The sequence below is a fragment of the Neodiprion virginianus genome, chromosome 3 (assembly GCF_021901495.1).
Source record: "Neodiprion virginianus isolate iyNeoVirg1 chromosome 3, iyNeoVirg1.1, whole genome shotgun sequence".
Classification (NCBI taxonomy): Eukaryota; Metazoa; Arthropoda; class Insecta; order Hymenoptera; family Diprionidae; genus Neodiprion; species Neodiprion virginianus.
Window position 1 is genome coordinate 7,017,116 of NC_060879.1, and position 113,897 is coordinate 7,131,012.

The 113,897-nt window shown below is 39.0% G+C and overlaps 3 protein-coding genes across 3 annotated transcripts; 1 reads left to right on the plus strand and 2 right to left on the minus strand.

The window, feature by feature from the left end:
• Positions 1 to 4,769: 4,769 nt before the first annotated feature.
• On the minus strand, positions 4,770 to 60,624 carry LOC124301253 (A disintegrin and metalloproteinase with thrombospondin motifs 7). The gene is made up of 17 exons (XM_046756085.1): positions 60,214 to 60,624; positions 50,328 to 50,533; positions 32,909 to 33,243; positions 15,281 to 15,515; positions 12,009 to 12,328; positions 11,102 to 11,376; positions 10,866 to 11,012; positions 10,643 to 10,793; positions 10,480 to 10,569; positions 10,064 to 10,379; positions 9,853 to 9,980; positions 9,477 to 9,724; positions 9,281 to 9,398; positions 8,672 to 8,934; positions 8,070 to 8,581; positions 7,747 to 7,920; positions 4,770 to 7,394 (listed from the first exon to the last, which is right to left on the minus strand). The coding sequence occupies exons 2-17, from the start codon at positions 50,398 to 50,400 to the stop codon at positions 7,246 to 7,248; spliced, it is 3,534 nt and encodes a 1,177-aa protein (XP_046612041.1). The 5' UTR covers positions 50,401 to 50,533; positions 60,214 to 60,624; the 3' UTR covers positions 4,770 to 7,245.
• Positions 60,625 to 77,556: 16,932 nt separating this feature from the next.
• Positions 77,557 to 89,666, plus strand: LOC124301086 (A disintegrin and metalloproteinase with thrombospondin motifs 7-like). Its single transcript, XM_046755773.1, has 17 exons — positions 77,557 to 77,602; positions 80,344 to 80,747; positions 83,587 to 83,749; positions 84,226 to 84,527; positions 84,913 to 85,037; positions 85,383 to 85,532; positions 85,619 to 85,768; positions 85,847 to 85,997; positions 86,079 to 86,177; positions 86,250 to 86,459; positions 86,540 to 86,776; positions 86,940 to 87,060; positions 87,128 to 87,254; positions 87,334 to 87,454; positions 88,324 to 88,467; positions 88,543 to 88,661; positions 88,758 to 89,666. Exons 1-17 carry the CDS (start codon positions 77,557 to 77,559, stop codon positions 89,503 to 89,505), a joined length of 3,417 nt encoding a protein of 1,138 aa, XP_046611729.1. The 3' UTR covers positions 89,506 to 89,666.
• A 309-nt stretch (positions 89,667 to 89,975) lies between these two features.
• On the minus strand, positions 89,976 to 103,444 carry LOC124301088 (A disintegrin and metalloproteinase with thrombospondin motifs 6-like). Its single transcript, XM_046755774.1, has 15 exons — positions 103,297 to 103,444; positions 101,837 to 102,237; positions 98,831 to 99,151; positions 98,648 to 98,737; positions 97,985 to 98,142; positions 97,739 to 97,897; positions 97,288 to 97,432; positions 92,853 to 93,062; positions 92,647 to 92,761; positions 91,919 to 92,179; positions 91,698 to 91,818; positions 91,510 to 91,624; positions 91,190 to 91,440; positions 90,695 to 90,882; positions 89,976 to 90,628 (listed from the first exon to the last, which is right to left on the minus strand). Exons 1-15 carry the CDS (start codon positions 103,442 to 103,444, stop codon positions 90,180 to 90,182), a joined length of 3,132 nt encoding a protein of 1,043 aa, XP_046611730.1. The 3' UTR covers positions 89,976 to 90,179.
• Positions 103,445 to 113,897: the final 10,453 nt, after the last annotated feature.

The window sequence follows — 113,897 nt, forward strand, 5'->3', positions numbered from 1 at the left end:
ACTTTTCGAAGTCTCAACTGTTGACAAAATTCCAACCATCCATGGTTTAGTATAATTGTTTATAAATCTTCATTCTGATCATCGGAAATTGCGGCCCACACCCTTCCAGAGCAAGTCATTACAGTCAAACCCAGAAACGCTTACGTCAGAATCGCTCCGGGGGTAATCACGCGATGGAAAAAGGCTTCGTTGCGGTTAATTACATTAAAAAATTCGGATCTCGAAGCGCGCGTGAAAAAGCTCCGGTGATCGGAGCGACGTCAATCGGGAATTGCGTGAAAGTTTGAATAAACAATCCGCGCAATTTTCAGTCCCGCTTATCTCATTCGCTCGTAATACCTCCTGGGATTAAATCCCTGGACGAACGACGAATGACGTGTACCTACGTTCCGAGTCCTCAAGAGATCGATGGGAATGGGCACAAGTATATGTAACAAACTCTGGTTTGGCACAAGGTCTTCGAGTCGGTCGTTATATTGCAAATTATCGGCAACTCAACACGCGATCCCTGACAGAAAAGACCTGAACACGTATGGCGTGAATTTTTAACACACGATCGTCTCATTTACCCGCATCCATGGATGGTTGGATGGATGGATAGATCTCTCTTTCACACCGCTCGCCTGCCTACATGCTCCGATATACTTGTTCAGACCGACCCTGACCGCCATGGAACTCGCGGGCAGTTTGTCATGGGAAATTGAGGTCAATGTTAGACAGGAAACATCCGTTTAACGTCGAATAAAAGGATAATGAACGTTGACCTAACCGGTGATCGTCGAAGTAGAGCTAGGATTTTGAGTTATGAATATTCTTTTCACTTTCAACGAGTGAGAATGATTTAAATTTCGTGGACGGTACGTTAGAGTTTATACCGATCCCACTGACAGACACCTTCTTTTAAATTCAGGGACAATTTTATTTACACTTGTCCACTTGTTTCGCCGACAACTAGGTAAATAATTCTCTTCAGAACTGTCACTTGAATTTCTGTAATAGACTGAAAAACATTATCATTAAAAAGTCGTCCCACATATGCGTGTATATTCGACTGAGAACAGTGCATTTCGTTTCAATGAAGTATCTACCTATTCGGAACGAAATATTTCAGACATGTTTCACTTGAAACATGTTATATTTTATTGAAACATTTCAGAAATATGTCAGAATTATGTCCATGTCGGCAAAATATAACCCATCGATATTTCTCAAGCTACAAATGCAGACAAACACATATATTTGACACATTTTTGACATGTTGCAAAAACATTTCTGATACATTCATGCCATGTGGGTAGTTAGTATCGAAAATAAATAAAAAAAAGTATTTTTAGATTATTGTAACTCGTCTTTGGTCCCGAATGTCCATTAAAATGCCTATTCAAAGTCTGCTGGGATACTTCGCATTGTCATATTCGCACATCCTAACCTAAACTACGCTCTACTGTCGCTTCCAAAACCTTTTTAGTTTCTTCTGTATCGTTTCTACCGAAGCAGTAATGAAATTTCGTAATAATAAGATGACTGATTGTTAAAAAAAAAAAAATCAAATTTGTCGGCACACTACATTAAATGGATAATGTATTATAAGATTATAGTTTTGAATGAAGTTTCTCAAAATAATAAAAATGTTGGGTGGCATCTTAAATATGTCTAAAATATTTCAGAAATATTGGACACCGCATATTTGGATCGTCATTTGTTTAAAATGTTTTTGGAATAACGAAACTGTTTCGTTTAAAATAACATATTACTGAAATTTTTTCGAAATATTCGAAACGTTACGTTGCAGTTGATACATTTCTGAAATGTTTCTGAAATTCTCGTGACGTTATATTCCACCTGAAATATTTCAGAAATATGTTTATCAGATCGAAAATATTATATTGCTCTTGAAATTTTTATGAAATGTTTTTATGATATCGAAAACGTTGTATTGCACTCGGAATACTTCTGAAACGTACCAAAAGTTCCGGCAATGTGATATTGCATTTAAAATCTTTTTTTAACGTTTCTAAAATATTCAAAATGTTGCATTGCATTTGAAATATTTCTGAAAAGTTCATAAAATATTGAAAACTTCATATAACAATTGACATATTTTAGATACGCCTCAGAACTGTTCCAGAAATTATGTAATGGATATGAAATGTCGTAACATTTCTAAAATACTTCTGATATATTTTGTACCGTGTGGCTACGTATTAAAGTAAAAATATTCTGACCCAAAGAAGTGTAATAACTGCACTATTCGAGTTGTATCAATTAACTGTTTTTAATTTCTCATTAATCGTAAGCCCTTCTTTATATCAGTGGGCATTAGTTCATTTTGTTTAATGTTCAATTAGCTGGAATATAAGCATCTCATTCAACAGGTTCGTTTCATTTCAACAATTCTTATGTATAGCAGACATTTGGTTTGTAAAAGTAAATATTCAGGAAAATAAAAACCACAAACTTGCCTATTGAGATGAATTTATTATACTGACGTGAACCTGAAATGAATCTGAAAATAACTTTATTCTATTGTTAGATGAAGCAAATTATAGGTTCCAATTACCTACGCGAATTAATCGATTGGATTTACTCATTTTCGTGTATTTATACTTTGAGTTCACTTGAAAATATTATATATCCTAATATTTATTCCCTCGTGCTAAAACCAATTAGGTTGTATCCGTCAAATTTATTCTTGACAGCGTTTCGATTCGTACGATTTCATCATGAACCTCACAGTGAGCGATGATCGCGATTTTCAAGCACGTTTGAATAACCGGTGGGTGCAATTTTTATGCAAAAATATTCTGTTTAAATCAAATATACTCAGCATATTTGAATACCTGTTTTGCGCAAAGAATGCCTGCGTGAATTCTAGCCACTAAAATCGTCGAGAAGATGAGAGAGGGATAGAAAGAAGATAAATGAGATGGAATGAGTCGACTGAAGCAAACTGCGTGAAACTACGTGGACAGGATTCCATTATCAGGTAGGTTTTTCCTTACATCATATTGCAGACATGTTTGCGAGCAACAAGAAGGACGAATCAAAAACATCGACCGTACCGTTGCGAGAGAGGAAAAGTATGAAGAAATATCATGGAGTGGGAATAGCATTTGCATAACGTTAACTCACCAGAAACGGTTTCCTTATTCACTTTTAACTGCGACATCAGTCAGCCAGGTGAAAGAAAGAGAAAGAGAATCTTGTCACACCCCTGGGGCAGACCTTCAATTACGCTTTCAGAATTTCATGATGAAACTGTACGAAGCACTTCTCGTAAATCTTGCGCAGCGTACTTGATAATTTATTTGCTTTTCATTTTCAAGGATGATTCTAATTTTTTTTACTGTATCGTTTGGATTGAGCTTGGAAAAGCGGCAGTTGCTTATAACTGTGGAAATCTGTTACATATCGATTTTTGAAAAAAATAATTATCGCGATAATACTCAAGATAATACATGTGACTGTAAAGTAATTCAAAAATTCGTTAAACTTAAACAAAGCCTTGATAATGGGTATGCAACACTTTAGGGGTGGCTGCTTGTTGCGTATATTCGGCGTGACACGAATCGTCACGAGAATTGTGAACTTGAACAATAAAGCGTTCACAACGAATCACGTTCACGATGGAATTATATCGATCATATTCCATTGTACAACACGCTAAATGATGTAGAATTTTACTGAAATTCTTTCTTATTATCCTAGGTACGCTTATATTATATCCGGCCATATTCTACGTATATACCATATGAGTTTAGTATAAATTTACTTGCGCAATGTATACATATACACGTATATACATGAAATTTCGCTGGAGGCGGTGAGCTCGAGTGATCGAAGTGGTTGACCATGCAATTGACAATGGGAAGCCAAAGCGGTAGCGCGTGTTCCGATTAATTTGAATAATGTTCTGCTGCGTAGCGAGTCGGTGATGTGAGAAACATGCAACATTCTGTCCTTAACCGGTACAGTGCACAAGTATGGTGGCATTGCTGTGGTTAAACTGAGACTGTGAAGGGAAGAATTTTATCTAGATACAAACACCGGAAGGTGAACGCTTATTTCCAAGCTCCGACAATTTGTGCGTGCGTTGCATGCTCACTTGTTGCCCATGTCATGCTTCACTTTTGCAGGGTTCACGGTCGATGAATTTGCTACTTCAATTTTGTTTCAACAAGCACCGATTTACTCATTCTGACTCACTTGATTCATTGCCACGCTAGATTAGGCTGGATTGGGTTGTGTAACAGTCATTTGTGCTGTTTGCAACGGTTACTCTCACCTCTCGAGACTTGTCAAATTTGGTTGTGAATCATGTGTATCACAGTGTTACATCCAGAATGTAATTTGTTGAGTGTCAAGAACAGATTCTGTTTCGTTGGACATCGTTTCATTGCGAATTGATTTCTTCGGTAGCAGGAAATCGCAGAAAACTACGTATTCGTAAGAATTTTGAAACAAAAATTGGAGCATTTCACGTGCCAATTGACTGGAAATATTGGATTCGAACTTTATTAAAGTCATATCTTCGCAACGAAAAATACAAACTATGATTATCACTGATGAACCTTTTGGAAAATGCAGTCAGCATTTAAATCTGATATTCTTTGTTGGCCTACGCTTGTTGAAGAATAGTCGTTTTCAAAAAATTTATCTATTAATCGTCACAAAACCTGACCCACGTAAGTTATTTCCTGCAGATCATTAAACAGACCTGACAGACATCGGAACATCGTAAGTCATCTCGTATTATTGCACGTTACAAAGTTTGTGAGATTACAATTTTTTGGGTGAAAAATGGTTCGGTGAATAAATGTCTGTTTAAAGTCAGCAGATATTCATCAGATTGAACTAAGAATATGTTAGCCAGCGTAAGAAGGTTGGTGGCGTTACGATTAGTAATTGGAATTCACGCATCTCAGTGAAGAAGGTATAACATTCTGGTCATTGAATAATGAACTAACAAAATATTCGCTATGAAATTAGCCTGTAAAGGTTCATCAATGAAATTGATAATACAACGCGTACTGACTACAGTTAAAAAAAAAGAGTTGCAAATGTATATCACGATCAATTCGTTACAATTCATTGGATTTGAACTTTTGAAGCATGAACTATTTTGGCTGAATTCGAAACCCTCCAGTTTGGCAGTTGCTAGTCACTGGCCAGTGGTGATTGACCTGCAAATGAATCTTAGATTTAATAATTTTCTACTTATTCAGACAACCAATATTCATTTCCAGAAATTCTCATGAATGAAAAATCTCAATGTAAACCAAAACTTTGTGGAATGAGAATGTGTCCAAAAATTGCGAATCATGAAATTTATTGACATATAGGTTGCAATCAGCTAAAAAGCCAAACTCCTGGTTGTAGGCTTTAGTTTCTCTTATAACGTAAAATCAATAATCTTCTTATTAGTCAGTGGTAATTCACACTTTTGAGCTGTTTGAGGAGATGTTATCTCATGCAATGCTCGTTAATGACCATTATTTTAAACCAAAGTTCGTAACGCATGGAAGAAAAAGTACGAACCAACGAATTATAACAAACCATTTTAGCATAAGCTCCAGGATACGTTCAGATGAAGGTTTTCCGATCGTTGTATGAACCCTTCATACCATTCGAGAGCGGGAATGTAACGACGTGCTCAGTGCAATTAAAATTTTTTCGACTACGATTTGGGCTGTTTCTGCGGTTTGATACGCCGATTCTTTCGTTTCATGAGTGTACGATCTTATTTCGAGGCATATCTTGAGGTGACTCCATCGATAAATGCTAGTTCGTAGCAGAAACAGACTTATGCCCGAATGATTAAATAAACATTGCGTATGGCTTCTTCTTTACCGATGACTGGTAACCTTGCACTGAAGCGGATATTTTACCTATAGATGACCAGATTATCGAAAAAGCACGCCGTTTATAGCTACCGACACTTAATAACTAGCCGGTAAAGCCAACCGAGTCGTATTACCGACGGCGGAAAGAAACTTGACTGATATTGAAAGACGTGGCATACGATTCCGTATCTACCTGTTTATACTATAATACATTGCATTCATATCGGTTAGAAAATGCATTAGTAAATGCTCTTCGAAACTGAAAATGATATTTAATCGACATAACATTAGTAACCAGCCTTTGATAATGACTCATTTGATTTAAATGAAATGCTTTTTTCTCGGGATGATAGAAACCAATACAATTAATTCACTTGTAACTTAGACTATGAGTAATTACGTATAAATCAAAATTAGTAGGTATCAACACTGAAATTCACGCACAGTGACGTGAAAATTGTAAATCCGAATAAACCATGGATAAGTGTATTAGCAATGAATTATTTTAATTAATTATTTATTCTCAGATTGTCGATAGATACTTGGCAATGAGATTATATTCAAATGTCGATTATCACCCATACTACTATTTCCTTGATTTGTTCAAGCTAAAAAATAGATTTTATTCGTAGAATTTATATTTCCTCTATAAAAAAAATCTATTATACTGATTATTGGTACCGGAAATGACTATGTCTGAGCAGAACAGGAAATAGAAAAACAAAATTTACAATTTTTGAGCCCAAACTCTCAATAAATGATGAGTGCTGAGTACTTAACATTTCAGTATAATAATCAGGAATTTATCATCATTACGTGTTTGCAAATGAGTTTTGTGTCTCTTTATTTGACATTCTATTTTTCCGCAACCAATACGAAACTCGGTGCTTTTTCTCCATTTTAGTCACATAATAGTAGAGCTGATAAAAAGTTCACCTTTAACTCGCCAGAATTTAAGTTAACGATATCTTTGAATCAAACTAAAGCTAGAACGTTAAATGTAAAAAGTTAGAATGTCACTTGGCCAAAGACTGCAGGTATTTGTCGTACTAATTCTGCCCTACATAATAACCGCGGTCGCTTTAAATGTCGCTTGATAAGACGTTACTTTTAAGAATAAGAGAAATTGTACTCTAATGACACTGTCCAGACTACCAGCAACTCGAGATTTGAATTCGTCTTCTAGAAGCGACGTCGTTTCATCAAATAAGTACCGCGTCGAGTTACTCCAATCAAATGCACTCAGTCACTTTCACTTTGTCACATGAACAAGACAGAATTCGATTGTTTAATCTCGCAATTGGGTAGCTACGTTCTCTTCCACATCGTCACTGGTCCTTCGGGCGAAGAGGGAACCTCACAACCTCTGAATCTGACTGCAGCAGTTCCAGCTTCTCCTGGATTACTCTCGTGACAAATGACGTCGATTATGGCGTACGTGTCGTCGCCCCTGGGAGCAAGTTACGCAGCATGACTCCCGAAGTGGCACGGATACGCTGCACATGTGGCTGTACTTGTCGCATGTCGTTGAGTCCAGAGTGTCTCTACAACCTGCAAGAGATTTCACGTTTTTCTTCACGTACGAGACAACGGTAAATCACTGAATCTATTCCATTAGTTGAGTTATACATTAGTATACATATTGACCACAGATTATCATCAAAAGCTGTGGATATGCGTTGAAACAAGTTGTTTCCACGAATCATTTCATGAGAGAATGATTTGAATCCAACACAGCAAACGTCACGACTCTTTCAAAAAAATAGAAGTCAATGTAGATTTCTGAGTGGCACAATAACGCTGGAACATTTAGAAATCTTTGATGGTAGTAATTGCTTGAAATAGGTATCGATGTATGATTTAAATAACTCAGATAATGGCTCAATATATCTAGACAACTCACTGTGAACTGGTGAGTCACACTGTCTCCTCATGTTACACCTTCGAATGCCCAGTGGACGGCGCGCCGGATTGCAATCCTTGGCCAACGAGTTCGTTATTCTGTCGCGACATTCAACGTTACGTCTTTTGACGCCGGTCTTGGAGGCGCAAGTAGCATTGCAGGATTTCCATTTTCCTGAAATGCAAATGTCTGGGATGAGTAATCGGAATTACGATCGGGTCACGTTACACCGCACTATCAACGCGTAAATTGAGTTCTGGCAAAAGGGTGAAGGCAGCTTAGACTGGAGCGGTACCACCCAATTTGGAGAACAGTTATCTTACCAGTGACCCATTTCCCGATCCGACAATCCTCCACTGAAACCGGCTTCGCTAAGGGGTCGCAATCTCCAGAAGCAGGACAGGACACTTCCCGTGTACGTTTTCCATACTGACAGAGGCTCCACTCCGAGACGGTCCACTTCGCCTTAGCGTCGTACATCGAGCTGTCCTTGTTTCCGTCCACGACGTTGTCGAACTCCAAGATCTCCGGTTTCTCAGTAGTTAGACTGCTGATCACAGTTATACCGTAGTTCTCGTTCGACGTTACGTTGTAGAAGGCGTTCTCTTTGCTGCCCGCGTAAACTATCAGCGGGATCTCCGAGGTCGCCTCACACGTCGGGAGCGCCGGACATGCATCGTGTTCCTCGGGACGGATCTCTCCGTTACAATCGCCATCGGGCAGCGCAAGATCTGAACTCTCTTCGCCCTCGCCAGATGACACACACATCACCGACCTTTTGCGTACTCCAATTCCGCATGTCACTGTGCACATCTGCCACGGCCCGACCCACCATCTACGAGAAAAGTGGCATATCTTTGTTCAAAAATCAATGGATCATGGGATACATAATTTACGATAGTCGAGAACGCGTGAATTTTGTTACCTGGCAGGGCATGGTTTTTGGTTGCATTCCTTTGTGACCGGATCAGGCTTGATTCTATCTTTGCAGAAGTGCTCCTCAACGACGCCACTCTTGCTTTCGTGACAGAATGCTTTGGAAATTTGAAAACCGCCTCCACAAGTCACCGTACATAACGACCAGTCCGAAAATACCCAGGAATATTCTGGGGCACGGTCCGGCTCGGCTTTTGGAACCGTGTATTCATAACGTAGGCCAAAGTTGCGGTAATGACCTCTGCAAATTAACTAAAATAATAGGACCACGTTATTGGAAAGGAGAAGTACAGAACAGGAGCTGGAAATGGAAACGGTGATGAAGATGGGTTCTGGAAAATACAAGGTATGAGCTGTTCAAGCAACAAGGAAAACCAATTCAAGCTACGCAAGACATATTTTGACATTCAAGAAGGCCAGATATTGTGCATTTCGATCAATGAAAATTCGGCTTCGAAATATGCAAGTATATGATACAAGACATTGGGAATTAAATGGCGGGCCACAAGTTCATATTTTCCACCGATAGTTTAATTTAGATACCGTCTTGAGTATAAACCAGAAGCCAGTGACATTTTCTTTTTATATTCAAACTTACGTAGACAACGATATCTTCTTTGATTGGTCCGGGAATCCGCACCTTCTCGCGCTCACGGTCCCGTTCGTAGAGAGCCGGAGTCCCCGCAACTTCGTATTCGCCAGCTAGGGTGATCTGCCTATGCAAAGGAACCTAAGCATCAGACTTTTAATCTTGAAACTCCAGGTTCGCGTCTTTTGCACAACAAATTACACACCGCTTCCCGTTGAGAAAGTATTTTTCCGACTTGGGTACACCAATGCCGATGTAGTTCCTGTTGTTTCCAATCTCCTCGAGATTTATGTTCCTTGATCCGGCCGGAATGACGACCACTTCGTTATATCCTGGACCTTCGTTCTTGTCGTACTGCCCTGTGGTTGTCTTACACTGCGTTCCGTCACCATGACACACCCCGCAGCGATCCTCCGTTGCATCTGATTCGACGACCCAATCACATCCAACCTTCTGAAAATTGTATCATTACTAAGACTCCACTTTTACCTCACCAGCATCAAATTATTTCCATCAATCGGTAGTCTAACTGTCATAATTCGACCAAACTTGTTCGTTCTTCGGCTTCTGACAATCGTTACCTTGCATATACCAGCAATGCACATATCTCTTGTTCCTACATTACATGGAGTTCCATCTAGCGCAGATTCACCCCAAGGCACGATGACGCTCTCATCGGTATCAGTACAGTACAGTTCACATGGTTCACCTGCAATTCGACGATACATGAGTATATTGTTGCGTGAAGAAAAATCTGCACGCATTTAATATTTCAGTACGAAATAAACTTACTCTGATCAAAGTATGGCAGCCAAGTGTAATTTTTCCCTTTGTAAGGCTTGTCATTGTAAGCAGAACACTGGACACTTCTAAAGCTCGGTGCTCCTTCGAGACAAGGTTCTGTGTTGCAAATCTTGTATCGACGCCTCTCACCCACGCAAAATTTACCGCCGTGAGCTGGCTCCGGGTGATCGCACTTTCTTTCCATGATTGATACACCTGCTCCACATGTTCTGGAACATGGTTCCCACTTACCCCATTCTCCCCAGCCACCATCAATTGCACTGGGCATGTTCACGATCGGTACGCACTCCTGATTTTGACACCACTGAAAAATTGAACACAGACAGTGAGGTAGAATCTCTTTAGATGTGACGTCGCGGCAAGAAATATCTAAATAATAAAATCCAAGCACGGGCAATATTAACCATGTGTCTTCCGCAGTTTGTCCCTGGTGCTGCGGGATGAAGCATTGATGTACAGATTCCGTCCACAACGCACCACAGCTTGGAGCAGATCTGAAATTGAAGAATCGGAATCGAAATACGCGCTCAGGTTGTACATTCGCTATTCGAATTCGGGACAACGCACCTCTTGTAAAGGGGAACACACAGCTGCTTCGCGCACACCAAACTGGAGTCTGCATTGATGTTCTGCGTTATACATAGCACCTGGAGGGAGCTCAGGATATGAGTAGTCATTATCAGCTGGCTCGTCTTCGAGACACTGTCCTTTTCCTTGACTGAGATGGTATTTGACGTTATGACTGAGAGCTCACTGAAGTAAGGATGGTTGATGTAGTATCAGAACTTACTCTAAGAAGTTGGTGATGTCTCTCCTGGAACACCTCGACCAAGCCACACCCACTGTGTCCACTTCAAATGATGGCGTCATCACGTGTAAGGTGTTCCCGTCCCTCCTGCTACAACCTATCTTCTCTGTGTCATGGTACATTCCGAAACTAAAGAGGAGAATGGGAATTCAGGGTAGAATAAATTCGTATATCATCAAGAAGAACAGAAAAATCAAACACAAAAAAGTTTTACTCACTTGTGCCCCAACTCGTGAGTGATCGTGTGTGCCAGGGTGATACCGTTATCTTCATTAACACTGCAGCTTCTGTCTGGCTGACACATACCGGCAACGTGAGCAACACCTAACGTACTGCAAGGAGTGCTAGCCCTCGAACAAATGTCTTCTCTGGTCACAAGGATGGCGACGTCATGGTGGTTAGGGTGCGAATCATCGCCGGGATTCAGCATCTGTTGCCACTTACAGAAGTTGTAGAGGGTCTTATCCGCGTTGACGGTGACGTTTAATCCTTGCTAAAGTTTTACATAAGAAAAGCAATATAAATTGTGAGCCACTTTAAGGTAAGGTGTTGAAAAATAAGATGAAAACCCGAAAATCAGGCACTAGCCGATGTAATCTCATTTCACAGTTGGTAGGCAGAACAAGAAAAATGTTGGAAACTAAGAAGATACACGGCTTCTATTATCGATTGATTTGGAGAGGAGTGTACATAGAGTTTCTTTTTTTTTCTCTCTTAACCAAAAACTGATTTTAAAAGATTAATATTTTTTCTTATCTCTACAACTCCAATTCTTCTGCCAATTCCGCAAACGTCAAGAAAAATATTTGAAGTCCATCGAAAACTTTATCCAGAGGCAATCACGACAATCTTTCATTAAAAAATTGAAACAAAATACATTTGACTTCAAACGGGTCAATTAAAATTATTTCAACATCTTACGTTTATCAGCTTATCACTATTCTTTGAGATAAGGAAGACTTAGAAAAATAAAGAAGACACGAGATAATACCTAAAATGGTACTATAATCACGGATATTATGAAAAGTAATCAATAACATGACGGAAAAGGTGGCTCAGTTGACAAAGGAGGCCTCATCAACGCGATTCCGTCGTTTTTCATTCGAAGGTTGAATAAATGTTTACCTCGCCATCATCCTCTTCCATCAGGATAATCCTAACGACCACGACGTTAATGAAATTCCCGATAGTCGGGTCGAGGTAAAGGGATGAAACCATGTTCATGATCGTCAGCAAATACGTCTCGACATCTCCGTCCTGATGAAAGGCCATCATCGAGGTATCCGCGACAACCAAAGCTTCGACGTGTCGCGCTCGGCTTACGGACCTCTTGAAACGATGCCACTTCTTTGAGGGGTGGTGCTTTCGCCGTCCTCGACCCTGAACTTGAACCAGGCCAGGCTGCGTTTGCCATTCCAATCGTGTTACCGTCAGTCGTCTTGGCTCTGCAAAGATCGAGGGTGAATGTTTGAATTAATCAGAGGTTTGTCGGTCGATTCCTCTTAGAACAGTTTTTAACTTATGGGACATAAGATCGAAGCTTCTTTGCTAAAGCATGTTTATTACGGCCTGATGAGTGGAAATCGAGGTGATAGGAGAGCCAGGGATAATCGGCACACAGACCTTCATACTTTTTGACCACGTTGTGATTCTATAGTACGATGTATAAACAAATTTTAAGTTCTTCAGATACTTAGATTTTCCAGAAAAGTAACAGTTTTTCACATCTTCTTTTCACAACTGTTCCAAATGTTTGCAATTGGTAACTTACTGCAACAATGCGTCAAGTTGGCAAGTTTTCAGTGTTTAATGAAAACGTGCTATTGTAAAAGCTGGTACTAATCCTTTCAATCACAGATGAGGTCATTAAAGGCCTCAAAAAAATTTAGAGTCACAGCTACATGCATGATATTCAAATATCCGGTAATAAAAGTGAGGAAGAAACAGATTTTTAAAGAGTTTGCCAACTATAAGCTCCCGCAGCTTCAGCACTTTTTTTAATGGCTTCATCTGTAATCCACCAGCTTTTCTGGCAAGGAGATTCATCTGCTGTGATTTATTTTCAATTGGATAAAAATAGACTTTGTATTTAGTTGCGATAGCACGTTAATGTCTGGCCACTTTCCAGACTATATAGTCGAACTCGTTACACTAACGTCTCTCGGACCTTTGTAATCGAGATATCACAGGCGCCAGGATAATTTTCGGTACATCAACTTGGCAACACGAGTATACAACCACTTCCACACTATGGCGGTCCGCTATTTACACAATGGATGGGGTAGTGATTGAGATTCATTTTCAATTTTTCGAACACTCGGCACGTTCAATAGCGCTGGTATATTCCGGTTAATAATAACAGAGCTCAGTCGCTGGAAGCGTTCGGTATTGGAAATCGGAATAAATTATAGCCGGCGCTTGAGAATCGGATATATAGACGAATAATTCATTACCTGGCCACTCTCTGTCTATTACAAAGTCTAGCTAGCTGACTTAAATGGAGTAGAGTTACGAGTTTCTCATTCCAGTCACTTTATTCTTATACATTTATTGTGACTGCGCAATAACAAAGAGATGCAATAGCGTAACGTAAGATGCCAGATAAGCTATAGTGCGAGAAACATTAGACTGTTATTGATGTTTAATTTGAACTTTGCCATTTATTTATTCATAAGTAACTCGCTTGTGATAATTATTGGTCTTTGTGATTGACGGTATAATTTATTGTTCTCATACATATATTGCTTCTACAGGAAAAACTTTTGTTGTTTACAGACTGACATTAAAATTCAATCGTTCAGTTTACATTTTTCTCCAGAATTTACTTTTATAAATAAAATTCAACTCCATCAATTTCGGTTCTCTTTTTACAAAATTAATTGTAATATTAATATGTTGCCGGAATTTTTTCAACAGACTGTACCAGCATTACAGCTGATTCAGCGTTAAGAAAAATGATGTTTGCGAGAGTAAAACAACCTGAAAGGTTACGGAAAGAAGAATCTCGTAGCCAGAATGGGTCCGATCTCTTTTATTTTTGATCTGGTACTAAATTTAATAGCCATTAGGTAAAGGGACATAATGAAGTGCACCGCTAAATTTAACCGACGAATGGCAAATTATAACGAGGTATTCAACATAGGATAGTATTAATCACGCCTCGAGCAACAACGAGGGTGAATATAGGGATTCTGTTGAAGTCAAGTTATATATTTTACGCGCCTTCCACCGACTATAAATCGTTGGCTAGAAATTGCGCTATTGGAGCCTCCTTCTGGCGTTGTCTGGTCCCCCAAATCTGCCTGCGTCTGATTTATGCAGATTGAGGGATGGCGCCGTTCACAATTAACATTTGATTTGTAGAAAGGCTCAATGTCGACCTTAAAATCATACCGACACTGGTCATTTCTGAATGAATCTTTTCCATAACAGAATCCAAGATCTAAAGTACAATTAATTATAGGTTCAATCAATCTACGTTAAAAATCTAAAAAAAAAAGTCAAACAATTCAACTTTGCGAAGAATTATAATCCAACAATCTGACAGTTTACAAATATTTTCAACTGTCTCAAAACTGCAATATCACAAACATCATGTACTGTCATAATAATCCACTCTACAAGCTGATAATTTTACGTGTAATTAGCCAAGTTTGCCAAACAAGAGAATAGACACAATTATATGTACTGCATTTATAAAGATTTGACCAAGCAGATATATAATTAGCATGGCTCTTAGTGCCAAGAAACAAAGTTGAATCTCATTTGGATGACCATTTTCATCAGGTACGTTTAAAAATTAGTGACATAAAATTTGCGCGTAAAGCTAAACGAAGAATTAAGGATAAATAAAAAGCTCTCGAAAATTGAAATCATTCTGAATTCGAAAAACATTGTTAATTCAGCGATTCGTAATTCTGACCCATCGGAAATTCCACCGATAAAGAGTTTGCGTTCTCTGAACCGATAAAGTTCAACGTGCCAGTAAAAAGGAATTTCAATTACTCGAGACTTCGTCCGACGGCCTGAAATTGCCGAAGGAATTTAAACAAGCGGATCACATTGCCTGCATAATCTCGAGTTGTCTTCGGCCGAAGCAGGTTCGAGACTGTAAGATCAGCTCGTTGTTTTTTGCACAGTGTTCAACGAGATGTACGAAGAGTGTGACGGTTGTTAATCCGGCTCGGAGACGACGTCTTTGTACCATCTCGTCCGAAGAGAGCGGCCGGCTGATTGCTATTGACTAACAAGAAATCCCGGACTAGCCGATCGGAGAATGGTCGGGGAGAGAAAGAGTGAGAGAGAAAGATAGAAAGAAGAAGAGAAGGGAACCTGGGGAGCTGGTAGCGTCCAGGGGAAAGGAGGGAGCAATTACCGAGGCGTCTATTAGGTCTCACCGCGGGTGCCGCAGTTCTTTTCGTGTTTCTTCTTCCTTTTCTTCCTTCGCCTCTGACCGGCTTTGGCGCCGACCTCCGAGGAGGCGGGGGCGCGATTTGAGCGTCGAAAGACGAGGTGAGGGCGACCCGACGCCGCCGTCGACGTCGTCGCGTGGGCCGAAGCCTCCCAACCTCCGGAGCCAACGGCGACTGGTTCCATCCAGAACTCCCCGTGGTCCCCGCGGAGTACGCCGGTCTGAAACACAACACCAGGGTTAGTCTCTTGTTACGCTCGGTGTGTTGCAAACGCGTCGACCGATCGGACCCTGATCGACCTGCCAGCCAGGCACCGCTTCGCAACTCGTATAGATGGATAGAATTACCTCGGCAACTGAGAAACTTTTTTCTTCAAATTCAACGACGTTTAACTTCGGCTTATGACGAAGATTTTCGTAACTTGTACGCAACGTAACTCGTGCACTTATCGTGCATGGTTTCGTAAGGCGCTTGCCAAATGTCAAGAATCGATTTTTGTATTTATTGTGACATTTCAGCTCAAGTATAGAAAAGGTAGCTTCAAAGATTAGGCCTTGAAGGAAGATAGGCGTTTATTACACTGATAAATTAGTCTTTTGCGGTACTAGAAACATATCGAAACCAAGATATATCCTGCATATACCGATTTAATCATGATTTACAAGTCTTATACGAGTTTAGAGCTGTGTTGGGATTTCATTAGCAATGAATTTCCTCGTAATGTCTCATTGTCGGCTCAAGAATGTAATTGACAATATAAATTCAATTAGGGTTCGCTGCATCGTTAAGTCGTACTATGAATGAAAGGTAAACTGGTGCAACACAGCATCGTTGTTGAAAAATTTCATTTGCACGCTTCGTTCATCAAGAATTTCTTCTCGTTACGGCTTCACATATATTACACAAGCATTATCCTCCCACAGATATCCTCACTAATCGCTATTCCTTTCTCGTAAACGCAATTAGCCTCACGTACTATTGTTATCAACTGGCGAAGATAACGATTATGTAGGCACATAAGGCAGGTATTTTCATGTGAGCAAGTAACATTTAAAGAGATGATGAATAATATGCATTTTAAATCTGCCGTCTCCGTTTACAAAGAAGAATTGTATGATCACCAGTATAGTGCATGTGACAGTCTCACCTTTACTGACCTGGTTATTTGTTTAGAATTTAAGACTTCAGGCAATAGTTAAGAGATATTTTAAAATGCTACGTCGAGGTAACGAAAATTGAACGATATGTCGCAGCGTTATTGTCTTGCAATATTTTCACCAGGAATTTTGTGATGTAGATCTCTCAAATTCGAAACACTGAACGAACCAGCATTACACACATTCTAGAATTCATAAATTTCAGTCGACAAAATTTCAATCAATTTAATCACAATGTTTAAGTTTCGATGTTTTTCCGGAATACGAGGCCCGACGAAGTTGAACTAGGATTGTTGTAAACAACCCTAATAGGGCCTGTTTAGGGTTTCCGAAGCTTGCCTAACTTTCAGAGTATGAGGGTCACTAATTGCAAAGCCCACCTACAAGGGCTGGATGAAAGATCTTCGGGGACACGCACCCTAACAAGGACCTGACATACGGAACGTCACGTGTCCGATCAGGCCCTTATTTATACGCATCACTCGGACCGTCAATTAGGGGACTTTTCTAGCCTTGTTAGAATTTCCGCATAGGTAAGTAGACCCGAATAGCTCCTGGCCGCCTCCATAAAATTTCTTCTTAAGTAATCAAACTCTAGATCCCTTCAACTGCCCATTATACGACTGAAACCCAACTCACAGCAAGTTTTGGATCAGTGGTTCTTACGGTACTTGGTATACTTTATCGATAAAAAATTCAGTTTCACGTAGATGAAAGCCCTTCTGTACCACTTGCATCCATAACACCAGATCGCTAGTGGTACCAAAATCACCGAAACCGGTAAACCTATCGAACGTTGATAATTTCGTTGCGAAATGGTGTTTTTTTTTCTTTTCTTTTTTTATTCATATTCCGCCGGGTCGACGTAACGAACTTGAACTTCGAGTCAGCCGTCCACTTATTCGTGGCTTCAGGGTCTTGGAAGAAAAGCGAGAGCCGACCGATTCGGTCCGGTGATTTTGTTCGTCGGTCTGCGAGAGATGAGATTCAGCGTCGCGTATCCCCCGCATAGTTCCGGGAACAATGGGATAAAAATATATCTGAAAGGCAATGTTGCTCGCTATTTCGACCGAATGCCGTCTCGGCGACTAGCTGCGGTCACTTTAGCCGCCGCCTTGACCGTCTTAGCGTCAACCGTGAAAAGTCTCTCGGCGCCAGCGTTACAAAGCGTCGAGAAACGATTGCGGGTGGCGGACGGGACGAGAAAAGGAGAAAGAGGGCCCGCGGCCACGGATAAAAAGGGGCCTGACTCAGCACGGCTTGGGCCCCAAGTTCCGCTTCTTTCTTTTGGCTCACCGCAGACGTGACGCCCTTTGATCGCCTCTATAAGGAGAGATTTTCTTGCTGCGTAAGACGGTCCGATCGCTGCGGATCGATATTTTCGCCCGTGTCGATCACTCGACGTTGATCCAATCGTCTGGATCGATTTCACGATTTCCGCTCCGCCGATCGGATGAGATATATTTTCACGAGATTGATGGTCGACTTCGTCACCCGGGATTCCCGTTACACTAAAAAAATTTCATTCGTCATCGTAGTTGAAAAATCTGTTCTTTACATTTTTCAGTTCAATATGAACACAACATCAGATTATCGCGGTAGTTGCAAAGAAACATGATAGCGGTGATCGTAATGGAGAAGAACAACCATGTACATAAGAGATTTTTTGATTATAACTGCAAAATTCATTTTCACCTTGGACCAGGAATTAAATATATTTAGGTTATGGTGAAAAATGAAAATAATTAAAGACCGTACAGTAATGTCAACTAGAAATAGTAGCGATGCTCACCCTTTGAAAAAAAAAAATAAAATAAAATTCAAAACCTAACGCAACGTTTGAAAAATTTACGTAAACCTTCCTATCAAATGTAATTGCTGAGATTTACATTTGAGAAGCAGAAAAACCATCATGGAGTACATCAAACTTTTTTTTATTTACAATTTGATAAATTGAAATGTCCAATCGTCTTTCCACGTGAATTATGAAGCGACCAACGGATCTTGGTATAACTGGATATTCACTGCTGGATACTTTGACAATTTCAATTCCAACGCCACCGCGGGTATTAATAAGCAAGTGTTGCAGATCGAAATGAGAAAAGTTACAGAGTCTGCATCCTGTACGCGTGACGGTGTTTCATTTGTATATTTCATCGCGTATTTTTTCAACGTAGTCGTTTGATTTTTACCTTATTTATTTATTTATTTATTTATTTATTTTTCTTACGCGTTCCACGCAAGAAGCATTACGCTCCATTACACCCAGTGTCCATGCATCATGTTGGCATATCCTTGGCGGACCGAGCGTATCGCGTCGATTGGCCACCTACATGACACAGGTAGGTACATACATATATTCATGCATCGTGTATAACATATTCCGAATGAACAGATCGGAAACGTTGTAACTCCGCCATAAGAGATCCGAGGATCCAGAGAAGTCTGGTTTCGTCAGGCTTGCGGTGAGAACTCCATCATTCGTTCTTACCGATAAAGTTGAGTAATTATTCTTACTGGCATCCGCCGTATGAATTATTATAGCAAATCCTTGTTGCTCGGTTTATGAGGTGTGGGATGGGCGGTTTTAGCTGCACCAGGTTCACGCCCATGTTGGCATGTGGGTTAACGCCTAACGTGATTACGCTCACATTGCACCGCGCACATGTTCAAGTGCACTGCAGTGCGCCTCGAGCTGCAGAGGTGGGTGAATTATCACGCGAAAAAGGGCGAGCTTACACTCCGAAGGGGAGAAAATTACGCGGACTTTAAATATGGCGCATCGATTCCCCGTTAACCGTGGAGAAGATGTACATGGGGGTACATGGACAAGGTGGCGACAATTTTTCTCAAATAAAATTCCCTCACTTTTCCCCCTGAAAATAATTCAAAATTTTCTGATCTATTTCCACCAAAGGAATATTGACTTTTTGGAATCGCAAACCACTTTGGATAGCAGTCACTTTAAAATCGAATGAAATCAGTTGAAATCATTTCAGTCGCTTGTCACCCGGCTTGCGAGTAAATACCTCCTAGATTTCCACTAAATTTAGGTAATATTGGGTGACTTTTACGACCAAAAGCTCCAGAAATTGTGCAATTTCTACACAAAAATTTGGATTCAAAGACACACAGTATTGCTTCGTTTCACAAGAATAATTAGACATTCAAAAATTTTATTTCCGAAGGTTAGCTTGGCTGAATTTACGATGCATAGTTGAAGATTGAAAACAACTTATAAAAAAAGTAAGTTTTTCGCGATGGTCCGTCATAAACTCCATCCCTAACTTTTTCCTGATTTATTTCGATACGCAAAATTACCCGACTATTCCCGGTTTTTCCGGTCTGTCTCCACCCCGATATAGAGTCGCAGGGATGAAATATTGCGGGGATCCTGCGAATTTTTGAAGTTATTTTTTTTTATTTTTATTCCTGTTGCGATTAAAAGAAAGTAGAGAGATCCAGAGAAGAGAAAAAAACTCATCGGGGAGCTGTACGGGGCCTTTGCACCTGGTAAAAGCCAATCAAGCCGTCACGGTAGGCCTGGCAGAGATTTAATTGAAAAGTTAATTGCGAACATGATCAATTTCGTTATTATACCGCGCGCGCTTATATCGGTTACGTAGAATATTCACTTTAATCACCGAGCATGCTAGGTAATTGGAATAATTGGCGGTAATGAATATCCCACGACAAGGGGCTTCCTTTCCAAATTTATTACGTATGCATTTTTTCGCAATTTTTTTTTTTTACCTCCAAATATGTTCGAACGACAATTTTTGTTTTTCTAGCTTCATGGCAGAAATTTTACATCAGTCTCTGTATTTCGGGAATAAAATTCAACTCAGTTCTAAGGTTTGCAAAGGCTTTCGAAGGATTTTATAACAAATTAGAGCGAAATCAACAAACTATAAAAATAATTCCGAATATCGTTTGTAGTTTGAATATTGGATTGTCTTCTTCCATTTTTTTGTGATTCGTTTTATATTCTTCGAATCCAATGAAACCTTTATCGTCTATTTCAGAGACGATTTTCTCAGTTTTTCTCATAACTTCGAGTAGCGAAAGAAATTTAATAATCGCATTACTTCGCTTGATTTTTAATTAGAATCAACGATTTTCGCACTGTATTTTTTAATTCTCTTTTGTTTTTCTTTCATCTCTTCAACGATACGATATTTCATCCCTCGCGTCACGTGGAAGCTACTGCTATTATTACATTCCGTTTGGTTGCAGAATTCATTCAAGAAAATTCTTTCAATTTATCCAACCAATTAATTAGTACAAATTGTTAAATCGCAGCAATTTGATCTTCAACGATATAATAACCTGACATAATACATCCGTGCGTAATAAGTATCCACTTTGCAACCGTGTGACAAAATCATTAATTGCAACTGAGTGCTCTTTTTCCATAAACTCATTCAAGGGTTAACAAGTGAACACGTAAAACGCAAAATCGATTGATCTTAGAAGGTTGGGAATCACTTAGCAATGCTGCAAATACCTTGCTACGGGTTCGACGAACCGTTTCGAGGATAGAGCAGTATCGTATAAAGGCAACAACCATCGGGGATTATCATTCACGAAGGGAAGTTATCAAAGGCTGGAATCAGCGGGGGTTAATTAGTTGGGTTAATAGGGAAGGCCAAAAACTAGAGACCGAGACAGTGTATTAATAGCCTGACGGCCAGAGGGTAGATTCGTGGCAATTTTGGTCAGACGAACCCGGCCGGGATTTAGATTTCCAACGAGATATCAGCGAATCTACGCAGAGGAGATGGTAGATTTTTTTGTACGACTTGCTTCACCTGACGACGTAAAATCGAGCCTTATTAAAGGAAGAAGTAAACTCACCGCAAGTCAATAATTACCGACATCCTGTCCCGGAGTTGCAGAGGATTCGCACCGCAGTACGATTAACACGCGCATAATAAATTGTTTGTAACATCAATAATGCTAATGCGCGTTCCGCGTTACGTTTTAATGGCGTCGAGGGTTCCGGTATAAACTGCATGATCAAGGATAATGCGGCAGCTCTCCACGTACTGGACATATTAATTCGATTAAAATGTCGTTGAAGGATCTCTTGACGCACTCTCGAGTCGAGATGTAACTGATAGAACTCGATTCCCCTGGAATTGAGGACGCTATCAATTATATTGCTGTATCAATTTACATATCAATGTTCGATCCGCGCTTCATGCAACCAACAGCGGCCACTTGGCGAGCCACTATTTGCAGATAATGTCCGCACAACCGGAGACCGTTTCACTATTATAAACCTCTCTCGGCAGTTGACAGCCGTTTTGCTAAAATAGATACGATTATCGGAATATCGTTTAACACCGTTTGCTTTTGGACTATCGTAATTAGTTTTCTTTGGCAATTGTTCAGACTCGTTTCAAAGATGACTGGGCTGGCATTGGACCTATTTAGATTTTTCTACGTGATCAAAATCTCGTCTAGGCTTTGGAAAATCTAACATCATTCAAATCCACGATTTCAAAAAGAGAAATAATTTTTACTCGCGAAATGTACGGATAATTAGCCAATTTGTAAATAGTTCCAAATATGCAAACATTGGAAGTGCTGCAGCAACAAGAGCTCAACAAATAATCGATGTTGCAGAAAGTGAAACCCTGCAGTCAAATAAAAATAGAGAATTTTAAGAATTTTGCAAAATTGGGTTTGTTTATTTTGAGTTTGACATTTGGAATTATCGCATTTTTAATTTCTTGATTGAACATTCGAGCAAGCACAGTTCTCAATTTTTATTCATTTTCACTTGAATCAGTTGAAATTTTAGGTGACAAACAATATAGTTTCGATTTTTGCAATTCTGCGTATCAGTCTTGACATTTCTTAGCGAAGAAAATAAAATCTGAAATTTTGATCACCCGATTGTCAGAAATTTCATTTCACACGTCTTGTCATACTGATTTTACTATTCTCATTCGATTATTTTTAATACATTATTATTCGAGTCATCATTCCCCGCGTTGCATGATCCTTTTTAATTCCACTCCCACCCTTCGTTCTAAACAATTCTGTATTGAATACTGATTCAAGAACGGTATAAATCGTGAGTGAAACGGTGCCTCATCGGGGTCCGATATGAGCTTGTAGCTCGCACAACGCAGCGGCGTTTAAAGGCGATAAATAAACCGGCGTCAAAAGTGCCGTTCAAGAAATAATTATCCATAAAATATATCAAGACGCCCGCATCCGCGCCGGTATCCCATAAATCTTGAAATAACCGCACTGTATCCGGCGCGGGCGGCGGTATGCATGATGCGTCTAAGATATAAGTGCCGAACCTCCAGGCGTTGGGGTACGTTAGAATTTTCAGGTGGTTTTATAACGTACTAGACAAATAAGCTCCGCACCTTAAGAGGATGCGATAATCCGCCCTTACCGACCGAGTGAAACGTTACTCATTCTGACTATTTCACTCGTGTGAAAATGTTACAAATTACGCCATTCTACTTCACAATGCTGAGCAAGAATATGAAAGAAGTCTTTTTTCGTGCGAGAATAACGCTAGACTTTTATTTCTACTATTAGTCGTAAGCCAATTACATGGTTGCATTCGATGGCTTTACTATTACGTGAAATAAATGTTTTTTTTTTCATATTTATGGTTGACATCGCATTTAAATTGAACGAGGTTCGACTTTTTCCGTTCAACTATAAGACATTTTAAGAGGTTTCTACAGTCCTTCTTTACCCAGGGAGTAAAGCGGCCATCTCTTAGGAGTATGCTTGCATAGTCAGCTTTTACTGACCGAGCAAAATATCACTTATTGCGTTCATTTATCAGAGCAAATCGACTATTGTAAAGCAATACAATAATGTTGAAGAACTTTTTGAAAATGTGTTCTCATATTTATTACTCGTATTAATTTTCTTACAGGGGTACATTATCTGGTCTTACTTTTGCCTAAAACAGTCACGTGTTGATTGTATTTCTGTTGGACATAGCTTTAAAATTGTGTCGAATGCGACCATTTTGGTTCAATCATGCATGGTCTATGAAAATAGCCCAAGTAAATGATATTTCACTCAGTCGATAAAGACTGACTACAACATGCAACGAACGCTCTGAACCCGTGAAATATTACCGGAGTAATGTATGAAATTTAGGTATAAAATTTATACGTGGAGTGACGCATTACGGGAGGGGTTAGGAGGCGTTTATATCCATGGAAAAATAGGTCACGACTACCCCTCCAGGTTGATCGTAAATAAAATCTGCGTACAGCAGATCATCTTCCCAAGAATTATCTCCTTTTGTTTTTCTTTTTATCCGTGATATACTATAACAATACATTTTCATGCGCCTGTGTATAAAAAAAAAATGATAATAATAATAATAATAATAATATCAACCCCCAATGCGGAGATTTTTTCTTCTTTTCTCATATTTTCTTGCTTTATTTTACTTTGTTTTGTTTTGGCTTATTAATTTCGACTCTGGGATATTCACCGGATACAAACGTTTTACGACACAGTGTCCTCGCTGTCAAATGTTTTTCGTTTCCTTCTCCATTTTAAAGTTTCGCAAAAAACCGATGGATTGTGATAAGTGCATATTATTTTATTCGAATTGTGTACAATGTGTTTCAGACGGTGGAAATTCTTTTTTAAACAAATTCGAAAACAAGCATGCCCGCGGGGTCTTAATTTTTACATTGGTTACTGTTGAGGCTATTTTGAACTTTCACTCAACAATCGTTTCAGAATAATTACGGTATGTTGAGGTTTAGAAATTGGAGACACTCATTTATGCATTGCACGAAAACTGCAGTCAGGAAGTTTTGTCGAGCGTCGTTACAAGTTTTAATTGGATATTTTATTTTATGGTCCATATTAATGTTCCTCATCATTTTCAGGTTTTCAATTCAAAACGTGAAGTGCGGAAGAAATATGGAAAAAAATCTGCAAATCAAGACAAAACTTCTTCCATGTATTATTAATGATTGTCATGCAGTGTATTCGGCTGAGTTCGCTTCACTTTCGCATCTCCGTAAAGCAGAATATTTTACGAGTAATCAAAAGTTCGGAATGGAACATCGTCGCAAGATTGTGAACATATTCCACAGTAGGCAGCCGGAGTTAATAACTGGATACCACTAAGTGACTGTAATGAAAAAAAATGATAACGAGTATGCACTCGATTTTCTGGTACTGCTGCTGAACCTTTTCAGAACTGTATTTTTCGGTTGCGGTAAAAATGAAAACCGGTAAAGACTGTACGGTGACCACAACTGGGAATCCCCCTCGATGCTCGGTCGGTAAGTTTTGCAACTTTCCGAACCTGTCATACAACCTGTACTAGATTTTCTGGTACTGTTCCCGAACGAGTTCAGAACTGCATTTTTTGACTGTGGTAAAAAACTGGAAACCGGTAAATACTATACGGCGAGTCCAATTTGAAATTTCTTTCGATGCTCAGTCGGTAAGTTTTGTAACTTTGCAAATCTGTCATAGAATCTGTACGAGAGATTTACCGGAACTTTTTGAGAATTACGTTTTTCAGTTGTCGTGACAAACGTGAACCGGTTAAAACTGTACAGTGACCACGATTGGTAACACTTTTCGCGATGCTCGGTCGGTAAGTTTTGTAACTTCGCGAACATCTGTTATATTTGAGGAATGCGTTTCATTGAGCGAACAGGAGTCTGCACTCTGCCTAACGTCACTGTATTACGCGTGTGTCAGGGTGAACTAATAAGCTTTACTAGGCGATAACTCACCGAGGCGAGAGGTGGCGCACTATCTGGTGAACAGGTCGACTCTCTCCTGCAGTGTTGCGTATCTGTACGCGATACCCAGCCAGCTCCCGGGGGAACCCAAGATATCTATCGTAAACGCGGAAGAAGATTCCAGAAAGCGATTTACCTCCTCGTGTACCACGATTGTGTTTCGCACACTACCTCGTTCAATTAATTCAACCTGATTCAGGATAACGCTACGCTATTTACGCCGGGTTCTCATCCCCTTATTATTGTTGCTATTGCTATTATTATATCTCCGCACCGTTGTCTCACGTAAACTGTATTACGCCCAATCTACGTGACAAATTTTACCAACGCATTATGAAGACGTATTTTTCAAGGACACAGGAATTTTGATCTTTAAATACCACCTGGAGTTCAATGAATTTCACCACCCTTGATCGTTTGTTTGCTTTCGGTTTTGTTTTTTTTGAGAAATGAAAGGTTGAAATGTGCCGCTGTCATTTTTCGATTCGAATAAAAAGTTATCAAGTTTTCCACCAAAATAAAGTTTATTGTATGAAAAATGTACGTTCCAATCTATTCATAATTGGTCAGAACGTTTTCTTTTATTGTTTTATCAACTCACCTTTTCACCCTTCTTTTTATTGATATACTATATCTATTATCCCGCCTTTGCTGTTACAAAAATTTCGATTGGCAACGTAACAAAAAGAAATGTATTAACGAAAAATGAAACTGTAATATAATAGCTTGTTCATAATGACTTACCGATGTTTTTGTTCCTTTTTTACCGTTATTTGTCAATGCTTCTACTCCAAACCGGAGAATCAATGTACCGTTTAACCGTAAGAAGGTATTGAAACAAACGTAAACACCAAGAGGGAAAAAAGACATATTCGTCGACAACTTGAGGTTAAACGTGTTTAAACGGAAACTCGAAGTTACGAATAAAAGAAAGACTAATTAACTAATACAAACAGTTTTTAGTCCGATTCGAATGACACTTCATAAACCAACGATGTTTTGTAAATTACATTTCTCCAAAGACTGGTAAAGGGAATCTTGTACTCTTCTTTCATCTCAATCAAGGCATGATTTGATAAATTTTTTTTTCGAAAGATTTTGGTGAATCAAACACTTGAAGCTAAGGATCGTTTTTCTCGATGTATGAAAGTATGACTTACAATTAGATAAAGCTCCTTTCAGGCATACATTTCACAGAGGATCGATGAAAAGATTTTGGCCTCTGGACCGAAATACTCACAAGTCACGATACGGATGACGATAAGTGTTTCCTACTGAGCAAGTGATTTATACGAGAATTAGAATTTTCGACGCCGGTACTTCCCATGTGGGCGGTGCATTATTCCATGCTACCAACTCGCCACTCTCAAGCTACAGGACGGTGGATTTTAATCACGACTCCCTCTTTTTGCGCTAAAATCCGGCGTTTGAATACCGCGCCGTTATCGACAGACTAGAATCGCTCGCTAATCACGTCACAATCGTTCGTGCATGTCCTGCCAGTCTATAAATTAATTTTATCGGTAACGATTAGACGGGAAACACGGACTGCGAGTGATATTTACGAGCGAATGGGTAACAATTAGACAATTTGCATTTCGAAAAATTATCACTTTGCAACAGCCGACCGATACAAATTATTTTTGTTTATTTTTTCCGTTTATCTTCCAACGATCGTTAACTTTAGAACGTGCAGCTTGGCAGCATGATCATTTTGTCTCATTTTTTCCTAACAAAAATTCCAAACTAATTTTTTTATTCCAATTCACCTGCCGACACTATGATAGACATTTACGCAATTTTCTCAATTTTGTTCAAATTTGAAGAATTGTTTTATATCATGCATTTTTTTAATCACCTGTGCCTTTTTCAGACGGGTGTAAAATATTCGCTCAACACTCACTTCTTTTTATAATTTCCCAGAACACGATTGAGGTATGAATAATACTCTCAGTTCCACGTTTCAATGTTATTTTTTTATTTTTTTTTTTCAACTATATTATTACGACAGATCGAATGTGTAGTTAAAAACTTAACAGTACCTGCAATAAATTATAATTTGTGGGTTATCAAGAAAATAACAAAATATATACACATTAAAATTATTTGTAGAAATTTTTTGACACGTTCTAAATAATCATATAATACGTAACTGTAATATGAACTAAGGAGCCATTTCAACACAAGAATTATCTGACACGCGAAAGATTTTAAATTCATATAATGCCTCATTTCTAAGAGCGTAGGTGGCGAATTTAACTCTACGAAGAAGAAACGTTTCAACGTGACTCATATATGGCTAATTTCGTTGTTCCATTCTCTATCACCATCTCGTAAATTTATTCAAAAAAAAAAAAAAAAAAGTCTGACACGATCACGAGTAAGCCATAACAGTTCGGTTCGTTTGAATCACATGACAAATTGACGAGACGCGGCTCATTTCGCCCTCTGAAACCCAAAATTTATAAACACGTTGACCTTCGCTATTTCGCGAGATGTATCATAATTATCATCTTTCCGAATGTGCACTTCATGAAATCGTCATCGACGTCTCAATCCCACGAGGTGGAATTCGTGAAAAATGCAACGCAAATGTAACAAAATATGCGAATATAAAGCCCCTGATTCACGGAATCCTCACGTGCCGATCCATTTTTCTTGTTAATACGCACGTTATTACAACTTTTCCACCATAACGCGTCTAATTGATTAACTCGCGCTGCATGCGCGCCAGTATTCGCATATAATATACGCAACGCTTAAAGTTGCAGATCTTACGAGTGACGTTTCTGCCTACGTTAATTGGACCGGCGTGTGGCCTGTGCTGATTAATAATTATCCGTAATTATATGCTAACTGTATACTATATCTATTCACATATACGCGCACATATTCCAATCCGTCTCGACTCTCGACTTGCCGCGGTGAAAACCTGTTCCTCCACTTGCCATCGCAGGGACCTTAGAGCGATTTTCTCAAACCGACAGTGTATCATGGTTTCGAGATTGTGTGCGTCAAATATGCGAATTGACATGAAAAATGTTCGCATGCGCGTCAAGGGAAAATTGCAGACTCTTTTTCACCATAAAGTTCAATTTTGATGCATCCGTATTAGTTTTTCGAAATTACAAAAAGTTGGAGAACTTCACGTTCGAACAGGTAATGCAGATTTTAATCAAGCATAGAAGTACGAGATTAAGAAATTCTGAACACTATGAGTGGTCGAGATTCGTTTGGACACCGTTTTTATGAAATATTCAATAAAGCAGGTATCGGTAAGTAAAACTGTTTGAATATTGTTGGAATTACGAAAAACGAGGTACGCGTAACCATTTTGGTAATTTTTTGGTAATTGCAACGCGAAATCAGTTTGTTCGGTTCACTTTACTTTTTTAGTTAAACAAGGCTTTAACATCAATTTATTGTTGCACAAGCGTTAAATTTTCACAACAGTTGCAAGAAAATCTTGTAACAACGATCGTAATGAGAAAGTACTAGTACTATATTTTTCCATTGCGGTAAAAAATGAAAATATTTAAGGACTGACCGGTAAGCGGAAGTAAAAATTTCTCTCGGTGCAAATTCGTTATAATATTTGACAACTATTCGCCAGTGTGGTCGAAAAGCTAGCATTTTTGAGCGTAGTTGGACTCTAGGATTCAATTCTCGGGAAGGAATTGACGTTGATGAGATGAAATATTGATGCAGTGAAACGGAAAATACTCCCCGCTAACCACGATCCGTAATAATGCCGGGAATTTGATACGCCGAGGATATTTTTCCGCTGATTTTTTATCCCTTTTCGAATCGAGTACAGGAATAATTCCTGTTTCCAATACTCGACACCGTTTACAGGTAGCCATTTTTGCCCGTCACTTTGTCAGCCTTGACTCATTTAATTTATGTATCACCATCGAGCCCACTTGGAACGCAATAGTTGTATCTTCATTCGCCGTGCCTCGAGTGATACGCAATTTATTTCGTCTCTTTCGGTCAATCGATCTTTGATATTTTGCACTTTTGTATTTATAATTCAGCTCGCACAATATAATACTATAAAAGTGTTTTGGTTAATGACGCGTTGGTTCTCTCGGTGAGTGAATTTTCGATAAAGACACTTCGAGGTGCAAGATAATCGTAATTTAAAGACCCTAAAACCATCAACTACTTTGAATGAATTGAAATTTGTCGTGGAAGTTAAACTGAGTCAAATAAAAGAATCGAAATACTTGTTGAATTTCAACATTTGGAAGCTTCATAGCTTCGAGAAAATTCCGAAACATGTCGGATACTATAGCGAAAATTTTTTAATTCATAGCGACAATTCATTCTATCATACGTCAAGATATGACATTTCACGTCACAAGTGATGAAAACGAATTTCTTCGAATCAAATCAAAAGGTTGTCCCATCGAATGAAAAATTAGAAGTCTACTTATAAATTGTCAAACCCATTTCTGGATACATCGAATCTTAACACGAATAGACAATAACTGTCAGGCTAAAAATAAGATCCATCAAGATTTCAAACGTAGAATCATACTCTTATAAACCGGAAAAGATAGAAGCGCGTCTCAATGGTTGTGCGTGAGTTATTCATCGCATATAACGTAATGCCTCGTTAACATTTCATTGCAAATCAGACTGGTAAATTTTCAAAGAGTGAGGTTTTTTTTGTCGTAATAAATCTCGCACCCGCAAGAATGGTTAAAGAATATTATCGCCTCGGCTGAAAGAATATGGTTTTCAGCTTTCGTTCAATGTAAAGATAAGCCGTTAAAAATTTGATCGTGACCATAAAAATGATAAAAACTATCACGTTTTAGGCAAGTGAATTCTATTCATTCATTGCAGAATTAAATTTCCTTACACATACTCTGAAAAACCCATAAATTTGAACCAACGTGTCGAATGTCGCAACAAAACAGCCGCATCAGCAATCTTCTAACACAAAAACGATCGCATGTGAGGAAAAAAATTTAATTACGAAGAGCTCGAGTTCTATACTTCCAAGAAAATGACAACGAGCCAGTCGGTTGGATTTTAATAGCCGGTATAAGAATTTACGTACCCAGATGCTTTTAGCCGAGGACGATATGATTTGTGAACTGGTTCGAGTTCTATGTAATTACGTTTATCAAATCGACGAATCAGAGATGCCTCGCGTTGAGTGAACGCGTATTCCGAGGAGCGATTTTATCCGGCGTTCATGCGACCGCTCGAAGAAGAAGCATCGGGCAGAAATCGCGTTCGCCGGGCAAAAGACGCATCATCTTGCTACTCGCCGCTTGGATTGCTGACCACCGACGTCGGTTATCGGCGTAGCAATCATTCTGAGAATTAATAGACTCGTTAAACAGACGCATCCTTGATCAAGGTACGATAAGACAAGGCGCCGCGTGAGGTCCTGACGTGATCGCACTGACCCAGTCCATGCAAAATGAATCCTCGTTCACCGCCCGAATCGCGAAATTAGGGTGATACAGTTTCTTTTTTGCTGGGACAAGGTCTGAACGTTAGTTTTTGCGGTTAAACAAAAAAAATTGTTCTTAATCCTTTCGGTCACAGTGGGATGCCTAGCGTCCCACCTCAAAAATTACCTAACCTCATCACAGTTTATTTACACTTCAAATGGTCTTCGCTACTTCGTATGATTATTAAAATATGGAGTAACAAGTTTTAATCGAAATCATCGAATTTAGATAGTTTTTTTCGATTTTATATTCACCATATCGGATCCGCCATTTTGGATATGGGAATTATGAAATTCCGACATTTAAAGATTTGTGATCAACGAAGCCAAAAACCCACGGGTAATAAAATTCGGGCTGGAATATTGAGTTGAAAAATGTAAAACTGAAAGCGTTAAGTGTATGATCACTTTTTGCTCAATTCTAAGAAGTGCCTCAGACATCTGACTTTCTCGTATTCAAATAACATATGTCGAAAAACATACTTTATTCTTTAATTTCTTTGCGTAATTTTGCAAAATCATTGTCAGTAGAGTGTGACATTGATATAGTAAGTGCAGATTATTCAAGTATCTTCAAAAATTATGACAGTTTTTGTTAAGTCGAAGCAACCAAAAATCTAGTACTTGTAAAATTTGTATTGTTTGTGTATTTTCTATTCAAAGTGAAGCATCGAAGCCTAATATACCTTATAAGGTCCACAAAGACAAATACGTTAATACAACTGTTACTATGTTTTACTAATACTTGATGTTATTACTCGTATTGAGATTAAGTCTGTCCAACTAATAAACCGTAATCACACAGTTATTCCAGAAAACTGTACGAAGAAACGGAAATCAGTATATTTTTTGCACGTTACTCTTCAAAGGGAAAGATGCGCTTGGAATGAGGTACCTATTAGACTTGATCCAAAAATCCAATACCTTGGCGGGAATTTCACGTTGGCAAAAACAATCTCTCAGACCATTTTGAAGCAGAAACTAAATACTTTTCTAATCTGAAATGGTCTATTGCACAATTATGCGCCCAGCTAACTACATTCCAAGGAAAAAAATCCAACCGTGAGATCAACGAACCCAATTTATATCATACACTGTAATTAGCGGGTAGGGCGATTCGCTTCAAGGACAAAGTCGTAGTGCCAGCCTTGGAAGCTAAGCAGTCCGATTGTTCACCGAGCCAATTAATCTAGGTGATGTGCCGTTCTTGGTTGGGTTGCGATGATTCGATGCCGAAAGCCACGCCATCACAATGAGTGGCTGTTACTTTATTCCTGGCACATTCTGCATGTATAGTGGAAAGACACATCGACAACGCGTCAGCGAAGTGATTTTAAGGACTTTGACTTACTGGATCCAACTATTCTACATAGGGATGAAGATCTTTGCAAATAGGAACCATATTCACGGAGCCATCTTATAGTGTCGGGTCCAGGAAATCTGCTCATCGCAGAGCGCAATTTATCGTGAGCTCATACCTTGAGGCATTGCTTCACGTTATTGTAAAAGATGTCTCTGATCGTCGAAATTTCGATCAACAATGCAATCGTCCTCGAAAGTTATTTTATCCTACTTTTCTATGTACTTTAGTTTAGTACTCTACTCGGTACAGACATAGTGAAACCAAATGCACATATCGATATGACGATTCCAGTTCAGTCCATTTCATTCAATTTTGATTCAAATTTTCGGACACTAGACATGTCATTATATTTCTTTCTACAAACGCGACGGATTGCACAATGGAACAGTATTTAACATTCAATTATCAACGCGTTGACGCAACGAGTTTAACGTGCATTGTACTTGTATAATTGCGTAACAGACCTGATTCACAGCTTCCAATAAGACGGTAGGTTTTCACGTACGGATACAGATTTTCATATTCGAAGAATCTCTAACCGCAAATCTCGTTCTCGAAACTAAGTATAAAAAAGTACGACGACTCGGGGATCTCCGGAAATTTGCAGCCCATTCCTTACGATATTTTTGTGGTTCACCACAGACTCATCCTACATGACCTTCGGTGAGTAGATTTACGTCACGTGTTACAACGCTTCGTCCAGTTTTTTGGGGGGAAGACACGAATTTCAGGAATGAGAAACCGCAAGAGGAGTGCAGCTGTGTACCGGAGTTAATATTCCGGCAAAAAGACCATGAAAAACAATAAAGAGAACAACGCCTCGCGGCGCGGAAAGTAAAAGGCCAGACTTACCAGTCCGTCGCAGGCGGAAATTGCTACGTGAGAATTCTCGTGTCCTCGAATGACGCCACGATAGTGACACTTGCTTCCATGATTTCTCGGGGGCCGTCTAACGTGGACGTCCCTCTTCCGGCGCTCGACAGTCAGCCCAGGGGAGATGAATCCGCGGGAAGGTTTCAGGTCGAGGTGATACTCCGACCCGGCAACCATCATCCGGTAGTGAACTTTAGCTCCATCCTCGTCGTGATGGTGCGTCACGTTGTGAGACAGGAGTTCACCACTTGGGGTCACTTTGTACGGCGTCGCGACGTCGAAGTCGTCAATGGCTTCGCCATGGGTATAAATGCCTGGAATTAAAACGCCCACCTTTTATACCGCATCAATTTACCACTTGATTTTCAAACCCATTCGATCACTAAGGGATGGATTGACGGCTCGACTTCGATCGCACTTTAAAGCTGACTTTGAGTCTCGTTCAGGTTCAACGGTTTTGACTTTGGATGATCTCGAAGAAATTATGCCTTGGTAATAGAATGATTGTCTCGTTTTTTGCCCAATTTGGTACCGCGAATTTAATGGCTTCTAGGAAAACGACGAGTGGCTAGGCTTTTTAGATTTAACATACATGTAACGAAAGATACACCGAATTGACGTTTTACGTTAAAATCATAAACTTTGTTGTAAGATTGTGTTGAGTTCTGACGGACATTTCATTCTTGAGGTATGGATATAGTAAAAATTATCGGCTCTTGTACTTTTTCAAGTCGAATATCTAAGAATCATGACGTGATGTACCATTTTATGTGCAACAGGCATTTTAATCCCGTGAAAACCTATTCAAAAAAATTTGCGACTTACAAAAATAAGATAAAGGTGATTTTTACTGTGCATTGTAGTGGGATACTAAAAATATTGCTCGGAATAACTCAAACGCCAAATAAAATATATTCCTTCGGCATGTTCCACTGTTTACTTGGAATGTGAAAACGTATGTTCAGTAAACTTACGATGCATAGCAATTATGTCCATGTGTCTACAAACCGAAAAATACAAATTCTTCGAAAAACTCCTTACGAACCATAATTTCTGAATTTTAATTCCTTAGTTCCGGAGGATATGGTTAATGTTATTTCTTTGGATTTCAAATAACTGCTCAGATTTTCAAATTTCTTTTAACGATTCATACTGCAGATTATCAATTTATTAGTTCGTTACAGTACATTGATCATTTAGACTACTTCAATGAAGATTGAAGCCTTGAAAACTTCGATTTTTCGGAACATAGTGGTTCAGAAACTCGAGTCTTAACATATTACAAAATTTTAGATCACAGACTGCGGAGGAATTTTTCAGTACCGTTGATTTCACCGTCAAAATGGCACTAGAGGAATGTTTCCGGTGTTTAGTTTGTTTTTTGGAAAAAAACCCGGGATCGATCGTCACTCTAATAACGATGTTCAAGCCTTGGCAGTATAATCTCGGGTGTGAAAGTATTGCAATCGCTCTTACTGAGCGTCAGTTGAGGCTGTTTTATCAATCGACCGCTTTATTAGGCCTATCACGTTGACTGTGATGAATTAGGTAAGCGGACACTTTCAGGTGATTTGTCAACATTGCTCTGTACGGTTGACTCGTTCGGTGATGAATTATTCGCGATAACCAGCCGGGCAGGCAGAGGCACGAGAGACGCCCGTGTCGTATTAAAAGGCAACACGTCGTTGCTCATTGTCTGACGTCGAATTGATACCGTCGTGCCAAATTGACACCGATTCCAAAATTGACTCAATTTTTCCTCGATCTTCCCAATTGATGAACCGTCACCCGAACATCAATTTTCTACCATCTTCCACTTTCGGAAAGTCAAAACTTTGCGGGGAACCTTGCCTAAAACTGTCCTGCTCCACTTAGTGATTTATTCGCACTTCATTTGTGATTGATGGATTTTGAAATGCGTTATACGTGAAATATAACCTTACCACCGTAATTTGATGCATCAAAACAACTGGAATAACTTATTATTAAAACTTCTCTGAAAATTCAGAGAATATCGTTTAAATGGACCAAGTTTTGTTCCAACATAGTTTTACATTTGTCCTTTATTTCTGGTTCGGAAATCAAAAAAAGAAATCGGAAGGTTATTTAATCTAAAAATGTCTTAATGACCGAAATTTATCCGTTTGAACATGATGTTTTTGATTTTTCTTCGTTTTGAGAAGAGATACTTTTGATAAAATCCGACTAAATGAATTCCAACATATCACTTTTGGAAGCTTGATTTAATCATTCTTTGTTGTAAATCGCGCTGCAGAAGAATTTGATCAATTCATTCATACAATTGTGAAATTTACCGTTTTTGAAATGAACGAAACTTCAGCAACGAGTGTGAATCAGAATAATCCGAAACTCCCTATCTCGTTCGCATCTTTTGAAAAGCATATGTGTAACCTGTTGACATCTTTGTCACGAATAGCGAAAAGTACACAGTTATTCACTCGTCTCATACGTGACTTGGATTTGCCATAGCTTTAGAAACGTTGACATTCTCGCGGAGATCGTGAGGAATTCTCGTTCAAGAATCACTTTCGTGACGTTCACGAGATGTCGGCCGGTATAAGCGAGGAGACCTCGGAAACCGGGTTATACTTATCCTTGCCAATCGTTTTCATCGCAATCATAAATACCGGATTATAGGATCATTTCTATTGTTCGGTCCGCAGACTCGAGCGGCTTTAACGGCACGCCGCTTTTTATACCCACCGAGCGTATATCACTACTTATTTATTACCGCATTTACACACAATCCGCGCGAAAATGAAAGGTCCATACTCTGTAGGTTCCAAGGGGATATATTGCATGCGGTTGCGATAGAAGAATGGGAAGTAAAAAATCCCTCAGCAGACATCTATAAGTAAGTCAAACTGCTTCGGAAAAGATATCGCCACTCGAAAACGGTTTTAATTTTTTCACTTTTTTGGTACGAAAAGTCTTTCCAGAACACATTCCGATAGAAAATAATGAAACTTGACTTACCGCGCATGCGCGAACCTTCTCGAATTTCTTTTTGCACGTTAGCCACCTCAAGTTTCATTTGTCAATCGCAGCATACGGAGGTTACGTAGATGATGTAAACTTTTTTCGGTCAAGCAGATCTCAAATAGTTAATGTAGCGATTTGGGAAAGCTTGGTGAGATTTTTTGGTGGACTGATCGATGACTGATGACCGTTTCGAGTCGTCGTAACAATTGTGCCCGGTTCCAAGTTGGCTGCCCTGCCTAGCGGCCCAACAGATTTCGTTTATTTTGCGCATGCGCAGTCGGTCACTCAGCGTGCAAAGTTACCGCGTTTTCTCTCGCAAGTATATATATATATATATATATATATATATATATATATATATATATATATATATATATATATATATATATATGTATATGTTTGGAAATGGTTGCATCGCGGTGTGAGAAATGATCTCATGTTTCCCTCCTATCGCTCGTATAGTTTATGACGAAAACACTTCACCTCGACGGAAGTACAGATTGAGGTGATTATCGTCGCATCGCTTATGGCGGCTGGTCTGTAGGTACCCACTTGACGGAGTGGCTGAATGCTCATTTTGACGGCGTGGACTTCTGATTCCCACAGTTGGGTATCGTTCAAGACTAACGTTTCTATCAGTGGACCGTTGTACACAAATATATATAGCATATACATGGGTATATAGGTATACGGTGTACAGACGAGCATTAACAACCGACAGCAAGCGGGCAACAATCGATCGTATCTCCTTCTCCTGTCGTGTGGATCGACGTTCGACCATCAATTTGATACCGGCCTGGACTCTAAGAGCTCTTTGAAGATCCGATCGGCTCTCGTGTTGTCGAAATTCGGTCAGGAAAAAATTGCCATCGGCTGATCGCTCCTGGTCTGGACAGACTGTTTATTCAGGCGCACAGATTCGTTACAGAAGACTTTAAAAAAAAAAGAAAGAAATAGACGCTAATAAGAAAGACCCAATTAAATAACAAACACCTCAACATGCTCAGTCATTCTGGTGTGGAAATCATCAATTACCAAGAATTAAACCATGGGATACATGATCGGACGATAGGTTTCGAAAAGTGATTTTTGTTGGATCGGAAAAAGTTACCATGGAGAATATCACGCGACATTAACGTTGAGGTCATTAGTGTTCGTACAATAAGCTTGAAGGCAAATTCTTCTCAATGATTCAGGAAACGTGATCAGGATTTTTACATACAATAAAGAATATCAAGTCTGTGTCATTGAGTTGGAATAATTATTTCGGTTCTAGTGTTTACCGAAAGATTGTTCTCTGCTAGGCGTAATTATCTGTGAAAAGATATCCTTTCATTATAATAGGTATAACGGAGAGAAGTTGCGAAATCTTCTCACTCGAATACCCCGAAATGAATTCAGACGTGTGGTATGTCCACAGAGCGCGAGGGAGCTTTGGGAATTGGAATATTAACGCTGTTCGTCGTATGATTTGCACTGTCAATCCTGTTCAAACATTGACGAAGACGAGAGTTAAAGAGTAGGTAGGTACATCAAGAAGGCGCGGATTCAGCTGTTGAAGAAAAAGAAATAATAAGGTGAAAAGGTGAAAAAGGAAGGTGAAGACGACTGGCTGATTAAAAATCTTCAAATGGTGACCGAACCGTTATCGACGAGACCAGAAGTTACCACAGAAACCAGTTTCACTCAGTGACTCATTGATGGTCTGACTCTAGCCGCTTGCCTCACGAAAAATGAAACCGAATTAACATATAAAGTTATTGAATTAAATCGTTAAGACTAAAAGTACCACGGCCTGATGTCATTAAAAATTATACGAATCATGAACGTGATGAACAAAAAACTTCACGAACACGATTTCGCCATACGCGTCACTTTTGACTGTATAGAATAAAACGATTTCCAACTTTTTACTTACAATTAGTTACGACTGGTGCAGCCTTTATATTTCGTAAACTTTCATACCGATCAGACGTTAAAATTTTGCCAAAAGCGTGAAATAGAAATTTTCACGGCGAATCGATTTGATTGTTTTTGAAGATGCAACTCGATTCCTCAAGCATCAGTTTTCAGCTTGTGTAAAAGTTATCGCACAAGCGAAAATTTCGTTACTCTGGAAAACTCGTGTCTGTTTTGACGCCGCTCGATTTTCCTGGGCAACTTTTCGAGTCGCACAAAGAGACTGACAATGAGCTTACCTGGAAAAAGTCAAAGTTAAAGGTGACCACGTATAGCTGGAAAGGGACAAGAAGGAAAAGAATAACTTCGATTGAATGGACATCAATCCGCTCATTGTCTCGTCAAAGCGGCCGAACGTTGCCCAAGAAAATATTGGCAGGCTTGTAAAAGCAGAATCGTCATTCTTTCAGAGTATTTCGTAAAAATTGTAGCACGATTGGATAAGCCGGTTCGAAACGGTGCGTTTTGCGACCCAACTTCTGACCCCTGCAAATGCGGAATCCCTTAGTGGAAACATTGAGTTGAAAAATATATGAGAAAGTAGCTTTTAGTCCCGCTTTTAGTTCCCTATATGTAAAAAAATTTTAACGGTTTAGAATATTCTGTGACAATTATCGAATGAATTTTAGAACGCCGGTTAAAAAGCGTAAGAAAATAAGTAATTCTGTGACTGAGGGAAGTAAATCTGTGTTAAACGTTTCCAGAAGATTGATTAAAATCTCTGAGAGCTTTTCAATTCCAATTGCGGTAACTCGGGAGAATTTTTTTGTTGAAAAACTTGGGGCATAAATTTAAAATTGTTTGAAAAGTAACGACTCTGGAATCTTGGTAATATCTTTACAGGAAAAACAAAAGGCTTATACCGTGTCAAATGCATTTCTCAGATGAATTTACTAATAATCGCATAGTGGATATCAATAAATTTCATCTTCCTTTCAATCTGCCTGAAAAAATCTTAATATTATTATCAATAGCTTACATATGAATTTTTCATTTCATATTGTTTTAAAATTAAGAAAAATCCATCAGATTCGATCGATTCCACTCTACCTTGGCTTATTTCGTTTAGCCAATTATTTTCTACAGTTTTGCCGTAACGATTAATTTTTTTCGAATGATTAGACGAATACTGCTATTTGTTGATCCAAATCGATGTCCATTTAATCCTGTAAAATTGAATATTGGACAACAAAACATTATAAAAAAATCGTTTCCGAGTGAAGTTGTGGAAAATAGTTGACGGAACAAAGTGAGCCAAGGTAAAATGAAATCCATCAAATCTGATGGATTGTTCTCAATTTTAAAACACTTTGAAATTAAAATTCATATCCAAGCTGTTGCATATAATTGTAAGATTTCTTTCCGGGATATTTAACGGAAATTCTCTCAGCTCACGAGTAGATAAATGCCATTAATATCCAATACGTGATTCCTGAGTATGAAATTAATTCGAAAAGTACCGAATCGAGTGTATAAAACACCTTGACCAAAGAATTGCAGCACATGTCGCTCGTTATTTTCAATCAATTAGACAAAACGCGTCGTTACACCATAATGGCTAAATTACAGGGTGAAACAAATGAAGACATCAGACACGAGGGTTATGAGATTGTTTCCGCGAAGTTGCGTGCGACACGCCTTATTTGCCGCACTTTCAAATGCCTTGCCGGTTGAGTAATTAGCAGCCTGATATATGTATAATTCCACACGTGTAGTACGTACGTATCTCGTATCTAATTCCTCTACCGGTAAACTGAGACTCAAGTAGTTCAGACAGGCAACTGGCTTCGTCACCTTTCGAATTGAACTTTGATTCGCAACGCAACAAAGATATTGCGGAACAAAGTTTCATTGCGCGTGCCAATAAAGTTACAATATTTCAAATACCATCTTATTTTCCTCGTCTTTCCATCCAAGCTTCTTTCGAACGTCCGAATTGGCTGAATTTTATTTAAAATCCACAAGCTGGAACGCTCTCGTAAACCAGGATGAATTAATTAGTCTCGTGACGTTAACTGCCGGTGCGTATCTGAAGCCAATCTGTATTTCTTGGAAAAGACAACCAATTAGTCGATTAAACTATACTGCTAAATAATTATCGCCATTTTATTTTTTTTTCACCTTTTTTTTTTTCCTCGCATAGGCACGAGAGGTGCGGGAAAATTACCGCGTAGTATTATTCCTCTAATTTCTGCAATCCATGAAGCATAAATCTGAATAATTGCAAATCAGTGAAATCTAGTGTTCGAAGATGAACTTCGTTCGATCCTCAAAAGTTCCTTCGAACTTTATACGTTACATGTAAAGTATTTTGGCTCGATGCGATGCAAATCGAGGATCGGCTGAATCATCGGTAAAATTCGAATCCTCGGCAGTGAGTTGTAGCGCAAAAAGTGAAATCCGACGATACAAATCGTGTTCGAGATCCTGCGGCGACTAACCGCGATCGTGAGCATGTGTGAAAATATAAATCTCAACGTGAGCCGAGAGAGGGCAACTTGAGAATTGTCAATTGAAGTATAGATATAATGATTTACGCGGTCTTAGGCAGGCATTTATCATTGATTGGTTTGATTGCGAGGCAAATGCCCGTTAAGCGTACCCTGAGCAACTCACCACGCAGGTAGGTAGGTATAAAGTTGGTCAGCCTGTTCGTTGGTTGGTAGGCTTGAGTGTCCGCAGCATGCGGTTACGGTCACGCTTCATCTGTTCAAGAAACGTCGCCATGATCGGAGACGAGAAAAGGACAAGGGAAGGAGAATCCACGTTACAATTAGGAAACGCTCCAACAGTCGTTTCAATTCGTCTTCGGACTGACTGTCAGCGATAAATTTCATCAACTTTTAGTCGGAAGACGAATTTTCCATCTGTCTGCTTCTAGAAGGTTATGAGGCTGAAGTTAGTAGCGTAAACGTAACGATACGTCAGGGTAAAAGATCTTTATTCGGCAATTTGAGAATCATTTTTAAGGAGTTGGATTTTTAGAATCATACTGTATTTTGTTTACAACGATTTACTAAATTGCGGAAAGTCAGAAACGTGCGAATTACAGGTTTTTCCTAAACATGCATCGTTACAGTAACGCTACTAATTCCATCTTTCAGGTTGGTCAAAAGTCGAGATTGTTTATTAATTTTGTTGTTGAGATAATCACACATTCGGTATTCATCGGATTGTAATATTCGTCAGCTGTGGAGGTCGCTTGAAACGGGTAATACTGGATTCATAAACAAAAGCTCGGATATGGATGCTCTTCTAATGAAATCGTTGAAATCCAGCAAGTTCGATCCATTTCACTTAACAATGGCTTATTTTATACAAAAGACTATTTTTCACGTTCACCGTAACCTGTTTTCAGTAGTGGAATCGACGTCACAATTTTTTTATCAGAATCAATTTCGGTGAGATTTTGTAAAATAGAATATTTAACGTCTCAAGCATGACAATAAAAAGAGTTTCGGTAAATTTGTAGAAAACAGTCTTCTGAATAAAATTAGCCATTGTATCCGTCGAATCCAATGAATTATCAACTATATTTTTACTAATTATGAAACAATTTGAATCGAATCATCGATATCTAAACTTTATTATCAATAACTCCAATATCTTCATAGCTTACGAATCCAATACTGTAATCAATACTCGATGTGCGACGATCAGAAATCGAATAAAAAGCATCAATTTTTTGCAAACCAAACATCTCACTTATTCCCCAATCAACAGACTCCCGGAGAAGCTCCGTGAGGATAATTAGGATTAAATTGCGATTCGCGGGTAGAAGAAAAGATGCAGCCTCAACTCCAGATGGTTAGTCCTTCAAATTCGTCCTCGAGACTATCTCCTATTATTTCTCGCTCAGCCGGCTTTCTGGCTTTCTTTTTTCGCGCCTCCTCCTCTCCTCTCCGACTCCAACTTCGTCTCTTTTATCATTATCTCTTTTTTCGCCTCTCTCTTTCTCCCTCTCTCCTCGTTCACCGATATTATGTGTGCGGGCGGACGAGCCGAAGACACCGGTCTTGTGTGAGGACTTGTGGCCAGCCACGTGGGACGCGAGGGTCGATAGGTAATGAGTGGTCAAACCCACGCGCGAAAATTTCTTTTTCAAGAGATCCACCCATTCATGCTCTGCCTCGGCCGCCCTGACATCAACATTATCGTCAACGTCAACGCAGCCCTCGGTCCGCGATTCCACAACCTGCAGTTCTCTTTCATTCCTTCGTCCTCTTTCTTCCCGCGTCCCACGATTTTTCACCAACGTGAAAACACCGCGATAATCGTCCGGGTCAAGGGTCACGTCTCTCGGATTTCGACTGACCGTTTATACGCCGAATCTTGTCAGTGGTCGTTGACATGTTTCGCTGTTGAGGTCAAAGTTTTCACGAATAATCACCGATTGACAGTGTGAAGACTGCGAAACAAGCTTTCGAAAGCACAAAGATGGAAACGGGTCGGGTGAAACTTTTTTTATTTCAGTACGATTAATTCTGACGTTTTAGAAAAATTCACGCTTTATGTTCAAAGAGTAAATATGAATTTTGGAACTTCAAGATCTCCGGAATTCATAACGATCGACGGACGATTGATCCCCTTCGAAAATATTCTAGAGTGGATGTTTGGAGCTTACGAGCTTACACACGTCGGATTAAAAACTTTGATCCTTTGTCGGAAATTGGACCGAGTTCAACGGCAATTTGAAAAAATGTAGATAAAAAGTTCGTAAAGTCCCATAAAATTTGAGATGAACTTTGACGACGACGGTTTTCCCTCACGGAAAAAAAACCCCACTCGGGTGTAAATTCGTACCCCCGACTCATAGATAATGCTAATTTCCCATAAGAAAAAAGTCAGGGGTACGAATTTACACCAAATTTGAGTTTTTTTCCCGCGAGGTTTCATCCGTCACAAAAGCCGAGCTGGGTGTTTAAATAATTAGCGCAGAACCAATTTTCAAGCTGGATATAATCAAGGTTTCGAGAGGTTCGATCAGAAGCACCGACAGGATGGAAACATGTTTGTAAATAAATACCCGCGGGCATTATTTACACATACATACATCCCCGTTAGAAATAAAATAAGAGAGAAAAGTTAGCGCGGTGACAACTAGCTCACCTTGACAGTTGGATCCACGTCGATCGGCGTGACTTGAGCCGAAATTTAACCGAGAGTTCAGACCGCGAGTATCGTAATGTTTTTTCAAGGTACAGCTCAGACACAGCGATCGAAAGCTGACAGCCGATACCGACTTGTGAATCGATTCTATCGATCAACGTACACCGTGAGGTCATCAATTCCTGCATCATCCGTGCCTGAGTTACGCGGATATATTATATTTCCCCACAATTATCGGCAGTCGTTTCGAATTACTCATAGAATAATTGGGTCTGCATTGAAACGACGATTGGTCTTAATCGCTTCTGGCAGCTCAGCTCTTATATTTCTTGGCTTCTGGCTATGAAGCTGCGCGGTTTCTTGCTGCTTCTCGATTATATAAAGCCGATGCTCTTTTTCATCTTTCACTGTATTACGTTAGTGTGTATCGAACCGTGATTAATTTAATTTTTGGAATTTTCAATGTCATCTATTTTGCACGTATTAGAAAATCTATTTTTTTTTTTTTTAAGTCAATCGAGCTTGGCGGAAATTCACATCCACAGCTGTTTTACATGGAAAACATTAAAATTTCAAGAAAGTTCAGACGATCTCGAATTATTGCATAATCGAACTTTTTTTTCAATTAGGTCCTGCTGAACCTTTGCGTTATATTCAAAACCAACACGATGGTTTGAAAAATGGGCGGATTCAATGACGATGAGAAGAAATGGAATCGGTGATTATTACAGAAGATATAACTTAAATTTCATCAATTATACGTCAATCGTTATCATAGATGTTTTGTTTTACACCTGAAGTTTCTTTTGGCCTTTAGATTTTCCAAATTCCTCGAATATTGCTAGGAAAAAGCTCAGCGCTCTGAATTAGTTGAGATGAACTTTTGTCGCGCCCATAATTCAAAATCGTTGAAATATCTTCAAAGATTGATATCAATTACAGAGCAGTATTACACTTCCTTAATACTCTGGAACTGGTGCTAATTGATAATCGGTGATAGACAATCGATAAAGCTAACAATTTTTTGAATGAGAATAGTTCATTTTCTACATTTTAACACTCGGCTCTGCTCTGGAAAAGAATCATTTTTGAAATAGTTAAAAAAAAGGAATGTTAAATTCATAATAGTGTTTGTAGTCAATCGGCTGGGCTCGAGAAATCGAAAGACCAAGAGAGGCAATATTTTGATGGATATCAGCTTGTTCTGCAAGGATTAGAAAGAAATCGAAGAATGACCCGAGGCCAAAAGTTGTGTCGTGTTTGAGAGAAGCCAGGCATCGCGACACATAGACAGGCGTGTGATTCAGCGATAGGAACGAAGCGATTACGCGTCGTGTGACCGATGTAGTTTCAACTATAATGATCCTCCTCCTCCTCTTCCTCTTCCTCTTCCTTCTTTCTTTTTTCTTCTATGTAGACACACGTTTTTTCCTCCTCCTCCTGCCTCTAAATTAATGTCGAGAGCGCGACGAGCAACACACGAGTTGATAGTTCCTGGAAATTCTATCGAATCCAGAAGCCTCCACCAAATAATTCTCCGTCCTCTCTTTCTCTCTTTCTCTCTTTCTCTCATTCTCTCCTTCTCTCCTCGTTCACGAGTGCCGTGGAACGCAGTTGACGAAAGATCGTGTCTCTGATCAAAGCTTCCGATATTCAAAGGAAACGGCTGTTAAACCAGGCGGTGATTTTTACTCGTTAACTCGTTTATTTATTTTGTTTTACGTCCGTTTCTTTTATTTATTCATTTCTTTTTTCTCCAATTTTTTTTTTTTTTTTTTTTTTGTTTTGTTTTTTATTGTTATTATCTTCTTCCCAAGGCAAATTATACGAGGCGTCGCCTTTATCGCTAATGTATTCAGCCGCGTTATTCGGACCCCGCTAGTGGGCCCCGGGGCCCCCCGAAGAAGATGCGACGGGTCCATTGACAGGGGCCCACGCACTCCGAGGAGTATGCATTATTTATTACATGGCACCTACGCGCCTCGCGCAGCCATTCACAACTGGGACCGATGCTCGTCAAACGGCCGGCATGAATGGGCCCGTCGTTTCCTCTGCTGGGCCCGCGGGCCCTGGGCCAGCGTGTAAGTCCCGAACCCTGAACCCTGCCCCGGAATTTCTTACTTCACGAGGCCTGGCGCCAAGTAATGAACCGCGTCGCGTGGGCTGATGGGTAATTATGGAAACGGCACTCGAATGCAACCGCGGCGGTACAAACAAGGACATTTTTTTTACACCGGAAACGAGGTACCACTTGTAGGCTGTGAGGCAAAACACCGAATGTACGAACACTGCTCGATGTGTGACTCAAGTAAATAGAAGGTCTCGCTTGTGGGTTTTTATCGGCGGAGATCAAAAAGTCTAATGCCACGGCCCATGAATCGAATTTCCGAAAAACTAGGAAATCAGTCTAACAGAAATTCGAAATTTTAGCAAATAATTGGACAGGGTTTGGAAAAGGTAAAATATGAAATCTTCATAATATGCATCAGTGAAAAGTTAACCGAATTCTGAACTTTCGAGTTTTTGGCTTTATGTTACATTTTACCTTACTGAATTTTTTACTATTCTATTATGTGTGGACTTTATACACTTCGAAGTTCGATGAAATCGATTTTCGTGTCTTTGAAAATTCGATATTGTGACTATTCTGTTTTGCAGCCATTACACCTTTTAATCCCTGACAAATCGAAGTTAGGTATTCGTTTTACTGTAAACCAAAGAATGACGTTGAGGAATCGAAATTAGTCCGATATTTTGCGTAACTCAAGTTATGCCATTAAATATTGCACAAAAACGCAAAGTTTTCAAAGTAATATGTAGTAGTACGTATCTTTGTATTTCTGATTCCATTTTAAACGCAATAACGTTCATCTTATTCGATTTCCAAAACGATTGAGAGATTGAAGTTAGCAGCATGAAAGTAACGGAACATCAAAATTGAGAACCGCTGTCTTCCAACTTCGGAAGTACTTCAAAAGAGTCGAGTTTGGAAAATATGAGCATGTACAGCGTATATTTTTTGCTTTGTTGAAGCTTACTGAATTTTTCACACAATCCTTACCCCATAGAATTTCAAAATTAGTCGAATCACTAAAACTACGACGTGGAATCCCGTAAATGTTTTCGGATTACGTTCGTTGGCTGCGCAGCCACGGAAATATTGAAGAATTTTTTAATGGAACCATGCAACAGTGTTTCAACCGGATGCATACCAGAAAAAGATTATTGGATAAAATCACATCAACTTTATTAAGTAGTCAGTTAATGAAAGTAAACTGCGATAAATCGCCGTTTCACTTCGTTCTTTACCCGAACACTTTTGATCGTTTACTTCTATTTTCCGTCTGCCTTTATCGATTATCCACCGATGCTTTTACCGCGTGTCAATATAAACTTCGGTTGAAATTGAATCAGAAAACTGACTCCAACATAAACAAGCTTGGTTAAGCGATTACTCGTAGTTTATATAATAGATTTGAAGTATGGTTTCGACGAGTTTTTTAGTAGTTTTTGAACTTCGAATCGTTGTTAATTTGCTCTGATTTCATTTTTCATGACTAGTTTAGCGGAGAACGTGTAATTATAAAAGAATTACGACTCGTTTCCGGTGGTAATCTTTGCGTTCTTCTCTGTTGAACAAAGAGTACTATTAACAGTTTATTTCATTGTCTCACGAAACCGAGGTGATAGAACAAAGTGTGGCTACTTTTCTTCATTTTTTTTTTCAACATACAAGCTAGTTGTAGGTTTTTCTGTAACGATTATTACTCCAGTGTCTCTGTAAGTATAATGAAGTTAACCTCGAAATACAAAAAATCAAGCTAACGAGTAATTTTTTTTACGCCGCAAGCCCCGCACAAAGTAACGTGGATATTCAGAGTCAATTGCTGATGACTAAAGGGTTTCATGCGCATGCGCTAAAATTCGAGATCACGAGCAGTTGTTTTGTCAGGGCGACCAACATTCATGGATTCAGATGACAGGTCACCGCGATCTGTGTAACCTCAAGAACGTTGGTCACCCTGACAAAACAACTGCTCGTGATCTCGAATTTTAACGCATGCGCATGAAATAATTTACTCGTCAGCAATTCACTCTGTACATGAAATAGTGAATTCCTAACGACTACACGTTTGTGATTTACTGCGCATGCGCTACAACCGAGAGCAGTTGTTTGTCAGGGTGTCCAACCCTCACAAATTCAGACGACATCCACGTAAAAACACGCGTGCTAATTTTGCAACAAAAAGACAGCACTGGTTGCAAAGCGTTGTTGGAAATATTGAAACAAGATGTCTCCTCAATTGCTATCAAACTCAAGCAAATCATTCTAAACAAGCTTTATCGGCAAAATATGTGCTAAATGCAGGCAACTCTTGCCGTATGTGAAAATAACAAACAATCATTGCTTCAACTTTTGGGTAAGAATGCGACAGCAATCACAGCAAGCGAAAAAAACGATTCACACGCAATGTATATAACTTGAAAATTCTTGACAGTTGTCGCTGGCAGTTTCGCTCAACATCGACAAATGTCAAAATTTTTTAGGTTAATGACAATTGGTCGCCCTGGCAAACAGATGCTCTCGGACTTTGGCGCGTGCGCATTAAATTCTAGCAAAGGCCGGACCATGCAGTCGTTAGGAATTCACTCTGTAGGTATACATGTATACGTGTGTAATATCTTTATGTAGGCACGAGGATGGTGATTACCCGTAGCCGGTGGACAAATTATCCATACCTGCACTTACCGGGGCGAGTAGTTAAGGCAATATAATGTGATGTTGGGTAAACTGCCTCGACGGAGCAATTTTCTCTGATTACGATAATTGGCTCCAACTAGACGCTAATTTCGTAACATCTGGCGTCTCCGTGTGGACGGACACAAACAGAATTCGCACATCCACAGCGCGGGGAAAAGGCTCACATCTTCACGGTTCGACAATAGAACGTTCCTTCCTGATGTTTGAGGGTTTGCTGAACAACCAAGAGCCGTTTTCTGTTCAATTCTAGAACAGCTGTACCGTGTATACGATCACCGGTACAAATATGAATAACGAATGCAGTGATTACACAAATCTACACAAAAAATTTTCCTCCATTTCCTAAAATTTATTTTATGATTTTTCTTTTCATTATGCTTCAAAATACAGGAAAAGTACCCATATTCCATATACAGTTTGCTTTTGGAGTAGTTTCGATAATGATACATTTTTTTCAGTTATCGTAGAAATATTAAATAGTTCTGGTACATTTAAAAATACCGCAAAAAAAAAAAAAAAGGTTGGAATAGTTTGAAAGCAGTAGTTTCTGGATTTTTAGGGAATAACAAAGATGAAAATTACCAAGATCTAGTTGAAAATATGTCAAAAAACTTTATAACCATGGGTTGCAGAATGTCTCTAAAAGTACATATGCTGCATGCTCGTTTAGATAAATTTGAAAACAACATGGAGGCGTGCTCTGAAGAACAAGGAGAACGTTTTCATCAAGATATTATGAACTTCGAACAACGTTATCAGGGCCAATGCAACGAAAATATGATGGGTTTTTTAAACAATTGGGGTTTAGTGAAAAAAAGTACTTATGAACATGAAAGAAAAAGTAATAGGGTTCACTTTCAAACTTTTTTCCACTATTCTGTAATTTGATACGATAGTAAAAGTTGATAAAAATTACATATAAATATATTTGTTTCGAGTTATGAATAAATAAAAATTTTAACTATGGATTTTCTAAAATATCCTTCAACCGTTCTCCTGGATAGAAAAGCAAACTTTTTCAGGGCATATATATTTTTTTCATCCAACTATCGATAAATCTATCGAAATTTCATACCCTCTCATCAAAGTCAAAATTCGTGTTGACCTGTGTTATACAAACAGCGAAAACAAGCCTTCTTCGACATTTGAATGAATCTTAAAATGCGATTGAAATGCGTATCGTCAGACTTCAGATACAAGCCTTCATTAGTCATGATATATGCAGATTTCAACCAAGTGTTGTATAAGATGACGAATATCATTATCTGGTTAAAGATTTGATTTTTCGTGCAAAAAATCATCTGAATAACCAAAACGATAACGATAAGAACACGAAATTAGTCAATATACATTTACAAGAAAAAATTTTTGACGTGGAAAAAAATATCTCCCGCACATGGTAAATAAAACGTATGCTTTTGTTGTGAATAATTTTTTACTCAAACTACAGAGAATTTGTTGAGATTGAATGAAATTCGTTGGACGTGAGAAAATCTTTGTTTTTAGTGATGTCGGTATAAATTCCGAAGAATTTCATTGATAATGACATTTTTGATGACAAATTATGATCGGTAAATTAATTATGTTCGAAAAATCATGTTAGCTGAGTCTTGATTGTATATTCATCTTGAAATAGGTCAAAGATGAATTCATCTGAGACGATTGTCTGAGATAAAAATTATCCAGACAGCGTATAACATTTACAATAATTTTTTCCCCGCCTAAAGTATCAGCTGCTTGCGCACTTCTTTAAACACCGATTATCCGATGATCGCGGGGACGTTTTATGAATAATTCATCAATTCGATGACGATGTTTTTCGCGATGATAATTACCCGATACATTGCACAAAATCGAACCGCGCATTTGTATTCAGACGAACAACTTGCCCGTCTCTTTCTATTTACCGCTATCGGAAATGAATCGATGACCAATCGCTAATTTATAATATTTTTGCGACGCGGACGAACCGTGCTTCAGGTTCTCAAATATCATATACACGTCATCACTGACTGGTTCACGTGATTGGAAGTCGAATCGCACATGAATAATACGCGAAAATTTATTGTGAAAAAAAAGAAAGAAAGAAAAAACGAAAAAAACAATTAACCGGCTTGCTTATTATTGTTTACAAACACTGTCGCAAATTCGAAGGTGAGATTGTGAGTTCGTCTTATACTCACGTTTCGTTTTTTTTTTTTCAAATGAAGAAACCTTTCAGCTCGACTGTTTTTCGCGGTGTATATATATATATATATAATAATTGCTCCGTAACTGGGTGCGATTAGTTTGATTAATTGGCTCAATTTCATTGTAATTAATCGCGATCGGCGATTAAAGTGGATCTCGCAAACTCGGCCAAATCTCATAATGAAGGATAATCCTTTGTGAAATTCTGTCAGATGATTATGGCCCGGTATAATTGCCGGTTTCTTATCACCACTGGGACGTTGCAACAAGGCATATGCATTTAACATACCGAGTTGGATTCGTGTCGCAGGTATTTTCACACTTCGAAATTTTCGACACGATGAAAATGTGCGAGAGAAAAAATAATTCACTCACCTCTTACAGCTGGTTCGTTGATGCGAACTGCAGCTTGCGCGAGAACAGCTTGCAGGATGAGTAGAATCCACATTTTTTATAAGATTGATTTTCGCTTCGGTTTGTATTACCCGATTTTCTCAATCCCAAATATAACGGACGCGTTGTTTCACTGGTTCCGAGGATGGTTTATTTCGCTCACGATCATTACAACCGTTTGGTTTCTCCTGAAAGAAAATTGAAAATGTTAATTTCTCAGCTAACCTCATCGCAATTAACGCATTTTCAAATAACGTGATGGCGATCAATCAACGCGATGCGTTCAAAGAAAAATATACGCAATTGATTCTTTAAAAATGGCAACAAAGAACGTTGTTCAAAATTTTCAAAAACCAGTCGATCGTCGTTACTGAATTTTTTTCGGACCTTTTGCAAACAATCGTTATAACACTTTATTATGCGACATGCAATTTTAATAGGGACTTCCCGTATAAAGACGGTTGAAACAAATTTCTTTGATTGAATTACTTCAATTTGAATGAATTAGTTTTTGAAAGATGCATTTCGCGTCAATCGAATTTCCTCCGTTTTCTACAGTCGAATTTCATTATTACGAACAGAACAAAGTGACGAAAGTTTTGTAATTGTCACTGCGCAAGTCTTCCTTTAGAAGTTTGCCTCTCTGAGTGATTGTTATTTCACAGAGATGGTTTATCAATTTATCATATTTAAAAATCTTTTGATACACTTTTTTGATGATGAATTCCAATTTAAAAATCACGCTTTGTGAGCTCCAGAAATTTTTCAACCCTTTTCAATAATAAGCCATATTTTCTGTATTTTTAGCTTTCTCCCAAAGCAGCTTTGAAAGTACAAGTTTCTTTCAGTCGTTTCAAATACTACGTTTGCTGAAACTAGACGTTTCATACGAAACGTAAGTCCAGACATTTATTTGGAATTGTTAATGCATTCCCCCCATTTTAATCAACATTGAAAATGAAAACGAGCTTTTTAATTTCCACATTTCATAGTTAGTTTTACGATCATAAAGATATGCCCAATTCTTTTCAACGATGTTCAATAATCCGATACAACAAATGATCACGTGAAATACGTCGAAAATTGACAAGAACTGGCAGTTTTCGAAACGCCATCATCTCATTTTGTGCACATTTAGGTTTCGGTGCCGAAGTTTCTTTAGCGTTTATTAAAACTTGTCTTCATCTTCGTTCACTAAAAAAACCTGAATACGCGAATAAAGTTAGCTCTATTTTTCATCGGATTAGTTTTCAGTCGCTTCTCCGTCAGCCGCAACATTGACTGCAGCCTCTCGCTTCCCGCATCGGCCAATCAACGTGCGAATAAAGGTGTATAAAAATCGAATCGTGGAATCGGTAGATTTTTTTCAGATTCTATTGGTCATCAACTTTTCAGTATATACCGTATGCCGACTGCGAGAGGCAATTGATTTGCATAAATGGCGGTAAACACTGCGTTCTAATTCGCTTCGTTAGGCACAGGTGATCTCAATCTCGTAGAGGGGAGGAGAAATCAGCACGCAGATGAACTCCCGTCCAATCAGATCTCCGAGCTGTTAGAGGGGACGAATACTTGAATTGATCGCTTATACTCGCGTAGCGGCGATACATGGGCACGAATGTAACATCTTCTCAGAAATCTGAATGGAGCACATCGACACCGATATTATTTTTTGCAAATTCGTATAGATAGACCGAAGTATTCGCCTACCCGTCAAAATCCGCCAATTACATTTTTGCTTAATTAAGGTTATGTGGTATTCCGACTCTTACCGACCGAGCAAATTCAACTTTTTTTTCCTGTAATCACTAAAGAAACGAACGGAAACGGCCCAAATGTTTGGTTTTTTGACGATTATTGGGATATGAGTAACTTTTCTGAATTTCGCTACAAAGAAGCGATGCACCGTCGAAATTCAAACCCTTTGCGTTCGTTTGTTTATTTAATATGAGAAGAAAAAGGGTGAGTTTGCTCGGTCGGTAAAGGTAGGAGTAATACATAACCTTAAATATGCTTCTAGTTACGCCTGTTTTGAGTGTTCATGAAGAAGTCAAACTGCTACTTTAATTTCCGTTAATAACGTGATCACTCATGGAGATTAGTTGACCAAAGTTCAGTACTTTTCAAGAATTTTGGTATGAGGTATAGTCGCACATCGAAAATACAAAAACAGAAAATACTGGAATTGTAAACATAGCTCAGATATACGTTCTTTATTCAAAATCGTTTAAAATTTAGCAGATTCGTGCGATTTCACTCCATGATGGCTGATTTTATTCGGAAGACTATACACTAGAAGTTAGTGAAACAAATTTGCCTTTTTTCTCAATAGTCCGTTCAATTATAACATTTGTTGATCATGATCAACATCAATGTAATATTGTGCAAATCAACATTTAAATCTACCAACACGACGAAAAAAGTGTTTCAGTGAACTAGTAAAAAATAGTCTTTCGAATAAAATTTGCCACTGTGGATTGATATCGAACGGATCGGAAAGATATTTCATAATTTTTGTGCGATTTGAAGTAAAGTTTGGATATTTGAGCCTTTATTCATCAATTCCGTATCTTATATTTTTAAATTATTAAAAAGATCTTCGTTGCTCATAAATATGATGATTTGATAAATACTGAATGTAACGAACCAGTAACAAATAAATAAAAAATGTCGAATCTTGTCCATCGAATCAAAAATATTCACAATTGCTTCTGACCTTGTTTCACTCAAACTTATCGTTCACACGAAAACCGTTTATATTTATACTTGAAATAAATAATAACATCAATCGAGTTAGAATTTATCGCAAACACGTGCGAATATTTTTCGAGCAAGAACAGACGTTAGCGCAGCGATTAGATTAGTGGAAATATATCGCAGTTTCATATTGAGCAATGGCGTCAGCGAATGACGAATGACGATGATCGACAAATGATACGGAAATAATTGTTCAACTTATTGCATTCGGTAGGAAAACTTCACAAGCTGCCTAATTGTTCGGCATCATGTTAACACTTGCCGAAGCTCTTAACGTACAAAAACTTTTGCTCCTTTATCTTTGATAACTTGTGAATGTGAGACGAATCGTTTTTCCTCAATGAAGCCTAAAATTTCCTAGCCCTTGAATTTTTCACGTTTTCAAGTGAAAAAAAAAAAAAACTGTATATTTGCGTTGCTGTGTTCAAACAAAAACTGAATAATTATTAATTGTTAGATATGCAATAGAGTCGGTTTTTTTAAATTTCTACAAACTTTGATATGCACAACTATTTACTACTTATCGCTTGTCACTTTATTCGCAAATTTTCAAGAAATGAAAACATTGAACTTGGCCAAAAGATCAGGCTTTACAAATGGTTCAGATATTGACATTGTTTATTGCCCCTTTGGAAAAATACTTGAAATGAATTTTCTGCACGTAGCAGGAAATAAAAAATTTCAACTTTTACGATCAACCAACCAAATCGTGCACTAAAACGATATTCGATTACGCGACGCTGAACACGTGGGTCTATCATTCACGTAGATCCTTCGACCGCAAGATCCAGATAATCGAAGGCGTGCACAACGAGTGGGCGGCGAAATGCTGCTACCTGTTGTTCACCTTCCGATCTACCAGCCTGAATATTCTTTCTCATAATAATAATTGCCAAAGGTGATAAATACGCGTACAATTTTCGTATTCGTTTGGAAATTGATCGGACGATTTCCATTCATCAACGTTGTTTCAGAGTAATGACTATTGAGTTCTTTACTTTACCATGTAATTTTCGTTGATTTTTTATGATTTGCCAGCGTTCCAAGAGATTTTAGGTGATTCCGGTTTGGACAGAGCGGCACGGAATAATCACAGCAAACGAACCAATGAAAATAAGCAACAAGGCTGCAGGGAAATAAGTGGAAATGAACGAATATCAATCGAATGTTCACGGATCGAAATCGGTTTTGCGTTCACTGCAAGAATTAGGATTTTCAAGTGATTTCAATTATCGCAATTCATTTCGTGTTATTTCCAAGAACTTAAGTCCAGTCATCCAAGCTGCCCTCGTTCAGAATTGAATCGATTTTTACTTCAACGAGTGAATTAGCTCTCAGTTTTCCTGCGTTGTTTCCTAAACTTCTGTACGCGAATTGCGCACTGAGGAATTCAAATCTGCAGAGAAATAGTCCAGTCAAAATAGGTCTGAATTAAAAATATTTGGGATGTGGCTGTATTTTTGTGTGTAGAGGTTTTCAACCTTCAGGAACTCAAATCTAAACTCATTTTTGACAACTGTAAAGCTTAACGTTTTTTACGTTTTCCTCAAAAACCGCTATCGATAGATGAAAAATGATTTGACCACCGTGTAGAGCGGAAAATTCTACATCGAATAATGTCTTCGCGTGTCGGAAACAGAGTCGGATTAACGAATTGCGAAAAATTAAACGATTTCACCAAAATTCCCCAAAAACCGTCGATAAGTGAAATTCCTTTTTTGTCAATTTGTTAATTCGACTTCATTCCCGACATATAAGGACATAATTCGATGTAGAATTTTCCGCTCTACACGATAGTCAAGACATTTTTCATCCATCGATAGCCGTTTTTGAGGAAACCGCAAAAAATGTCAAATTTTACTGTTTTCTGAAAACGCTGGCTGTGCGACTAAAAATTGGCTGCAGATTTGAGTTCCTGGGCGTTAAAAAACGGTTGTGCACAAAAATGCAGTCGTGTCCCGAATGTATTCAATTCAGTTCTATTTCGACCGGACTAAAGAGCAGAAGAGACGCGTGGATAGCAAAACCCGGGAATCAATCATCTGTGTACATTTGAAACGTACATCCGGTACGCACCGTAAACATTGCTAAAAGCAATAAAAGAGAGAAAAGCTAAAAAAAAAAAAAAAAAAAAAGAAGAAGAGAACGCAGCCCGAGGGGCCGGGATTGCGGCTGTTGGCAAACGATAATTAGCCGATGAACGAGAAGCCCGTACAGTGAAGGTATTACTACCGAACTAACCTGCGACAACATTCGGTTAATTGACACTTCGCCCGCAGCACTTTGCGGGCACTTCCGTTCCAATGTTTGTGACACGCTCCCTGCTTCGCGGCGAGTGATTTATTCGCTAGGAACCGAGAGGACATCGCCGATTTCTGATCGGGATAGCCAATTTCCGGTGAACTGATAGAAGCGAATTGATTCGTTTGAAATTCGAAAGATTTTAAACGCCGCGGTGAGTAACCAATCCGCTTTGCGACTTTTACGATTTGTCGGTGGAATTGAGTAACCGGTAAATTCGAGTGAACTGGTAACGATTCTGAACATAATCGGAAGATTCGATTTTTTTAGAATAATTAATATAACGACTGTTTAATTCTTTCGGATTTCTAAGTTGATATTTTTTTGAAATTCAAATCCGCATTTTGATTTGTCTCAATTTAGTAATATATCGTTGGAGATGAATCTGTCAGCGATTTCTGAAAACACGATCAAACTGTCGACCAGTTTACGAAAAGCATCAGGTTTCTGTGATTTTGACAAAACCATGTGAAATATGAAGAATTATTTTATCGCTTAGCGTTGAAAAGAAAAAAAAAAAAAAAAAAACAGGATGTACAGTTATTAGAAAAACTACTCTTATAACTGCAAAAGAAGTCACAAATGCAAAATAACTATAAACTATTGAGTGTGAAGTGACTTTTGTGTTCTTGCGTCACGTGACAAGGAAATCAGTGAATGATTCTCGACTGAAAGTCAGAGTAGCTGAATTCAAAGACGATTCATTGAGAAACTTAACGTGGATATCTATTTTGCTGAATATTGAAAACATTGCAGTGGAAAAAAAAAAAAAAAACTAAAAAGTGGTACAAAAACGAATTCACACAGTCGATAACTGCAGTCGGTAAGAAAAATAGTTGCGAGAGTTTAATTAAAGCGTGAACACAAAATTTTTAGCGTCAAAATGTCAGTCAGATATAGCGATCAAAACGAGCCGACATTCTTACGTAACGTTCCTTCGTAATCTTGTATAAAATGATTGAAACTGAAAACAGGTAAAGCATTCTGATTGCACACGAGACTCGGTCCGTTCGTGATATTAATTAGAGTTTCAATCACGGTGAAGCCTGTCTGCAATAATGACAGTATATTATCAGGTATAACTTTCTATGCAGGCTCCATATTTGTATCCGCGTTTTAACCTATTGAGAAAAGTAGCGTTCACCCGTCTGGAATAAAAAAAAAATGGCAAGTGCAGAATAAGAAAATGAAACTGATCAAAGCAAGAGGCAGAAATTTACCATCTCGGTTGTTGTGGAAAACTGAGGCTTCGAGAAGGAGAAATTTCTAGTTGTGGTTTTTTTCACCTTTTCAATTTCATTTTTCACTATTACCGAAAAATATAGTTCTTGGTAAAAAACAAAAATTTCTATTCAGTTCTTTTTTATAATTATTATTGCAATGATGTGCCGTTGTTGTAACAATAAATCGTGATCTTGTTCAACTGTAAAAATGTAATAAATTAATTTAATATTGTAATAAAAATAACAAATGTAGTGTGGACAGTTACAGTGACACTGAACGGTTGTTTGTGCCACATTTTCTTGCGATTTCAACAATATTTGAACCATTACCATAGCAAAACATATTTTACTATGATTCTTTATTTATTTATATCCTCCGAAAATCGGGCGAAATTTTTTTATCGAGTATGAAAAAACAAATCTTCAGTTAGAATAAATAATCTCTGAGAATACTCGAATCGATTAATCCTTGCAATAAGTTTTATTCCGTCATAATAAGTTTGTTGGCAAAATATTTCAGCATTTTACAATCAGGGATAATGCGCGAGAAAAGTTTCGACAAGATATTGGTAAAATATTTGCAATTAGCTTCAAATCACTCAACTTCTAAATCTCAAAGGATCAAATTCTGAAATGAAGATTCTCAACAGATAGTCAAGATTTCATAAATATTCATCATTCAAAAATACGAAACATTTGAATTTCCCTCAACTACCGACGACAATATACCTAATGAAATTTATTTCTCAAAAAATGAGTGCTAGTTGGGAAATGGCGAACCATTTCTCCACTAGTGGGTAAACAGCTATTTTTTTTACCGAGGGTGTAAAGTATCACGCTCGTGGTGCGACTAATATTTTTCGTCTTGCACAGGCATAAAAGGGGTTCAAAGATTCGCTTCGCGGGCGGAAAATTCGGTTTCACGCTTAACATGACGAAAATAGTTTTTTGCCCACTAGTGTAAAAATATTTCGCCATTTTCCAACTAGTACTCATGCATTGAGAAATAGCGTTTTTTTTTTTTGTTCATTTTCAGGATTCGGACAAAAACAAATTTTACAGAAGTATTTCGATTGTCCGAATCATGACTAGATTTATCCGAACTCTAAACTGTCCGAGCTTTGACTCAAAAAATACATTCTTCTGCGCGACATGTACACACAAGCGCGATTCTCGTCTTCGAATGTTAGTCCATTTAACAGAGGTTTCACATGTATTTCGATGTTTAATACAGACTGTTTGTGGATGCAAATTTGTGTTTAATACGTTATCATCACCTACGACAAATAATCTAGGTTTGACTCTAATATTGTGAAAAATATGGTCTGCAACAAGTGGTGAGAGGTGACGATTCTGATTCGTACGATAGCCTAACTTCGCATTCGCTCGGAATCGTTACTTTTCCCACTAGTTGCACAATGTATTATTTTCCTCCAGTGCAGGTACGAGGTTTATTACAAGGATCGGACACTCGGACGTGTTTCTTCTTCACGTCGCGTCGGGTTTTCAACCGTAATTGCATAAAGCATACCTGCGTTGTATAACGAAGAGAGAGGGAAGGCGACACAACAGCTTTGAGTTTGGCATGCGAGGGAGGCGCGAGACTGGCTCTTCCCGCATTGTTCGCCTGCACGCCGTGTGATTGATCGATTTCTTGTGCATATTTATGTGGGCATTTCGAAATTAATCACTTCTGGCCTGGCCGGCAGGCCGACGCTTGCGTTGACGCAAGTCCGACTCGGGGCGCCGCTTACGACGCTGGAATGCGCTTGAGTATCTACGGTTCGTTTTTCCTTCGCCCTCTTCTCGCCAAAGTGACGTGAACAGGGCGCCACCGTGGAAACATATTTCACACCGTCACCCTTGCGCGCCAACCGCGCCTTCTCGAATGAAAAACTTCAACTTGAATCCATTTTTTACATTTTATTCGTATCGCAGTTTTCCTTGCACTGTACCTGCGTCAGTTATCGAAAAACTCTTCTCAGAACTCGCATTGCCATGCCATCGAAAAATGATGATGGTTTTTCTTTAAGATTTGTAAATTATTTTTCTCGCCTATGTAATCGATTTTACCTTGTTCAAGATTTTAGTTGTAATTATTTTACCGATCCTCGTGTTTTTTTTTTTTTTGGTTCACGTTAAACTGTGGAAAATGAGTTTGCCTGTGTGAGTTTTAATGAGGATATGTCTTGATTGAAAGAGTGAAGATTTGTTAATCAATAAAATCCACTCCACTGATTGATGGATGATAAACATTCGTTTATTATGCGAAGAAAGGGCAATAAAATTGATGAAAAAAAAAGGAAATAAAAAAATGACGTCAAATGCGATCAGTGTCAGTAGGTCACTGTTGAAATTTTAATAAATTTCGGAAACTTGTTCTAAATTTGTGTAACTTAAAATACCACTGTATTGACTCTGAGTAAAAAAGAACCGCCTACATCGTAAGAAGGCGTTCATTTAATTTGAACTTTCAGTTGTAAGTTTAATTAATAAAAGTAAACGGAGTAAAAGTTGCTGACAATTTGTTTAGATGTTGGAATCATTCAATTGAACTTGGAACGAATCTTTTTCGGATTCTCGATCAGTTCTCAAAAAGATGTTGAGTTTGAAAACAGTTCTAAATTCGCAACAACATATAATTGTGCTTCGCAACGCAATTTCGGAGTTAATCTTAAACACGAAAATGGCAAAAAAGGGTCGATTGAAAAACTAGCAGAAAATAACGAATCGAAGCATGTCATTCGAATTTAAACATCGAAACACCTTAAGTTCTGATTCCGGGGATCTTTCAATCCAATATTCTTCGTCCTAAGCAACATCAAGTTAGGATTAGTACCGTCTTGACAAAACTTTGACATCTTCACTGTAGAATAATTATAATTGTAAAAAACGAGTCCAACGATGCACATTTCGAACGATTGATAAGAAAGTCAGTGGTAAAACCACTCCATTAAAAGAGGAACACATCAGGTTCTTTGGTGAGAAAAAGCTATATCAACTATAGTTTTTAATACAAATATAAGTGATTTTGCTCTGCAAAAAATGATTTTAACTGTTTCGACGGTGAATTCTGCATTTTACGAAGTATGCTTTACGAAAAAAACTGCCGTGTCCCTCTTGTTCAGCAGTTTTGAGTGAAATCTGCTGTTTTATTCCCTCCGTGTAGGAAAATGCAAGTGGAATGTACAGGGCCAACAACAGGTCCGACTTGTTAAATATCATTTCTCGCGCATCACTTATCATCTGTATCTGAATCGCTGCGGTGTGAATGTGTGAAATATGAATCAACACCCGCGCTGCAAACTCGTTATCACGCTCGCGCGATCAAAAGTCTTGGAAAGAGGTGCACAGGTTGCATTATATATACCGTGGATGTAGCATAAATTATATCCACCCGTATCAGCCAGCAAAACTCCCGGCGAGACTCTTTAATCCGCGGCGCCAGTTCACAGCGATTATTATATCAAATAAGTCAAGATCTAGAATCACCGAGCCGGAGATAAATCGGTTTTCCAACGAGGTAAACGGTTAAACACATAGCGATAGATGAAAATAGAGAGAAAGAAAGAAGAATTCAAACGTACCCCAGACTCGTGTCAAAGTCGAGCCGATCGCCTGGCGAATCCATCGACGGACCAATCATCTCGATATCACCACACACCGTATATTTTTCGATCACTGATTCGATCGGTAGGTGAAAAATCGGCAAATCGTTTGCCGATCGCCGATCGATACAGCCCTTAGATCGAATCGTTTGTCAGCCTCGAACACAGGGGGGGTTGATCGGTGGTTGCCGATTTTTTTCACCCCGGAAAAATCGCCGATTTTTTCGCCGCACCGGAAGCGAATTGCGGCGCGTGGCCGTCCGATCGCTGAGGCCGCGGGCCGTTTGGTTTGGTTTAGTTTGGTTGCAGGCGGGCGAAGTCGCGGTCGTGATCGCCGCCACAACACTAGTAGAAGAACCTCTCGCCGCGGTTCGACTCGCTCGCTCGCTCGCTCGCTTGTCGACTCGCTCGCCCGACGCAAAGCGACGCAAAACCGACGCGTCGCGACGCGCCGCGATTCCTCTCCACGCCCCGAGCCTGCCGTCCTTCTCCGTCACCCGTGATCCCGACTCGTCGCGTCCTCCGTCCATTCGGATTATCGCTGCGCAGGATACGAAACGCTGCAGGACTCGCGGAAACGCGATTCCGAAATCGGTACGCGACCGGCCACGTGCTGGGAAAACAACAGGTGCTTTTTAACATGGGGGCTTCTATAAACTATGCAACTCGCTTAACGGGGAAGGAGGTCAAGGAATTCGTTACGCTTTGTTACGTGGAAGGGATGTTTGATACTGTCGCTACGTAACGATATATTTTTTCAAAACCTCCCTCTTAACTTACTCACTGTCTTGATAAAGAGTTCAAAAAGAATATCAAAAGAATACCGTTGTCAATAGGTAGCTTTAAATTTCTTCGAAAAAAAGGGGTCGTTAATGGTAAGTGTTATGTTATGGGGAGGAGGGGGGGGGGGGGGGGGGGCGAAAATCCAAATTTTCGCGTCACGTAATTTATGGAAGAGCTCCGATCGAATCCTTATCCGACCTGTGATCGAAACTTAAAATCGGTAAATTTTTCCAGCCGATTTTGGAGATCGACGACGATCGCTTGACGATCTCACATTTCTTTGCGATTCGAAATTTGCACGTTTGACTTTGCAGGATTTGGTCCTGTGACGAAGGAAACGGATTTTTGATCCGCGCGAATATCGTCTTGTTCAACTGTAAAGTGGCCGAAACGATCTTGACCATTGTAATAAGTTATTTTATAGTAGAACTGCGGATTTGCATAAATTAACGGAACGTTTTTTTTTTTCGCCATATTCGACAAGGTCAACCGTATTTTTTTTTTTTTTTTCTTCCGTTCACTCGCGAATTGTTGTTGAGAATCGTTGTACAGAGTATTAGAATTATCAGTTGATTCGTCGATACTGAATCGGCGATTGGACCTGGCGGCTGAATTTCAAAATTTATTCAAGTTATTGGGATCGCATACAGTTGAATGAATCTATACCGATGTTTTCTTGGTTCAATGGATTTTTCATACCTTTGTGACTATGGTGTAAGAATCTATAATGTTACGTCACAAAAATTCAACAACAATTATACGAAACGAAAGAAAGTGGTCATCTATGCATAATCTAGTTATTAAGCGCAATGAACAATGAAAATTTAAACGTACGTACGTTGCACTTAAAAAAAAAAAAAAAAAAAAAAGTGATACGTGATAAAAGGTTCGAAACAAAAAATTTTTACTCGTCGGTCGAAAAGTAATTTTACCTCAAAGAAATATTGTACTCGTATTTCCTACTGCAAGTAAAAACATCTGTCGAAATTACATATAATTGGCATAATTTTATTGGTGATTAATTTTTTTGTCTAAGTCTTAAAAATTTTGCCTCGTATGTTTATTCTACACTTCATTTAATTTATTTTCACACGTTATTTATCAAAGTTCAGAATTAATACCGGGTAATGTGATAATTTCGTCGGAAGTCGAATTTGGCGTAGCAGGTACTATAGTTACGTTCACGCGAAGGGAATATAACTTACGATTAGAAATGTTGCAGCCGGATGTGATCTGATGAAATCTACGCTAATAATCTCAAGTCATTCAAGGTTATTTTATAACGCCATTCACAAATGTAGGCTTAGCGGACTTCCGATGAGGAATAAAGTGTAATTGATGCTATCCATTCTCTTACTCATCACAATTATTATTCGTTAATTTTTTTCGGCATTAAAATTAAATTTTAAAATCCCACACTTTTAGCCAATGATTGAATCAATTCGTTCAATCGATTCGTGTTCTCTTTTATAATCATTTTTTTTTTTAAATATATTTTCTTATTCGTAATATCCTGTTGTTGTTTTTTTTTCACACCGATTCAACCCTGAAGAATGATAAATTATCGACAAATCCTTACGTCTTCATACATTTTCGGCGAGACTAACGATATCTTGAAATTCAATGTTTTCAAGGTTTCGTGCAAATTTCCGGGAATTATTCAAAGTGCTTTTGAAAATAAAAATGTAAATAATATAGTTATTTAGTGCCATCAGATGTTCTAAATTCAAATTGCGCAGCCAAACAATAAAACAAACAAACATAAATCGTTCCGGGAGAGAAAGCGTTATTGCTACTCGAATAAAATGATTGAAATTAAAAGGAAGTATTCAAAGCACTAAAGTTTGTTGGTTTTTATTGAAATTATAGATGTTTTTCTTTTTTTTCGGACACAAAATCATAAACCGCGCAATGCCCTAATTCTTGTTATTCAAATTTATCTTGCGCTATTTTCAACTGTCGAAATTTATCACGTACGCAGCGCGAGAGGCGGCGTAGATATCGGTTCGCGAAACGTATATAAATAATGCGAAATTAACAGTTCAGTGAGGTTGCGAATGCTTGATCAGTGATCACGAGCAAACACACAAGCGGCCACTCCGCAATTATACGAACTCACCAATGTCAATTACAGTCTTCGACAAGCCAGCAAACAAGGATCTATAATTTATAATACGGATCTCGTCATGCGATAACCGAAGATACATTCGACTTTTATATTTATCGTAACAACACGTGTCGGGCGGTCACTTTAATTCAACTACGATTTTACGTTCAGTTTTTTTTTAAATCAATATTCATTGTTCAAATTTTGAAAATTTTCTTCGAATTTTTGCTACAAAATCTAGAGCAGAGCTTCAAGGTTCCGCAGCTGCGTGATTTTTTGAAACGCATGTTAGTGTTAGGATTTCATTTTCATTTGGATTAATATTGCATATTGTTCGCAATAACGATAAGTAGGGAAAAGTCAAATGCTCAGATTCTTTTCCCTGCCACTGCAACAACAATAGCTGTCACCGAGTCGTATTGTCAGTTTCTATTTTTGTCACATCGTCTTTAAATGATTGTCTGGGCTTGTGAATTAGACCGGAAAAGTGGCATCGCGGTCCAATTAAGAAATACACAAACGAAAAATCGCTGCATCGAAATGCTAAAAATACTTGTCCGTTATATAGGTGGTGGACTACAAACTGAAGTCTATGATAAATGAATATTCGTTTCTTGAACAAGAATTCTTACTAGAAATTAGAGAGAAAAACAACAGGAAATTAGGAATTCCGAAGTAAGTGTAAAAATTGTGAATGAAAATGGCAAAAAACTTTTGTAAATCTTCATTTTTTTCCCCACATCTTTGTTTTTAGTATATATGCAGATATTCGGACATTTGTAAACAAAAATTTGTCAGAATTTGGCAAGAAGGTCGAAAAATTGAATAATTGTACATGTTTTGAATTTAGAAAAATGTCTGTCTCATGTAAAACTAGTTATAACTCATGTAATTGTGATGCTTCTTTAAATAAATGTGTTGAGAAGGTTTGTCGGCCTAGAATGTATACTTTTTTGATTGATTCAACGATGAGGCAATTACCGAATTATTAACTTCGTAAGGTACAAGTGTCTCCTTAAAAGTAAGAAAAAAAAAAACAAAAATTGCTGAAATTATAAACAAAAGCTTAGATATCGATGCTAGATTTCGAATAGCTTCAAAATTGTTGAGAATCTAGTAGATTACTAGGATTCTACTCTATAATGGCTCATTTTATTCAGAAAACAATTTTCTACAGAATGACCGAAATAGGTTGCCTTATTTAAATTCCTGATTTAAAATTGCCATCAATTATTGATCGTAATCAAATAATTGGGAATACCAGAAAAAAATAAAAAAACAGGAAGTGAATATAATCTTCTTTGTATTTTCTTTCTTAATTAACTGGATTTTCAACACTTGTGAAACAAGTCCAAACACATCATCAGCACCTAAGCCTTCGTTTGAAATTCCTGTATTTTCGCATTCATAATCTCCGTAGCTTACAACCCCAATAACTTGTGAAATGGATAAAAAGTATAAATTCACAAAGAGCCAACTTTTTCAAGGTTAAAAAAAAAAATTCGTCAACTTTGCGTAAGTTCGCAAACAAGGCTTGAAAAATTCTCCCCTCGTCACAAACCGGACTAGAAAACTTATCCCAACGTAAAGCGTGACGTGTTAAGGCTGAAAATAGATGTCCTCGACTACGAGGATGGTTGTACGGTGGGTGCAGGACAAAGCCTCAAGAAGGGCAGGGACGGGACGGCGAAGGGCGGGAGGGGGGGGGGGGAGGCGAGGAAGAGAGGAAGAGAGGAGGAGGAGGGGGGGAGGGGGGATGGTGGTGGTCAAGGGTTAGAACAGGTATTTATGATGGAAGGACGGGGCCCGACGCGACGCAGCGGTCCCTCGGGCCCAAGATCTGGATTCTCGAACGGCGCAGGAAGATCTATAGATCCGATCGGCGGGAGTGGGCGCCTGGCGTCTCGACGCCCGTCTCGCCGGCCGGCCGGCGCGGATAAGATGATCTCGTCACCTCGTGGCGTCTGTCTACACCGGCGTTTGTCCGCCCGAAGAGCAGAAGAACAAACGAGGCGACTCCGCTCCGAGAGGAACGGCTTAAAAAAATAACCGCACCCATAGCGGTCCAGCTATAAATAGCCCGGGTAGATCTCAGGATATCAAATCAACGAATCTGTGCTCGTTCCCAGCCCCGCATGCGGACGGGACTCGGGATTCAGTAGGTTGGTTCTTCTTTTTTTCATTCCACGTCTATTCATTCGCCCACTTAGGTGGCGCTTGTCAGGACGCGGGATTCCCGCAGCGTTTATCTCGCTTTTCATAGATGTCACGCCGTCGTAGCGGCTGGACTTTGGCCAGAATCTAATACTTACTCGAGTTGAAATCAACTCGATTCAAGCTTTTACGTCGAGTCGGTTCTTTCCGGAACACATTTAGAGAAATTTTTAGTTCCGGTTACCGCTCGGTTCTTGACTATTTTCATTTTTTACCACAATCGAAAAATTTCTGGGTAGAAAATGGAAATTAGTTTTATAGCTGTTACCGGAAAGTCTAGTATCCGTTACTATTCTTTCTCATTACGATCACTCTCAACTTTATTTTCTGGTAACTGTTGCGAAAATTCAAGGCTTGTGCAATGATAAATTGATGTTAAAGCCTCGTTTAACTAAAAAAGTAGAGTAAACCGAAAAAATTGATTTTGCGTCGCAATTACCAAGAAAGGATCGACAATAGCGCAAAATGGTTACGCGTACCTCGTTTTTCGTAATCTCAACAACATTTAAACAGTTTTTTAACGACACCTGTTTTACTGAATTTTTCCAGTAGCTGTAACAAATCAAATTTTTCTCAGTGCAAGGTGGCCGCAGAAATCGGATGGGTGGGGTTCAAGTTCTGAATGTGAAAAGTTCCGAAAGTGCCTTATTCCGAATTGTTTTGTGAAGATACTTGAAGTACAGAAATCAAATTCTTACGAAACAACAAAGTTACGAATGGTCCGAAAATGCAAGTGAGGATAGAGCAAAATTCCGAAAAGGAAAGTTTCGATAGAGCGTAATTTCGAAAAATGAAGTTTTAATGGAGTGAAATATTGAAAGTTAAAATTCTCACATAGCGTAGTTTACTCAACGAGTTGGTGAACAAAATCAGGAAAACCGAAAATCAGAATGACCAGGATTCCGAGCGTAAAAATATCGAAAATTCAGAACAAAGAAAGATAAAAGTGGTGGAATTTCACCAAGCCAGAAATTCACGGAACTGAAAATTATGGATCTTTCGAAACTTCGACGTTTCATAAAAGAAAGGTTTCTTTACTTCAAGTTACGCTACCAAAAAATGCGGAACTCGGCGCTTTCGGAACTCTTCGAATTCGGAATTTCAACCCCGCCCCAAATCGAAGTACGTAATTCTCTGATCTTTGGGACCCATTTTCCGAAATTTGCTGCCATTTTGTCACCGTTAATACCAAATTACTATCTTGCTTCAGAAATGATCGTGTAAATGCTGCTTGATTAGGCAATTAATAGAAAATATGATGTGATAAAATTAGGTAGAAGTTACATCAAAGTCAAAATAAAAACATTCTTCATTTCATCTATAATGAATTTATATTTGATTAATTAATTCGTCGTTAATTATTATTGATAAAACCGAAATAATTTTGACCAAAAGAACAGAATTATCTTTTCAATATTTTTCCGAGTTTGTGAGGATTTGACGAATTTTCCAAAGAATTCCTCGATTTCTCGGTTCTGCAAGTCGCTATCCTGCCGAGTCAAGTTTCAATGAAAGAAAACACCATTTTGCAACAATCTCATTAATGTTGAAATTTAAGATCGATCTTGCAATTATATTTTTTCCTGTGTATCGTCACACATTTATCAGTTAAAAATCTATTCAAGTATCGTCAAGTGCAAATAGTATAATTTCAATTAGTGATTGAAAGATTTTCTCGCAGTCAAATTACTTGGGTTTGTTCAATATCACCGAATTATCAATTACAATTTCTGCATCGAACCCTCATCCGATATTTGACGAAACTTTCTTAATTTCCAAATCACTAACACACGTCTTCATAACATGAACTAACAATAAGATCTTCAGTTCAGCATTTTTTACTGATCTGCAACGAGGACTGTAAACGATGTTCGTTTCTTGCCTGTTGTCTGTATTGTGTTTTCTATTCGCCATGCCAGTAGACATCGTTCAGCTCGTAGAAGACACAGCGTCAAGAAGTTAACCCCCATTTTTAGTCACAGACGAATTGATTGGTCAATAAACGTCTGGTATCGTTCAAGGTTCGCCAATCCCGCTTCGAAATTTTCCACAACGATCACGAACCGCCAGCTTTAGCCAGCCACCTTCTCACAAACTTCTCTTACAATTAGCCACGGAATATTTTATTCCCTCACCTAGAACGATAAGTCAATAGATCCGGAATATTTGACTCCAGATAAAACCCGCAATTACAAAACTGAGTTTGATAAACAAGTCCCGATGTACCGCGGGGTGATTTAAGGCCACTGCCTCTGCGTTCGAACTGTATACTTAAGTAAAAATTGAATAATGGGCCAAGACGCAACAGGCGGCGTCGATTTCGATGCCTGGAGCCGGTGCTCTGGCGTCGGTTTCGTCACTGGTGCAACCACAGCTCAATAATTCATAATGTTGACCATTCCTTGTGGGTTGTCGGCGCCAGCTCTCGTCCGATCGGCCACCACTACCTTCGACCATGTCCAACTTATCTCGTCGAAAGGATAAGGCTATACTATATGTATATACACATATATATATACTATATATATGAGAGCTACATATTACAATATTACACATTGCTGGACACACGTGGAATTCCTGCACGCAATGTGATAAGTGACTCTGATCAACGAGAGAAATTTCCGGTTACTGGTTACTGTGAATTCGTCAATTGTCTGAATTTTTTCACCACAAGCAAAAAGGACAGGGAAAGCAGATAATTTTCCACTTACTATGTCAAATATTATTTTTCTCAGTGCTAAATGGAATAATCACTATTCAGTTCTACGATTTAATTAAATGGCAATTGATTCGCACTAGTGGACATTTTTAGTCCATAATAATAAATAGTCTTTTTTTATACATTAGATTTTTTGGATTTCTAGGCTGAGTTGTGGATGATTGTTATTGTAACATGGTATGGATTATCTAAAAATATGCATTTTACCGTACATGTAATTTCATTTCATTCGCGATTAGCTATATTCAAAAAACAAGTCGAGAAAACACGAGATTGTTGTTAAAGAAGGTTTTATAGATTCAGACTTACGTCTCTTGCGAAATAACAAGTATCACAACAAATTGATCAGGAATGAGTTCGTTGATTGAATTTGTTCTAACTTATGGCTTTGAGCAATTATTGTGTTGTGAGTAACGATTCTGAAATGAACTTGATTCTGTTCGGTCAAATATTAAAAATCATTTGTTCGTCTTTTTACGTATTTGCTGATTTCTTTCGTATTTTGAACGGGTTTTTGAATAAATATTCATAATCGTATTGCTAAAGCGCGATAGATCAATTCTTATGTAGATCATTCATAATTCCACCGTTCAAGCAATTCCGAGGTTTTTTTTTTTTTTTGACACGGATATAACGAATACGTGAACACGGATACTTGTTTTATTTCGATTTAAATTCGTTTTGACAAAACTTCAGTTCGTGAATCAATGTTCGACCATTCTGTCATAATTTTCAAAAGCTGGGATTGAAAAGCATAGATTGATCAGAACAATAATCTCGACCAATTCACATTAAAATTCAATAATTCAAAAATAAACATCAATCATGAACAAATTTTTGTATTTGAATATAATCAGTGTATGATTGGAAACTTTCAAATTTTCACTCATGATTGGCAGTTTTTTTGATATCTTGATAATTTTTTGATCCACGTAAGATGTCCAATATAATTAAGCCAATTAAAAAAAAAAAAAGAAAAACGCAGTAATATATGATACGCGTCGATAAGAGTGACGATGAAAGGAACGCTGATCGTGATGCGCGGCCCTTTTATTTTCCTTGCCGAGTGAAACAGCGTCGACCCGCCAACGCAAATTCGCCCACAAATCATTCGAGAATGTGATGAACCGTGATAAAATTACGAGTCAAATAAACCCGACTGCTTACGATTTGCTTCATTGGCGGAAAACAGCACGTCGTTCCAACGCGGCGCCGGACGCACGCTGCGATGCAAGGAAAAGGGTATGATTTACATCTGTGTATAATCTTTCCCCAACACTCACGATCGGAGGCGTTTTTACGATCTTCGTGTAACTCTCCAGAAACAGACGTATCCTAATAGCTCGCACGTCACGGAGTGAAATCGAGTCGATGATGGGCCGAGTTGTAATTAATCGATCATAAATTAATCGAAATAAATTACAAATAGAATTTGTAAATCAGACGGCAGTAGGCATAAGTTGCAATTGTAATTTTCCTAATTCAAGGTACATAAACTACGAATTAAATCATATTTTATAATTAAAACAAAATGACCTACAAATTACATTCGCATTTCATGATTATAACTGAATAAATTCAAATTGTATCACAAATATCTAATAATAATGTCCTCGCACGTAATGTATTTCATTTTCCTCTAATTACAAAACGCAAGTGCAGTTTATATTTCATTTCGTTCTCGTTACGTATTTGTGTTTTATTTTATCTCACTTACAAAACACAAATGTAATTCATTTTATAAATAACATTTATAAATAGTAATGCGACTTGAGTTTTCCTGCACCCAGTTTATAAAATAAAAATGTAATTTGTAATGTATTTCATTCCAATTACAAATACAATTTATTTTATACCGTTTATAAATAGTAATGCAATTTGAATTTTCGTGCACCCCAATTATATAACAAAAAGGTAATTTGTAATATATCTTATCCAAATTACAAAATACAATTACAATTTGGATTTTCTTTCATCCCAATCAGAAAATAAAAATGTAATTTGTAATATGTTTCACCCTAACTACAAAATACAATTTGAATTTTATTTCGCCCTGATTACAAAATGTAATTTGTAATATATGTTATCCCAATTGCGAAATATAAATACAATTTGGATTTTCTTTCACCGTAATTACAAAATAAAAATGTAATTTGCAATATATTTCACCCCCATTACAAAACACAAATACAATCAGAATTTTCTTTCACCCCAATTACAAAATACAAATGTAATTTTTCATGTATCGAATCACAAATTGTAGTTAGGCAGCATGCCCAATGCTGTATCGAATATTGGGTGAGCCGTGAAGTGGGGTTTTCGGGTGACTGTAAGGTGAGTGGTGTAGGAGATCGGCTGATACCTCGTGTAATCCGCCAGATTAGGAGGAGATAAGAGAAACCTTAATCTGACGATTAGCAATTTTCCCACTCGACAAATTTATTCTGCAGGCCTCGCAAGACTCTTCTCTTAGTTACATGTACATATATACCGACTTGATATTACACCGAACCTCACTCGTGGGCGTAAATCCTAATCTGACGTGACGCGAGGATCTATAGGGAATTTTACCTCCTTCGTGCGTTCTTTTTTTCGTCTCTGGTTTTTTTCTACGTCTGGAAAACTTTTTGGTACTTACCAAAATATCGTACGTGTATATTAAACTTGAACGATACGTTTCTTAAAGATTGATGTCATAGTGAAAACTCTTCTGATCTATGTAGTCTTACAGTTTTGTCAATGAAGAAACTCCATTGGGTTCACAAATTATGACATTGAATTCAAGACATAAGTTTGACTCAGGAACTTATATTTTTTCTCCAGAATATTTTTCTTTCCGAATTGAAATAGTTCTCACTTACGATTTAGCTATTTTATTGAATTTGAAGATTTTTCTTGGTCGCAGACCTTGGATTCTCACTTGTTGAGCATGCAATGCATAATGCATTCCTATGCGAAATTCTATCAACGAAATTAAATCGAAACAAAGCGTTGTATACACGAATATGTCCTATCTGTGCATTGGTTAGTAGAGCTGCTGAGTTCAGTAACGAAAACTTGTAAAGGTTCCTAACGAAACACAGCTAGAATATTGAACTGTTGTCGAATAATGGTCTTTCCATGACTCTTCACCATGCTGGTTTTTGACCGACTTACCATCACGGATTATGCTACCCACGAACAAGACACGTGCATGCATCAAAAAGTGGCATCCATCATTGATTCTAGGCTTACGGTTAAAATCTTGTCATCACATCATCTTTCGTTCGACGACCATTACTATACACGACGTAAGTATAATTGTCAGAACACGTCACGCGGACTGAAAGAGTCAAGACTTTCAATTAAATATTCGATCGTTGTACAAATTAACACGAATAATAACTGTGGTTAGTCCGAGGACGGTTGGCGGGTACCTGCCGACTGATTATTTATCTGCCCTATACGGAAGGAGCGGAGTCGGCGCCACAAAGTAATTCCTGATCCTTTTTGGGGAGCCTTGAATGTCGAGCCGCCCGTCGTTGTTGCTGGCCCGCGTGTCACGAAGCGTTGCGACGTTGTATCTCCACGTCGTGATTCGTCGCTTGGACGTGGGTACATTATACCTATGTAGGTAACAAACTGAACAGTATGTATATTGTATATATATATACATGCATGTATATACCTATATGTCTTCTGTACCTACGTCTGTATTCGAAGGGGTCCAAATATGGACTCAATCAGCTCACGGTTGTGGGTCCGACGGGTCAGCCTTTGATTACTGCAGCCGATCCAACAATCCCCGCTATCTCTTTTTGGACGAGCCTTCACTTCGATTCAATCCGCTATCAAGGATTGAAAAGATGTGGTTCTCGCTCTGGGGATTCGCTGGAATTTCTCTGTATGCAGATATTCCGCAAAAGAGGCAGTTAAACCTCGTGCAAAATAATTCTCGTGCCCTCGTCAATTCCCTGCCTTTCAGACACTTACTAGTTTCAGAACCTCCACAGAAACGTCACGAACATGGTCCCTGATTCCGTTACCATTTGGAATCATTGTAACGTATTATAAACGTTTCATCAATGTTCCAAGAATGATTTGAAGTAACCATTATTGGTTCGACTACTCGTCACTAGGTGCTGACGACTATTTTCTGTATTCTCGTAAGTGCACGACATGTATCCGCTCCTCGAGAACGTGTTAAGGTGTTCGAGAATATTGCACTACCCCATTATTCATATTAGCAACAAAATCAGTCACCTATCAATCTTCGGTCAGCTGTTTATGTAACATGTCCGATACTATATACGTCAATGAGACCATCATGCATCGTATTGACAGTTGACAGATGAAAAATATTCTTACCGAACCTCTTCACCCATGAGATCGAACGTGTTCATGAATTTTGGAGAAGGGACTGGATGGACTTGGTGTCAGGATGCAGTTCGGGATGATAGGATGGCCAGCTTTACAGGGGGAAAGGACGGGCTGAGCAGGGGACATATATTGTAATTCGGTAACGAATTCGGGCTAGAAATTCTTCGGAGGTTTAAATAACGACCAATTATCCGTTTCGTAAGGCGGAGGCGTATTAGTGATGTTAAATAGCTGACGACAACCGACGCCAGGGTTTAGAGCGTGCGTGGCGTTGCTCGCCAACTGAACATGTTAATCCGAGACGCTATTTACGACTGTTACTTGCTCTTCGTTTTACATATATACGTGCCTTGAGCGGAGATTAGGGTGCCACGTTCTCCGATACCGCGCAGAGAGAAAATACGTGTATACCTCATGTGCACCCACATACGTGTCTGTAACCACGGTGTCGTCTGCTCCTCCTGCGCTCCAGCCTCTTCTCCATCCTTTGAGGGGGGCTGATTTCTTGATGCAATTCAGCTGCGCTTCCTTTACGCGTTCAAAAGTGTAACGATTTGCGCACGCTCAGTGGACTCATGTTAATTCCTGCACGAACCAGTCGAAGAAGGTTTTTCCTCTTCTACCATGCTGAGCTGGATGCTCGTATACTCTGAAACTAAAGACGAGACCATGGAACATTGTTTTTCATGAGAGAAAAATCTAAAGAAATTTCGAACAGAAATCGTGGATGCTTCGATGTGCGTTTGAAGATCAGCATTGAGCAGACGAAATGTCCTATTTCAATATGGCCGTTATTGACGCACCTGAAATTTTATTTTGCGGATAAGATTATTAACGGTATTTGCCGGTTGTCGACCGCTATTTGACGTGAAATAAAATGATAGCAAATATAGCTTGGACTCTGTTTCACCTTCATACGAGTCATACGGATTAAAAATTCAGTCTCTGTAGTTCATGAGGTTAACTTTCACGTATCAATTTTCTATTGTTTCGACCGCAGCATGATTGCCTGAAATTCGACTCCGACAAAAACGTTTCAACCGAAATCTGATTTGAGATTGGCGGCAATTGTGTCGAATTAAAATTGACCACCTACTCATATAAATTTAATGAATTCTGTTTTAACCAGCGCTTATGCTACGACGAATCTATATTTACCCGATACCTGGAATTACTTACGAGTAGATCGTTTGCGGAAATGGAAATGGCAAACGCATTTGCCATCAACGGTACGCAATGTATGCGGGAATTACTCGCAACAACTGGCTCGTTAAGACATGCTCGAGAGAGGGTGAATGACGCGGACTCAGTTTTACGTTATAGAACGACTTCCTCAACATACGCTTCTAAAGTCTTCCACTGAATCACCAGGGATTAAGATAGAGTTCAGAAGATTAAAATATACGATATTGAGATATCATATTGCAGTTATAATACGGTTTAATATTCAAGTCGATTTAACCCAGCTTACCCATCGCCTCTGCACCCAGGTCTTCTATTACACTCAATCACGACCATATTGGAGGCCCGTTTCATTCCATTCGGTGTCATTCTCATTATATACAGGAGAGTAAAATTTCACAACTAGGAATTGAGACAGTATGACTGAAATCGTACAGGTATTCGACTGCTCGACGAATCGGATGAGAGCACATATCAGCTTATTCCATTAGTGTATCGAGTAGAGCAGAAACTGATTCAAATCCGATGAGAATCAATAGATTACACATTTCTTCGGGTTCAATGAATTGAATTCATGGATAACCATGACACCATTTAACAGGAATTCGGAACAATACTTGGAAATGTTTTGGTATGAAATTTCCCGAAACTAGGCCAACGTCGTCGATAATGACGATTTCTCTCAAAATCAAAATACCCTTACTAATTCGTATATAATTATACTGATAACAATTAGACTTAATGTTACAAATAATTATTGTTGTGTCATTATTTTTTTAACTAATACTGGTCATCCATAACAGCTTACTAAACTTTACTCACTAATCTGACTGGTTGAATAGTTCCATCTATTAGGTATGATTTTCTAGCCCTTTTTCACACTTCAAAGGAATGCAAATCCAGATAAAAACTTTACGCATCAATTTTCACTGCGTCGATCGGAAACATGGCCGTTCAATTTCGAAGCAATAATGCTAGTTGCGCTCGATGTTCATGAACCAAAGAGTTCCAAGCCCATATGCTAGAAGACAGAATTTACTCAGGATCAGTACCGATAGTTGCGTGTAGTTTTATCAACGAAATGAAGATACATAAACATGAAAGACTGAGAACCATTTATTACTCGCTTCCATGCTGCACGTACGGTCGATTCCCGAGCGTCACAGCCGTACGATTTCCTGGCTAAGGTAACGTAATTAGCATGTTGGCAGTTCCATCGAATCGAGCTACGGCGTAGGCGAGGTGACTTGTCCGAGAAAAAAACTCCGGCGTGTCGAGAGCAGCGATATAAGAAACCGCGGCGACCATTGGCTCGTTGTCGATGAAGGAGCGACCCGGACTTCCAGAACAATTCCGTGCAGAGGGAAAGGGAGAGGGAGAGTGCGGGAGACGTGGAGAACCATAAGCAATTTCACGGGGCGTCTAGGCTGTCGGGGACACAGCCATGTCTTATTATTTCACACCGGCAAGACGCTTTTCACCCTCGCGTTCGACTGACTGACTGCCTGTACATAGCTCCCGATACCGACATCGAAGCTCCACATGCATGTTGCGTCAGGTTGTTTCGTCTGTGAGAAGCATTTTCCTTTCTACTCTTCGCCTGAAAAAATTGTTTTACGTAGTAAAAAAGGAATAATCCGACCGAAGAGCATTTCTTGAATGCTATTTTGAAAGGTCCCCTGCACCAAATGTTCATGTGATAAGTCATGAGATGTTATGACCGAAATCAACGTGTAATTCATTACATGATTTGTATTGTATATTCGAGAGAAATACGTAAAAAATCACTTAATAATATACAAAAGCACAAATCACAAAATGTACTGGAACAAAAATGATATTGGCTTCGTGCTTTTGTAATTTATTACATAATTTTTCACATATTTTTCTCGAATTCATACGATAAATAATGTGATATATTACGGGTTGATTTCAGCCATAACATTGTATAATTTAAGACGTGGTCATTTTCAGGAGGGTCACTTTCGAAATTCGAAGTTTCTTCATTTTAATTACGTGGGAAAGATGTCGTTTACAACTTCTCAGTAACACCTACGAAAAAAAAGGATAAAGGTAGTTATTGTAATCACCCCAAAAATGAAAATTCGAGTTTTCACTAGATCTCAGTATTTCAAGGTCTAGAGTATCATCTCTGGCCGGATGAACTTTTGGGTGCGTGAATTCAAAAATTTGCCCATTTTAGGTTTCAATCGACGAGGTTATTTTTTAACCTAGAACTGACTAGGTTTTGGACATAAGGAATGAAGTGGCTTTCGAGTTATTCGATTAACAAGGACAAAAAATAAACAAAAATGATGATATGTCAAGAGTGAATCAATGGATTAAACTGAGTGTACAGTTTTTAAGTTATTTGAATACTATAATGAAGGGCATGAAATATTTAATTTGTAATTGCTTACGAGCTCGAAACGCATCTTACAATTAGCAGGAAGGAATCTTAGAGGCTGGCCGAGATAAGGTCAAACAAATTAAGCACTTTTTTGGTAATTGTTACTACTTAGTCACACTTGATAATAAGGACTTCATCCTGGAAGAATTTTGTGTAAAATTTAATTCTTCATGAAAGTGTCGTATGGAATTTTACACAAAATGGTAAGACATCCGCTCAATGGACACTCTTGTAAGGTGTAAGCATTTTTATATAATTTTTTTAAATCGAAAAGTTACAAGAACTAGTGTTATTTGAAACAAAGATTTGTTGAAATAAATAATAGGTATAATCCGAATGAATTGAAAAATGTTTTATGCCATATTATAATATGAAAATTGTAAATATTTCCTTTTATTTTTATTTCCTTAATATTGTAGCAATAATCATAAACCACGTTGTATGTTCATTCATCATTCATTCGATCATTCCCTCATTCAATACATAAATTATTTCTCAAAATGTGTATGACGTTAAATTGTTTCTCTGATCTTTCTTGATTTATTTTTGAATAGTCACTCTTCAATTTTTATATATTTCGTTGAAGATGCAATTTGTAAGCGTTTTAAATTATTTTCCTGATAACAACCCGACTTTTTGAGAAAATTTGTAAAGATTTTCTGTCGATGATTTCAATAATGGCGAAACATTCGTTAAAAATGTATATCCACGTTGCTGCATTTTCAAAGATAACTCAAGCGAGTTTCATGTCTTACTTCAGACCAACTTGGTTGTTATACAATTAAAGCTTCGTCAAAATACTTGACATAAGAAAATTGTTATAATTATTCTCAAATTTGAACTTGGAAAAAAAAAAGAAAAAAAAAAAAAAAAATGAAAAATCAACAAAACACTTACGAGGAAAAAAATTTGGCACGTTGTGCCCCGAAGAGAGTTTGGCAGAGAATACGGTTGGGGATTACGCACAGATGGATACTACGTAATTCACACTTAGATCCACTTTGCACTTGATCATTGTTTTGGTTCCAGGCGGGGATATCGTTACAACGGAATTTAATTGTTCTAAAATACGTTTGAATGATAACAATTTCAAAAAATATTAACATCATCGTTGTGTTGTGTAATTTGAATAAGAAAACTTTGAATTTCAAGAGCGACGTTATACTTGTAAAACTGGGTTCAAGCAATATCCTATTACGATATTTTTTGTCTACATATAACAAATTTTTAAAGAAAGAGCGAAATAAAAACGTTGCTTCCGAAAGAAATTCCCTGATGCATTCTGGAGGAAAATTACAGTATTGAGTGAGTAAATGTGCGTTCAAGTTGACAATATATCACGGGGATGAGGAAGATGCATCCATGAACAAATGCACAAAAACAACAGACAGGTGATCTCGTGACTGTCGCATAACTATCTGTTTGACGTTTAGTCGTCAGTATTTTGGCATACGGAATAAATAATTTATATCAAGTGTTATGAGAGAAGAAGTTGCGGTTTTGATATTTTATACTTTTATCCTCGCTGTTCACTGTGTCAGCTACAAGATGGTGGACAGGAACAGTCCGGAGGCTACCGAAGGACCGTATCATGGTAGGTAAGTGAGTCCTTCATCATAGACGGCTCTCTATATTTACCGTGTTTGAAACCGTCGTGCTGTAATTGCCGTAGTAACTGTCAGACTCACCCTCCTCTGCATTCGATTACGTATTCAGAGGCCACGATCACGTGTAGTAGTCAAATTGAGATCAAATCCTCGCGCGTGTATTCGCTACCAATGAATAATATAATCAAACATTCCTCAATCGGGAGTTGTGTCCACTCGGGGTTTGTAGGAGGTCGATTACACGTTTGAACGAAAAATTTATTCTGGGCGCTGATGCACTTTTACGAAATGTTTCATTGATTCGATAATAACACTGCGGATTTTTAGAATTTTGAATTGAAATCAAGTTGAATTTCAATGCCAGAAAAATTGGTGGGTCATTTTGGTCAAAACTCTTGCAAATTTCGTCTTCATACTTCAAAATTGTATTGTAACTTGAGAGGTGTACTAGGTGTGAGGATATGATTCGTTCTTTATATCTGAGATCGGAAAACGCATTTTTGTCTCAATGACAGAACTTGGTGTGCCAAAAATTGAATTCTTATAGCTTTATGTATTGATTTTAACAAAAGATTTGGACTGTACATCAGTGCTAGAATTACTTTGACGCTTTACGAGTTGAACTATAAAAAGTGGAGTTCGTTGAATTTTTAATATTCATCAATTTTAATAACCATTAAGGGAATGTCAGACCTCCGTCGAATACATCGAACCACATTTTTCACAATATCCAATTTTTCTCATTGTCAGTAACGAAATCTCTTCAAACTTTGGCAAATGATAGGGTGCAGAATGATTGAAAATATCTGATTTAGCTGCAGTATCGTATCGTAACGTCAAGTCTGGTGAAAACTAGCTGCAAATACTTGAACGTTTCCATGAATCTTCCGAAACTTTTTCGGTTGACACGTAAGCAGAATCATGAGCCCAATCATCTCCGAAAATGTGGAAAGATTTTATTACTTTGGAGAAGGAAATACTGTAAAAAACGATGTATCGTATTTGACGGAGGTTCAAAATCCGTTTGAAGACTACTCTCCTTGCGTCCATATTTCAAAACCGTTAACAAGTTCGCCACACAAAAAGGTGTACGAAATGAAAATCAAGCCTGAAAGATGAGTCTGAAAAGTAACAATCGCAAATGTCTTGAAATAAAAACGGCAACATCCTCGCTTCGCGTAGAGGAAGAAGGACTTTGGTCGCTATGGGTGGTTGGTAGCAACGGTAATGGAAGGAGAGCACGTTCCGAGAAGAGTCCCTGCGTGATATCATCGAGAGATTGACTTTGGCGTCGTCTGTGGGCGCCAGCCGGGTGTGGTGCACCTTTTGCTGACGTATTGTGTCTGAGGGCTAAATTAGGTTATTTATTGCCAGCTGAATAAGATCGAAGGGAGCAATCAATGCAGCGTGTGGTGAGCAGGCGTTGTACGGACATCGGGAGGAAAAACGCGGGCTCGGTCAGACTCTCGGTCCATGATCCACTGGCTCCGTCTTTGTCTCTCTCGTTCCACCACCGAAAGCATCGCGCACCGCCGGCCGAACTCAGCCCGAGCCCTTTGTACGACCGGACAAAGGAACAGCGAAACCAGGAACGTGACATGCGTGTCAATATTCGCATGATGCATCCACGTTAGCGCAGGACACGTGAGCCAGGAAGTTTTCTCTAGGCTAGGCACAGGTGAATTCATCATTGTTCCCATCCTTGGGGGAATTATTTCACTCACGAATGTATTTCTTTCACTCGCGAAGCGGTTTCACGTACGTATATCGGTTGAATTATTACCGGTGTAGATCTTATCTGCTCGCTGCAAGCTCAACGTATCAAGAGAGGGAGGACAGTGAAAAAAGGAAGCAACGTAAAATATCCTTCCACTGTGAATCCAGCACGAGTATAATTCGAACGTAATGAAAGGAAGCTTTTAAAGCTCGGAACTTACCTCTTCTTGTTCCATATTGTCCCCAAATATTTTTCTTTCGTCGGAAGTTAGTTTCACTTTCAACTGACTCTTCGTATCTTGACATTTATTCACTCGGTTAAGTTAATTCTTTGAACTTTCAAGTTTCGAATAGGTTCTTAATTCAGGTTAGTTTGTTGAACTTTACAATTACTTGTTATGATTTGAGTTGAAGTCAGCTTCTTGAACTTTCAAATTCCTCATTATTTTGTAGGTCGATGTTGATTTGTTGAACCTCACAATAACTTCATATTATTTAAGTTCAAGTATGCTTGTTGAACTTCTATTTTCCTCGACATTCTGTAAGCTAAAGTTGATTTATTGAAGTTTAGAATAACTTACCTTGATCCAAGCTAAACTGAGCTTGTTCAACATCCAAATGCTTTATTATTTTATTAGTTTGTTAAACTTCAGAATCAATTAATCTGATCGCCATTGAGCCAAATTAATTGAGTATTCGATTTCCTCACGGTGCTCTAAGTTCAAGTAAGTTTGTTCTGAACTTAAGATCGACCTATTACGATCTAAGTTTAAGCAAGCCTTCCGTACTGTAGAATTTCTTCACCGTGCTCCGACTTCAGTTAATTGATTTGTTGAACTTCGGAATAAGCTACTATAAATTCCTTCAAAGTTCAAGTTGACTTTTCCGACTTAAAAATCTCTTGTTATGTTCCAAATTCAATTTGATTGTTTATTGTTATGAATGAGGAATGTGTAACTCCACGAATCTGTCAGAAATTTATTGCAATCCGTGTAATTTTATAATTACCAAGGCAGATACACGCGGGATGTCCACAATGCGGAGATGCTGATACCGCGTCGAGTGACAGAGGACGGCAGTTTCCTGACGTTCAACTTACCCAATTTCTACGATCGTCAGGAGCTTGAAGCTCGGAAAAAGCGGGCAGCCGATCCAGATGCCGCGGCTGATGACCTGTCCGACCACAAGCTGCACTTGGTGCTTCCATTCAACGGCGCCGATCACCACGTCGAGTTGACTCCGCACCACGAGTTCATGTCACCGGAATTGGTGATGGAGACTCGAGGTGAAGGTGCTCGCACTAACCTCAACAATGGCGTACGATTCAGAAGAGCGGACGATATGCAGTGTCACTACAGGGGCCATGTCAGAGGTCACAGGGATTCCAGGGCAGCACTCTCTCTGTGCGATGGTGTGGTTAGTACCGCTTATCTGATTTCCGTTCACCTTAGAGCTGAGGTGCATCAACTCGATGGCGTCTAATAAAATTCACTCAACTTCAGAGAGGCTGATTATAAAGGGCTGAACTCTACCGTGAATATTATAATTCAAGTAACTCTACGGACCCCGATGGTAAAACAGTTGACTTCTCTGTAAGCATGGAAGATAATTGTTTTATCATCGGGGTTTGTAAAGTTACTTGAATTATAATCGTCACGCTAAAGTTAGATCTTTTATAACCAGCCTCTCGAAAGTTTCGTCAATTTTATCAGTGGCCATCGAACTGTTCTGTGGAAATTCGAATTGAACCCACCGCTTTTGGTTATGTATACAGCGAATTGGTCGAGATAGAAGCATTGCCCCCAAACTGTGCAATACACCTATTTAGCGCTTTGGATAAATCGGAAGGTTTTCATGTCGTATAACTTGGGGGGATATTTTTTCGCGAAATTAGTAGTCACACATTTAATCAATCTATCGATGGTGCACTATTGCGTACGCTTCAGGAATCCTGGGTAAATTCAACGCTTACACCAAATAGTCAACTTGATACCGTTTACTTTTGAATCTAAGACGTATTTACATGAAGCGAAAAATTTTTTGATTCGATTTTTGGAAATTTACATGCTTAAAATCGTTGTTTTATTGTGCATTTATTTTAATGATTCGTTGGTGGTAATTCGTTTCCTTGAATTAGTGTATGCAAGTCAGTATGCGTTACGTCTCAGCTCTTTCTACCATTAAAGTGTTACACAACCTTCTACTTCAAATTCATACCCAGTGATCTGCGTAGATAATTAGATCATAATTCACATAATAAGTAACTTACACTATCTTCTCGTTGTGCGGATTTCACTACTCTGCAGATAACATCTGATGAAATTTCATAAATCCTCTCTTCATTTTGAATCTATTGAAGATACGACTAGCGTTATAAATTGTATGAAATTTCTAACCTTGTATCCGAATTTGTAACTCTTAGAAAACAGAATTGATGTTGGCCAAATTTTGAGCAATCTCTCCCAATTCATTGTTTCTTTCTATTTATTTGTTTCTCTCTCGCTCTCTTCCAAAGTTTTCTCAGACACCCGGTAGATCTCCTTGAATAAATTTGAATGTATTTATTTGCTTTGGCGAACTTATGCTGCAGCCAGCTTCTAGATGAAGTCAGTCAGTGTATTCCGATTAGCATCACGTTTCAATTCTGAATTTACGATCATCCGCCGCAGTGAATTGGCGACATTGTGGAGCAATGCGTCGATCTATATGCAAATCATCTTATTAATTTGCATGCGTTTAAGATGTAATAAGGATCTTGCGTGAAGAGAAGCGCACTAAAATATCCACGGAGAATCGCTTTTGCGCAGTTGATATACCTGTACGCTCAGCCGTATCAGACGACGCGTATAGTCAGTGATCAAATGATGAAATGAATTCACTTGCGGGTGTGGTTTCACTATAAGTATATAGGCCTAGTACAGTTGAAGCCACGCTGTATTTCAAAAAAATTATGAGCATCACTGTAAAAAATACATCCTAATCTCTTATCAAAAGTACAGATGTCTGACCTTCTGAATGCTGGAAAATATTTTGTATCTCTGAAGATCTTTTCAAGCTGATGATTGGGACGAATAATCTTGCAGAATCTTTTTCCGAAACTGCAGTTGTCATAATTAGACTTTCATCAATATCTAATTTCTTCTTCCTTGCCTATTGGTGAAAATATACCGAATAAAACTATTGTTGGCAATATTTTTCGCCGAGAGTTGCAAAATCTCCCCAGTGGTATTATACTGGAAACTCACAATCAGTTTGAAGTGATTCACCATCGTCAGGGGACAACGAAATCTTTTGGAAGGCGTGATGCTGTTGCTTGGATACAAAGAACCATTTTCAGAGTGGCGTACCCTTGTTGAGATGTGAGAAATCCTTTCTTGAGTATAGGCATCTTTGTCGGGATACGAGGAACCGCTATTCAAGCTTTTCAAGCTTTCCACCTTTGTCGCGATGCAAGAGATATTTCTCTTATTTCGCAACACCGTGATTATGATCTGGATGTGAAAACCTTGACGATGATGTGTGTCCTGGTCGATAAAATCACCTTGACAAAATCATTAATGAACTTGCGTTATTCGGATGTTAAAGTCAGAAGTCAAAGAGACGCATTACTCGGGATTCCATTACACTTACAATAACAAAATACGAACGAATTAATTAACTCCGAAAACTAACTACTCTAACTTTTATCCAACTCGTGAGTACCATGTGTATGCTGCAGCTCGACTCTTAACCTCTGGAGACGTGAAGTTGCATGCACTTATACAACATCCAAAAGCTCGACAAGTACACCATGAAACTTTCGAGAAATGTCATCGTCAGACTGTGTGTCACCTGCAACTGACATTTGGGTAATTTCAAGGGAATCCGGTTGCTCGTACGAAACCCGAACATCACCGAGTCTGCCGAAACTTTTTTTCATATTTGCCCGCTGATTAAGACGTAACTCCAAAATACCAATGCTTGCAAGGATTCAATCTTTGATTCATAACTTTTTGATACAAGTTTTAATTTAGCAAAAGCGATTTCAAAGGTAAAATATACTATTTTGAGAAATAAAAATGAATGGTGGACTTTCGTCAATTTTCATTTCTTTGATGAGATATTGTTAGAATTACTTCAGACAAAATAAGTACATGAACAAGTATAGAAACTTATTTTGCATACGTAATCTCGAAAACTACACATGGCCGACTGTTGAGTCGCGAATAATAACCGCGAATACTTGACTGAACGTATGTTTGACTGTTCAATGTAGGCCGGATACTTGCATACGGATCAAGGGCGTTACTTTATTGAACCAGTGAGCCAGGCGGTCCCTGACCGAGAAGGCCAGCACGTCCACATGGTTTACCAACGGAAAGCGCCGCACGAAACCCTGCATCAAACCGAGCGGAGCAAACGTAATTGCGGAACTAGTGGTGAGAGTTTGATGTTATACCGATATTTGAGAGATTTATGTTCCAATCTTTATTTTGCGACGAGCTGCCACGTTTGGAATCAGACTGGAAGTGCTAAATCTGAAACTCCTCTATTTGGAAAGAAACATTAATCGTGGCGTCAGGCGATTAGTTTTGCCAAATCAACGTCAAATATTCTTCCATCAAACTGCTCGACTTAAGAGAATACAAATTCAATAATTGGGAAATTCGCGTAGGTGTATTCCGAAGACATTTGACAGACTTATTGAACAGTATTCACTTTGTCCCAAGAGAATCGATACATTCTCTTGGCAAGTACCTCAAAAAATAAGAACGTGAGGCCATTGAGACTCTTTGATTTGAAGTGTTTGTTCTCGGGACTAAAATGTCCGGATCTCTTCTTGAGATGCTGTTTTTTTGTACTTTGTCAGTAAGAGAATTTTTTCAACAGAATAGCGCAACCTTCATTGTTCCAGACGATTGGGAAACAGCCTGGGCTGAGCAGTTGGAGAAAAAGAATCGACGCGATAGGCTTGCCGGTAATGGAACGTTCGAAAAGAGGACCCCGTCAGCAGCTACCCACAGTATCCACCGCTACGTTGAACTCACCATAGTATGCGACGAACGGTTTCTGAAGTACCACAAAAGCATAGACTACGAGCAATACGTTCTGACAATTCTAAACATGGTGTCCGACTACTACCACGATTCCAGCTCTGGGAACCAGTTGGACGTAGTTGTGGTCCGAATTATTTATCTGGAGAAGGAAAAGGAAGAGGTAGGGTCACAACTCACGTTATGTAACTGCGATCAGCCTTTACATTCGTTTCAACACACAATTATTAACGTTGTGAAATCATACAATTGCGAACCGGGAAAATCGATGCAGATTTGTTGTCCACCTTTGTGAGAAAGAAAGATAGACATTGGATAATGACTCAAAAGCTCAAAGGTCAAGGTTGTGACATTCCAAATGTTTTTGAAATGCTTACGCATTATGAATCAGTCAGCATAACGGTTGACATAATTCAATAGATTTTTTCGCCTTTCTCCGTCGCAAACTTTCCCTGTGAAGAGTGTGGCGAATTTATTTTCATACTTTATGTCCGTTGTAAGACACGTGTTATCACTTTCTATATATCCAATTTGATGCGTGCTTTTAGATAGATCTATCCATTAGCCCAGAAGCTGAGAAGACCTTGGACAGTTTCGCCACTTGGGTTAATAAGATGAATCCAAAGGACACAAAGCACCCCAATCACCACGATATCGGCGTATTAATCACGAGGCAAGCATACGATCATAATTATTTGTATGATCTTAGTTTGATCAACGTATTTCATTATTGTGTTCAGTGTTTCACTAACGAGTGTAAGTCCATACCGTATGGATTACTAAAACCAGTAAAAAGTTAGAAAATTATTGATATGAGTATGTTCCATATTTCTTTCTAAAACAAGAGTTTTATTCCATGCCTGACTGAAGTTTTGCTTCTTTTCGAAAAGATCCCAGCACAATTATTTTATTCACCACATTAACCCATCTGTTTTACTGAACAAGTACAAGACATTCCAGTTTATCTTTTGCCGAACACTTTGTTTATTCACCGAATCCATCTATTAATGACTCGCAGATACGATATTTGCGCAAGTGATGAGGCAGCGTGCAATCTCTTAGGTCTGGCTTACGTGTCAGCGGCTTGCGACCCTCCAAAAGCTGCGTGTATCAATGAAGATGCTGGGCTCATACTTGGCATAACCGTTACACACGAAGTTGGACACAAGTTCGTATATATATAATGTCTCAGCGGTACAGCGTTCTACTTCAAAATAGTAACCATGACTTTCAACTGCATTAATTCTTCAACAGTTTGGGATGTTCCCACGATACGGTTGAGATTAGTGGATGTCCACCGCAAGACACATCTGATAAAAGTTACTTCATTATGTCACCGATAGTCGACGTTTTCACCTTAAGATGGTCGCCATGTAGTAGAAAATTTCTCACAACCTTCGTAGAGTAAGGCGTGAATGTACCGGTGGCCTTAAATGGGGCATTATTCACCCATAATCAGCAATCTTAAGCTTATGTTTACAGGACCTTAGGTGACTGCCTTCTGGACAATCACAAGAAGCCCAACGCAAAATACAAACTCCCTGGAATGCTTCCCGGTGCTATGTACGACGGGGATTTTCAGTGCAGGTTGATGCTGGAGGATCCTGAAGCGAGTGTGTGTGAAAGAACTGAGGTTAATTGGCAGCTGGATAGTTGATTGTGTCTAACATGACTTGTCTAAGAATTAATCAAATGTGCGCATGTTGGTTTTCAGTCAATATGCGAAAGTTTGTGGTGCAAAAAGAATAGTAACGCCAAATCATGCAGCTCAAAGGGTGCCCCAGCAGAGGGTACTAAGTGTGGAGAGAACAAGGTACCGTAAAATCAGTTCAATGACACTCAATTAGTCTTCACTGTAGCGTAATCATTTGTACTTACGGTTTAGTGGTGTATCCATAAGAAATGCGTTGAGATCGGCAAGCGACCCTCTGCTGTGCACGGAGGATGGGGTAAGTGGAGCAAGACGAGCGATTGCTCGAGGACATGTGGTGGTGGCGTGAAATATAGTGAAAGAGACTGTGATAATCCGACCCCGAAGGATGGTGGACGGTACTGCTTGGGAGAGAGGAAAAGGTTCAGTACGTGTAATACGCAGGTTAGTAAAGGAGTGTGTCATTCAGAGTCCATTGATGCGATTGAGACGCCAAGTTATATCCTCTTAATGCTTTCCAATAGCCTTGCGATCCGAAGAAACCGTCCTTCAGAGCAGCGCAGTGCACAGAGTTCAATACACAGAAGGTTATGCCCGATGGGCTTCATACTTGGCTACCACATCCGGGCCCTCCTGAAGCTCCGTGTGCCTTATACTGTCTTAATGAGAAAAAAACTTATGTTAAACTTGCGCCAATGGTTAAAGATGGAACTCCCTGTGAGCCTGGAACGAAGAATCTGTGTATCGGTGGAAGCTGCGCAGTGAGTGTCGACTTTAATGCTTTCCGCAAATTGGTCAGATGCCTGTCAAGTTGACTGCAGTGCACACTTAGGTTGCGATAACAGGTTGACGGCGGACTGATTTTCATCGGTCACACAAGTAGTATTATAAGCGGAATTAAAATAAAATTCTGAAATAATTTAGAAAGTTGGCTGTGACTGGGAGATATATGGGGATGCTCTCGAAGATCAATGCGGAATCTGTAAGGGTGACGGTACTCAGTGCACTCCAGTTGAGGGTGATTACACGGCGACCGGAAAGGGCGGTAAGTGAACAGGCTCCGTCGAAATGCAGAAGAAAATGACATTTCTAATTGGTTCTGTGATTATTAGATTACCAGAAGGTTGTGACAGTCCCAAAAGGAAGTCGGAATATAAGATTTTTTGAAAAAGCTCCGGCAGACAACAGTTTGGCCATCAAGCTAGAGAAAGGAAATACATACATACTCAATGGCGATCAGTGAGTGAATTTTGTTTGAGCCGTCGAGATCAAATCGGCTTTTTAATAACATAGTAATGCGAAATGTCAAAATGAATAGCCGTGAGAATAGAAATGGAGAATATCCTTGTGCTGGCGACATAGCGGTATACAAACACCCTGAACCTAAAAAAGAAGAAGTCCTGATCAAAGGCCCAATCAATGATGACATTCAACTGCAAGTACGTCACAGGTCAAAATACTTTTCTTATATATCGATACCGTTGCAACAGTGGCGTACCTGAGGAAAATAACTCCTGTAGCAAGTACTGAAATTGCGCCCCGGTCTGAAAATCGATTGTCCTTTAAGGAGAAGGTTCAGTGCACTTTCTAGTTATAAGAAATACCTGTCCTAGAGGTTTCATGATGATTTTTTTTTTGGGCTTCATTCATGGTCGCATCAAAACAATACCCCACGTTTAAAAAAAAATGAAGAAATTTTTGATGAATTATTTATTATTCGTTTATTTTGTGTATTTTTTCTCACGAAGAATTTATTATGCATTTAATGGAAAATATGTATGAAATAAATGAATCATAAATAATTCATAAAAATATCCGCAATTTTTTTTTTCAACCACGGGGTAGTTTTGAGATGGGAAATTTCGTCTAAATTTTTCACCTAAAAATCAAAACACTGTGGCCGGTAATTGTTTCCCGGGGCTCCTGATTTTTTTACGTACATGAAAACTTACTGTCTAAAAAATGATGCATGGGATTAATGATATCTTCATTCGTTCGAAAGATAGAATTTGTGAAATGGTCATAGTTATATAAATTTCACTCCATTACGAGTCACATTATTCGAAAAGTAATTCTGTACACTTTCGCTACGGCAATCTCTTTTTCCTTGTATTTCTAGAAGGTCATTACCATAACAATTTGTTAAAAACTCAAAGTCTGACCGTATTGTCATGAAGCTACCGAAAAAAAAGTTATCTCCAACTAAGCAACTTCTTTCAAACATGCTTGCCATACCGTAGATACGTCACTGCGTTGCAGTTAGAAAAATTATTCATCAACTATTGCCTCATTTTTCTATCCATGGCAGTATGTCTTTTACAATCCGAAAGTCAACCCCGGTGTTCACTACGTGTACTACGTGCTAAACGGAAAATCTGGAGGGAAACCGCAATACCAGTGGGATTTCTTGGACTGGGAGCCATGTAGCGTGAAATGCGGCGGCGGTACTCAGGTAGACGAATTCCGAACTGGTCCATAAATTTAAGCGACAGCTTCTCGTTGCAATTATTATTTGTGTACTGAGCAGTTGGCGCAAGCATCTTGCATCGAGCAGCAGAGTGGACGAGTGTCCAATTCATTTTGCAAGGACATCAAACGTCCAGAGCCCAAATCCAGGACGTGCAACACTCAGTCCTGTAAAGCTAAGTACGACAAACTGTTCATGCTACCGAAATTCACAACAAATTGATACCACCAGCTTGTTATAAATCACTCGCTTGGTTCTTCCGTTCAATCACATAGATGGCGCGTAAGCCAATGGAGTCGATGCAGCGCGTGCGGAGGGAAAAAAGGGCAACAGCGTCGAAAGGTGCAGTGTGTGAAGCCAGCAGCCCATCCCGGGGGTGAAGATGTTCAGGCTGAACTGACCGCTTGTAAAGGCAAAGTACCAAAGCAGTCACAGAGTTGCACAGGAAATAGACCATGCAAGAAAACGTGCAAGAAGACGCGAAGCAACGTATTCGAGGAAGAAGGTGACGCGACCACTGGCAAACCGCAGTCGCTAGAAGAACAGCGAAACGCCATCGACAAGCTGGTGGACATGGGCATGTCGCGGTATCTGGAGAAGACCAATGGCGAACGTTATCGCGGCAAGTCAGAGAAGAGAAACGTCGCGGCTGACTTCAAGCATCTGATCGACGATTGGGTCGCTCCGTCCAGTGACGCGGGTATCGACGCTGGAAACAACTGCCCCGGAAAAGGATCCGCACAAGCGATTCTGGCAACGCCAAAACCTGGCAGCATCGTTAAAGACAATATACCATCCAGCAATATTGTCGTCCTGGAAGCGCCCATCATAAATAATCAACAATCCTCGAATATGTCCGACCAAGCATTCCAAGAGGAAGGAGACGAGGTTGGCTCAGAAATAGACACCAGTCATGAAACGGTATTCAAGGGTTCTGAGGCAGCCAAGCGATTGCAGAGCCCTGAGCATCATGATGGTGCTGAATCTATGGGGTCTGCGACCAACTTACCGAGTGGAGGTTAAATATTTGGCATTGCTGAAAATTCGACGAACGCTTCGCTGTTGGCTGTTGCCAACTGTGTTACTGGAGAATTTGTGAAAGAGGTAAACGATTCCTGCTTTGTTTTCGACATGCCAACGCTCGTTCACAATTTTACCCTCCATCCGTTTTGTTCCGACATTACACTGAACCATGCTGGAGCTGCTTTTAACAACAATTTTAATTATTGTCATTATTATAAGGAGTTTTTTCTCTCTTATATCATTTGTATTCGTTGTTGATCGAAATGTCATTATAATAAAGATTCAGACTTATTGCATTTTTGGTGGAATTAAACAGATCTTTGGTAATGATGTATGAGTTAATTTAATGTAGGTTACTGGAAGATTAATTCTGTTATATAGATAAATTCATGCTGAACTGTAGAGTTATAAAAAATCGTACCATTACAACAGCATCAACTACACTCAATAATTTTGTTTAAAATCTCGTCTCTAAATCATGGCATGTAGAAATGCTTCCTACCTCTATAAAAAAGAGAATTAAATGTACTTGAGAGCTGTGTACAGTATCTAGTTCGCAAAATCTCACTTCGGAACAAGGTGGGAATAATTCGAACGACGTGCGAACGGTCGTTCATATGACCACATATTTACAAGGTAATCAGGATTGGAATCCCTATTGAGTTAAGTCAGCGTTAAGGAGGTTCTGACGACGCGTGGCCCTCCTCTTGGATCCGTTGGATATATTTTACCGCATCCATTCCAACAAGAGTGAAGTCTGTCTCATTGGCCTTCGGTTGAGGGACGAAATCTTTGGGAAAATTGACGATATTGTTGTTCTCGTCTCGTTCAAGGATTATAGTAAGTGTTAAGTTCTTGATGTCCTCCTTGTCAAACACCACTTGGCCCTCCTTTATGTTGCTGACGCTTCTCGATGTAGTCTGACTGTCACTTTGATCGGTCCTCTTTTCTATAATTGACGCGCGATCATTCGTGTCTGATTGTTTCTGATTCGTTCGAAATTCTCCGAAATCTCCTGCCAAGTCAGTGTCCATCTTTGAACCGTCATCATTGCCGTCAAGTTCGTGCACAGTGTTTTTCACACCTAAAGAAGTTTCATCAAGTTCGTCCGATTTATCATGCACTGAAAATTCATCGGCATTACTTTCTTCGCGTTCATCTTCATATTCGTTATCGGCACTTTTATTACCACTATTGCGGCGTGTCCGTACGAGACACTGTTGTGTATCCTTTGGCTTTGGGCCCTGGCAGTAATTCTCAGCGATGATGTCCGCTTCTTGTTCACCGTGACCGACTGGCCGAATGCATTTGACAGCTCGCTGTTTTTTGCAACCAGGAGTACAGGGGTTGCATCCTTGCCAATCACCAATCATCCATCTATGGAATGCAGTTCGACGAAGGTAATTAAGGGTAGATTAGTTTTGGTGTGATCATTGATTACGGGATTGCCTATTATATAATGTTGACAATGTCAAATTACAAGAGAACTTTGGAAATCTGCTTGGAACGTTAATGAAATAGAAATAAATACCCTGTAGTGTACAACTCAATTCATAAAGGACACGTAATTAATATCAACCCCTTGGAACTTCTGGTTGACCTTTCCGAATCCCGCTGAGTTTTTTGTCTCTTTTAGTTACACGAAACTCAAACAACTTGAACTCAATTGGAACACTTTTCTCACCTAGGGACACATGGTGCCTGATTGCAAGGTTTTACTTTCTCTTCAGGCTTGGTTGATTTCTTACAGTAAGTATCCTCCACTTCTCCTCCAATCTTTTCCACGCATTTAGGTACCGAAACTGCTTCTCCTGGACCGCAGAGTGCATTACAACGTGTCCAATCGATGTAATTCCAGGAAAATTCAGGCTTTCGAGGGGTTTCTTGTTTCAAACCCAGTGAATACTTGAGGGTGACGTTTTCCTTGGGATATATCTAAACACCGATTTTTTGGACTGTCGATCTACCGTAAAGAACAAAGAGTTTTGCTGCGCGTCAACTCACCAGTATCACCAACTCCTCGGATACGGGTCCAGGAATGTTAAGTGCCTCCTGCCTCGCTCTGATCATACCAAGCCAGGCCTTTGAACCCGGGAAATCAAACATGCCCAGTCGATTGCTGAAAGTATTGCACTATGGAGACCTCAAAACCACTGGCCGTAGTATATGTGATATGAATTCAGACAAGTTACCCGTCGATCAGCACGTTTTTCGATCCCTTTGTCCTAACCACTATCCTCGCCTTTGTGGGCTCGGTTATCTCCACACGGATGTTCTTAGCCTCTTTAGGTACGTCAAGCAATTTCTTCAGACCTTCAAGCGAGGAAAACTTTTGTATTTTTACGCAATCCCGAACGATTTGGGCGATAATTAACGGAAGCTCTGGAGACTCGTGATTGAACGGCGAACCTACGTGGCTGTTGAGCGATGAATTTAGTCCCTTCTTTGAGAAGGCACGAGGTGCTGTCCCCCTTACAAACTCCGCACATATCTTCAACCGCATTGGATTCCATATCCAAGTCGCAAGGTATTTCTCTGCAGTTTCCTCCGATGCAGACGTCCCGTATTCCCCTATAGCAAGTTGTGCCATCGACGACCTTCGGCTTGAGAGATGTCAGCAGCTTTGTCTCACTCAGACAAAACAGCACGCAGGGATTTTCGGACGCCTTTAAATCTTGGAAAGAATAAACACGTTTTTACTCTCCAGCCTGATGTATAATCAATTTCACTGTCGAACGAATAAACGAAGCTCGTAAGCACGAAGGTAAACATATTGCTCTCAGATTCCTATAAATTATTCAAAAGATTTATTTCGCCCCACTTTTTAGTAGAATCCAAGAACTGACTCGTCCATAATCTGCTTACCTTTCACACGGCCAACCCGAATTACTCGTTTCTGTACACAATTCGCGATTGGAAAAAAGATTTTACCGGTGAAATATTATAATTCATAACATAAAGTTGTTTCGTGCTTGGAATCTGAACCAGTAGCTTATGAAATATTTTGCATGATATTTTTTTCTTTCGCTACTTGATCCCAAATTAAGAAATTCAAATTGTGCTTATTTCGAGGACTATTCAAAAAACTTCTATGGTGTCTCTGACGATTATCTATTCTTTAGGGATTAAAGTTAAGCTCACTTTCAGGCAAATTATATCCCACCCATTGATGAATTTTTCCGTCCTCCGGAAAGACCCAGTCGTCAAATTCTGCGCACTGTACGTCGCGAAAGGATGGTGTTCCGATCTCACACGGCTTTGAAAGACAATTTAAGTCAAGAATCAGTTGTTTCATAACAAACGTAAAACGGTTTCCAGTCTATACGAAATCAACTATGGACGCTCACTTCAGTCGCGCAAATTTTGTGCCGCTTTTTGATGCCTTGGCATATTTCACCGCCGTTTGAAGGCCTCGGATGATTGCACTTTCTTTCAGAAAACGCCACGCCTGAACCACAAGTCCGCGAACACCGGCTCCAGGGTGACCAGGCGCCCCAATTAGCGTCAATGGCTCCGGGACGTTCGCCAATCGGCAGACACTTCATTTGGTAGCACCACTGCAACAGAAGAAAACGTGACTCGAGGTGTGTCAATGTACATGTCATCATTGTGCAGCAATGAGAGAAGCACGAAATGCGTGATATTTGAAAAGGAAAGTGAAGTTATACTCAGATGGTATGAAAGCTCTAAGCTTTTGAAGAGTCCGTAAGCTTTTCACTAGAATGCCCGAAACGAAGTTGTTGTTTCTCATTTTTAAACCCACGTCTCGTGCCTCTAACTTTACCTAAAATACTTTATGACTTTACGAAAGCTTTAACGAGATTACTAGAAGCTTACTTCGATGGTATGTACCAGTCACTTACATTGTTGAAAAAATGCGCAAAACTTGATAAAAGTAATTACATTGTGTGATTGGTTGCAGAAATAAAAAATCACGAATGATTTCTTATTGGCAGCATATTCCTACTCCGTTACGATAACCCATGAAATTATAAAATGTCTAGATCTGCTGACGCCACCTGGCTATGATTCAGAACCAAGGAGATTCGCAGACGTCGTCAGAGCAATTGCCTATCAGCCGGGTTTACAGTTAAGCTAACCATTCGCCACTCTGGGAGCGCCCGGTGTTCCACCGGCTGAAAAGTCGCTGTGTAATATTTTATTACACACACGGGATACTCACGTGAGAATAATCAGTCGCGTCTCACTTTGCACTTTTTTTTCTTATAATTTTTAATGCTGATTTGCCTCAGGGGGTTTGATTTCTCTGCCGAACACTTCATCGAATCTTTAAGATTTCGTCGGGTTATTTGCAATTCTAATTATCCGCAACATTTCGTTCAATGAATCACCACTCTTGTAGTTACATCAATAATACAAATACATGTACAAAATTCCCGCTGCGTAATTGTCTCGATAAAAATGTTCCCAAACTGAAGAACTCATTAGCGGAAAAATCTAATCTGCGTACGTCGATTCTTACGGATGGTCTAAAACGAATTACGCATATTATATTTTCATTAAAATGTTCTGGATTTTTCAAATGCCATTTATCCATACCTGCAATATCATCAGAAGTTTTTCTTTCTTTCTATACACAGAGGAGAACGAATGATTTTAGTAAATCAAAATTCTCAAATCATCTGAATGTAGCTTCAATTACATAAAGCAGCTAAATCAAGCAAGATTATTGTGATACGAAATATTTTATATGTTATCTGAACTCTGAATTATTATACCTTGACTCGATAATCCTATTTACGAATAATGTCTAAACGTACCACATCCTAAACAGAGGTTAAAATAAATCTGACATCATTTACAGGTACTTGACTTTTGTGCTTCAAACGATATAAAAAATTGGCAGCCAGTTGAAGATAACGAGGGTCAGGAACCGATCGAGTTTAGGTGGATTACCCCATACATCACCGACTGATTTCAATGTTCCGACTACCGTCTGATCGGAATTCACTCTGAATCGATTCTGAGACCTAAGAAATACCCTTGTAAAAATCGCGGAGTCGGCAATGAAAATGCTAGCATCAATTGACATTAAAAACCAAACATTCGGCACAGTTTTTGTTTGCCGGAAGTGTCCAAGTGAGATTTTCGTCAAAAAGAGGAGAGTTTTTACTACAAGAACGGACTTTGTCGTATTTTCTCTAGAGTGAATAATCACGGTAAAAGGCCGAACAAAGTGAAAGGTTTGATGAAAGAGCAAATTTTCACAAAGGAATATTTCACACGTCGGACGCCTGTGGATCAGCTAATTTTTTTACACAAAGTATTCCGACTGTACGGTGAATTTTTCAAGCATATCCGGTTTCCGTTTTATACCATGAAATAAACTTGTCACATGTTGAGGTAAAGCTACGAAGTGTGATGAAATATAATTGAACAGGATTTGGTTCTTTAAAATATATTGTCTAACGCATGAATTCATCACTAGCGGTTTTTGTTCAACTGTTGTTGTTAAACCAGAACCTAATTTGTCAGTACAAATGTTTCTAAACCCACACGAATATGTTGAATTATACGAGATCATCTGTCTTCAGAATATAAACGAAGAATTTTCATAAACATTAACAATTGAAGAGGATGAAATCGGTATGAACAAGAGCAGAGAGTGTTGTCGTAGACTGTACGATGTCAAGATCTGTAATTTGAAAGTCAATCAGCGTTTAAAGCATGCAAAAAGGGCGTCGGTAGTGGGAATAATAAAGTTGTCAGAAGCACGAGGTCGCCAAAAATTGCGACAAGTCTTTGTTTTTTCGAATTAAGCACTTTTTAGTAATTCACCTTTTTTTCTCCGCAAGGCGTCCCCTCCACAGGAGGTGTCCGTTGTGACAGGCAACCTTTCCCAGGAACAGCGCACCTCAATTCCTGGCAGGTCTGAAATTCAAAGTTTATTCTTTATTCCCAGAGACGCAAACACATCTTTACAGGATGGCACACTCTGCAGCGCTCCGAGACCGATAAGTCAGTCAGCGAAAAAACTGGCTGCAAGCTTCCGTTTTCAACTGCTAGATAGCGTTTGTCTGCAGCATCAGAATTTATCAGAATCGTCGACTCTTTCTGAGACTGATATTCCGAACAGTTTAATTTACAATAAGTACCATTTCGTCAAGCTTTATCAGATTGGAACAGATTCAGACATTCTCCGATTATTTCAGAAATATTGAAGCACGGAAAGCTTCGAAGAAAAATGTCTCCACGAGTTTCTCTATAGGGACGTTTTCGAAAAATTTCCAAAGATATTCAAACAATTTCAGAAAAGTATAACCCTTTATCCAAGTACTTGAAGAATCACATATTTCTTTACGGTTTTCTGAATCTGATTCCGCGTATCCACATAATTATGAAAAATATGTGAACACACACAAGAATCAAATTTATCTCTTGTTTCATAATTTTTTTGTGATATCTGATTTCCATTTTGTATGTTAAATACTTCAGTTAATATTCTGATGTAAATACATTTTACCCAGTTCTTTTCGACAAACGAGAGCTTCTTACAGAAATATCGCGTTCTCTAAAAAAACAAATATAGGCTTTGTTGCATTATGCTTGGCGATAATTAATTCTCACAACTGATTCTCAATGCTAACATCAAAGAACATTGTGAATTCCAATTTTACGAAACCTCCGCTTTTCATCTCGGTAGTTAAGCTCACTGCCTATGGTTGAACGAATCAAAGCGGCGCAAAATATGTGGAGTGTAAAAGCTTTCAGTTGGCTGCATCCTCCGAGAAAATATAATTTGAATTTGGAACGAATGCGCGTTAGGACAGATGCTCAAACACAGAGCGGAGGCAAGCGTACGTCGCTCCACCGCACAAAGTACGTTTTATAATCTATGTTTGTTCAAGGATTCCGCCGAACAAATGAGGCTGTTTTTCTTCCGTACAAACAAGGTTGGAATTTCATCAAATAAATTCAATCCACATCAGAATCGCACACATACACACACTAAAACACTCACACACACACTCACACACACATGTAGATCATCAGCGAAGGAATCTATACTCTGGTTAAGTGATCAGTACACTGAAATGAAAAGTTTTATAATAATTCGGTAATCTATGGAACGATATTAGAAGATCAATTCAAATCTTTTTTTTCAAGCAGAGAAACCATGATTATTCAAGCTTATTAATCGGTTTATTGAACAGTTCTCGGTGATAATTTTGTTTTTATCTGCGGAAAGATTTTTAGCACTGGTCAAGAAAGATCATTTGCGGATACTTTTTGAGAGGACATTTTAGTGGTGTGAAAAAGTTAGTCGTAGGGTTGGAAGTTGAGTAAATTAAGGCCTAGTTGCTCAAGAACCAGGGAGTTTCTTCGCAACGTCTGTTCTTCACGAAGGTCTTATAGCCGGTAGTCGTGAAAGAAAATTTCCATGATTGTCACAGACTCAACCATCATTGAATATAATGTCTCATGATAACAGACAGAAGATTTCGTCCTGTTGCAAACGTATTAAAATGAACCGAGAAAGGTGAGGTAGAATTTAAAATCTCTCGTTTCAAAGCTAACGAGAAGACTTGAAATTCAACAATCAGCACTCATTTGGGTAACCAAATTTTCATCAAAATATTTGTGTTGACTATAATTTTTTGCCTGTTCAATGTATAACAAAAGTCTTTCACATCAACTGACACATGGTCTCTCAAAGTTCTGGTCAAATTGCTCTATTGCAATGTTTTTCGTTTTTTTTCAACATGACATAAAAACGTCCACCATGTACATAGTTGAACAGAATCGATAGTATCTACTCACGAGTCCCAAATCACACTGGCGGACGTCCTGGCGATAGTAAAGTCGGCATTGGTCATCACCATTGTACATGACACCGGGTAACATCTTGTTACCAATGAACTGATGGTCCTGCGCCTCGTCCTCGAGGCAGGTGCCCATTCCAGATCTGAACATAGAATAACCAGGAGTGAAGTTGACTGGCTGAAATGAACTAGAATATCCGAGCCGAAATCAATTAAACGCAAAGGTAATTCCAGATACGATGAGGTAACTTGTCCTAAGCAACCTAAATTAGTGTTAATGCAGCGCTGATTGGGAGGAAATTGATGAAATACGAGGAGTCGCGTAGATTTGGGAGTGCGAGTTGGGGTTTCTGGAAAGCTCGATGTATAGCGGTTGAGGAAATTTTCACGAGGATGGAAAGGCAGTCACCTGCTTGCGCAGGGGAGCATAAAATTTGCAATTTCCTTACTGTAAGTACGCCTTGATGCTGCTCTGTGAACATTTGGACCACCCTTTTGTGACGTAAGGATTTCCGGAATACATTACGGAAGTTTCAATGTAACCGTCTCGGTGCACAGTGATTCCTGAACAGCCGTTCTCCTCTTTGGAGTCGTGGGACATGCCAAGCCTTAAACAATACTTGAGGTCAGAGGTCGCGAAATCGCAGTCACAGCCGGAGTACTTCGCTGTACAATGTGACTGTGTGATCTCTCACGTGTGTCCGATTTGATGAGCGATGTTGTACCCGGTCCTCAACCCGTCGTCCTTTACAACAGCCGCACCTTTAACGGGGTCGCAGGTACTTCCGATGGTTGTTATGCCAGTGAAACCGCAGAGGGATTGCGTCAAACAGATATCTATCCTGCCAAACTCCTGATTAGGTAATCACATTCGTCGATAGCTAGTGAAACTCAAAGCTCCCGCACAGTAAGGAACACCAACTGATCATCTCACAGGTTGAGGATGAGTGGCCTCAGGATCGAATCGGGAGATTTTCCCATGAGTGACAAGCATTTTGATGAGCCATATAAGCTATGCTTGTATGATTTTAGTTTTGATATAAAAAGTCGTGATTCGACAGTTGGTCAATGCTCGTGAGCGGCAAGATTAGACTTGCACCTACTTAGTTATGAGTACTGCAGAGTCGTGGTGATTCGGATGAGTGTCGTCCCCCGGATTCATCCTCTGTTGCCATTGTTGAAAAAACTTCAGTGTGGACTCCGCGTCTTTGTTCACTGATAAATTCATCTATGATATTGTTGGGTTGAGTTACGGTGAATCCAGAAAACGAACGTGGTGCAGGTGGATTTCTTATCATAATTCTTAAGTACTTTAAGCTAGGTGTTTCAACTAATTTAAAATTATTGGTAGTACAAACCTCGTCGTCTTCTACTCCGAGTCTCATAATCCTAACGATAGCTAACTCCATTTGGACACCGAGGCTGCTGTCTTGAAACAACCCAGCAGCCTGTTGAAGAATCCGAGAAACCAAATCGTGTAAATTCAAATAAATAAGTAGAAACGTCCACATTACTTGCAACGTTTAACGTGACAGACTCACCATATTGAACAGAGTCAGTACGTAATTTTCTACATCAAAATCCTTGTGATATTCCAAAAGCGTTCGATCTAGAACAACCAATAATTCTATGGTGTAGAACGTGGCATTATTTGGCGTGTCTCTTTCCCGTCTACTCGCAACTCGTTCTGCTGTTTTTTTCACAATATGCTGGTTGACTTCGCACATCGCTTTCCCATTTTCTTCGAAATCCTTGCTCGCTCTTTTATAGACTATGTGAGGATGCTCGATGTCTTTTGTGAAATCGTAACCCTCTAGTGGTTCAATTACGTACAGCGAACGTTTCGTTCTGATGTAGCCAGCCTGCAAAACGTGGATCAGAAAATAATTTTCAAACGATCTGTAGAGGTTGCAAAAAACGATCATCTGAACTATTCTGTCCATTGTTCAGAATTCCATTTTGACTTAGCAATAACGGTTTTATATTATACATAAATAAGGTACGGGTATGATTAACTGCACAAAATTTCTGATATCTGTTTGAACGATAGTTTTTGAAAAAGTTTCACTCGATTCTAAGAAATTTGGGTCAAATTTCCCTTTTGAGTTGATGCAATATGATAAATATCTCATTAAAGACCGCGAGTTCCGTAGGAACTCGATGGTATAGTAGATAAATCCCAAACGTTCAATCTCAATTCATTCAATGGCTGCTAATTGGCGATTCAAGTAGCCCGTTTATGTTAATGATCCATAAAGACCTACGTAGAAATATGGAATATAGATGTCCTAAATAACCCCTGGAAATAAAACTGTGAAAAAGCGATGCAAGTTTCTGATTTCAAACAATGAATCACGGTTAAACGCCAAGGATACATCTGTATTAAACGTAAGAATTTGGGAATCTCGAAGATTCTGATCATAAATAAATGAGTCAACCGGATACACCAAAAACGTAAGCTGCACTTGATCAATAATTCCTTATAGATGTTGGAAATTTCGATTACAATTGAAGGAGCACTGGCATTGAGTACTTTAAAATCTTTTTGTTTTTTTTTTTTCATTCCTTTACTACAATCTCTTCCAAAGATTTTGGCGCAAGACCAACAAAAAAATTCGAATAATTGAGCTCTTTATACGAGGTCTATAACAGGGAGAAAAAATTTATACTTGAACATTTTCACTCTCATAACAAAAACAAATTCAAGAAAATTTCAAATATACATCAACGAATCGCAATTTGTAATAATTATAGCTTTCTGATCGCAACCAAAATTGCAACATAGCGTTAAAAAAAATACAGAAGCTTTCAGCTTTTTTACTACTACTTGACCTCTTCCGGAGGTCAACTTTTTTAACCATAGACTTGACTGTAAAACTCGAAAACAATCGGTCTTCTTACAAGGTGAACAACTGTAAAGAATGGATCCTTGAATACAAATTTATGGTTCGATTTCGAACACTCAACACAGACGCGCCCCTTTAAATACGGTTAAAGGAGATGCTTCTTCCAATGCCGCATCCAGACAGAGGGTACGAGGTTATTGGTTCAGTGGATATCCGGCTTATAGCTGTTGCAGAAGCACTTTAATCAGAACTAAAACCGATTCAAATCCGCAAACGGATGCAATTAAACCCGCGAAAGCGCTGTTGTGCCGAATCGGTGACATATCGCACCGAGATACAGTTAAAAAAAAATAAATAAAAATAAACGTTTTAATCACAGGTCATATATAAGTTTCTGGTGTCGGTGATTACGATTCTGAGGCCAGAATTACAATGTTCAATTTACACCATACAAGTATACGGCATTTAATGAATTTTCTGGTTACGAATCTGGTGTAAGAAATATAAAATTCAAAATGGCAAATATAATATTGCGACGATTCTAATCGGAACTCGAAGTTTTACAAGACTGACGTTAGTCAAATTTGCATCAAGTATCATTTGGAGAATGTATGTATTTTTTTTTTTTTCTTTCAGAATGATTAGCAAAATCAATGATCTAGGCTTGGGAAGCAGCTCGTTTCATTTTATGTCATGTTTTCAAAATTTCGAATTCTTCAACGTTTTTTTCTGTAACTCAAAGTAACTTTTATTCATATTTATAACGATTGTTCATTAACCCTAGATTTGCAGTAGTTTTTTAATAAATCAGTTCACGAAAATAGAAATATTTCTTGCTAAAAAAAATGTGCGTGCAGAGAATTCTCAAAAAAGGTATCATATATTTTATTTTTGGCTAACTAGATTGAAACCTGGAATGAGCTTAAAGCTTAAAGCTCATAAAATGCCACACATTTTCAAAAACAAATTGTTGCAATTGCACAATTGGGAACGAAATGGTGGCAATTTGAAAAAAGTATGGATTTTTTAATCTCGGAAGAATACAATTTTCATGGAAATTCAAAAATGGAGAAGCAGTGATAAAAATTCGTTTGTGATCGAAACACAAAAATACGTATCTTGTGAAATTGCATAAAGATTGATATGCCAAAGTTAAAAATCGGTCGAAAATAGTCGCCATAGAATGATCGGCGAATCCGTATGGACTGGGCCATATTCGAGTGAATTCCTAACGACTGCATGTTCCGTCATCTGCTCAAATTGAACGTGCACGCTCTAGAATCTCAGATCAACTATCCGCCAGAGCGTCCAAACGTCTGCGATGTGTGTAACCTCAAACCGTCGTCTCTTAAAATTTAATGCGCATGCGCTGCAACTGAGATCATTTAGTTTCCAGCGCAACCAACCGTCCCAGATGTATTTAACCTCGAAAACGTTGATAGTTGTCGGTGGCAGAATTGTGCTCAACTGACTACTGTCAAAATTTTTGAGGTTAAATATGTCGCGGCTGGTTGGTTGCGCTGGAAAACAGCTGATCTTGGATTGTGGCGCATGCGCATTAAATTTCAGCAGACGATGGACCGTGCAATCATTAGGAATTCGCTCTGTATGAACCACCGCCCTTCAACGGGTCATTAGTGTTGCTCAGACACACACGAGGCCGGAGTGTGGCATAATTATGAGGCTATGTGATGGACTAACAAGACCGTAACACGCTGACAGTGCGCTGTTCTCGTTGTGATCCCGAACACCGCCGTGATAGTGACATTCGGTGTCTCTGAGCCTTCTCATCCTCCCGTTCCTGAGGAATTCTTCGTCGGTCGCTGGTTGTCCAGCCTCCGGTATCCGATCCTCGAGCACAGCTCCAGGGGAGAGTAGTTTGTGGTTGGGATACAACTCCAGGTGATGCTCCTCGCCGTCAATGGCGACTCTATAATGCACCATGTCGTCCGGCGTCATTTCGTCCCTGTGGCGATCCTTGTAGTAGGAACGTTTGTAGTGGTGGGGCAGTTGGTAGGAAAGGAACTGTCCGTCGGTCAGCACCTTCCTTGGTACCACTATTTCGAATTCTCCCGACGACCGAACCTCCCGGGTGTATCGCCCTGGAAATTGGAACGCGCGTTGAGCGCCGATCAACCCTGATTCTCGACTGCGATAAGCTTAACTGCGAATCAACGGCACGGCTTAAGTAGGTACTTGAGCACAAAGGTCAACTGGACCAGCGAAGAGCAGGTCGATCGAGACGCGATGAGAAGGTTTGCCGTACAGTGGCTACAATTTTTCGAGTACAACGGACTGGGCGCATTTATATTAATACTTCTAGATCCTTCAATTTGGACAAAAAGCAAAAAAATATGTAGGGTGAAAGGTTAAGTATTGGCGGAGATGATGAAAGAAGTTTTCCAAGCTTCCACTAGTTCCGGTTACCGAATAGCACATTTTTGAATTTTTCCACAATCATTTCGTATGTCCTAAATTATGGAGATATAGCTAGACAGATTTGGACTAATTCTTAGCGAGTGGTGCGACAGAACTTTTGAAACTACTTCTAGTTGTTGTTAAGTATATCCTGAATTCCAAACAAACGGCCAACTCAATTCGAATAGTATTTGGGAGAAACATCAACTATCCAATGGTGACACGACGCAATTGAGCTTAGCTTTTCTGACCATCGAGCTGGTTACCATCTCTTTTTCATACAGTGGACGAGGCACGCTACGAGTCTGGGGCTGAATCAGGGGAATAAAATGTGTCAAAAACAAGCACAGCAATACGAAGGGCAAAAATGGAACTCAATATCCTGGACCGAGGAAGCCATTCGATTAAGAGGTAAAAGGTTCTGAAACGGACAAACCGAGCAAGCGATGTTCGACAGACGAGAAGCTGAGAAAAAGAAACGGAAAATATGTCTTGCGGGAACGCGATCGATGCTATCAGCTCCTGCGGGAAGTAGAAAGGAAAAAACAAGAAGGAAAAAAAAATTGTGGAATGAGGGGTTACTGCAAGCTCAACTTGACAAGCGCAGCTGCTGTATGACAGACCTGCAGTACTGCCGTGTAAAAGAGAGCTGGAAGAAATGTCGTAAATGGAGAAGAACGGATTCACCGATCGCGTCGGCTCCCTCTCCTCTTTCTCCTTCTAATTCTCTCTCGCCCTCTTACCTCTGCATGCAGTCCTCGAGGCCGTGTGTGCACCCTGATATTTTTCCCAGCATCGTACATCAGCGCTGAATAAAACGAGGAGTATATTCAGTGGTAAAAAATTCACCATTATCACACCTCGTTCGATCGAGCACCCGGGAGCTTGCATGATGGTTTATTTTACTGCTCGATGGAATCCAAGAAAAATAATCACAAAATCTCTGGAGACAAGAAGAGGAGCGGATCGCTTTCGAGGAAATTAATTTACAGGTGTCAAATGAAACAAACGAATCCTCGGCGCGATCTGAATTACAGCGATATTCATTCTGGTAATTTCGATACGTTGTCGTCTCTCTCTCTCTCTCTCCGCGCTTCTAACTTCGCTCCTTGATGGATCAAAGCGTTATTCGAGCTTGGAGGCAATAAAGTCCTGGAGAAATATTCACACCGGAGAGCGTGAGACAGTGAAATCTTAGTAGCCACCCCACAAAAGCCTTCGACTTCTATTCTTTCTCACTCTGTGACGCACGAGCTCCAAATAGAACAAGATCCTAGAAAGGAACCATTTGTTACACGACAGACGTCAGTGGAAATGTTTTTCCAGAGAGTACCTAACACTCGGAGGTCAAGAATTTTTACCCGTTGCAGTTGAAGTATGAGAAGTCGAGAGGAAATCCAAGTCCACGCTTTCCATTGTCATTTTCATTCTCTGGAGTGGCGGAAGTAAGTCAAATTTTCACATCACAGGGTACGGTCTTTCCTCCGGAATTCTTAATAAATCTCTGCTTATTGCCGTCGCAAAATAACAGGTGCTAATAATAACAAATGCCGTTCCGCTAATTGAAAAAGATTTTAAGCTAAAGCCCTCACGATTCAACCCAGCTAATGAATTACTCAGAGAACAAAGAGACATGCATGAGAAGAAAGGAATTCTTTCATCTTTTAACAGAGTGCAAGTGAAGAGTTTTTATCGATTTTCGATTAGTATCGAATTGATAAAATTCCAAAGTAATTCGGCACAATCGCATTGTATCAGTTGGTACTTAAAATCTTTATAGCCCTCACGACTTTGCTTAATTGCAGATTGATCGTGAGCTTCGTTCGACTTTCACAAGCCATATTCTAGTGGATTAGGTTCGCACTAGAAAACTGGTCGGGATTTTAACCAGAAGCCAAGACAGCGAAAATTCGGGAAGCACGATATACGATTCAAGAAAACGCCCGATGGGCCGAACCGATTCCATCTTTTTACGGGTTTGAAAATTGGATTGAACTTGGGTCTCCATCCTAGGGTTCGTAAGTGGGGATCACCCTTACAGTGACGTGATAAATGATTATACTCTTCATTAAAATATACAGCTTGGGGAGTGGTGAGGTATCGGTGACTGGATCACATTCGAATAAATTCGAATAACGACGTGGAAATATAGAATCAACTACGAGAATATCCGTGTGCAGTGCAGAAGCAATCCGCTGGCAGAGCTGCCGCCCACTTATTATACGCCGAATAATATTAAGCGCAATGTATTCAAGGGAATATTTTAGCAATTCAAAATATTGTTTGGAATTCTTTGCTTCTTTTCTACTCCATTTTATTCTTCTTTTTCCCTTCTTCTTTTTACCCTCTGCCGTTTCAGAGGAATATCCTGCAACATCGTGTGCCGTTATATTCAAAACGTGTGCCGTAAGCGAGCAAACGACTTTCCAAAGAAAACACGTTAAAAGTATCTTCAGTTACTTACTTCGACTTCAGCCTTTCTTCCCAGAGAAAAGAGGTAGACATTTTTGCAATTTCTATCGCCCGTCACACTCGCGTCTTTTGATTTAGCACAATCAAGCTGAAACAACGAAAGTTACTATTAATTAACTCGTTGTCATTTCAGAGTCACTCAGGAAAAACGCGACGGACCGAAGGTATTTTTTTCGATCAAAGGGGCGGCTGAAGATGATGGAATGAATGTTTTGCAGCTGCTTTTTGCTATGATCTCAAGGCTCGCGGTCCTCGGAGTGCTTTAGACAGAAATGAACATCAATTCAAGTTTCCAGATTTTCCAAGACCGAATACATAGTTTTCCCTGACATTTTCCGAGTTCTAGAAAGTTGGTAAAATTTAAATCGTTCAGCTGATTAACTTGATATTCGGTTCAAATTACATTCGAATTAGATAAAAATATAACGTACAAAGAAAAAAGAAAAAAAAAATCATTTGAAGCCAATTTGTTCTCTCCAGGAAAAAAGTGAACTTGTTGCCTCGAGAAATCATTTCTAATTCCCATAACAGAAAACTGATATTTTCAGTTATTTGCGTGACCAAATTGAAAACCCCTGACAATTCCAGGTTTTCCATGATCGCTTTTAAATACCCTGAAATTTCCAGGTTTGCCACCCTGCATCATAAACTCGCATAATCGACGACGGTAATCTTTTTCTTTTTTTTTTTTTTGTAATTGACGATATTGGATCCGAACATCAAGATCCGATCAGAATGCGAGCTTTTTCACTCTCACTTAATTCCATCGACAGTTAACGTCACGGATGGACAGCTTACAGCGAGTACTGCAGGGAATCATGAAGTGACATTATCATAAAGCGCAGATTCAACCTGGAAATTTGTGAAAATTGAATTAAACCTCGGCATACTTGAAAGAGCTGGGGAAGAGGCGCGATGCCACCTCGGGGTTTCATGAAAAGCACTTTCACTGTCGTGGGAACTAGCAAGCGAGCACTCGAAATCCATGCCAGTATGAGAATTCGAGCAGAATTCAACCGCGCCTTGGATTAAATCAGGGCGTCTTCTCGGGCGTCTGCGAAAGACGTTCTCCTTCCTATTGCCCTTTCCCTTCGTTTTTTTTTCTTCCTTTTTTCCACCATGAGCCATCCTCGCCGAAACGGCTTAAGCGATTTTGCGGTCTAAAGAGATTCCTGAGGAGTCTTTCCCCCGGCAAGAGCCTTCAGCGTTAATAGGTTATTTCGGGAATGCCCCGAGTTTATCTAGCGAATGAACCGAGTTCTGTTCGCCCGATAAACGGTCCAAATATTTTTGCAAAAATAGTAAAAAGGTTGAATCGTGTCCGAAGCCGATAAATTAGGAGGACGTCGTTAAACGACGCTTTCAGCCGATGAAAAATAACGGCGAAGATGGAATCTGATTCGCGTTTCGTTCAAATAATTCGATAAAACACTGTCCGTGATATTAACGTTAATCATTTCACCCGGTGACATATTTACCGGCGCCCATTATAAGTATGAAAAAATATTTTGACCGATTTACTTCAAATTTGGCGAAAGTTTTCTCGTATGATCTCTGATTTCTTCTTTCTTATAAGACGTATAGTGACCGTTTGTAATTCTGTCAAACAAGAAAGGAAATAATAATCATTGAAAAAAAAAAATTAAGATCTTGGTGAAAAGAGTAAACTATCAAGAAATACAGTTTATATATTTAAAGTAGATCGACTGAATCATTTTTAAGATGGTGCGGACACTACAGAAAATGTCACCGAGCAAAACCGTCAACACTGTTTCTAATAAGAATGCTTTCTGTTAATCAATTCTAGTAAAAACAAAAAAAAAAAAAATATATCAATGAAACTCAATTTAGATACAATTTTGAACAAAACAAACTTCAACCGAATAGAATAAGATTGGTTGCCGAAAATGGAGGTCAGGATTATTTCTGCAACACCGTAAAGCAGGTGAAAAAAAACCGCAAATCACAGTTTGCCCTTCCATCACCGAAATCTTACGTGTGTGGAGGAAAAATAAAAAAATCCTTACAAAGATCGCGTCGTGTTTAATTCGAACACCCCAACCGAGTCAGAAAGGAAGACGCGTTGCGCGGTTCGAACAATGCTTTCATCTGCGGGAAGATGAACGAGCGGAAATGAAATAACTTGAAGGAAATAAGTCTCGTTGTAAGAGAAGATCGGCTGAGCTACTCAACGGAGAATCTGACGTTGAATACACGCCGCGTTAATGGGCTTGCTATTCAAAATGTTGCCTGCACCACTTCCGGTTTTGAATATATACATATGCATATATATATATAATATATGTATATATGTATATAGTCTAATGCACGCTCAACCGTATCGCAAATCGCCATTCATACCTCGACATCTTTTCTCGTGACAGCTGTTCGTAACATTTACAAAACGCTTATTTTAACTCTTCCTTTGCCTCAAACGCCAATGCAAAAGTTATTAAAAGTCTGGAAATATGACGCGTAGAATGAAGGTTGAAAAATATATTTGACTCTAAAAATGCAAGAATAGTAAATTCTGGAATCTGGAAACTAGTTTTAATCTCTTTCATATCTCAATAATCGAGTCTCACTTTATTTTATTCGTTAATTCTTCTATAATAATTCTGATCATTCAATCATCGTTTATGTCACTGCTTATTCCGGTTGATGTAATTGTGTGAAAAAAAGTTCCGATCCAGTAGGAAACCAAAAAGAAACTGCATTAGGTTCCTAGTTAAATCCGAGTAGGGAATGGAACGTTGATAACAACAAACGAGAGCCTTCCGGTGATCGTCGAGTTTTTGGTATACGAGGGGCGGGGGTTTGGAAATAAAATTTAAAGAAAAAGAATCGTTTTGGTGGAGAATAGAAGGTCTGAGGGGTCAAGATACGGGGTTGAAAGCAGTTCTTGTTGCCAGACTGAGAGTGAGCGAATCGGGGTGGATGAAGAAGGGATGCGGTCCCGATATTGAGTTGGAATTTTTCTCGCTCAATTTGCGAAGTCTCAGATTCCTGTTACGTGACCGTGTTCTGCGTATGAATGGAGGATCACATTTTGAAGAAGAATTTTTTCCCTCAAATTTCTTTCATTCATAAAACTCTTCCCTTATACACATATATATATGTACCAGAATTTCCTGTTCAGAAGCTTAGCAGCGACTTATTGTCACACGTATGATCGTACATATTTCACTAGAATTTTTCCATTCCAGAATCGTGAATTCAGAATTCCATTTCACGGCATCGTGTCGAATTCGTTATAATCCTGGTTCTAATCATCGCTTGACCAATAAATCCTCTCGAACTTTGAAGTGAAAGTAACGCGCAGATCTGTGAAAAAACGAAAAAAAAATAAAAAAATAAAAATACAAAAATAAAAAAGTAATCGAAAATGAAAAAAACGTGCGTTTAAACTCAAGAAAGAAGTTTGCTCGGCTGAAGCTGACTGCAGAGAAATGGAGAGACGTGGTTAAGCTTTTCAGCATTTCTACCAGGTGTTTTGGGCGTCAAGAGGAACGACGTGATTTTTTTATTTATTTATTTTTTTTCTACTTCTTCCCTGATGGCTCAGCAAAGGAGAAACCGAGAGGGAAGCTGATGGCCCGAGGAGATGTGGGGTGGAGTACCGGAGACAAAACGTAGCCGTCTCGAGATGAGACCGTCTGCGATATCGTGTAAAGGTATAAGTGGTTAAGTAGGCGCCGCGTAGCCATCACTCGGAATGGTTTTTCAAATTGCAACTTCGTTAGCCGCGTATTAAAATTGCGATGAATAGTTCCACTGTATTGTTACATGAAAAATAAGAGGCATCGATACGCGTCGTTCAAACTCGCACAAACACTGACGTTGTTCGTTGCGATTTTGTATTTACGTAATGTGAAAAAAACAAAAAGACGAATCCTGGACCACAGGCACGAAATTTTGCGCATACGAAGAAAGTTATCGGTGTAAGATACTCGAAACCACCGAGTTTTTTCAAGTAACTACGAATTCGAAAACTTTAGCAGTGACTTTGAGAAATTTCATTATTTGGCAAGGGAATTTATGAAATTTTATGAAACTTCTTTACGATTTGATCAAATTTTTTGGATCACAATATTTCAATGACTTCGGTACTATTTAGCAAATTAACGAAGTTCAATCAAATTTCATTTGTACCTAAATTAACATAATTTTCATTGAATTTTAAGGGAATTTCTAGAATTGCCCGAAGCTGGGAGATTTTGCGAAATGTCATCGATTCGATTGGACTTTATGAGAATTCACGATATTTCAAATATTTTACAAGGCTTCACGGATTTTATTCGATTTCGAGCAACTGCAGTGTATGAAAGAAATTGAAATTACTTCATCGAATATATTTCATACAACCAGTGTTTACAGTATATCAGACAGTATAATCAGACACGATTTTCTTATTAATTGTATGATTGAAATCCAGTATTGATTACACAGGTCAACAATTTCTTTTTTTTTTCGAGTTTATAGTGAAATAAATAAATTTCAATTCTGTACATGGAATAATAACCAAAATCTTCGTTTATTACTTATAAAGTTTGCTTTCGTCTTCTTTAAATTGGTGAATAATTTTGCAAGTTTGGTTGATAGCAGTAACCAAAAAGTTTAAGACTTATTTATCAACGTAAAAAAGACAAAAGCAAACTTCATAAGTGATAAATGAAGATTTTGATTATAATTCTATGTATAAAATCAAAATTTGTTTTTTTGAAATACAAACTCGAAAAAAAAAAATTTCATTTTGTTAACCTGTGATTGATTATTATTTTTAAATAGAAGTGATTCAAATGCGAAACTAAAGCTGGTTTCATTGTTATTTACAATAAATGTTTAAAGAAATAGGTAATTTTTCTTAAAATCCGAAATATCATTCTGGTTTATACAAAATCAAACTTCATCTGATAAAACTATGTTTTCTTTCATTAGTTACGTGGAAGAAATGAGAATTTAACATCTAGAACCGAGACTCAAAATTCGTGTTGTCCGGTGTTATCAGTGCAGTTTTTAACAACTCTCCTTTCATTTCCATCGAAATTGCCGACAAGCCAACCGTGAGATACAGTTGATTAAAATATCCGAATCGATGATCGGAGGTAGAAAAGTAGCGAGCTTCTTGCAAGAATTAATTATTTTTGCCGGAATGGCTTGTTGTTAATAAATCAACAAATTCCTCGGCTGAGGTGTTTACCGCTGGATGTTGTTGCCCGCTTAAAATGTCCTTTCAAGATTTTTAGTTCGAAGTTGTGAGCCTGCTCAGAAGACCGCGTGACCTGAATGCACCATCATCGCCGAGAGCTTTACCTTAATCACACCGACTGGGTTTCATACGGAGCTTAGTTTTCCACCCGGGCCACCAACTTCCTCGCCATCGTGAGGATTTGATTTTTACGGGGGCGTTGAAAACTCGGGGATTTAGAAAGTTTACGCGTCATCAGCATATCCAACTAAGATAAGGGCGCCCCGACTTCCCTCTGTCTCGTTTTTGTATGTACAACCGGTTCTCCTCCTTCCCATGGGATTTCACCTCTCAGCTCAACCCTACATGCGAGCTTCACACCAAAACTGAAAAAAATTCCGAAAAGTTTGAATGGATCCTCGCTCACGCAGTTTCACAGTCGCTTTTAGAGTTTGTACAAAAATTAAATTGACTATCAAGACAGTAATAATTACACTGAAATTAATTTTCACTCTGCATAGTGCAAGATATCTAAAATCAATGGTGTAACTCACATTACGAACACATGCATATGAGGCATTCTGTACTAAACCAACCTACGTAAAACTCTCACCATTGACGCCTGTTGTTTTTTATATTTTTAAGCATGCCCTGGCAAAAATTTTTTGATTTTCATTGCTCACGAAAATTCGAGAACCCAATTTTCGGATGAATAGCTCAAATCGATTGACTTCGTATTCTTCTCTCGAATTCTTTATTGAAAAAACAAAATTCTGATTTCAAAGTGGAAATGGGCAGGCTTTCGGTTTAGCAGCTACGAGTGAAAAAAATAATTTAAAAAACGAAAATGAAGTTGGTGACGTTAATATAACAATTTATGTTTAGGGAAAATATTAATTGAAATTCTTAATATTGTTTGAAATTTAGTAATCCACGGTAAGAAAAAAGTATTAATATTTTGAAAAACCAACTCCTTTAAAGTCGTTTTAAAACTGTGCAACAATGAGTTTTGACAAATTCAGCCTCATTTGAAAAGCGAGAAAAATCTAATCGAATATCAATTAAAGAAATGAAAATCGATATAAATATATCCTGGGTCAATTTTTTATCCTGCCAACTTTTTACCGTTCCGTCTGGTTCGAAATGGAAATCGCAATTTCTAGTAGAGCAAAAGAGCGTCACGTCATCCACCCATCTCTCAAAAGCTTCCTTGGTTTCGGTGCCTTATCTTTCACTGTCTTTTCTGTCCCTCATCTCCGCTTTGTTCACCCATCAGGCTCTTTACCGTGATACTTTTTTTTTCCCCATCTTCTTCTTCTTCTCTCTTTCCTCATTTCTTTACATCGTCGCGCAGCCATCCGTGTCGTATATTCGCAAAGCCGTGGCTGTTAAATCCGTACTATATACGAATGAAATATAAGATCCGACTGAAAAAAATAATTACACGCCCATGAATATTTTACCCTCGTGCTCCAATGTCAGGGAGAAAATGTCGCTTCAATGGGAACAAACAAACGTATAATGTGCTCGAAGCAAAACGAAAAAAAAAAAGAAGAAAAACGCAGACGTATCGTCGCAAAATGACGACAGCTTTCGGCGTTCGAATGATTATATTATTCACGCAAAATTGAAGACATCATGAACGGATTATGGAAAAAACTTTCGATGTGTTATCATGCGGTAAAATTTTTGCACAGCAAAAAGCCTGATGCTTCTTGAGTTGACGATTCGCCGTCCGGTGTTCACCGAATGATTAACTGTTCCGTGTCTTGACCCGTATTTATAGGATTTTCCAGCGCCGTCTTGTGGTCTAAAGTGGTACTATAATTCTTATGTACTTAAACTTCTGAGAATCATCCCTGACTTGCCGCCTTGATTATTCGTACGATGAGGTTGGGATTCATTATTAGGGTCTTAGTATGATTTAATTGCAAGCTGTTTCCATTTTCCCCGCAGTATAGATTTCGATCGATTGAACATGTTTAAGTTTTCCTCTTATCTTCAGATTCCCCTTGTCTTTTATAAGAGACAGTGAACAGTATAATAAAACTTTCTCGCTCATGGAAAATAAATTTCCTCAAACTTAAACACAAACTCAAACAAAATACGATGTTTGCTCAACAAACTCCAGTAACCGTTCTCTTTTTTTTTCCTTTCGAGTACTCGGTAGTTTATGATTACATTATCGTTTTCACAAAATCATAACAATTACAGTTATAGCAGGCTAACTTATAATTTGATCATTAATTGTACAGCCGCATTGTCCAAAGATATGAATAGACGTGAACATGGCTGAAAAATTGGAGTACCCGATGGTTATTTTTTTCTCATATCTATCTGTAGCGGCTATTGTTCGATTTCAGGGTTTCAGTGTTCAGCGTTGCGTGGTTGCCGGCCTTTTGACCAGGCATCGCTATCGCCCGTATCGCGTGGCGAGTGATTGATGTGAGTCACGTTACACGCTCTCCCCTCGAAATAGCTGCAAGCATCGTGGTAATTGCCTTTACCAAAGTACCACGAAGGTGGCCCTCATGCCCGCATCAGTTTCTCCCCGCTATGTCTGATACTTGCGTTTGTCACCTGACCAAAGCCATTCGTAATGCATTCCGGGTCATTGGCATCATTGGTCACTTCGCCATGCGTCATCTCGTGGAAGAAAATCAAATCGATGCAATCAGACTGACAGCTGACCGTTGGCCGTGTTTTTTCGCGTGTGGATGGTGCATTGAGAAAAAATTTCGTTAGCTACATTAACTATAAAAATTCAATAAAACAGGTATCGTTAAAAAAAAAAAAAAAAACTGTTTGAATATTGTTGGGATCACCAAAAACGAGGTACGCGTAATCATTTTGATCCTTTTTTGGGTAATTGCAACGCAAAATCAGTTTCTTCGGTTTACTGTACTTTTTTAGTTAAATAAGGCTTTAACGTCAATTTATTGTTGCACAAGCATTGAATTTTCGCAACAGTTACGAGAAAATATGGTAACAGTGATCGTAATGAGAAAGAATAGTAACGGATACCAGACTTTCTGGTAACAGCTAGAAAACTAATTTTCATTTTGTACCTAGTACTATATTTTTCGATTGTGGTAAAAAATGCAAATATTTAAGGACTGAGCGGTAACCGAAAATAAAAATTTCTCTCAGTGTAGAACAGGTTAATTGTCGATTACGTTTCATTGATTCATGTGACACGAGTGATTTGAAATCCCGAAAATTACGATTTGCCTCCATTAAAATTAAAAACTTAGGTTATGTGGCGATAAAATGGCGCCGACAATGAGGCTCTGACGTCACGAGGACATTTTCCAATTCTAATCGAAAAATTTCGATCCGGCCTCAATTCGGCTGTGTTATGTAGCGCAAGCTAATAAAAGATGGATTAGGTATTGGAGTCAGTCATTCATTTTTCAAAGTAGTAATATGTGCAGCCTTCGATCTTCCTCGAGGTACTTGATAATGAAGAAATCACAATTTTCATTCTCTTAAACGGCAAGGCTTCGTGGCCTATGAATTTAGACATTCCTGTAACAAAATGTACACTGTAACATTTCCAAATTATAGCGAAATCGAAGTTTCGAGTCCAAAAAGTTTGCCCAATGAGTTGACAGATCGATTCATATCCATGGTTTTAACCCCTGTTTGACACCCTGGAGTACAAACGACCCCACGCCTTTTCTT

Coding starts and splice junctions, on each gene's coding strand:
- LOC124301253 (XM_046756085.1), bottom strand. CDS start 50,400: ATGTGGATTCTACTCATCCTGCAAGCTGTTCTCGCGCAAGCTGCAGTT. Junction 11,377..12,008: donor TGGAAGAGGATGATGGCGAG/GTAAACATTTAT, acceptor GTAAAACTTTAG/CAAGGATTAAACGTCACCGT. Junction 9,981..10,063: donor GCTGCCATACTTTGATCAGA/GTAAGTTTATTT, acceptor GTCGAATTGCAG/GTGAACCATGTGAACTGTAC.
- LOC124301086 (XM_046755773.1), top strand. CDS start 77,557: ATGGTGGACAGGAACAGTCCGGAGGCTACCGAAGGACCGTATCATG. Junction 87,061..87,127: donor CACGGCGACCGGAAAGGGCG/GTAAGTGAACAG, acceptor TGTGATTATTAG/ATTACCAGAAGGTTGTGACA. Junction 88,662..88,757: donor ACTCAGTCCTGTAAAGCTAA/GTACGACAAACT, acceptor TCAATCACATAG/ATGGCGCGTAAGCCAATGGA.
- LOC124301088 (XM_046755774.1), bottom strand. CDS start 103,444: ATGCAAGCTCCCGGGTGCTCGATCGAACGAGGTGTGATAATGGTGAAT. Junction 91,441..91,509: donor CCGAGGAGTTGGTGATACTG/GTGAGTTGACGC, acceptor ATCGGTGTTTAG/ATATATCCCAAGGAAAACGT. Junction 90,629..90,694: donor ACGGACACGCCGCAATAGTG/GTAATAAAAGTG, acceptor ATGAATTTTCAG/TGCATGATAAATCGGACGAA.